We start from the raw sequence: 144,179 nt of genomic DNA on the forward strand, positions 1-144,179 counted from the left end.
CTGTATGTACTGTTTTGTTTGTCCTAGGGCTTTTCTGAAAGAGAAATTTAAGGTACATAGTTTATCATTCTGGATTGCTTTTTAAACTTTTTGAGTCTGGATTGTTTTTTAAGCTTTTTAATCTATCTTGTAATAAATACCATTCTGAAATGACTGCAGTTAAGTCTTCATACAAATTTTTGTTATTTTTCTTCTGCCTGCAAGCGTGATAAAACACGTATGTTCCATTTAAAAATTAAGTTTTGTTTCCAAGGAAGTAATTAATTGATTGACAATGCATTTATTCAATGTTTTAACAAAATGTACTGAATGCCTAGTAGGTGTCAGACTCTTGGCTATGTTTTAAGAATGGAAAGTTGAATAAGATATGATAATACACTTTAGAAATTATTTCCTAAGAAAACATTATGCAAATGGTTTCTGAAATGGGTTTTATCTCTTTGTTGTCATAGTCTTTAAATTCAGTCTATCAGATGTCTGGTCTTTGCCATGACTATGAGTCTGCCAAATTCCAATTATTTGAGGTCACTTTCAGCTCTAAGAACAGCCTTCTTTTAAAGCATTAAAAAATAAAATCCCAGTGCAGAGCAGCAATGGGGAGGGAAATGGGCATATTCTCTCTTTTACTCATCTGCCACTTTCTCTGATTCTTCTGATTCACCTCAGATTGGGGGCAGAAGATGGGGAAACGAAAGGAGGATAAATGTCTTACAAGTCCCCTCCTATGACAGCCCCACAGTTGGGGCCTTCTCTCCTGGCACTATAATGAGTAGCATTGCTAGACTCTTCAGAGAAATACCATGGAGACCACCCATTTCACTTTTCATTGACACTGGCACCATGCTTGCTGGCTGACCTCTTTTAACCTTTCCCACTCCTGTCCCAAGCAGACATTCCAATTGCACAGGAATCTTTCAAGTGGACCTGGGTCCAGCCCTTATCTCTAGTGTCACTTGACTCAGGTCAATATGAGTATCCTGGACCCACTGATCTCTGTAAGCATAGATGGCTCCCTCTGCTCCTTCTGCTGTCATCCTTTCTCCCTCTCCTCGGAAGTTCCAGCAATCTCCTTCAGAATTTACCAGGTGAGGTGCAAATTTCAGGCTCTCTGCTTGCATATGTCCCCCAATCTCTGGGGAAACATGTCAGATTCTCTTTACCAAGAGCCTCTTGCATTACACTCCAGTAGTTCACCAGGCAGGCTTTTTTGTTGCTGCAGATCATCAAGCTCTACCTGGGAGTAAAAGGATAGCTAGTCAGAGAACACTCCTCTCCACAAGTGGTTCTCTTCCCTCTCCCCCAACCTCTTACTAGACTTGGCTGGGAAGGATGCAGCACCTCCCTCCTTCTTCTCCATAGGAGAGAGGAAATCAACATTGTAGAGCTTCTATTCAAATGAATTCCATTTAAAAACTCTCCCAAGTGAATATCTAGACTTCTCTGAAGTGAAGTAGAAATTTAAGTTGGGGGTTAATAGTACAAAAACCATTTGACTCTCTTTGCAAGACCTGCATAGATACATGAATACTTCTCTTCACCGCTGTCTTCAGTTTTTAGGTTTCATCTCAAATTCCTGAGTTTGAAAATACTTCTAAAAGTTTACATGGCATTTCCAACAAGGAGTTATGCACTTGAAACAAAGTTAGACTGCATTTTAATTATTTCAATATTATTTTATTTTTCTGGAGTTTGGCGATGTTTGTGATATTTGTTAGCTTATATTTTGAAGATTGTGATCTACTTTTTCATTCTAAATAAATATTTGCTTTAATTAAAAAAATTACAATGGGTATAGACAGAATCTTAAACTTTTCTGATTGCCCAGGGCCATACTGTATAAATCCTGACTCTTTTTTGATAATATAGCTGAACCATTAAGCCTTTATCCTGAAAACAGACCTCATGCAAAACAAAACAAAAGACCTAACAACCGCAAAATCAAAAAACACAAACAGAAAAAAAACTTCCTCTTTTTGCCCTAATTCTGTTAAGAGAAGGGCATAATCCACACATAGTCTTCAGAGTGGGACAGCTCTGCTCCTTCCTGGTTATATGAATTTAGACAAATTGCTTATCAATCTGAGCCTCCTTGCTTATATGAAAATGGGGAAAATAACATCTACCTCTCAATTGTTATGAGAAGTAAACCAGATAATAAGTAAAGCACCAAGAACGTAGTATGTAATTAATAAATATCTGATTATTGACTAAAGCTACCAATAAAAAGTAGACCCTTCCCCACCTTACAGGGAGATGCAGTCAAGGCCTGATGAAAGTGCCTGTGTTCTGGTGTCCATTTGAGCACCTCGAGACTAGTTTCTTACGCCATCACGCAGCACAGGAATTAATCCTCTGGTCATTCCAACAACCCAGAATATGAGATCTGCTCCAGAGACAGTCGGGATGGATTTGAAAAAGTAATAAGTCTGAAGCCATAGGTCTAATTTTGTTCCCTATCTCTGTCATTTCCTAACCTGTCAACTTAAGCAAGTTCATTCTGATGAGTCCGCATTGCCTCACCTGTGAGTACACAGGATGTGTATGGGTATTCAACAGTTATATATATATATAACATGTGTGGTTTGTATCAGACACTAGCTTGTAATCTCAGTCAAATAGTTTGACATCTCTAAGCCTCTATCTGTACCTATTAAATGAGGATAGTGAACCTGATCTTGAAATTATTTTCTACTATAACATTTTGTTTGTCATTACATTACCTTAAAGGTGAGTTTATGAATGCCTTTTTATCTTTTTAATATGAGCTAGTGAATGTCATCAGTGGCTTATTTTGGTTATACTGGATTGCCTAGCTGTCTTCTGCTTTAACAGGAACAAGCTGGATTGTACAGCTTTTTTTTTTCTTTTCATTTATTTCATAGCAATTGTTGTGGCTGTTTTTTATTTTCATGTAGAGTACCAAATCTGAGGAGAAAAAAAAATGTTTCCTACAGTTGTTTCTGTTGTTTCTATATTAATTCAATAATCAAACTCAGTAAAGACTTATTTTTAATCTTTATAACTTTATCAGCAGTGAAAGAAAATCTAGAATACAATAAAATATTATTAATTGAACTCCAATTATTTCCAGTTTAGCATTTCAGAAATGCTTAGATTTAATTTGCTAAATTTTAGGAGGAAAATAAATTTTGCCAAGCAAATTAAGATTGTAAGTATGACAGGTATAACCTCTGGACAAGTAAAGGGTTACACCTTGTTTTTAAGATCTTTTTCAATGACTCATTTTTAAATAATAAAATTGCCAGGTGTTTTCCCATTTAAGTACTTATAAGATGTTCTAAGGGTTAGAACTGTTTCCCCCATCACAGTCAGCAGTGTTTCCAACTACGACAGTTTCTTACTCTAATTATAAAGCAAAAATGCATCATGAGTCTTATGATGTATAAGTGTTGAGAACCAAAAATGATGGCAGTTTTCACAGATTGCCTGGTGAATCTTCAAATACACTGTGCTGGTTTAGATGCATTATGTCCCCAAAATGCCATTATCTTTGATGCAGTGTTGTGTGGGAAGGAAATGTATTGGTGTTGATTGGGTTGGAGACTTTTGATTGGATGTTTCCATGGAGATGTGATCACTTAACTGTGGGTGAGATCTTTCATTGGATACTTTCCTTGAGGTGTGGCCCCACCCATTCAGCATGGGACTTGATTGGTTTACTGGAGCACTATATAAGCTCAGACAGAAGGCACAAGCTTGCTACAGCCAAGAGGGACACTTTGAAGAATGCACAGAAGCTGAGAGAGTAGCTGCAGATGAGAGACAGTTTGAAGACAGCCACTGAAAGCAGACTTTTGCTCTGGAGAAGCCAAAAGAGGAAAACACTCCAAGAGCAACTGAGAGTGACATTTTTGAGGAACTGCAGCCTAGAGAGAAACATCCTGGGAGAAAGCCATTTTGAAACCAGAACTCTGGAGCAGATGCCAGTCACATGCCTTCCCAGCTAACAAAGGTTTCCCGGACACCATTGGCCACTTCCAGTGAAGGTATCCGATTGTTGATGCGTTACCTTGGGCACTTTATGGCCTTAAGACTGTAAGTGTGTAACCAAATAAACCCCCTTTATAAAAGCCAATCCATTTCTAGTGTTTTGCAAAAAGACAGCATTAACAAACTAGAACATAACCTAATTACTGTGTTTCACTGATGATGGTTCAGAATTTCATGAACACATATTTCTGGAAAAATATCTGGAAGATTTTCCAAAACTACTTGTCATTACTTCATGCTATGCACTTTGTGTATTTTTCCCAATTTTCCTGATTGATCTAGCTAGTGGTTTGTCTGTTTTTTCTTCTTTTCAAAGAACCAATCAGCATTTTAACTATTTTTATTTCTACTATTTTTCTGTTTCTTATATCATTAATTTCCATATCAATGCTATAATTTCCTTCATTGTGTTTTGTTTTAATTTGCTCTATTATTCTTTTTCAAATTTTTAAGTTGGATATATGGTTCCTTTTTTTCAGCCTTGATTTACATTAATATATGTATATTTAAGAAGATCAATTTTCTTCAGATTTTCTTGCTTTATTTTATCCCATAGATCTTTTTATTGATGTATAAATTCTGCAGTTTCTTTTACACAAAACTGTTAAGTATTTTTTTTTTTTTTTGGTTTGTTTTACTCTCTAGGTGAAAACAACATCTTGCAATTTTTAAATCTTTGTAATGGTTATAGTTTTATTGAAGTGCAATTATATTTTTTAGGACCTCTACTTGAAACTTATTAAGGTCTCATTTGTGAGTAAATATTGGATCAGTTTTAAATATGTTCTGTGGGCACTTGGGCAGGTTTATTCTCTATTATTGCGGGGTAAAGTTTAGCTTGTGGCCGTAAGATATACCTTGCTGATTACATTATTTACCATACTGATAAGTCATATATTTATAACTAACAATAACTTTAGTTATTTTTTATCCACTTGACCTGACTTGGATTGAGAATGGTTTGTTGGAGTCTTCTATTAGTGTTTCTGTTTATTTGTTCTTGTGTTTCCAATAATGTCTATCTTAAGAAAGCAGTCTACTGGTTATTGAGTGCCTAGATATTCATAACTATTATATCTTCTTTGTGAAATATGGCCTTCAACATTATAAAGTATTGTTCTTGGTCTAATTTTATATTTTAGTTGATTACACAAATATCCAGATGGCAACACCTGATATATTATTGTTTACATTTGCCAGGTAAATCTTTACCTTTCCCTTATTTTTAGTTTTCTGAATCACTCTGTTTTAAGTATGTCTTATACAGTACATATAACATAGAATAGGAATTTCACTGTGAATCAATCTGAAAATAATTCCCATTTAATGGGCAATATAAACCCATATAAAACTATTGCTATAAATGATATTTTTCTCAACTTTTTTGTTTATGTTATAATTACTGTGGTTTTGTTCTACCATATGGTATGTTTTCTCAGCTCTTTTGTATTTTTAATTTCTTTTGTTATTGACAGTGGATACTATTTTTGTTTTGGGGGCCATTTTTATATTAATAGCTTTTGTATAGTACCCATAGTCTCCTTTTTCCTTTCTTCGTCATCTTCTTCTATCCTTTGACCCCAAACTTTTCTCTCTACAGAATTGACAAGTGTATTCTACACCCCCCTTTCTCTCTTCTCCTTTCAGATTTTTAGTTGCTTCATTTTCACTAAGTCATAGTCCATAACATTTATATACTATTTTTCCACCTACATCCCTGCTTTTGTTTTACTCTTAAATCTACTATTAAGTATATCCAGTACTCCATGGCCACTTTTCTCCAATCGTCTCTTAGTTTGATGTAGCCTATCCTCAAAAGCCCTTGCAAATCCTATAATCCAGAAGTTTTATTTACATGATTGCATGCTTACTATTGTTTTTCTGCAATCTTGAAACACCAAGGAGAACGTGGCCAGATTTAAAGTCTTTGGCTCACACATTGAATTTCTAGAAAATCTGGCTCTGCTGTTGTCTTGCTTTGTATGTTGCTAACAAGAAGTTTAAGCCAACCTAATTTTTCATTCCCCTGGAGGAGACCTGTATTTTATTTTATTTTATTTATACAGAGCTTATTTTATTTATATTTGAAGTGCAAAATGTTCACTAGTCTATGTCTCAAAGTTGACCTTACAGGTGAATTTTCACAGGTACATGGTAGGTGGGCCTTTATAATATGCAGATATAGATCTTGTTTGACTCCTGGAAAATTTTCTTGATTATTGATTTAAACATTTGTTTTCTTGTGTGCCCAGAGGGACTGCAATTTTAGGTTACTATTTTTCTTTTTACCATCTTCTACACCTATCATTTTATCTCTAGTCATTTCTACCTTTTTCTTTATTTTGTTTTTGCTGTTAGCTAATTTTATTCTCTCTTCAGTGACACATTATATTTATAATCAGATATATTATTCCTTTGTCACCTTGCATTTTGATATTCATTTCTGAAATGATTTTCTCTCTTCAAATTTTTTCATCAGTTGTAGTCACTCATGCTTTTTGTTCATTTTTCTTCTAAATATTTGAATATCTGCAATTCCATGTTTTAAGGATATTTAACTCATACTGGAATAATGTATTCTAGGTTTCTTCTGTGTTTTGCTTGGTTTTGTCAGTAGTATTTCTATCCCTGAAAATACACTGTTTTTACTGAAATCATATAAAAGATTTTTATATTTCTGGTTATAATTGAGAACTAATTGTAGTTAACCTAAAAAAGAGTTCTTTTTCCTTCTTTATTTATTTTTATCATTGAAAAAATAGGAGAATAAATTATATCTTATCTGAGGTTTATTTGTAAATGTGAAATAGGAAAGATTCTGTTCTACTTCTCGGTAATTATTTTCCCTACATTCTTTAGATTTTTCTAGTTTTATTACTACATATAACTTAAAAATAATGGTGAGCCCTAACTCACATTTCCTTTGCATAGTAGGTATCATCATTTTTATTTTAAGGGTTTTTCAAATCTTACAACCAGTCTGATACAGCTATTTGTTTAAGTTGATAATAATGTATTCCTTTGGGCTTCTATACCCTTTAATTAAAACTACAATGAAAGCTGAATAGCTTTCAACTCCAAATTGAGTTTTTATTTCATCCTAAAGAATTATCTGGAAGCCATTATGCTCGGAATATAATTGCTCTTTAATGAAAAAGGTTTCAACAGCCAACTATGATTGTTAGCCTTGGCATAACCATGCTAATAAAATTGACATTCATTTTCTAAAGGCATAAGTGGTTCTAAGAGATCAGTTTGAATTTTTTCTCTTCTAACTATTTCTATGTATAATTAAAGGACTAACAGGATGTAAAAGAAACAAAATTTTTAAAGAGAATCAAAATAAAAAACTTTCCATTCTCATTTATCTAAACTTAGAATCAAAATAAACCACTAAATGGTATTTGCCAAAAGAAGAAACAGGGGAAAACATTCTAAATCTTGGAGTCAGGAAGGTTTTTGAAGCATTTGGCTAATGAAAATTGTTTAAAATAGTAAGGTAATAGCACATGCATTTATGAGCGTTGCTCACTTATGCGTCATCCACAGATAAGAGGAGTGCTATACAGATATTTAAATATACATTATATGGAAAATCTGAACAAGGACCAGTGAAGAAAGCATTTTACCTTAAAGAAAACAGTTCTATAAACCCATTAATGTGACGGTCATCCTAAAATAGAATTTATTTTTCTGTTTTGAGTTCAGATTTTAGAGGATTTGATAGATAAACATGAGTTTTCACTCATTAAATTCCACAACCAGATAGTAGACATTGCTATCTGACTTTGATCTGGTAAATCACTTTAGCTCCATTACACAATCCACATACGTAAAACACCAGAAGAACAACTAATCTCAAACGTTAAGAGTTGATAATCACAAATTTTTAAGTAGTGTAAATTTTCTAAATGATAATAGAAATATATGAATGGAAGAGAAGTATGAAATCAAATATGAATAACTTTCAATGGAAGAAACTTTAAATCTCTAAAATTAGTTTCAACAAATTAAGTTTTTTTTTTTAGAAGAGATATGTGTATCCTTAAGTTTCATTGGTGTAACTGACGTCCACTTTAGAAAATGTGTCAAGTAAAGTAAGTTTTGGTCCGTTACAAGGAAATTACACATTTAATCTATTTCATTAATTTTTACACAAAAGGAATTCATATGATCCAAATACAATAAAAGGATAGAAAATACTATCTATAATCATTGCTTATTGGTTTGTATTGCAGAATTTTTAAGGAATCAAAAATAGAAAGTCTGATCTCTTGTAGGAACACTGGCCATAATAAGTAACTACATTATCTCTCCATCTCCAAAAATGGGAAAGAGTCCACAAATATTCTTTTTAGAAATAAACCCACCATTTGAAAATTTTTTATTTGATCATTCTATATTATCTGTATTTTTACACAGGTTATTTGAATGCTAGTAGGACACTCCATTCTTTATGTGCTGATACAAATTGTATTTTCAGATAAAATTCCAAAAGCCAAGCTATTTCTCTATTCTCTAATAGAAAAAAAAAGAACAGAAAACCAAACACATGCACATACACACACACACATACAGACACTAAATAGAAAAACCTTACTCCTTTGAAATTTATGCTATTCAGCTTCATTGATTCACATTTTCCCCTCCATCCTTACTCTACTTATTATGTTATCACTTTTAGTGATTATTTTATCCATGATAATAATTCATCCTATACTGTGGCCTCTTGGTTTCTTGCCTTTTTCATATCTTCCAACATTTCCTCCACACCAATACAGCTACCCATTCTCATGGATATAGTCTAGACCATAATATCACTAATAACTTTATCAGCTCGAAAATATTTTTGAACATCCTACTCTCAAATCACCTCCTCCTATCCTTCCAGCTCATGGCTCTACTTTCCCTCTGCTTTCAGACTTCAACCTCATGAGATTTCCAATACATTAACTCCACCAATTAATTGCTATTCTCTAATACCGTCCTGTCTTCATATCCCTCTGTTCGGCTTAGATTCCTTAGTCTAACACTATCATTACATATCCTTGAAAATGTCCTCCAGCCCCTTGCACTCTTTCTTCTAGTATTTTGCCTCACTGAAAAACCTCAAGCCTGGTTGCACTAAATTATCTATATTCCTATTATCACTCAAGCAGTTAAACATTAATGGGAAAAAAATCATACCAACACAATAATATGAATTCATGATCAGAAACAACAAATTAGCACTCATACTTCCCTACTATCCTACCACACTGCCTTAGTGAGCTCTGCTTTTCATTCTCCAAAATGTCTATTTCATACAGTTTCCACTAAACTCATACTGTCCACATCTATTCATGCATTCTCAAATTCAATTGACAAGTTCACTTCTTTTAGAAAATAAAAATTGGAAAACAAAACCTCAGTTATCTACACATACCAAATCTATAATTTACCTGTATCCTTATTCATCTAGTGTATTGTCAAATAAAAAGCAAATCTGTACTTAGGTTAAGAGAGACTTTATTTGAAAGGATTAGTGTGAAACAGAGAGGGATACTATTGCAATACAGAGAATGCTCCAACCAAGAATTCTGCAAGCATCTCATAGGTCAGGCAGGAAGAAATTTTCTTTTTTAGGGACAGGAAGACAAACTTAGGAAGAACCTGGTGTGGGGAAGTCCATGGTGTGATCAGACAGTTGATCAGGAAATGTCTTTCTCTCACAATCAGCCAATATTCCAGAGGAGCCGCTAAGGAGAATTTGAATACTGCCTCAGGCTCAGCATATATCAAAGTTTGCATGAAGTCACAAGCAAAATTTCAAAAAGGACAAACACTAATGAAAATGCCCAACATGGAAAATTAGCAATGATACTTTCTGAAAGCGTGATCCTTTTAAGCCAGAAAATTAATAACTCACATCTATAGTTTAGAATCAAATCTACACTGCTAATAAAAGGGTTAAACAGCATCTAGAATTCATACTTTTGAAGAAACAGCTATGGTTCCATTTTCCTTTGGCAATGTTGATATTTACATTGTCTACCTTATTTCTGACTTTTGGTTCATTCTTGTTGTACTTTCACCTTTCTTTAAATATATGAATCTAAGTTGGTCTTGTCCTCCAACTTCCCACCCTAATTTTGTATAAACTTCACCTCTTCTAGATTTTACTGTAATGAGCATATGACCTTTACCCTATTTTTAGACACTAACAAATAGCCGCTGAAAATTGATAAAGTTGAATAACACGGCTCGCTTTGAAGTCTAGCATCTAATTAGAGTGGTTTTAGAGGCCATGTGTTAGCTTCCCTGAGGTTTGCTAAAGACAATGCCTTGTAGGCCACTGCTTTATTGATTAAGCAACTAGTCCCATTCATTATCTGCTCTCCTTTCCTTTTTGAAAGTAGTCCTTAGAAATATGGCTGGGAGACACAGGCACAGTAAATACAAGTTATTGGTCTCATTACCAGGACTCACACAAAATATAAATATTCCAAGCACTTTTTCAGTCCCAAAGCTTTCACTGCATGAGCTTGACCTCACCAGCCATAAACATTTTTATTCCATAGTTATTTATATAGTTTCCAATTCTTAGAGAAAAAAAATTCAAGTTCATTAAAGGCTAGTACAGTAGGCTCTCTGTTTCCCAGTTTTGTCCTCCACTATTTTCTTACATGAATCTTTGCTCCCTGTAAGCTGTTGTAACCCTCCCTCTCTCTTTCATAATTAGCACCTGCTGTTCTGTGAAGCTCAATATCCCTTGAAACATGTAGCATGTTGGTAGTGATTTGTTGTTTCATGTCATCCCTTTCATTGCTGTCTCTGGAACACAAATTAGCTATGCTCTTTCTTTTTACATGCCAAACCATAATATCAGAACAATCATTTTCTAACTGAATAAAACATAAGAAAACAGGAGTATTGCTTCCCCTTCAAATTCTGATTAGTCACATATATAGACCATGCATTGTGAATTTTTAAATTAATGTCTCACATGCAACAACCCCTAAGAGACTTTTATTTTCCCTTCATAGTGCATGTATCACTATGTTACCTTTGAAGCAGGTATTTGTATCCCCAGCAACAGCATAATATTTGACATGTAAAAGAGCTCCATAAATGTTTGTTGAACAAATTAATGCATTAATGAATGTTGTTACTCATTGTTGCAAGTAACTAAAGGATAAACTAAGATTAACTAGAAGGATACCAAGTATTCTACAGATTCCAAGGGAAGGGATGTAGCAAGGCATTAGGATAGAACTGGAATTGGTACTGATCAGGAAGTCGTCTCTTTGCTTAATTTCTGCTTTCTTCCAATCTGCTTCGGTTCTCACTACCCTGAACACTTTCTCTCATTTTCCTCTTCCTCTATATCTCACTATACCTCTAATCCAGATTCTTCTGCTTGTCCTATTCACAAAACATGGACTTAGTATTAAACTTTTCCTTTTTAACCAAAGTCACCCACAGTCCATTTTAGTAAATTTAAAAATATATGCTTAAGACATTATAATGACACATCTCTCCAACTGATTTCTCAGAATTCACATTTGCAAATAAAAAACTGATTTGCCCTTCTTAGGTCACGTGTCCATTCCAAACATAAGCAACTATCGGCAAAGTTCAGATGGACATGCTAGAAATATATTTGCAACCACGTAGAAGGAGTAAGAAAAGAGGTAAGTTTTAGAAATGGTGCTATGCACACAATGAAGTTGGCATCTAATAGGAGTCTACTACACAATGAATGACATAAAAGATACTAGAGTAAATCATTGAATAATATTTACTTACTTACTTATGCCTCAAAATATGGATTCCTTGAGAACTTTTCAGGCAGTGCCAAGAAATTAAAGATTCTTCATTCTTTGAGTATGTGCATTCTAAGAGTGCCATCAAATATTATCTTTACGACCACTTAATCCTCCAAATTTGTTCTTGCAAATCCAAGGATCCTCAAAGTCCATGATGGCATCAGTTTCCCAGATACCTCATTTTCAGGATCAGAATTCAATTCTCTTTGTATCTCAACTACTCAAGTTAAAGTCTGGGTTTTGTCTTCCATGGTTCCAAGTTTACAATGTAATGACTTGGGAACATCATTACTGTACCAACACCCTTTGTTCCTGCCTCTGAAATCCCTGATGATGTATTCTTTTATTTCCCAACTTTGAGAATGAACCTAACTTTGTGCCTGGCTTATTTCGCTCAGCATTATGTCTTCAAGAGAATGAACCTAACTTTACACAGGAAAAAAATTGGATTCATTTTAATTATTAACTGCCTGTTTTCTCTTTTTACTCTTTTTTTTAAAAAAAAAATTGGAACACTTGTGAGTTTACAGAAAAAAAATCATGCAGAAAGTACAGAGTCACCATATGCTCCACCCACACACAGGTTTCCATATTATTAACATTTTGCATTAGTTTGGTATTTTTGTTACAATTTTTGAAACAATATTATTATAATTATACTATTAGATATATCCATAGTTTTCATTAGGATTCTTTGTTTGTGTTTTATAGGTCTATGGGTAAATTAAAATTTTTATTCTGGTAATTACAACCTAAAGTTTTCCATTTTAACAACTTAAAAGTACACAATTGAGGGGTGTTATTTACATTTACCATCCATTACCAAAACTTTTCCATCACACCAAACAGAAACTTTACCAATTAAAAATTAACTTCCCATTACCCACCCTCACCATTGCAGCTGAGAACCTGTTTCTAGTTTCTAGCTATATGAATTTGCTTATTCTAATTATTCCATATCAGTGAGATCATATGCTATTAGTCCTTTTGTGTCTAGTTTATTTCACTCAACATGATGGCTTCAAGGTTCATCCATGTTGCAGCATGTATCAGAAAATCATTATTTTTGAGAGCTGAATAATATTCCATTGCATGCATATACAAAATTTTATTGCTTTCATCTTTTGGCAACTTTGAATAATGCCACCATTAACATTTGTGAGCTAACATATGCTCAATTCCCTCCTTTCAATTCTTTTGCACATCTACCTAAAAGTAGGATTGTCGGGTCATATGGTAATTCTATATTGAATTTTCTGAGGAGCTGCCAAACTGTTATCCACAGCAGCTTGACAAATTTTCCATTCCCACCAACATATGTATGAAGGTTTCTATTTCTCCATTCCTCTCCAACACTTATTTTCTGTTTCTTAATAGTAGCCATTCTACAGGGTGTGAAATGGTATCTCATTGTGGTTTTAATTTGCATTTCTTTAATAGCTAATGATGTTGAGCATCTCTCCATGTAGTGTTGGCCATTTGTATATCTTCTTTGGAAGCTATGTTCAAGTCTTCTGCCTATTTCTGAATTGGTTTGTTTGTCTTTTTGATCTTGAGTTGTAGAAGTTCTTTATATATTTGGGGTAGTAAACCCTTATCAAACATATGGTTTCCAAATATTTTCTCCCATTTTGTAGGTTGATATTTTTACTTTCCTGATAAAGCCCTTTGATGCACAGAAGTTTTTTTTATGTGTCCAATTTACTTTTTTTTTTTTTTATTTTTCATTTTCCTATTCTGTTGTTCATGGTATTGGTATAAAGTCTAGGAAACCATTGTCTAGCACAAGGTACTGAAGATGCTTCCCTATGTTCTCTTCTAGGAATTTTAAAGTTCTTTTTCTTAGATTTAGGTCTTTGATCCATTTTGAGTTAATTTTTGTATATGGTGTGAGGTAAGAGTCCACCTTCATATTTTTGCATAAGGCTTTCTAGTTTTCCCAGCACCATTTGTTGAAGAAATTAATCTTTCCTGCACTGAATGGACTTGGTTCTCTTGTCAAAAACAATTGACAATAGATGTCAGGGTTATTTCTGAACTCTTAATTCAATTCCATTGGTCTATATGTCTGTCCTTGTGTCAATACCACACTGTTTTGATTATGGTAGCTTTCCAACAAGTTTTAAAATGGAAAGTGTGAGTCCTTCAACTTTGTGTTTTTCAAGGCAGTTTTGGCTATTAGGGGCCCCTTACCCTTCCATTTAGCTATGATGTTAGGCTTTTCCATTCCTACAAAGAAGGCTGTTGGAATTTTGTTTGGGATCACACTGAATCTGCAAATCACTTTGGGAAAAATTGACATCTTAATCTTATTTAATCCAAGCCATGAACATGGAAAGTTCCTCCATTTATTTTGATCTTATTTTCTTTCAGCAATGCTTTGTAGTTTTCCATGTATACATCCTTTCCATCCGTGGTTAAATTTATTCTTAGATTTAATTCCAAGAATTAATTATTTTAGTTACTATTGTAAATGGAATTATTTTATTGATTTCCTCTTCTGATTGTTCTTTGATTGTGTAGGAACACCACTGATTTTTGTGTGTTAATTTTGTATCCTGCCATTTTGCTGAATTTGTTTATTAGCTCTAGCTTTGTTGTGGCCTTTTCAGGATTTTCTGTATATAGGATCATATCATCAGCAAATAGGGAAATTTTTACTTCTTCCCTTCTAAACTGGATGCATTTATTTCTTTTTCTTGTATAACTGCTCTGGGTAGAACCTCCAGGACAATGTTGAATAACAGTGGTGACAATGGGCATCCTTGTCTTGTTCCTGATCTTAGAGGAAAAGATTTCAATCTTTCACCATGATGAAAGCTGTAGGTTTTTCAATATGTCCTTTATCATGTTTACCATGTTTAGGAAGTTTCCTTCTATTGTTAGTTATCTAGGTGTTTTAATCAAGAAGTGGTGTTGCATAACTCATTCAAAACCCAAGCTTCACAACTTTTAGACACCTTCATCTCTAGTGACCTTCACCTCTATTCCACTTCAGTTCCTTATTCTCATCCCCTTGCCTCAAAGTGCCTCAAAGTGCTCTGACATATACTTCCTTACATCCCAACTCTTACTACAGCTTCTTCTCTCTCTTGTTCTTTAACTTCCTCACTTCCATGAAATCTCCATCCCACCTAGTACTCTACTCCTCTCCTTTTCATGTGTTGATTTCACTTTCTTTCCTGTCAGCCTTAACAGAATACTACACTTGGTGGTTACCATTAAAAGCAGGGCTGTTGCATAATGGGTATGGGGTTTCAATTTGGGCAGATGGGAAAGTTTTAGTAATGGAATGTGGTGAGGGTACACAATATTGTGAATGTGATTAATTCCACTGAATTGTATACTTGAGAGTGGTTGAGTTGGGAAAGTTTATGTTGTATAGATGTTCCCACAATTAAAAAAAAAAAGGAACAGTTAAAGAGACAGTTGCAACTAAATGCAATATGTGATCCTGGGTGGGATCTAATGAAGGAGGAGAAAAGTCTCAAATGGATATTATGGTAACATATTATAAAACTGGAATATAGACTGTAAGCTTTCTATCAATGTTAAATTTCTTGAACTTGATAACTGCACTTAAGGTGATTAAATAAATGAATATCCTTGTTCTTAGAAAATGTACATAACAATATTAAGTGTTCAAGGAACATAATGTATACAACATGCACTCAAGTGTTCAGAAAATGGATGGATGGATAGATAGACAGACAGACAGATAGATGAATAAGACAAATGTGGCAAAATGTTAAAACTGATGGATCTGGGTATCTGGACAGATAAGGGTATGTTAGAGTTCTCTTTATGGTGTTTGTATTATTTTGTAAGTGTCCTATAAGTTTGAAAGTATTTCAAAATAAAAAGTGTTTTGCTTTTTTTTTAAATAAGGCTGTTGCAAGGGCTGTAAAAGCTATGGACTTTTAAACTTATGTAACAGTTTTACAGCTGATGGAAATACTGTCTTAAGAAAGGGGAAAAAAAGAAAGGGTGTTGGATTTTGTCTAATGCCTTTTTTGTATCAATTCATTCTGTTAATATGCTGTATTACATTAATTGATTTTCTTATTTTGAACCATCCTTCTATACCTGGGAAAAATCCACTTGTATTAATTATCTTAATACACTGTTGGATTCAATTTGCTAGTACTCTGTTGAGGATTTTTTGCATCTATATTCGTAAGAGGTATTGGTCTATAATTTTCTTTTATTACAGTATAGTTATCTGGCTTTGGAAGGGAGATATTTGCCTTGAAGAATTAATTGGGGATTGTTTGATCCTCTTCAATTTTTTGGAAGAGTTTGAGCAGGATTAGTGTTAATTCTTGTTGGAATGCTTGGCAAAATCCCCTTGTGCAGCCATCAGGTTCTAGGCTTTCCTTGGTGGGAGGTTTTCAATGCCTGGTCAATCTTTTTACTTGTTATTGGTCTACTTATATCCTCTATTTCCTTTTCAGTGCAGGTACTTTGTGTGTTTCTAAGAATTTGTCCATTTCATCTAGGTTATTTAATTTTTTAGCATTCAATTTTTCATAGTACTCTCTCATAATCCTATTTACTCTGTGGGGTCAGTAGTAACATCCCCTCTTTCAATTCTGATTTTAGTTTTTGCATCCTCCTTCTTTTTCACTTTGTCAGTCTAACTAAAAGTTTGTCAATTTTTTTTAATCTATTCCAAGAATCAAATTTCTGGGTTATTTTTTTTTTATTCTCTCTGTTTTGTTTTTTATTATTATTATTCTCCATTTCATTTATCTCCACTCTAATCTTTATTTCCTTTCTTCTGCTGGCTTTGAGTTTGTTTGCTCTTCTTTTTCTAGATCCTCCTGTTGTGAGGTTAGGTCTCTGATTTAAGATCTTTCTTCTTTCTAATCATTTAGAGCTAAAAATTTACCTCTGAGCAATGTCTTTTCTGCATCCCGTATGTTTTGGTATTTTCTCATTTTCATTTGCCTCAAGATATTACCCAATTTCCCTCATGTTGCTTTTTTTTTTTTTTTTTTTTTGACCTATTGGTTGTTTAATTTGCACATATTTGTATTTTTCTAGTTTTTCCTCTGTTATTGATTTCCTGTTTTTTACCACTGTGCTTAGAGAAGAATCATTGTATGATATCAATATATTTTAAATTTACTGATTCTGGTTTTGTGACCTAAGTAACAACTGCTTTTGACATTCTCTCAGAAATACCTGTCCTTGCAAATCATAGGTCATTTTTATTGTTCCAATTCGTATGAACTATTCGTATTTAGGCCAATATAGTTGTTTTGCATTAACAGGACATTTCTAAATACTCTAGCAGTTTTTCAGTCCTCTTTTACACAACATTGTGTTTCTTTTTAAACATCTATGAACACTTCTTTCTTCCAGCTTTAGCAATTGCTTATGCCCCTGGAAAATTTTATGTAATACAGTAGCCTTGTGTTTTCTGCTGTTTTCCTGTGCCTTTATAAATCAATCTATTAAAAAAATATAAAACAAGCAACAATTTTAAATATTCAATAATGTTCTTATTTTTGGTACATGTGACCAGGGTTTTATGAAAATGTATTTTACAATACTCACAATAACTAAAATTGCCTGGTCACCTACTATGTGCCTTATTTTTCCATGCACTTATGGACATCATTCCTAATTTCCCCACATCAACATCATATAGTTAGAAATCTCCCTAATTCAAGGAGTGAATCCTGAAACTCAAGTAATGACTCTAAAGCTTTAGTGTTGTCACATGACCAGTAAGTGGAGAAGATTGTCTTCAATCACTCTGGGTCACTACAGAGTCCGTACATTTTCCAATACAGCAGTGCATTTTCTATAGATTTCCTCTTTCCCCTTGGTGATTTACATGTTCATACGAGTCCTTTTCTCCAATTTCCTGAGTCAGCTATTATTCTGATTTTTTAGCAAAGTAATGAAAGCCCATGACCACTTAGTCACAAAATTAGCATATTTTTCTTAGTAATGGGTGTGTTCATTTCCTATTGCTGCTGACACAAATTAATAAAAATAAAGTGGCTTAAAACATCAAAATTTATCATCTTACAGTTCTGGAAGTCAGAAATGTAATCTGTCATTGGGCTAAGTTAATCAAAGTGTCAGTAGAGCTGCATTCTCGCTGCTGTAGAAAATAATGTGTTTCCTTGCTTTTTTTTTTTTTTTTTTTTTTTAGATTTAAACAACAGGAATTTATTGGCTCACAGATTTGAAGTGAGAAGAAAACCAAAATCAAGATATCAGCCAGGCTTTCTTTCTCTTGGAGTCTGGAGCCTTCTGGTGCTGGCTGCTGGCACTCCTTGTGTCCCTTGGCTAGCATCTCTGACCCCATGGCATGGTGATGTTGTCTCCTTTCATCTGCTCTTCCAGGTTTGCTAACATCCAGCTTCTCCCTGTGAGGCCTCCTCCCACCTCTGCCTCCAAGTTTCTTCTCTTTGTAAGCAGTTCAGTGTGCCAGTTTGGATGTATTATGCCCCCCAAAATGCCATGTTCTTTGATGCAATCTTGTGGGGGCAGACATATTAGTATTGGTTAGGTTGGAATCCTTTGACTGAGTGTTTCCATGGAGATGTGACTCAATCAACTGTGGGTGAGAACTTTGATTGGATAATTTCCATGGAGGTGTCATCCCACCCCTTCAAATGGGTCTTAATTGAATCACTGGAGCCATGTAAAACAACTGACAAACAGAAGGAACTCAGAGCTGCAGCTGAGGGACATATTTTGAAGATGGCCTTTGAAAGCTGACACTAATGTTTTGGAGAATGGCATTTTGTTTGTTTTTTTGTTTGTTTTATTTTATTTTATTTTATTTTGAAATAAATTCAAGGTTATAGGAACAGTTGCAAAAACAATACTAACCCCATACAAAGAATTCCATCATACCCTGACCCCCTCCCCCAATAGCTCAATCCACCAACCTTAACATGCTGTCACATCACTATTTCTTTCCCTCCCTATCTATAATCCATCTTCTATTGCTCTGTCTTCTGAACATATGAGACCTAGCTGCACACATCTTTGAACATATACTATAATTCACGTATACACTTCCCATGAACAAGAACATTCTTTTATGCAATCCCATTAAGCGCAGCTACGAAGTACAAGAGATTCAACAATGATATGAAGCTTACATTCTATATTTCCTTTTCCTTATGTCTCAACTGTGTCCCTTTGAGCCACCTGTCCTCTATCCTCTAATTCCATCCAAGTTCATCTTTGGCATTCAATCATCTATTTAGACTGTCTTTTTTTTTTTTTTAGTTGTGGGAACATATATACAGCCTAAATCTTCCCATTCCACCCTCTCCCTAGCCTTCCATTAGTGGGATTAATCTTTTTAATTTGGCCAACAGTTTCTTTTATTTCCATAAGATCTTCTATTTTTTTATTTAGCCTTGCAATATCTTCTTTATGCTCTTCTAGGGTCTTCTTTATGTAGCTTATATCCTGGGCCATGGTCTTCTTGATGTCCTTTAAATCCTTTGCCATGTTTCGCTCCTTGATTGTATTTCTTTGATTAATTCTGCAAGGAATTTTGTTTCTTCTGATAACTTGATTTGTGTTTTTGGAGTTGGATTCTCCATATCGTCTGGTTTTATCATATGCATTGAGATTTTCTGTTGTTTTTGGCCTCTTGGCATTTGCTCTGCTCGACAGGGTTCTTTTAATTTGTAAAAAAAAACCTATCTAATTTTTCAGAAACACTGTTTGATGACATACACTTTCTCTAACTAACCAGCAGATGGTGTCTGTGAGTCACCTATACCTCTCAAGTCAGTTCTCCACCTTGTCCCCACGTTATATGGGGAAATGATTCTTGTGGGGTCCAGCCTGAGAACTCAGCCTGGGTGTGTTGCTGGAGCCGTCCGCCCTGAATGCGGGGCGCTTGTACGGGTGGTCAGGGAGGAAGGACAGCCTCAATATTCAAATCCCCCCAGTTCCCGGAGATTCAAGGCCGCCGCAGAGTCCAAGCCTTCATTTCATTTCAGCCCCAGCCCTTCTTTCTCAATGTCCCACAAACCACCGGACTTGGCGTAGTGTCTCTGGGATCTCCGAGCAGGTCCCCCTGCCCAGCAGCCATCCTCCAGGACCTCTGCTGAGGGAATGCCGTGCTCTGTCATCAGCGCCCGCCATCCCTCAAGGGAAGCTGGCTCACTTTCAGCCTTATGCAAAAATGGCCGAACGGGGTGTCTCCACACCCCTCTCCTCGCACAGTTCCTCCTTCCCAGCTCCGGGACAACTGGCGGGGCTCTGGGCTGTGGGCACAGCCCCAGGCAGGAGTTTATCCAGCCCTCCCGGGAGCAGCTGCTAGCCGCGGGGATTCTTTCGGCTTCTGGCTCTCTGCTCCGTTCCCCCAGCCCCAGGGATATCTGCCGCGGGCTATCTTCCAGGCCAGACACCAAGAGGCTGGCCCAGCCCCCTCTTGCTGTGTTTTACTGTGTGTTTCCCATGATCGCACCTGCAGCCAATCGCACCTGCAGCCGCTCCTGGCTTTTCCCCTTTTTTCTTTTTCTTTTTTTATATTAAAAGAGCCCATTGGTCTCCAGATGCCAAACCCTGGCTTCCCCGGATCGCCGCGTGGCTGCAGGACTTCCAGCCAGCTTACTTACTCGTTTCAGAAAGCAGACTCTCAGTTTTACCAAGTATACAGCCCCTGGGAACTAGCAGATCTCGTCCAGCTGGCACATCGCTGTAACCGGTATTCTGGGTCACTCTCTGGTCCTTATCTAGTTTTTTCCACGGAGGTGTTCCTTAGCCCTGTCTCACCTAGCCGCCATCTTGGTTTCCTCCTTGCTTTTTCAAGCTTCGAGAGGCTGCTTGTGTTCCTTGGTTCAAGTCCTGGCATCATTCCCACCTTTACTTCCATAATTGCATCTATATAACTCCAACTCTCATGCCTTCATCTTTCACTTGCAAGGACTCTTGGGATTACATTGGGTCCACACCAGTAATCTCCCCCTCAAAATCCTTAATTAATTCACATCCTTAAAGTCCTTTTAGCGAGGTAAGGTAAAATATTCACAAAGTCTAGGGATTAGGACATCTTTAGGGGTTGTTGCTCTGCCTAAGAAAATGAGTATGAGAGCTTTCCTTAATTAAAGCTCCAATGTTACATTAGGACCTATTCCTTAAAAATGCTAGTGACATGCATGCTGAGTAAGTTGCATTTATTGTGGCTTAATATTGTGAAGAGAGTGAAAAAATATGTTCAAGCAACACATTATACTTCTATCTGCTTTTACAGTGAAGAAAAAAGACTTGTTCCATTTTTCTCTTCCTTGTTCACCTCTTTTTTTCACAATTTTTCTGATTGTGTTTACTCAAAAATGTCATAGGTCAAATGTTCAATTTAATCTTGCCGCTCTCCCTTCCAACATCAAACAGAAATCAACATGTCAGTTTTAGCAACAGTGAAATGAGATGGGACTAGATTGGTCTAGCCAAAGTCTATTTACTAACCCCAGGATGAAAATGTCCAAAAATTCATAGGTAGAACATTTGGACAAATGAAAACCTCCAACAGGAGCAGGACTTGCTCCAAAAGACTTCTCATACTACAGAAGCAGGAGCAGCAAAGAGCACATGTGATTTTAGGCAGGCTGGTCCATGGAGAGAACCAGTGAGGCCTAGCATCAAATGAAAACATGACCTGTGTCATCAATTAAAAAGAGAAAATAAGAAGTGAATAAAAGGAGGAGTTATTTACCCTAATATTATTAACAGGATGAGAATGCCAATTTCAGGGACAATTGGAGACCTAAAAAAATCCCCTCTATAAATCTATGTCTTCCCACACATATGTGCTTCCACTCTGAAACTGTGATAAAAGCCAGAAGTCAAAAATTCAAAGAAAATAAGAGAACTACAACTCACTTCAATTCCAAAGCATTTGTTTGACAGTTATGAAGCTCACTCTTCTAGGCACTATGGAAAAATTCAAAGGTATTTTTAAAGGATGAGTTGCATGTCATAAGGACAATTATCCTGGTGGGACTATGACATTACCAAGAATATCAAGGACATTCAACCTTTTGTGTTCCTGGAAGAACCCAGGGAAATGTTAAACAGAACAGAGTGGAAAATAAGAGGAGCACAAATGACTTTGCCTCAGGGTTCACAGAATCTGAGGCAGGGTTTGGGAATAAGAAAAGGAAAGAAGTTAAATAAATGAATAAAAGAATGAAGATAAATTGCATGAATAAAACAATTATATATTTTTATTGATATGATATTACATGATAGAACATGTTTTTAAACATATTTAAAATAGTAGATTTGATGTCTTTTTCTAATATATCCAATATCTAGGCTTCCTTGAAGACAGTTTCTATTGCTTGTCTTTTTTTTCTTATTTATGGACCATATTTTCTTGTTTCTTTGCATTTCTTGTAGTTTTTTGCTGAAAATTGGACATTTGAAATAATAAAATGTGGCAACTGGAAATCCAATCCACCCCCACCCCCCAACCTGGGCTGTTGTTGTCACTGTTTGTTGTTTGTGTATTGTGGTAGATTGAGTTATGTGTATTAGAAAAAAATACATATCCTTAATTTTAATCTGGATTCCCATGGGTGTGAGCACATTGTCCATAGGACCTCTTGCATATGTTATTTTTAGTTAAGGTGTGGCCCAACTGAAAGAGGAAGGGTCTTAATCTGGTTTACTAGAGGCTTTATAAAAAGAGCCCTGAAGTCACAAAGCCAGATAGGAAAGAACTTGCCATGTGACAGGAAGCTAAAGAACCTCAAGGACTGCTGGCAGCCAGCACCAGAGCACTGCAGATTTCAGGGAGAAGAAAGGGCCTTGCCAACACTTTGTTTTTGGAGTTCTTCTAAGCCTCAAAACAGAGAGCCAATAATTTCTGTCGTTGTAAGCCAATTCATTCTGTAGTATTTTTGATAGTAGCTCAGGCAAACCCAGACAATGTATGTTTAGTGATTTTTTTGAACTAATTCTATTCTTTGTCATGTGTGACCACTGGAGTCACTGTGCAGTTAATGGTCAGTAGATGATAGAAAGAGATTCCCTTAAATGTCTGCAACCAATACGTCTCATAGTCTTTGCTAATGGTTCTTTTCATGTATCAACCACTCTAACTTCCTCTTCCACCACATATCCCTTCTGTTTTCTTCCACTGCCTTTAAGGAGCCATGTAATTACATTGGACCCATGTGGATAATCCTGGAAAATCTCCCTTTTTTAAGGTCAGCTGACTTGCAACCATACTACATCTGCAGTGTCCCTTTTTGCCAAGTAAAGTGACATAACTACAAGAGTAAAACAAGAAGTGGAAGTCATAAAGGACCAAAATTCTGCCTACCACACCACAGCCGCTAATTTTAGTTCCAAGACCTGATAATTTTTATTCTAAATATATTTCAAAATTTTCTACTTCTGTGATTTCTACTACGAGCACCCTAGTCCAAGCTGCCTTTGTCTCTCACTTTGACAAAACAATTACCTTCAAATATGTCCTTTTTATGCCATTGTTGCTCCACTACATGCTTCTACCTTTCTTGATTTGGTGTAAGAAGAAGCTTACACTAAATCAAAAGCTCAAAGATGGAAAAGGCATGTGGAAGATATGGTAAGAAATGAATTCTGCTAGTAATTGTGCAATTGGAAGAGAATCCCAAACCCCAGAGGAGAACATTCTCAGCTGATACCTTGATTTTATCCCAGTAAGACCCTAAGTAGAGAATTCAGCCAGGCCAGGCCAGATTTCTGCCTACAGACTGTGAGATTATAAAATAATGTTGCTTTAAGGCACTAAGTGCGTGGCAATGTGTTATGGCAGCAATAGAAAACAGTACAAGTGGTGAGGGAGAGAAAAAAGCAAGAGTGCTACCTTGTTTTATGTCACATACAACTGAACAGAAATTGGTGCAATCTTTTGAGGTAAGAACCCAGGAAGAGGCCCAGGTTGAGTAGTAGCAAGTGGAAAGCTAATGTCTTGTGTTTAATTTTGGACATTTCCAGTTTAGGGTGTCTATGGAAGTTTAAGAAAAAAAAAAAAGCTAATAGTCTATTGCCTATATAGACCTGGAACTCGAGGTAATCAGGGCTAGAAATATGAATTAATTAGCATCTGGTTGTTACTTGAAGCCCAGTACATAGATAAAATTACCTAGGAGAAAGTATAAAATAATAAGAGAAGAGATTATCTGCAATTTTTTTGTCTCAGATTGCTAAGTACAGGCTAAAAAAAAATTCTTAATTAAAGCTATTGTTTGCTTTGGTTTCCAAATCTACTCTGATATCACTACTTAGTATTTTGTGTGATGTTTATCTTTCCCAAAGCACTTCAAGGGACAAGAGTAGTCAGCACATTCCAATATTCTAAGATTTTCCTAGCATGTCCTGGAAAATCTCTAACCAGTTTAAACAGCAGCTCCACTAACAAATATTATGGGCTGCTAATTTACCAAACTTTAATGATGGAACTCAGAGCCCCCCACCCTCCTTTAGCTCAACCAGTTCTACATTTTAGGACCTAGCATTGAAACATCTCTCTTCTAAGTAGTCAAAGTCTACGTTTTTCAGAACTCTTTCATTTGAAAACGGAGAAAATTAACTTTGACTTAGGCAAAATAGGAAATTTATTGAATGGATTCATCAATAAAATATTTATTAACTTTAATAACTGTATATCATGTCAGACACCTTGCTAAGTGCTGCATATTCAGAGATAAACAATAAATATCTGGGCCCCTGCACGTCAAGCTAAGAATGTAGTGGGATCTGGTAATTTATGCAATAGAAAGAAAAGTTGAATAACCAAGCTGGAGCAAGGGCAGAGATACAACTGAGCTGTGGGAACAGCTGGGGAAATAATGTAAATTCCCTCTAGAACTACTGCCTGTCTGTAATGTATTAAAGTCTTTAATATCCATATAAAATTTAGATAGTGTTATCTTCTTTTTCAAGATAAAGAAACCAGGATTCATAAAAATTAAAATTGTTTAAAGTAATATAGCTAGTAAAATTGAAAGTTAAGATTCTAACCAAAGTCTGAGAACTTCATCATCCATGCTTTTTTCACTTTACCATATTTTTCTACCCTAAAATCCAGGAAAATGAGGGAATGATATTTGTGTTCAGTTTCATTAAGGAAAAAAGCTGCAACCAGTTACAACTAACTGTCTCATTCATTCATACCAATAGCTGTGTGACTCTATAACCTCTATTTTTTCTATTTTTGACCATTTCTATCCACAACTGACACCATAGCTTTGAATGCATCATACAATGAAGTAATCAGTCCCATAGCATATGAATAATATGTGTTCAATCTTACTGGATATATTTAAAATGGTTGGGAAGACGGTAGGAAGATGACAGAGTAGAAAGCTCCAGGAATCAGTCCCACCACCAAACTATTATTGAAATTACAATAACTGTATGAATCAACTGTTTTGAAACTCTAGAGTCTAGTGGGACACTGCACAACGTTCAAGGAAGAGCTGGAGGAAGAGGCTGGTAAACTGTGGTAAATACAGGTAAATTTCATGTCTTGCAACAGCTACTACCCACCCCCCAACCTCAGGGCAGTCAATAGTAGGGACTGGAGCCCAGGATCTTGGTGTAGCTTGCTAGTGCCAGGGTGGGCTATAAGGACCTAGTCCTCCAAACTGCACAGGTGTGTAGTTGGCTGCTGATCAGAGATTTTGATCAGCTACTTCAGATCATTGGGGGCTGGCTCCATAGGCAACCATTGTTGAGAGAAAGGGTCAGAAGGAATATTCAAAGAAATAATGACAGAGAATTTCCCAAACATAGCAAAAGACATAAATTATGCACATGCAAGAGTCCCAGAGAAAACCAAATAGGATAAATATGAAGAAAAATATACCCCAGCATATACTATTCACACTGTTGAATGCGAAGGACAAGGAGAGAGTCTGGAAAGCTGCAAGAGAAAAGTATCGTGTTATGTACAAGGGAGCCCCAATTAAACTGAGTGCTGGTTTCTCATCAGAAACCATAAAGGCAAAAAGGCAGTGGGTTGAAATACTTCAAGTGCTGAAAGAAAGCAACTGCCAACAGGACATTTATATCCAGTGAGACTTTCTTTCAAAAATGAGGGAGAGATTAAGACATCCTCAAAAGCTGAGGATGCTAAAGGGAGTTCTTCAGATTGAAAGGAAAGGACATGACACAGTGGTTCAAAGCAGCATAAAGAAACAAAGACCCCCCCACACACACACACAATGGCAACCATTTGAGTCAATTACAAATGCCTGTATTATTGTATTGATTTTTTTGGTACGTAACTCCCCTTCTTACTTCCTATAGGTGCTAAAATGCAAATTAATAAAAAGGAATGATAAATCTATAGTTACAGACATACAATGTACAAAGATATAATTGGTAACATTTACCAAAAAGAAGGGTAGGGGTTGGAGAGGTATAGGAAAAATGACTGTGTATGGTATTGAAGTCAAGTTGGAATCAAACCAAATATGATAGCTATATATTTAGGATGTTAAATTGTAACTCCATGGTAGCCACAAGGAAAATATATGAAAAATATATCCAGATAAAAATGAGAAGGCACTCAACATGGTATGTTTTAGTTTACTAGGTTGCTTAAGCAAATATCATGAAAAGCTTCAGTTTAAACAATAGGAATTTATTTGTTCATGGTGTTGAGGCCAGGAAAATGTCAAAATAAAGGCATCATCAAAGAAAAGCTTTCTTTCCAAAGACTCTGGCTGCTGACAATCCTTGGTTCCTCAGCCACATGGCAAGGCACATGGTGGCATCTGCTGGTCTCTCCTTTCTCCTCCAGTTTTCATTGATTTCAGCTTCTTGTTTCCATGGCTTTCTTTCTCTCTCTGAATTTCATTGTCTTATAAAGGACTACAGTAATAGGATTAAGACCCACCTGATTGAGGTGGGTCACACCTTAACTGAAGTAGCCTCACCATATGGTCCTACTTACAATGGGTTTACACCCAGAGTAATGGATTAGATTTATGAACATGCTTTTCTGGGGTACATACAGTTCCAAACCGCCACAGAGAGAAAAGGAGGAAATGAACAGAGACTAAGAAATGAAGCTGAATGTCCTATTGCTAGCTATATTGTTTTACACAATTTTAATTTAACTTCTTAAATATGATAAAGGGCATATATGAAAAACCCACAGCTAACTTCATACTCAATGGTGAAAGTCTGAAAGCTTTCCCTTTATGATCCTGAACAGGACAAAGATGCCCACTATCACCACTGTTGTTCAATATTGTCCTGGAAATTCTAGCCAGAGTAATTATGCAAGAAAAAGAAATAAAAGTCATCTAAATTGTAAAAAAAGAAGTAAAACTTACAGTTTTTGCTGCTGATATGACCCTATATATAGTAAGTCTCCAAAAAATTGACAAAAAAACCCATTATGACCCGGCAATCCCACACTAGGTATATATCCAGAAGAATTGAAAGCAAGGACTCAAACAGATATTTGTGTACCAATGTTCATAGCAGCATTATTCACATTTGCCTAAAGGTGGAAGCAACCCAAGTGCCCATCAGCCAATGAATGGATAAACAAAATGTGGTATATATGTACAATGGAATATCATTCAGCCTTAAAAATGAATGAAGTATTGATGCATGTAAGAATATGAATGAAACTTGAGGACATTATGCTGAGTGAAATAAGCCAGACATAAAATGACAAATATTGTATGATGTCACTGATATGAAATAATTATGATAAGCAAATTCACGGAATTAGAATGTAGAATATAGGTTACCAGGGGATAGATTGAAGTTACACAATGGGGAGTTGATATTAATTTGTGGAGAATTTCTTTTTAGGCTGATTGTGAAGTTTTGGAAATGGATGGTGGTAATGATAGCACATTACTGGGAGTGTAAGTAACAACACTGATTTATATATGTGAATGTGGTTGAAAAGGGAAAGTTTAGGTTTTATATGTTACTAGAATAAATTTAAAAGGTAAAACATAGGACTGTATAACAGAGAGAACCCTATTGCAGATGATGGACTATTTTAATAGTACAAGAATAAGACTGTTCTTTCATGAACTAAAACAAATGTACGACACTAATACAAGGTGTTACTATAAGGATGATATACAGGAAAAAATACACCTAATGTAAACTATGGATAATAGTTAATAATACTACTTAATAATCTTTCATCAGTTGTAACAAAAGTATCACACTGATGTAAAGTGTCAACAGTAGGTGTTTATATGGGAAAACTGTATTTTTACATGATTTTTCTGTAAACCTACAACTTCTCTAATTAAAAAAAAAATTTAAATAGAAAATATTTCACAGGCCTGTTTATTGGCTGTTTCAAATCAGGTAATCCATTTAAGTTGCCTTACATAGTGACTACAACATAGAAACTCTCAATAAATGCTAGTTAATCCTTTTTTATAAAAGTACAATTATTTTTTTAAAAAAAGATGCTATTATCAATTATAACAAATGTTCCACACCAATGCAAGGTGCTGATGGTGGGATGGGTGGTGTATGGTATTCCTGTTATTTTATACAAGATTGTTCTCTAAACCCACAACTTCTCTAATGTTCTAGTTTGCTAATGCTGCAGAATGCAAAACACCAGAGATGGATTGGCTTTTATAAAAAGGGGGTTTATTTGGCTATACAGTTACATTCTTAAGGCCATAAAGTGTCCAAGGTAACACATCAATAATCGGGTACCTTCACTGGAGGATGGCAAATAGCATCCAGAAAACCTCTGTTAGCTGGGAAGGCACATGGCTGGCGTCTGCTCCAAAGTTCTGGTTTCAAAATGGCTTCTCCCAGGACATTCCTCTCTAGCAAGCTTGCTCCTCTTCAAATAACATCACTCACAGCTGCACTGCGTCCAGTCTCTTTGAGTCAGCATGTTTTATATGGCTCCACTGATCAAGGCCCACCCTGAATGGGTGGAGTCACGCCTCCATGGGAGTATCCCACCAAAGTCACCACCCACAGCTGGGTGGGGCACATTCCAAGCAAATCTAACCAGCACCAAAACGTCTGTCCCACAAGACCACAAAGATAATGGCATTTGGGGGACACAATACATTCAAACTGGCACATTCCACCCCCTGGACCCCAAAATGACATTATCTTTCCAAATACAAAATACATTCATTTCATCACAATATCACAAAAACTTAAACCATTTCAGTAACAAAAGTTAAGTACAAAATCCCATCAAAATCAAATATAGGCGTGGTCAGTCCTAAGGCATACTTTTCCTTTAGCTTGGATCTGTGGACTTAGAACAAGTTATATGCTTCCAATATACAAAGGAGGGACATTCATAGGATAAACATTTCCATTGCCATAAGGAGAAAGAGTAAGGAAAACAGGGTTAACAGGACCAAAACAGTTCCTAAAACCCGCAGGACAAACTCCATTAGATTTCAAAGTCTGAGAGTCATTAACAGAACAATGTTGCATCCTTGGGGCTTGAGACAGCGGGAGCCTAACCCTTCCTAAGGGCCTTTTCGGCAGCCCTTTCCTCTCTAAATGCTCCAACATATCCACACATTGGGGAGACCACCTTCTCAGCCCCACCCTCCTCAAACATTGGGGCAGCTCCCGGATTCCCTTCCATCTCCGGGGCACACGCTCAAGCCCTTCAGAACAGTGTGGTGGCAGCCAGGCTCTCCCCAATTCCCTGGAAATGTGCTCCGCCCTCTTTGGGACCTGAGGTGGCAAAACTCTTCCAGAGCATTGAGGCGGAAAGCCCACCCTCAACCTCCAGGGCAAACTCACCCTTTCCATGCGTGTGGGCTGCTCCGCTCTCCCAGCCCTAAACCTCTTGACTCCAGACCTCAACCTCCATGGCTTTGAAGAAATTTTTCCTTTAATTTTTCCCTTGTCTGTCTCCTCCAGTCCAGACCAGCAATGGCTCTGTCTATAAAGATCTCACAAAAATTCTGTTGGCTTTGCATGAAGCATGCAGGGGTCAAAGCCATCAGACAACAGGACTTTCCACAAATCCTTTCTGGATAATTCCATCTCCAATCCTGGCTTGTACTGAAATGGTGGCTGGGTTCCATGTTTGGTTACATCCTCACATTGGGCTGTAGCTTCTGGGATTCCACCCCATGGAAGCTCATAATTTTCCAAGCCATCAGCTTCTGTTTTCTTGGAACCCAAGAGTTCAGTTCTAAGTTTATCTCTCTCTGCTCGCATTTTACTATAAGCTGCAAGAAGAAGCCAGGGTACCTCCTCCACACGTAGTCTGGAGATCTCCTCAGCTAAGTATTCCAGGTTGTTATTTTTAAATTCTTCCTTCCATCTAACACCAGGACTCAATTTTGCCAAATTCTGTGCCACTTTAAAACAAGGAACGCCTTTCTTCCAGTTTACAACAACACATTCGTCATTTCTGCTCAGGGCCTCATCAGAAGTATCTTTAGAGTCCATATTTCCACAAACAGTGTCGTTAAAGCAGTTTTGGCCTTTTCTATCAAGCTCCTCACAATTCTTCCAGAAACTTCCCCTTATCCATTTAAAAAGCCGTTCCAACATGTTTGGTATCTGCTAACTCAGCAGCAAAAGCACCCCACTCCTGGTACCAAAATCTGTTTTAGTTTGCTAATGCTGGAGAATGCAAAACACCAGAGATGGATAGGTTTTTATAAAACGGGGGTTTATTTCACTACACAGTTACAGTCTTAAGGCCACAAAGCATCCAAGGTAACACCTCAGCAATTGGGTACCTTCACTGGAGGACGGCCAGTGGTGTCCAGAAAACCTCTGTTAGCTAGGAAGGCAGCTGGCGTCTGCTCCAAAGCTCCGGCCTCAAAACGGCTTTCTCCCAGGACGTTCCTCTCTAGCAAGCTTGCTCCTCTTCAAAACATCACTCCCAGCTGCACTCTCTTACTTCCCCCCCCCCGAGTCAGCTCATTTATATAGCTCCACCGATAAGGGCCCACCCTGAATGGGCGGGGCCACGCCTCCATGGGAACATCTCATCAGAATCATTGCCCACAGCTGGGTGGGGCACATTCCAAGCAAATCCAACCATCACCAAAACGCCTGCCCCACACAAGACCACAAAGATAATGGCATTTGGGGGACACAATACATTCAAACCGGCACATCTAATATATTTTAAAAAATACATAATGAGATACCATTTCACACCCACTATAATGGCTACTATTTTAAAAAATGGAAAATTGTAAGTGTTGGAAAAGATGTGCTGAAATAAGAACATTCATTCATTGTTGGTGGGAATATAAAATGGTGCAGCCTCTGTGAAAGAGTTTTGGAGTTCATCAGAAAGTTAAGTATAGAATTTCCATATGATCTGGAAATATTGTTACTGGGTAAATACCCAGAATAACTGAAAGTAGGGACTTGAACAGATATTGACATTATTCACAGTTTCCAAAATATGGAAGCAACCCATGTGTCCATCAACCAATAAATGGCATAAAAGTGATAACATGCAACAACATGGATGAACCTTGAAGACATAATGCTGAGTGAAATAAGCCAGACTCAAAAAGACAAATATTCTATGAATTTTACTGATATGAAATAATTAGAATAAGCAAATTTATAGTCAGAAACTAAACCAAAATACATTTTACCAGGGTTTTGGGTTGGAGTAGGGATTGGGAAGTTAATGCTTATATTGTACAGTTCCAATTTGGGGTGATCAAAAAGTTTTAGTAATAGATGGATTGTGGACATATTAACAGCACTCAATTATATATTTGAATATGGTTTATTGGGGGAAATTTCAGTTGTATATTTCTTGCTAAGACACATTTTTTTTAAATAGTACTATATAACAAACAGTGAACCATAAGTTAAACCATGGACTATAGTTACTAGTACAATAATAACAATATTATTTCATCAATTGCAACAAATGTATCAAACTTTTGTAAGGTGGGTATAGGGGAACTCTGAATTTTCTGCATGGTTTTTCTATAATCCTACAAATTCTCTAATTAAAAGAAAAAGTGAAAAAAAATAAAATGAAGTAGACAGTGTTGCTTTCTCAATGTAAGTTATGTGAAGCTAGTCACATATTTAGATCTGAACGGAACAAAAAATATAAATGAGAGTAAATATATAAAAAGGAAAAGTAGAATTGGAGTCTTATGTTCAGAGTTAGCATGGAGTAATGCTGATACCATTTAAGGAATTTTATTAAGCAAGGAATATTAAACTAAGACAAACTTCACAAGTTTTGTATTTCTTGTATACAATCTCACTTACATAGCATTTCTGAAAACAGAGCTATCTAAGATGAAAAGACGGCTCAGCAGTATGAAGTATAAACCAGGATCCATGCAGGCTGTTATCAAAAACATGATGTGAATAGTGTCTTCAAAGAAAATTGTTTTTGAGGAAGGCTCATGTTAGACGCAGTTCAGTACTGAAATTTTTTTAAAGTTGAAAAGGGATCAACTTTATACACAAAAAAATGTTAGTGCCCATTTTGATCCATGTCTTTCATTTTCTTCTGACAGCAGTGCCAAGAACTGAAATCTCAGAATCCATCATAAATAATTCATAAGTAACACACAGGTTCATTTCGATATCTTAAAAATCCCTGGCTTCAGGCTGACATTTCATCCATTATGTAGGGGAGAAGGAAACCTTCATTTTCTAGTTCAGTGAGTGATTTAACTTTCCCCTTACTAAATTACACACACTCATCTGTACTCACCCATGTACACTCACCTGCATATGCACAGAAACAAAAAACCAATGATTTAAACCTATAAAATTCAAAGCCCAATTTGTGATCAATTAGCAATAATCTTTAATGAGAGTCCCTGGATATAATATGTATGTACAGGAAGAGAAACCAATGCACAGAGTGGGGGTTTGAAGCTGTATGTGCCCCAGAAAAACTTTTTGTTAATCTAATTCATTCCTGCAGATATGGAACCTTTGTAAGTAGGACCTTTTGATGAAGTTACTTCAGTTACACTGTGAACCACTTCATTCAGGATGGGTCTTAATCCTTTTACTGGAGTCCTTTATAAACAGAATGAATATATTTAGAGAGAGAGAGGGAGGGAGGAGGAGAGGAGGAAGAGACAGAGAGAGAGCAAGCCATGGAAGTAAGAAGCTAAAAGCAACAAAACCTGGAAGAGAAAGGAGACACCAGCAGATGCCACCATGTGCCTTGCCATGTGGCAAAGGACCCAAGGATCATGGGCAGCCAGTCTTCAGGAAGAAAGCATCACCCTGATACTGCCTTGATTTGGACATTTTCACGGACTCTAAACTTTAAAGTGAATAAATTCCCTTTGTCCAAGCTAAACCATTTCATGGTAATTTCCTTTAAGCAACTAAAGAAATGACAGCAAAAATTTAAGCTTATTTTCCTGACAATGATTTCCATTGTGTTTGCTTATCTAATGTACTGGTTTGAATCTATTATGTATCCCAGAAAGGACTGTTCTTTTAATCCAATCTTGTGGGGGCAGACCTATTGTGGGTGGGACTTTTAGATTAGATTGTTTCCATGGAGATGTGACTCCACCCATTTAAGGAGGGCCTTAATCCTTTACTGGAGTCCTTTAAGAGAACTCACAGAGGAAGATAGTTTAGAGAAGCTAACAGAGAAGCTGAGAGAGACATTTTGGAGAGAAGCTAAGATATGTAATCCAGAATTTGCCCCCGGGAGAAGCAAGGAGAACCCACAGGAGCTAGAGAGCTCAGAGACGCTGAGACAGGAACACCCCAGGAAAAACAAGCAGAGAGCAGAGAGAGGCTAAGAGAGACAGAAACCCCAAGATATTTTGAAGAAAGCCACTTTGAAACCAGAAGAGAAGAAGGACCAGCAGATGTCACTATGTGCCTTTCCATGTGACAGAGGAACCCCAGATGCCATCAGCCTTTCCTCAGAGAAGGTATCTACCTCTTGATGCCTTGATTAGAACATTTTCATGGCCTTAGAACTGTAAATTTGTGAACTAATAAACCCATTTTAACAGCCAATCCATTTCTGGTATATTTCATAGCAAACCAGAAAATCCATGTTACATAACACTACATAAAAAATGACCACCCATCTGAGACCCAAGCACCAGAATCTGAGAGATTCTATATACTATAGGCATTAGAGGGAAAGTGATAGTTGAATCAAGTATTCTCCAGGTTGTCTCAAGACCCCAGTCTCCTGATTTCTTTCTTTCTTTTAAAATAAAATGGTTTAATCATTCCACATGCCTCATACTCTGGGAAGTTTATCGCTATCCCAATTATCTCTGAAGTTCTTGGAAGGGATCCTTACACAATTTTGTTTTAGTTTTCTAAAGCTGCCAAAATGCAATATACCAGAAATGGGTTGGCTTTTAACAGTGGGGATTTATTAGCTTATGAACTTACAGTTCAAAGGCCATGAAAATGTCCAATTCAAGGCATCATCAGATGATACCTGGACTCCTCTGTCACATGTCAAGGTACAGGCATCTGCTGGTCTCTCCCTTCTCTTCCAGATTTCCTTGCTCCCAGCTTCTGGCTTCCATAGCCTCCTCTCTGTTTCTGTAGCTTTCTCTCTCAGCTTCTGTTCCATTTCTCTGAATTTCATCCTTTTATGAAGGATTCCAATAAGAGGATTAAGACCCACCTGTGGCATGCATCAGGAAAAATAACCAAATCAAAAGGTCCTATCCACAATAGGTCTACACCAGAGGAATGGATTAGAATATGATCTTCTGGGGTACATAAAACTTCAAACCATCACACTGTTTGTCACCTTTATATCTACTTTTAAATTCCAGTTTTTCTAAAGAGTTGGATCCTACTTGCAATCCCACACCCTACAAGCTTCCTTCCTCTCTTCGCTTTATAGATGGATCCCAACCCTTGTCCTTCTTACAAACCTCTACTAGAATCTTGTGTTGTGTAACCACTTTTACTCAAGTCTTTTGTATAATGTAGGGAAGTACCTAGAGGAAAAAAATAATGATTTAGGAAAAATGAATAGATTCATTAATGGCATTCAACCATCACCTAAGGGAGATTTTCCCACTACCTGCCCTTCTTCTAAGTATCTTTTTTTTTAAAAGTTCGTTTTCATTTTCCTTAACCAGAACTTTCCTCTCCCTCATCTCTTCTTCCCTCTGTGGCCCCACTTCCTCCTCTTCCCATTGTCCAGCAAAGAGATCAAAACTGAAAATCTCTGTTATTCCATGAAGCAATTGAACAGAGGAAGTTAATTTTGTCAATTCCCTTGTCTTTCATACCAAAAGGGTCATTAAAATGTCTCTCTAAACAAAAGATGTATCATCTGTGATCTTCAACTCAAAATACAGAAAATGGACAGAAAATTGAAATTAGATCTTTCTTTAATTTAAGATGAAGTCCATGGACAGGAAATCTTGTCCCATAAATAGTGTCTGAAAGCATAAAGGAAGCATTGGGAAATCGACTCTCCTCACGTGCTGAGAAAACCTGAATCAGGATTGGTTGTTTGTTCATTTCCCAACATTTCATACAAAATTAAATTATGGATATTCAGGCTTTTGGATTCCAGAGGAAGGCTCTAGTGGAAGCCCAATTATGTAAACATTTTGGGGTGGAGTTACAACAAAAGCACAGGGAAGATACTGGGTTCATTTAGAGACACAACCTCAGCCTGCCTCTCCCAGGTTTTTCTCAAATGCTCACTTTTCACTCTTACTTTTCCTATTTGAGGGCTGTCTTCAGGAATGCCAATGAAGTGATATGCTAAATCAGTAAGGGATTGGCCTTGTAGAGGCCCTTTAACCCAACTTTGCAACTTCAGGGACAGTCAGCCCTAACTGGTTCTCAGGTTTACCCAAATATATATATATATTTTTTAAGAACTGCCTTGTTTTTCTTTAGCAGTTAGAAGGAAAAACAATCCTATTTCCTCATTCTGCAAAATATTTACCAGTGTTAAGGCCAAGGGAGCAAATGGGAACAGGGAGTCTCTTTCTGGCTTCTCCATCACTCTATCACTTGCTTTTAGGGTGCACATGTAAGAAAGACATTCAATACGTTTTAGGCAGCAGCATTCAAGATTGGGACCAAAAAGAGACATTGGCATTCGATTCTACCTCCAAGCTCTAGGTTATATGAAACTACACTGTAGAAAAGAGTACTCCACAGGGTTTGCAGAGCAGTCAGTGCTCTTTCCTTTCATAAATGGAGGTGCAGAGATACCAAGTAAACATACTCCGTCTGTCTGTCCTCTTAACGATTGCTGTCTTGGCCTCTGAAATTTTTGTGATTGGACTTCCTCCTGAGCTCTTTGATTACTCTTCTTTATTTGCATATTCTTATTGTTACCTTTCTGACTAATTACATTTTCTTTTGATTATCCCCATGTACTTGCTGACACGGAAAACAAAATATGTGGGACTTGATTCAATGCAACTTTAAAAATTCAAAGGTTATTTTGGTCATTATTATATTTAAAAATTGAAGTTTTGATTTCAAAAGAACCTCACAGACTAGGTTCTAGTCAAACCCTTCACTTTACAGAACAGAAAAATTGAGGCCTAGAAAGGTTAAGTAAGACTTACCCAGAGTTACTCAATTAGACTTTGGCAAAACAGGAGCCTATGTCACTATATAGCCAGGCCAGGGCTTTTTACAATACACCATGATGCCCTCCATTCCTATGGTGCATATTATTTGTCACATTAAGTAACAGTTTCCCATGCTGTGTTACTATTATTTCATGTTTATTATTATTATTATTTTCTAAATATCTTGGCTATAAATTTTTTGAAGGTCATTTTAGTTTCCTAGGCTGCACAAGCAAATACCAAGCAATGGGTCAGGTTAAACAATGGGAATTTATTCGCTCATGGTAGGGGGCTTGTGAAAAGTCCAAATCAATCAATGCAATGCTTTCTTCCTGAAGACAGTGGAGTTCTGGGGCTGGCTGCTGATGATTCTTGGTCCTTAGCTTGTCACATGTCAAGGCACATGGCCATGTCTCCTGTTCTCTTCCTTCTCTTCCAGGTTCCATTGATGTTCAGCTTCTTGCTTTCTGTGGCTTTCCTTCCCCTGCCTAAATTTCATCTTGCTTATAAAAGACTTCAGTAATAGGATTAAGACCCACCCTGATTGGGCTAGGCCACAACTTAACTGATGTAGCCTCATCAAAGGTCTTACAATGGATTCACACCCACAGGAATGGATTAATTTAAAAGCATGTTTTTTCTAGGGTACATACAGCTTCAAACCGCCATAGACGTAAAGGTTATGTCTGATCCAACTGTAGCTATGAAGCTAGTGTTGTATGGTGTTAAGCACAGTTTGGGCACTCAGCTAACACATGCTGAGTAATTTATTATTTTATCCATTTTTTTCAAGTGTCTTTATAAGTATTGTTCCTCTTTGAAGTGAGAATAAATGATGTTAAAATTAATATCAAATTAATTTCCGGAGCAATTGATAAGTCTTTTTCTCTCTCCCCATTGATTTCAATACACTTTAATGGTAATGTGACAAAATATTGCTAAATCAAATAAAATCTTTAGTGAATAATTCTAATCCTCCTTCCACTGATGTCTCCACATGGAGGGAGCTCTAACATTCTGGCCTATTTTCCTGCCACTCTCCACCTCAAAACAGTCTTCCTCAGCGGAAGAAAGGAATGTTTCACTCAGGCCCTGGTTGCTGTTCTCTCAACTACATGGGGCACTATTCACAGCATGGTTTATTTAGTGACCCTGACCCTGAATCTAGCCCCTCTCTCTAGAGAACCAGCTATCTGCAGAGGTTGTTTTCCATTTGCTCTCAGCCATGTGGTAAGTTCAACAGGGCAGATAGTCTTAGAGTTTGAGGGGATAAATTCCATTGTCCGGAACAACATTAGCAAAACCACTTGCCTATAAATCTAGTCTCCATTCTCCAAACAGTTTTCTCAGTAATAAATGATATGTTTTACTCCTCTGTCACTTAGTTCCAAATTTAGGTGTTAGGATAAAGAGCTATTATTTATTTAGTGCTCCCCTTAAACATCGACAGCCTTTGCCTCTGTGTAAATTGCTTCCACAGCCCCATTAGAGGACAACAGAGATTTTCTAAGCCATAGACTCTCTCAAGGTCCCAGAAGGTAAACTTGGGTGCCCAATGATTACAGAAAAAGAAATGGAAAGTACAAGCCTTATATCTCATTTCCTAATGTAGCCAAAGGCAGTAAACTTAACTTTTTATGTCAAGAATTACAAAGACCATTGCACAAACAATATAGTGACTCATTTTATCCAAGTCAACATTCTGACAGTACTGGAAGCTACAGGTTTTCATACACAGGCTGTCTAAGGAGGAAGTCAGAAAAAAATTTGTCTACCTGGGGCATGACTGAATTAATGTAATACAGCATGTCAAGTCTTATTGAGTTTGTCATCTTCCATTATAATGCATTGGGAAGTCACTATATTGATTATTAGGCACTAATTGATTAGAAACACTCAATGATGAATCAATTGATTTACTTTTAGAGACAATAGAATGAGTATTAGCTATATCAGGAGGAAAACAGAAAATTAACTACAGCTTTAAAAAAAAAGTTAAAGTCAAAATAGCATTACTGTGTATTATATAACTTCTCAATTATCTTCAGAGTAAGGCCTTTCCTAACCACATTTCTAAAATTTCAGCATGATACTCTGGCACTTCATATCCCTCTTCTCTGCTTTTTTCTTTTTTAACATTTTATTTTGGAATAAATTCAAAGTTATAGGAACAGTTGCAATAACCAAACAAACCCCATACACAGAACTCCAGCATTCCCTGACACCTCCAATACCCCCTGATACCCCCTGATCCACAAACTTTAACATGTTGTCCCACTGTTATTTCTTTCCATCCCTCCCTCTCTCCCTCCCTCCCTCCCTATCTATCATCCATCATCTATTGCTCTGTCTTCTGAACATATGAGAGCAAGCTGCACACCTCCTTGAACAAACACTATAATTCTCATGTACAATTCCCATGAACAAGAACACTCTTTTATGCAATCCCATTAAGCACAGCTAAGAAGTACAAGACATTCAACAATGATACAAAGCTTACATTCTATATTTCCTTTTCCTTATGTCTCAACTATGTCCCTTTGAGCCTCCTGTTCTCCATCGTCCGATCCCATCCAGGGTCATCCTTGGCATTCAATTGTTGTCTATTTAGACTTTCTTTTTTTTTCTCAACTGTGGAAACATATATACAGCCTAAATCTTCCCATTCCACCTCCTCCCTAGCATTCCATTAGTGGGATTAATCACGTTTAGAATGTTGTAATGCTATCACCTTCCCACCCTCCATTGCTAGAAATTTCCCTTCACCTCAAACAGCAACCTTACACTCATTTCTTAACTCCACATTGCCCCTTCCCCCATTTCTCTTTGATACCAGCTTAATTTCTATAGGACACATAGACTATGTTCCTATACTCCTCCATTCCCCCACCTTTATATAGTTCTTGTCAAAAATTACATATTTTACATTGAGTTCAAAACCACTGATTTGTCCTTAGAGTTTGTGTATTTTATATCATGTAGAAAGTAAATAGTGGAGTTACAATTCAAAAAATTATTGACTTCTATTTGTATTCCATTGTGGTTGGAGTATGTGCTTTGAATATATTCAATTTTCTTTTTTCTTCTTAAATTTATTGACTCTTGTTTTATGTCCCAGCCTATGGTCCCTTCTGGAGAAAGATCCATGATCCCTAGAGAAAAATGAGTGTCCTGGTGATTTGGGATGTAAGGTTCTATATATGTCTGTTAAAATTCTCTATATCTCTTTCTACTTTCTTTGTTTCTCTGTCAGTAGGGCTCTCTTTAGTATCTGGAGTAGGGCAGGTCTTTTATTGGCAAACTCTCTCAGCATTTGTTTGTCTGTGAAAAATTTAAGCTCTCCCTCAAATTTGAAGGAGAGTTTTGCTGGATTAAGTATTCTTGGTTGGAAATTTTTCTCTCTCAGGATTTTAAATATGTTATGCCACTGCCTTCTCGCCTCCGTGGTGGCCACGGAGTAGTCACAACTTAGTCTTATGTTGTTTCCTTTGTATGTGGTGAATTGCTTTTCTCTTGCTGCTTTCAGAACTTGCTCCTTCTCTTCAGTATTTGAGAGTCTGATCAGAATATGTCTCAGAGTGGGTTTATTTGGATTTATTCTATTTGGAGTTCACTGGGCATTTATGCTTTGTGTATTTATATTGTGTAGAAGGTTGGGGAAGCTTTCCCCAACAATTTCTTTGAATACTCTTTCTAGACCTTTACCCTTCTCTTCCCCTTCTGGGACACCAGTGAGTCTTAAGTTTGGATGTTTTATTTTATCTATCGTATCCCTGAGATCCATGTCAATTTTTTTGACTTTTTTCTCCATTCTTTCTTTTGTTTTTTCATTTTCTGTTCTGTGGACTTCTAGGACTTTGAATCTTTGTTCAACTTCCTTTAATCTTGTATTGTGAATATCCAGAATCTTTTTAATTTGGCCTACAGTTTCTTTTATTTCCATAAGATTTTCTGTTTTTTTTATTTAGCCTTGCAATGTCTTCTTTATGCTCTTCTAGGGTCTTCTTTATGTCGCTTATATCCTGGGCCATGGTCTTCTTGATGTCCTTTAAATCCTTTGCCACATTTTCATTCCTCGATTGTAGTTCTTTGATTAATTGAGCCAAGAACTGGGTGTCTTCTGATATTTTGATACGGGTGTTTGGACTTGGGTTCTCCATATCATCTGGTTTTATCGTATGCATTGAGATTTTCTGTTGTTTTTGGCCTCTTGGCATTTGCTTTGCTTGATAGGGTTCTTCAAGTTGTTAAAAAAAAATGCCTATCTAATTTTTCAGAAACACAAGTTGGTGGCGTACACTTTCTCTAGCTAACCAGCAGGTGGCGTCTGTGAGTCACCTATACCCCTCAAGTCAGCTCTCCCCAACCTTGTCCCCGTGGTGGGTGGGGAAATGATTCTTGTGGGGTTCAGTTGGTGAACTCAGTTTGGGTGTGTTGCTAGAGCCATCCGCCCTGAATGTGGGGCATGTGTCCGGGTGGCCAGGGAGGCAAGGCAGTTTTAATATTCAATCCACCCAGGTGTTCCTGGAGATTCAAGGCTGTCACAAGAGTCTAAGCCTTCATTTCAGATCTGTCCCAGACCCTCTCTCTCTCACTGACCCACAAATCACCGGACTTGGTGCAGCATCCCTGGGTTTTCCGAGAGGGCCCTCTTTCTCAGCTGTGATCTTCCAGGACCTCTGCTGAGGGAGGGCTGTGCTACATCACAACTGTGTGCCATCCCTCAAGGGAAGCCCCGGGCCACCCTGCCGTGCTGGGGCACTCTCAGCCCGACGCAAAAATGGTTGAACGGGGCATCTCCACAACCCCCTCTCTTCGCACAGTTCCTCCTTCCCAGCTCCGGGACAACTGGCAGGGCTCTGGGCTGTGGGCATGGCCCCGGGCAGGAGTTTATCCAGCCCTCCGGGATCCAGCTACAAGCAGCGGGGCTTCTCCCTCCCTCCGGCTCTCCCCTGCACTCCCCGGTCCCGAGGGTGTCTGCCGCGAGCTATCTTCCACGGCCGACACCGAGAGGCCAGCTCAGCTCGCTCCTGTCATGTTTCGCTGCGTGGTTCCCACCATCGGCAACTGCAGCCGCTCTTGGGTTTTTCCCTTTTTTTTTCAAAGAACCGGTTTGTCTCCAGCCACCAACTCCCGGCTTCCCCACACCACAGCAATGGCTGCGGGTCTTCCAGCCGGCTTACTCACTCATTTTGGAACACGGACACCCGGTTAAACCAAGTATACAGCCCCTGTGGTGCTAGGAAGCCTCATCCAACTGGCGCATCGCTGAAACTGGTACTCTGGGTCTCCTTCTGGTTTTTTTCTAGTATTTTTCACAGAGATTTTTTTTGTCCTGTCTCACCTAGCTGCCATCTTATGTTCTCCCTGTCTCTTCTCTGCTTTTATCTCCTTGGTACTTGTCACAGATTAACATACTATATATTTTGTTTATCTTTTTCTATTGCCCAAATCTCCAAATATACACCACATGAGGACAAGTATCTTTTGTTCACTGCTGTCTTCAGCTCTGAGAACAATAACTGAACCATAAAAGGCTCTCAATAAACATTTGTTAAGTGAATGAATGAATGGACACATGAATGACAAACTTCTGAAGAATTCAGTTTTTTCTGTGCAGTGAAGAAAGTTGCCCTTCTCTGCAGAAAGGAAAATTGCCTTTTCCTGACCTAGCCTTGTGCCAGCAGCATCCCTTAACTCCTCTCCATCATGTTTCTCTACATCTTTTCCAATAAAAGCATCATGGACACTTGGAAAGACATGATATTCAGCATCAAAAGACAAAGATTTGTGATGTACCTCTGTTAATTATGAGCGGTTTGATGTGAACCTGTGATCTCATATGTTATTCATGGTGATGTAGAGAATATTAAACAAGCTTTAGAAAGTGTTGTAGAAACTTCACAAACCTATGTAAAAATTCACAGTAATTACTGACCAGCCATCATCACTAGAATGGCTTTTCTTTACCTTCTGCAAAGTAGTACCTATCTTCCCAACCCTGATTTTTAAAAAAAAAATTATGAATAAAACTACTCTATGATTTCTTTCTCATGGAATGGACAGTCTGGCTGCCCAGTTGCTTCTATACAGCAGGCCACACAGAGACCTCTTCACTTTCCATCACATGCAGTTCTCCAACCACCAGACATGAGCCCAGTAAGTTAACACAAAGATTAACAACACATTTAAGGAGTCCAGCAGCCAGAGAGAGAAATGTCAGACAAAGCATACAAAATACATGCATGGTAAATGCGATCAGATATGGAGAAGGTAATACAATTAGAAGGGCACTAGAAAGATCTTTCTAATTTGCTGTGGACTCTGAAATTACAAAATGAGGTATTGATTACTTTGTGCTACAAACATTTCTCTTCAGAAGTCCTCCATTAGAGTGCAAATGCCCCCTGAGGTAAACACACAAAATCAGTATCAGTCTTTAATATCTTGTAAATTAGGTTTTAGACTTCTTGTTCTCTCTGGAAAGCAGAGAACAAAAGCTCTCTGGAATGGGACCTACTTTAAGTCAAGTTTTAGTGCTAGGGAAATGAAAGACCCAGAATAATTCTTGAGAAGAACATATCAATCTAGAGCAAAGATTAGCAAACTTTTTCTGTAAAGGGTCAGATAGTAAATATTTTAGGCTTTGCAGGCTCTAGCATCTCTATCACAATTACTCAACTCTGCTACTGTAGTGCAAAAACAGCTATAGACAATACTTAAGCAAATGAGCGTGGCAGTGTTGCAATAAAATTTTTACTGATAAAAATAGGCAGTAGGCTAAATTTGGCCCTCAGGCTATAGTTTGCAACCCCTGACCTAAAGGTCTAAAATGGTGGGTTCCTATCATTGATGTTCCAGAATGAGAAGGATGTGGAATCCCAGGAAAATGGACGAATGCAGAATATAAACTATTGCCAAGGTTTCATAATTTTCCAAGGGCTGGTTCTGTCATCAAACTTTACATGGAATTTTAAATCTACCTTCATCTTTGTTTTTTATTCAATCAGAATTCAGTTTAGCAACAAGGACCCACCACTTTACAGAACATGATTACAATCAATTGTTCCCTTTCTTCTTGACAGGTCATACTCTTTGGGAGCAGCATGGAGAGTAATGGCTAAGGGTGTGGGTTCTGAAGCCAGATTTCCAACACTTGAACCCTGCTCTGTTTTAACACATATGTGCCTTGAGCCAGTGATTTATCCTTCATTTCCTCATCTGTAAACTGGGAGTATTGATGAAGCCTACTTCAGATGGTCATTATGAAGGTTTAAATATGTTTAACCTTCTTACCCTGAAAGATATAAGATATGTTTAACCCTCTTACCCTGAAATATATTAATAGCTATGGAAGTGTTAGGTATTGTCATTATTCCTTTGGGGAAGAAAGAGGAATGCTTTCCCTCTGTACCTACTCCTGAGTTGATAGGTGAGTCTACATGCTCACTATATAGCGTCAGATCATGACTGATTGTGGGGAAGGGAATTCTGAGAACACTGCTGTCACTTAGGGTCTCCCAACAACCAGCCTTACTCTCTAGTGAGAAAACAGAAAAATATAATAGCCCATCTAAGGGGGCCCAATAGCCACAAAGAGAAATAGCAAACAACAAAAAAATAAAATACATGTTCACGAACCTCAAACTCCTAGAAAGATGACAGTAATTTGAATGAGAATAATAAGAAACTCAAGTAGATTCCATTTCAGCAAAAAGGAGAAATTTTTGAAAGTTAAAATAATGCACAATTTTGCAAAAAAACAATTTAGTAGATAATTGAAGATTATGGTCACTGTTAAGATCTGAAAATGTCATTCAGAAGATTAAATTCAAGTCTTTCTTCATAGCATTGTATAGCCATATAAATAAATGAAAATCATGATGGGAAGGATAAAAGATAAGGACATGAGATTCAGGAAGCATAGCATGGTGAAAAATAGGCATTCCAGGAGTATAAAAAGGAATGGAGGAGAAAGAAAAGAATTAAACAGCATTTTTCTTGAGATGAAGAAAAAAATTAGATTGAAAGTTCTCACCAATTCCAGCCTGAGCTACTGGGAAAAGACACATACTTTTGCAAGATACATAAAATTCCTGAACACTAAGATATAAACAAAACTGACAAGTTCCAGAGAAGAAAAGAAAAATAAAAGTTACTCACAAAGGATAAAGAATCAGATTGTGTCAGGTTTTCTCATCTCCAATATTGGAAGCTATAAGATAATGAAATAGCATCTACCAGCTTCTCAGAGAAGAGCATAACAGATACTCAGCAGTTAGAGCAAGGAAAGAAATTCAAGGGCTCACAAGATTTCAGGTAGAAATGTTTATTAAATGAAGTATAAATGGATAAAAATAACTTGGATATGTGAAAATAAGTGCCAAATAAGCATTCCTAAGAGAGAAAATAATTTTTAAGGGGAATTCCAATTATCTAAAGTTATAAGAGTCATCAGGGGGAATAAAACACCTTGTAGGAGGTCAAATAGTGCATCTTGGTGGATGGGAAAATACTTCTTTTGTTGTCAAATAATAATAGTTAAATACATTTCTGCTTACGGTAATAGGAAAAGGAATTTTAACAACTTATGGAATTGCAAACACAATTAAGTTTCCAAATTACCAGGGAAAGAAAACACAACAAATAGCAACTTGACCATATTTGCAAAAATGAAGAAAAGAGGGGAAAGAAATCAAAATATAAAATTAAAACCAAGGATTAAGTTGGAAGGAAAACAAGTATATCAATCATTTCAGTAATCACTATGAGATCAAACAACAGAAACACTAAAAGGAACACTAAAAATAAAACCCAGCAACATGCTATTATCAAGAAACTCAAAAAACCAAGTGTCCAAGAAGATTGGAAATGAAGCAATCATTCAGAATAATCAGGCAAATGAAAACACAAAAGGAAGCAGTAGGAGTCAATATTAATATCAGATGTGATTTAAGCTTTTAAAAATGCCAAAAAAGGGGGATAAAAGAATTTTGTGATCAGAAAATGCAAAATTTATGAAGTTTTGATTTTCATGACCCTATATGCACTGAAACTTGTCAGCAAAATACAAAATGAAAAATGATTAAAAATACAAAAAGAGAGGGTGATGTCATGCATTCCTAGATATACAGTGAATAAGAGGACAAATCCCACTTTATTAAAATTCTGGAGGATGATAGGGAACTGGAGAAGGACTCCACAAATGCTGAACTGAAGAAACAGAAACATCAAGTAGGACAATTCTGTCCAGGACTGCCTATCTGTTCCCATTCCCCTCCCCATAACTCTGTCTCCTGCATCTTGGGAGTCACACAGAGGCAGAAAAGCCCAGGTCCCTCCCACAGTGGACAGAGAATGAAAAGCAACTTACAGCAGGGAGTCAGAACTCCATGCATATCCAAACACAGGGACCAAAATCTGCAGAGACCCAGGTAGAACACAAACCATGGAGAAGTGCTGCATATAAAAAGAAACTCAATGGGGCGGGGGGGTGAGTAAGGAAAACCTTAATAGAAATGCTGGCAAAAACTGTTGTGCCCTATTCAATTCAGTTTCAGTCAGCTGGACCATCTAAAGACAAGATGAACTTTTCTAAAGTGACTCACCTTTCTGGATTAAACCCATCTGGCTCCCTGGGGTGGGAAACCATAATGGGGAAGACACTGGCAGCAGACAAGCTTCACAGAACAAAGGGGAGTGGTAAACTGAACTGCTGTAAGATAAGATGGGTCCCAGAATGGAAAACTGTAAGGAAAATGGGGCACTGAGAAAGGGAGAATTTAAACAAATCATAGGTGCTGGGAGAAAAGTCTGCAGAAAAACAAACAGAACAGATCAAGTTTCACAGAGAAGGAACACAGGAAAGAAAGCTCTCTCCTGAGGGTGAGCAGCTGTGCAAAAAGTACAATCTTAAATATTGTACCACATATACAGGGCAGGATCTGATGAAGAAGAGCTGCAAAAATCTAATCAGTTCAACTCCAGCTTTTCTAAAGGTCCAGAGTAAGTTGGAACAAGCATCAGAAAGAGCCTTAACACAAAGCTAATCAACAACAAAGTCCTAGACAAGAAAGAGAAGCTAACTTTCAGAGTTAACTCATCAAGATAATCAGATGCCTAGACATCAGCAAAAATTTACAAGTCATACTAAGAAACAGAAAGATATCAGAACAAATTAAAACTTCAGAGGAGACACAGAATTTGAAACAATTAATCAAAGATCTTCAAACAAATTCTCCTAGACCAATTCAAGGAGCTGAAGGAAAATAGGCATAAAGAGCTAAAAGATATTAAGAAGAAAATGTGAAAGCATAAATAATTTGAAAGTATAAAAAGAAACATAACAGAAATATGAGAATGAAAGGCACACTAGTAGAGATTAAAAATGCACTAGTCATACAACAGCAGATTTCAACAGGCAGAAGAATCAATGAACTAGAAAAGAGGACAATCAAAATAATAGAGGTAGAAGAATGAATAGAGAAAAGAATTTTAAAAATTGAGCAGTGTCTCAGGAAATTGAGTGACAGCACGAAGCACAGAAACATACACATCATGGTTGTTCCAGAAGAAGAAAAGAAGGGAAAGGGGGCAGAAAGAATATTTGAGGAAATAAGGGCCAAAAATTTCCCAACACTTATGAAAGACATAAATGTACATGTCCAAGAAGCTCAACTAACTCCAAACAGAATGAATCCTAGTAGACCTAACCTGAGACACATACTAATCAGAGTATCAAATGCCAAAGACAAAAAGAGAATTCTGAAAACAGCAGGAGAAAAGTGATTTGTCACATGCCAGAGATCCTCAATAAGTGCTGATTTCTCATCAGAAACCATGGAGGCAAGAAGACAGAGGTATGCTATATTTAAGATGCATGTTGTTGTTCTAGTTTGCTAATGCTGCAGAATGCAAAACACCAGAGATGGATTGGCTTTTATAAAAAGGGGCTTTATTTGGCTACACAGTTACAGTCTTAAGGCCATAAAGTGTCCAAGGTAACACATCAGTAATCGGGTACCTTCACTGGAGGATGGCCAATGGCGTCCAGAAAACCTCTGTTAGCTGGGAAGGCACGTGGCTGGTGTCTGCTCCAAAGTTCTGGTTGCAAATGGCTTTCTCCCAGGATGTTCCTCTCTAGCAAGCTTGCTCCTCTTCAAAACATCACTCACAGCTGCACTGAGTTCCTTCTCTTTGAGTCAGCTCATTTATGTGGCTCCACTGATGGAGGCCCACCCTGAATGGGTGGGGCCATGCCTCCATGGGAGTATCAGAGTCATCACCCACAGCTGGGTGGGGCACATTCCAAGCAAATCTAATCAGCACCAAAACATCTGCCCCACAAGACTACATCAAAGATGATGGCGTTTGGGGGACACAATACATTCAAACTGGTACAGTTGTGTAATATAAATCCCAGGGTAACTACAAAGAACGTATTTTAAAAATATACAGAAACAAAATGAGAAAGGAATCAGTCAGATACATCACGAAAGATAAACTATACATAAAAACATGTTACAATAAAGGAAAAGAGAGGAAAAAAAAAAAAAAAAAGATTTGACATATGAAAGCCAAAGGACAAAATGGCTGAAGGAATTACTGCCTTTACACTAATAACACTGAAAGTTAATGGATTAAACTCCCCAAACCAAAGGCACAAGTTGGCAGAATAGATAAAAAACATGATTCAACTACACGTTGTTTACAAGAGACTCACCTTAGACCCAAAGACACAACAAATGGTGCTGGGGAACTGGATATCCATTTACAAAGAATGAAAGAGGATGCGTGTCTCATACCATATTCAAAAATTAACTCAAAATGCATTAAAAAGTAAATATAAGAGCCAGGACTATAAAACTCCTAAAATAAAATGTAGAGAAGCATCTTCAGGATCTCATGTTAGGCAATGCTTTCTTAGACTTTATATCCAGAGCACAATCAATGAAAGGAAAAATAGGTAAGTGGAACCTCCTCCAAATTAAAAACTTTTGTGCATCAAAGTACTTTGTTATGAAAGTAAAAAGACACCCTAAGCAATAGGAGAAAATACTTGCAAATCGCATATCCGATAAGGGTTTAATGTCCAGAATATATAAAGAAATGCTGTAACTAAACAATAAAAAGACAAACAACACAACTAAAAACAGACAAAACTCTCTCTCTAAGCTTACTCTGCAGGTAAACTCACAGCCCTCCCCACTACATAGGACGTGACTCCCAGGGGTGTGAGTCTCCCTGGCAACATGAAACATGACTCACACGGATGAGTCTGGCCCTGGCATCGATGATTCAGAAAGCTTTCTTGGACCAAAAGGGGGAAGAGAAATGAAACAAAATAAAATTTCAGTGGCTGAGAGATTTCAAATAGAATCAAGAGATCATTCCGGAGGTTATTCTTATGCATTATATAGATATCCTTTTTTTAGTTTTTAGTGTATTAAGATAACTAGAAGGAAATACCTGAAACTGTTGCACTGTAATCCAATAGCCTTGATTCTTGAAGATTATTGTATAACTATATAGCTTTTATGGTGTGACTGTAATTGTGAAAACCTTGTGACTGGCATTCATTTATCTAGTGTATGGAAAGGTGAGCAAGAAAATAAAGACAAAATAAAAATAAGTAATAGGAGGGGATAAGGGGATATTTTGAATGTTCTCTTCATTTTTATTTATTTTTTTGAGTAATGAAAATGTTCAAAAATTGATTGTGGTGATGAATGTACAACTATAGGATGATACTGTGAACCATTGATTGTATACTTTGGATGATTATCTAGTATGTGAATATATCTCAATAAAATTGCATTCAAAAAAAAATGGGCAAAATACTTGAATAGACATTTCTCCAAAGAGAATATACAAATGGGTAAAAAGCACAGTAAAAGATGCTCAACATACTAGCTATTAGTGAAATGCAAAGCAAAACCATGAGATATCATTTCACCCTCAATAGAATGGCTACTATTAAAAAAAAAACAAAAACAAGAAAACAGAAAATTACAAGTGTTGCCAAAGATGTGAAGAAAGGAACACTCATTCATTGCTGTTGAGAATGTAATTTGGTGCAGCCGCTGTAGAAGACAGTTTGGCAGCTCCTCAGGAAGCTAAATATAGAATTACTATATGGCCCAGCAATCCCTCTACTAAGTATATACCCAGAAGAATTGAAAGTAGGTATTTGCACACCAACATTCATAACAGCATTATTCACAATTTCCAAAAGATAGAAGCAACCCACGTGTCCATCAACTGATGAATGGATAAACAAAATGTGGTATGTACATATGATAGAATATTATTCAGTTTTAATAAGGCATGAAGTCCTGATGCATGCAAAAACATGGATGAACCCTGAAGACATTAAATACATGGAACTATACTACACTAACAGTGAACCCCAAGTTAAACCATGGACTATAGTTTATAGTACAATTATTAGCATGTTCCACAATCATTTAACAAATGTTCCACACAAATGAAAGATGCTAATAATAGAGCAGTATACAGGAATCCTGTATTTTATGCATGATTGTTCTGTTAACCCATAACTTCTCTAATAAAGAAAAGAAATGCAAATGGCAACTTATTCTTGGCTACACAATAGCATTGTGAACTGCAGCAAACTGGAAAATGCAATCACCTTTTCAACCCTAGGAATTGTCCCACAGGAATGATAGCATATTGTCTTCAGGTCTAATTTTTAAAGGGAGGATTTCTAGAGAAATCCAAAAATTTTATGTAGAATCTTCCATGTTAAAATACAGAGCAGAACAATCAGTATCCACTGTGGGAAGAATCCTATCCATGGCCCAGCATTTCCATCTTTGATTTAGGCATTAGACTACTGCTATATAGCCTGGAAATAGGGAGAGGTTCGCCAAGGTATACCATAGTTAGTGGATTACTTTTTTGGAATCTCCAAGTGTGTTGACATTGCATATACGTAAATGAGTAGTAGATGACATTTAAGATAAAGTTCCTAGCTTGCCACACAGAAAGTGTTCTAATTGGGATCTTTGGTTTAAAATGAAGACTTAACATTACTTACTACCAGGAAAAGAGTCTATCAAAAGATACTTATAGACTAGAACAAGAATCATAAAGACTGTGATCATAAAGGCATTTTTAGGGTATGCTCTTTCTCTTTCTCTCACTCTCCCTTCCTCCCCTCTCCACACTCATGCTATCACTACTCTGGACACTTTGCTCCAACCAGAGTGCAATTCCATTTCATTCTCTACTACATCTTCCTCTACCTACTCATAGAATGCTTCCTCATAACTTGGTCTGTACCCAGATCAGGGTTTACATTATAGATTATGATCAGCTTCCACCTCCTGTTCCTAACTGATCCACCTCCTTATAATTCTTTATTGAAATGACCTTAAGAGGTGCTTTGATACATTCAGATAATCTTTCCCTAAGTCATCATGTTACATATTCCATAGGCCATGAGCATGTTGTCATTAGATCATACCAACACTCCTTGCCCAAACACCTGGCAGGTAGGGAAAGGGCACATATAAACAAGTGCCTAGATAGAATAAATTGTATGAGGGGCAGATTTTCTTTTCAAATGCTATATTTTGACTCACATGTCAATACAAAATAACTATACATTTACAGAGTCACTGATTTTAGGAATTAAAAACGTTTGGTAGATTCTTGGTGGATGCTTTGGGGAAAGGCAGTTGTTCCCTAGCTGCTAGAATTTAATATGTTGATATATATTCAAACATGGATTATTAAAGGAGTCATTTTTGGTAAGACCCATTTATGAGTCCATTTTCTTTCAAGGGAATGCAGTATGATCTATTCCTTAGGTGAAAGCCAAGGGATTCTGCCACTACAGTGTCTTTGAAGGATGAATAAAGTAGAATACAGGATGGCAAAGGGTCGTGGTTATTGAAGAACTTAGCAACATCCAAGAACCTTGTGTTTCCAGGCTGTACTTGGAATATGAGATCTCTAAGCAAGTGCTAATGTTTGAAAAGCACTTTCAGGAAAGCACTCTCAAGTAAGGTAAACAAGAAACCGGTGTCAATTGTCTGTGTTGGATTTTGAAGTTGCTAATTACCACATTCCTTCCCATAAAGCAATGGTCTGTGAACTTGGCTAATTATTATGTTCACCTGGGAACTTTTAAAAATCCCAAGTCTCAAACCTGTACCCCCAAAAAATTAAATCATAATCTCTGGAAGTGGGGTCCAGTAATCAGTATATTTTTAAGCTCTCCAGGGATATCCATTGAGTGTTTGAGAATCATTATAATACACATAGGAGAAAGTAAGGTTAAGAAAATAATCTGTTTTATTTCTGGTAAATATGGATTGAAGACTATAGCTTCAACCATCAGGTTAAAACAATCTTCCTTTCCTTTTGCACATGAATTGAAATTAACTACCCAGTCATAAGCAGAGCAGCCAGACAGGGGTTGTCTCTGTGGGCTTCTGGCATTTTGTCTGCCAGCAGTCAGTTCTTGTGAGCAAGAGAAAAAAGTCTAGATTCGCATACACAAGAATTTTTACAATTTCATCAACCTGATCAGTCTCCCATGTTGAGCAGCAGCAAATGAAAGGTGGAAAAGAGAATGGAAAATTTCTGCTACTTCCAAGAATCCTTCTTTTTCATTTTGCTTTTCTTCTCTGAGAGAGAAATATGATTTCCAGTTTTATAAAAGCACAATGAATTGATCGTTTTCTCTTGCTGCAAATCTTGCTGACCTAAAATTGAGTTTCTTCTAAATTTATAAATTTAATTCTTAATGGCTTTACTTTTTCCTATACAATGGAATCCACTTCTCACAATAGTTCCTACAAAACATAGAGTGTGCTGTTCACATTTTATGATGTTATAAAGATGACTATCCATCCCACGCAAATATGTTTTGAATGATTCCTTTATTCATTCATACATTTAGCAAATATTCCTCTAGTGCTGTATTCTGAGCCAAGGGGCTTCTTTCTAGCCTTGGGGATGTAACAGTGAACAAGATAGTCAAAGTTCTTGCCTTAAACTTTAGATTCCTTGGGGAAAGACAGATAATAACAAATAAATAAATAAATGTTTTAAATAGTGATAAGTGCTTTGAAGAAAAATAAAGCATAGTAAAGAAGAGAGAGCGTCAGGGAAGATTATGTGCTAAATACTTTCTCCAGGAACTCTGCATCCATTCCCACCCCACTATGTCCTTTAGGTTATTATTGGATCTGAGAGACTTCCTTGCAGATAGATCACTAGATGTGCTTTAGGTTCTACCAGTGAGATGTCCTTGCATAAGATGAGGAAGATTCAGGAAGTTAGAGGCCCTTGTGCTAGGCCTTCAGCAGATGTGAACATGTGCACTGCCGGCCACCATTGTGTGTGCGTGAGGCCGTAGCAGCAACTGTGGTGGTAGCAGTGGCATAAGCAATTACAAGAACTCAACAGTGGGATGACCATGAAATCAGGCGTCCAGTGGTGTCCCTCAGATTTCCTCTCTTTCTAATGACTTTGTAAGCTCCTTATTTTTAAACTAAATTTCTTTCTGCTTGAAATACCTACAGTTATTTATGTTTCCTGCATTGAATCAAGGCAAATGCTTTAAAAAGGGTGGTCAGGGACATCTGTCAGATGAGTTGACCTTTGAGCAGAGAGAGACCCAAATGAAGTCAGGCCACTACTCATGAAAAGGTCAGGAGAAGAGAGCTGCACAGATGGGAATGACCTCAATGTATTTGTGAGACAGCAAGAAATCTAGTATCCCTGGCGAAAAAAAAAAAAAACTGAAGAGAAAGAGGAGGAAAGTTAGTACATGATTGTGGAAAGATAAACAGAGGCTGGATCATTTCTGGCCTCATAGGGTATGGCAAGAAGCTCATATTTATTCTGAGATGGGAAGTAATTGGAATGTCATAGTAAGGAAGTGACATAAGCAGGTTCCTACATAGTGAATAGACTATAGTGAAGCAACTATAGAATCAGTAAAACCAGGAAGAAGGTGGTTTCTATGGTCCAAGTGAGACAGAATAATAGTATGGACAATGATGGTATATTGGAAATGAAAAGAAGTGGATGGATACTGGACATGTTTTGAGAATAGTGCCAATAGAACTTTTTGATGCATGATATATGGAATATGAATTGGATGAACTTATAATTTATTACCCCAACTAGACCTTGAAAATGAAAGAGCACTCTATTAAAATTTATGCTGTGTGAATCTGTAGTTAAAGTAAATAAAGAGTAGGAGGAAATGGAGAAGACTAGTGGGGGAAGGGAGAATGTCTCTGTCACTAAAGTGTTTGTTAGAGAGGCAGTATTTTGAAAATTTGTTCTTTTTTCTCAATTCAAGTTGTGTTCTCTGGCATGTCTACCTTTGAGGACAAGTATTATGCTTGGCACTATATCAAGAACGCTCTTTGTAATTCCAGCAACAATTTCCTCTCAGAATTGAATTCCTAACACCACCAAAATTCATTTGTATTTCAGTATTTCCAAACTTAAGCATAAGGAATGGAACATAATTTCAAACAAAAGATGACCAAGTACAGATAAACTATACCATATCCAAAGATTTTTCTTTTTAATGCTGATTATATACCTTCAGTTAAAAATAAAAACCCTCTATTATTATTGCCATAACTAAAAAAAAAAAAAAAAAAATTTATGCTGTGAAAACAAACATAAACTGTAACTGCCCAATGCAAAGTAGGATCCCATAAGTATGAAGACAACAAAAAGATTCATGAATTACACAAAAGTTTTTAGCCTGAACAACTGAATGGATAAAGTGGTCATCCTGAGAGGTGAAGGCTGTTTTTAAAAAGAATACCAGCAAGGCTGGCTTCACAGGATGTAACTTGTGCACTTGCACAGGTCTCTATGCTCATAGGGGTACCTACAAATGTACTTGGAGGGCTACTAAGCCAAGGCTAAGCAGAAAGGCAATTAAGGAAGAAAACAGAGCCAAGGACAAGATGTAGAGACTAGAACAAAATCACAATTACAATTACTTGAGCAATCATAGTATAACGAGTCTCAGAAAGTTGAGCAAGAGATTCTCCTTGTCTGAACTCAAATTGGTGTTAGTCATTGGGAGGAAGCTAAGCATACAGGTGATAGTCAAATGTCTTCATTAGTGGAACAAGCAAGACGGATGATCTGGGAAATGGTAATTGCTTAATACAGGTAAAAAAAATGGACATTGATATTGAAGCATTCTCTTCCTTTGCACACACACACACACACACACGCACACTCGGACTCACCTGTACACACACACTGAAGGGGAAAAGCGAAGAAGATGGGTTGGGGATCCCAAATATATGCTACTTGCTACAGGTAGAAATATATTTCCTAATTAATTTCACTTGGGTAAATTTAGGGATCAGCTGTAAGACTATTGTCAAGAGCTGAGCCGAACTGAGAGCTGAGTTAAGCTGCAAGTGTCGAAAATAGCTGATTAAGACAGTAAACCCAAATGAAAGTAACAGATGAGACTTTAATCTCTTAAATGTTATCAGCCAGAGGCTTAACTGGAGAAAACAATGATTGTCCCCCTGTTCCACTCCCCCCCACAGAGAAGTAGTGCCAGCTGAGAATCAGAAGGCTTAGTGCAGACATAAGGGATGTCTTACTGCCGAGGAAACACTGAATAAAAGCTCCTGCTATTTTATGGACCCAAGAGCCTAGGGAAGAGAGGGAGGGCATAAGGAATGGAAAAGTACTGAACGCTGAATCAGAGTGAAGAAAAATGTGTTCAAAATATCTTCCTCCTTTCTTGATAAGGTCTCAGCAGAGGCTCCTGAGCAAAGCCTCAGCCTAGGAATACAGATATTCAAAAGAGCGTGACTGGCCGGAGGGGCCTGAGTCCCTTCAAGTTCTGCAGTATTTTGGCTGTGCACCAAGTCTGATGTGGGGAGGGCAGTTTTGCCCTTGAGGCCTACCAGGGAAAATCCTTTGTAATTGCCTATGGTTGGGTCTAAAAAATCTTATGTAGGGTTTTAGGATGCAAATAACTGCACTTACTTGGTAAAATAAAATTTACCTAATTTTATGACGATAGAATTCAATTATATTTTTTCATCTTTTTTCTTTTCATTTTTAATATTTCTTGCTTCCTTTTATTTTCTCCCTATTCTTTTCCAAATAGATATCTTTCCTGTTTGTAAAATAATTACTTTAAGGTTCAATTAAATTATTGAATATCGAGTATCATCATTAATTTTAAAAAAGAATATGGAAATCATAATTTCTGCTTAATTCATTAACTAGTCATTTTATACAATCTATTATTAAGTGAAATGTCAGAGTCTGTATATGAATAATAAACAGGAGAAAATTGTCATTATATCAACAATTCATTTTTAGATAGATATTGGTTTCCATAACTAAACAATTAAGATAATTTTAAAGGACAAATATAACTAATCTATTTAATCATTGCCCACATCATGGACAATAACAAGAAAAGTCTTCTTTAATCCTCCTGCCAGAACATTCCCTATCTAGATATTCCTATCATCAATTCTATCATTTTATTTTAATTAATAATATTGGCTATGAGTGTACAACCACCACCATGCTCAGAAACACGAAATGTCACATTTCTATTATTTCTCTAAGTCAATTTTAATGAGCTCTGACTTCCTTTCCTGACAAATTTGTAAAAATTTGTGTTCAGTCCTTATTGGGTTCCTGCTGCTTCCCCGATCTTACTCAGTGCAGGTCATTCTGACACATCAGTCTACATTGGTCAAACCCCATGGCTTCTTGAGGGTGGAAAAGTCTGGTGCTTCCAGAGCACATCTGAGTGCAAGTGTATATTTGTGCACATGCGTATGCTGAGGCTCAGAGTACTGATGCCTGGGACTCTACCTCTCCTCTGTGGCTTTATCAACTCTGTGGGTGTGGGAGAGGGATGCTTAAAGGGAGGACTCTGGATTTTGACACTTGTACTAACACAGGCCCATATTCTGCCGCATATCTCATAAATAAACCAATTCAGATTGACATGCAAGTCAATCTGAACAATATTGGAAACACTTTTTAAAATGCTGCTCATGTCCAAATGTTCACTTTGTTGAAAGAATGTGATGTTCTAAGCATCTAGAATCAATAAGCCATTGAATTTAAAATGAATGCAGAATAGAATAATCTTCTAAGAGGCAGAGGGTCACTTCAGCTTGAACTTACGAAGAGATGTGGGTGCTTGTACTCTGGGGTCTGAGTCACTCCACCTACGACACCTACCAAATAACATTACTGCATGTCCCGAGAAGATGCTTCTACAAGCCTCTCTTAGTGTCCTGGTGTGCTACTTGACCTTCTGAACATCAGGTGTCCTGTTAACACCTCTCAAATGACTCATATTACAGCATCCCGTCCATTTGCAAAGCTAAGGTAAAATACAAAGAAAGAAGTATCTTAAAAAAACAGTTTCTCAAGGAATGTGGCTATATTTCCTATGTATCAGACAGACATGAACTTTACCTTTAGTGACTATTCTATTGATTTTAGCAGGGTTAAAAGTACTTAATAAGTATTTAACAGCTTCTTTTATTTCTGACAGAGACAGAGAGAGAGAGTGAGTTGATTTAAGGGTTGAACTGAATGCATTTTAAGGTCCAACAAATTCTTTTAAATTTGTCTTTTAAATATTGTAATGTGCTGAAAAAACTTCTGAAGTTTTAGTGCCATAAAAAAGCTATAAACGTTCCATAAAATCATTAAATGCCATTAAGAAGGAAAAAAGACAGATTTGGGTGGTACTTAAAAATGTCTCTTCCATTGGAAAGAATTTTCTGTTTATAATTGCGACATCTAATTGCCTGTGATGCTTTGTGTCCCTAAGAATGAAAACATGTAATATACTTTAAAGCTTGGGCTACAGTTTTCTTCAGCTTTCCTAACTTCACCTAGACAGGAGCAGATTTGAGGGACAAAAGAAAAGGAGAAAAGGGCAAGCTGATTTTTTTTTAATAATTTGCTAGAACATGAGCTTGAGTGAGGAGCTGTTATTCTATCTTGTTCACCACTATGTCTTTGACCTACCACATGCTAGCAAATAGATGCCATAAATATTCGTGAATAAGTACACTAATTAATTAACTGAAACAGGTAATTATGTTATAAGCATATGCACTTCTATTTTTTAAGTAACATTTGGAAGATTACTCTTCTATCACCTTTAGTATAGTTTGCATCCTACAGCAGGTTAAGTAGGAACCCTCCTTCCAAGCACCCCTCCCAATTCCAAGGATTTGACATTTGAGAGCCAGCTTTGTTCCCTGCTGAAACAGAATGGTTCTCTCTGATAGCACAGCTCAGTGAAGCCTATAGCACAGCCTACTTGCAGTCTCGAGAGCTGAAGCTAATTCTTTCTGAATTAGCCCTAGAAATGGCCATTGGAGTGTTTGTTAGACTTGGGCATTTTGCAGCTGTAATTTTTTTTATTTATTTAAGCCTTATCTCTTTAATTAATGAGTGCTTGTGTCATTAGCGTATATAAAACAAGATTGTACTGAGTCCTTTCTGTAATGCTCAGCTATAACTTGAATTCAAGGGAATAAATGTGGCAACAGCTCAGCCCAAAAATCCTGTGATCAGTTTCCTCCCTTTCAATTTCAGAAAACTAAACCTAATATGAAAGCATTAGCTTCCCTTCCTCAGGCTCCTTGCTGACAGTTTGGCTCCCCACAGCTGTTTTACCCGCCTCCCCCCTTTCTCCTATGTGGCTTTCAGGCTGTGAGAGTTATTACTTAATAAAGTACTCTGATTCCTAAAGACTCAGCACCATCCAGGGCCGTGTTTTAATTCTAGTGTGACTAGACAAGTTTTTTAAAGGATCAAACACTATTTCTTTGAAACAGTATAAAACATAAATAAACAAAACGTATATTCATAAAAATCCAGTCTTTTACACATGAACACTTAGTCATGCTCTATGACCAGAGCAAGGTCAAACCAGAAAGCCGACATCTCTCTGAAGTTCCTTCCCCTCTAAAAAGGCTTCAGTCCAAGTCCTGTCAGTGTTAGGCCAGGAGACATTTGGACTGCATGTTTTTGTGGGTATCTTTTCTCTTACCTTCTAACTGCATTTAGTTTTGGATATGTCTAGGTGAGAATCAGTGTCAGAGTGCCCCTGCATATACTGCCTTGATTAGAGAATTCAGAGCAGAAAGGACAAAAGTGAATGGCCATGGCCTAGAAAAAGACAATGAGAGTTGGTTTTCTTTTCTTTTTTACTGCTCTCAGATTTAATGAAGGATCTGTGGCAGTGGGAAGAAGGTACAAGATTAGCTTCACTGAGGAGCCATCAACAACCTCCATCCCCAGTAAATACACCTACTGCGTGACAGGAAAGGAAGAGACCCACGTGATGCTTGCCATGTGTTTATGTTGCAAACATTAGTGTTCCTAGAACAATTTCTTCCATTTCCATGCTTGCTGGGCACAGTGAATTACTTGTGGACTACCACAGTGCAGTGGTTCTCGAAACTCAGCATGCCTCAGAATGGCCTGGACAGATTCCTGGGCCCCAACCCCAGAGTTTCAGGTTCAGTAAGTCTAGAGCAAGATCCCAAAATAACAGATTCCCAGGTAATCCTGAATAACGGGTTCCCAGGGACCACACCTTGAAAACCACACATTGAAAACCAGTCTTCTAAGTGTAACCTTAGGTATGATAATTCACAAAGTCATATCCACTTACTAATTTACCCTCCAATTCCAGCCACTTGAATGGAATTTCAGTAGAATGTTTTTCTAATAAAATATGAAGTCACTCTGTTAGATAAGTGAAACAGAAACAAGTATATCAAAATGCCCCAATATACAAATTTAGTCTGTTTTTACTTCCTGCATGCACCTCTTGTAAATGCTGATTTAACCTTCCTGAACATTCATCTTCCCTTGGCAATATTAAAAGAAAGATGACATTTAACCTCTTACTCAGCATGCCAAGCTTTAGTAATTCTTATTTTTAACACTCTACTCTAGTGCTAACTTGCAAGTACCTGAAATTCAACCTGTTCAAAACTGAACTCCCCAGCTTTTAACTAGTCCCTGCCCTTGCTGATAATCTTCTAGTCACAGAATTCACACTTGCAATTATCTTTGACTCTCCAATTCACACATCCCTTACAATCAATCATTTGCCAGGTTCCACCTTCCTTCTTCTCTGGGAAAATCTGATGAATACATTTGTTTTATAAGACAATATACAAAAGGATGAGATCACTCAGAAAGACTTCAATAAAATCACTGTTTTAGCAATGCATTTTTACTTTCTATTCAAAGTGACAGTAGCTGATCATCAGATATGCTTTCCCTGTTTTTTTCAGACCTTTGATATGAGTTATATCACTCACTGGTGAAGTGTTTTAAAGGTCTAAGTTTAAGGTCTAAGTACGCAAAAATACCTCTAGTGGGTGGGGGAAAAGGTGCTGACCTAAGCAACTTCTTTGGAAATGAGTGGTCTGCAACACTAAAGGGTCAAAATAACTGTACTTTAGCACTGCAGTCTAGCTGGTAAAGTTGTTCTCACAGGGGTGCAGGTTAACAATGCTGATACCACTGTACATGTACATAGAAATTAAACAATTAGGCAAATGGATGGTAGATGACGGAAGTCAAGTTTGTCACTGTAGGAGTGGGACTTTATTGAGAAGCAAGGGAATAAAGCTGAATGATCCATGTAGAATAGATTAGAGTTGGAGACATCAGTATGAATCCATGTTCAGCTTAATGCTAATACAGAAGATAGCATATAGAAAATATCTCTAAATGTTTATATAGATGGGTTAGCCTACACACATGTATTTCCTTCCTCTGTTATCTAAGATGGACTAGAAGCAGTGACTAGTAGCTATGAGCACACCTAACCCCTAGATCTTGATTTCTAATACTGCTTTCCAATAAAAGGAACCGGGGATCCTTGGAGAAATGGCTGAGTATAGGACTGGGGTAGAAAATACATGAGATGAGCCTGAAGAATCTTGTACTGTCAGAAAATAAGAAGGCACTTAAAACAAACCACAAGGGACACAGGAGCCAACTGAAAGTATTCCCAATGGCCAAAAGCTGGAATAATTTGAGCAACAAAATACATAAAAGAGTATGTATTGGATTATAACCCAAACTATAAAATAAATATCTCTGGGTCAATACTGATATAAATAAATGATTGAATAAATAAATAAACGTTTAATGCACTTTTTTTTTTTCATTTTACCCAAACACAGTTTCCAAACTATTGAATTCTAGTGTCAGAAGAAAGTTCAGGGTGCTTTCCCCTTACCTTCCCAATGTGTCATGTATGAATAAGAATGCTGGCTTGCTCACTCAAGAGTGAATGCACAGAGACACTGGGCAGATTGACATGGCCCAACATGAACTGGAAAACAACAAACAGGTGTCACTCATCACAGGCAGGCAGCAGGCCACACTTGCAGCTACAGGCGACTGGATAGTCTGGCAGATAGACAAATCTCTCATGCAGAATAATTTCAAATAATTTATCTAAACACTCCACCCTCAAAAAGGTGGACCATAATCTGTAATAACTACCAGGGGACAAACATGACTGTCCACACATCATACACTGACATGGATTGGGAGGAATGTCTGAGATTGCAGCATAAAATATGAAAGTAAAAACTGTGGACCCAAGCCAAGAGCCCCCTCCCCCCATGGCACCCCAAACTGCAAAGCCTCACTGTGATAGAGAGCAGCACTTTCTGAGTAAGCAAAAATACCAAACCCAGCTCCAACTGAGGTTTTAATTAACAAATATTGACTGCTCAATACAAGCTATGAATTCCCAAAAAGGACACAGAGGCTTTTGGTGATGACTGACCTTAGAGAGCCAGAGGACCTCTCTAGGAGGGAGGGGGAGCACAGAGGACCAAGTGCTGTCTCTGGCTGATGGGTAAAACTGAAGATGGTTGCGGACTGGTCCTGAAGGGGGGCTTTCTGTCCCTTTTTTGGCTCAGTGGAGAAAGTCTCAGCCAATTTCAGTTCTTAGCACTCTGACCAAACAAGGGTAGAGATAGCAGAGTCAGAGAGACTATTCAAATGCAAATGATATCTCCCTAGGGGGTGTATCTTCCCTAAGAGGAAAGAGGTGGTGCCAAGTTCTGCTACCTACTTTCCATTCAGAACCAGATCCCAGAGGCTGGAGGAAAACAGCCACGGGCCACACCTCCTTACACCAGTCTGGAGTAACAGGTGCCACCTGCTGGGCAGAGAAGCACAGTGGCTTGAAGCCTCACAGGGTGTATCAATCTTCTAAGGAACACCCTCAGGGAAAACTGATACTATTGCCTCCTTCTGTATGCCTAGACAGCAGAAAACTACAACCTTCACTAAGAAAAATGAAGTTATGGCCCCATCAAAGGAACAAACTTACACTTCAACTAAGATACAGGAACGGAAACAACTAATGCTGAATCAATTCAAAAAGTTTAGGGAAGATATGGCAAAAGAGACGAAGCATATAATGAAAACACTGGGTGTAAATCAGGTAGAAATCAAAAGTTCAAAAAAACAACTGGCAGAATCTATGAAAATGAAAGACACAACACAAAAGATGAAAGACACAATGGAGACATACAACAGCAGATCTCAAGAGGCAGGAGAAAACACTCAGGTACTGGAGAACAAGACACCTGAAAGCCTACGCACAAAAGAACAGATAAAGAAAAGAATGGAAAATTATGAGTAATGTCTCCAGGAATTGAATGACAACATGAAATGCAGGAATGTATGTATCATGAGTATCCCAGAAGGAGAAGAGAAGAGAAAAGGGGCAGAAGCAATAATAAGGAAATAATCAACAAAAATTTCCCATTTCTTATGAAAGACATAAAATTACAGATCTAAGAAGCACAGCATACCCCAGACAGAATAGATCTGAATAGGCCTATGGCAAGACACTTAGTAATCAAATTTTCAAATGTCAAAGATAAAGAGAGAATCCCGAAAGCAGCAAGAGAAAAGTGATCCTTCACGTACAAAGGAAGCTTGACAAGACTATGTGCAGATTTCTCAATAGAAACCATGGAGGAAACAAGGAAGTGGGGTTATATATTTAAGATACTGAAACAGGAAAAACACCAACCAAGAATCCTATATCCAGCAAAACTGCCCTTCAAATATGAGAAAGAGCTTAAAATATTCTCTGACAAACAGACAATGACAGAGTTTGTGAACAAGATACCTGCTCTACAGAAAACGCTAAAGGGAGCACTACAGACAGATAGGAAAAGACAGGAATGAGAGGTTTGGAACACAATTTCGGGAGATAGTAGCACAGCAATGTAAGTACACTGAGCAAAGATGACTGTGAGTGTGGTTGAAAGAGGAAGATTAGGAGCATGTGGGACACTAGAAGGAAAAAGGAAAGATAAAGACTGAGACTGTATAACTCAGTGAAACCTAGGGTGCTCAATGATTGTGATAAAAGGTACAAATATGTTTCTACATGAGGTACAGCAAATGAATGTCAACCTTGCAAGGTGTTAAAAATAGGGTGGGATTTGGGGAAAAACACAAGCAATGCAAACTAGAGACTAATTAACAGAAACATTGTATTATGCTTCCTTTAATGTAACAAAGGCAATATACCAAAGCTAAATGCATATGGCGGGGGGGGGGATACAGGGGAGGAGTATGGGACTCTTGGCATTGGTGATGTTGTCTGACTCTTTATTCTACTTTAGTTTAATGCTATCTTTCCTTTTGCTGCCTCCTAGCTATCATGTTTTTTTTCTTTCTTTCTTTTTCTTTTGTCTCTCTACCTTCTTTGACTCTTCCTCCTTCTTTGTGGAAGAAATGGAGATGTCCTTATATAGATAGTGGTGATGGTAGTGAATTTATAAATATGTGACTATACAGGGAACTGTTGATTGTTTACTTAGGGCAGAATGTATGGTGTGTGAACAAAGCCATCTTAAAAAAACATGGGTTGATGAATAAACCTTGAGGGCACTATATTGAGTGAAATAAGGCAGACACATAAGGACAAATATTGCAGGGTCTCACTGATATGAACTAATTATTATATGCAAACTCATAGACATGAAATATAAGTCACCAAGATATAGAACGAGGCTAAAGAATGGGGAGCAGTTGCTTATTACAAGCAGAATGTTCAACTAGGGTGAACTTAAACATTTGGAAATGGACAGAGGTGGTGGTAGCACATTGAGAGAATAACTAACAATGCTGTATGGTGTGTGAATGTGGTGGAAAGGGTAAGCTCAGAGTCACATATGTCATTAGAAGGAAAGTTAGAGGTTAAAACATGGGAATGTATAAAACAGTGACTCTTGTGGTGGACAATGTACATGATTAACTGTACAAATATTAGAAATTTCTCTCATGAACTAGAACAAATGTATGACACTAAATTAGAAGTTAATAATAGAGGAACATATAGGGAAAAATATTACAAATTATATACTACAGTTAGTAGTATTTTAACATTCTTTCATCAACAGTAACAAATATACTATACCAGTACTATGAATCAATTATAGATGGGGGTGTTGATTAGGGATGTGGGAGGATTTGAGTTTCCTCTTTTTGTCTATATTTCTTTTCTGGAGTAATGAAAATGTTCTAAGAATTGAAAAAAAATTAATTGTGGTGATGGATGCACAGCTGTATGATTGTACTGTGGCAAACTGATTGTACACTTTGGATCTTTGGATAATTGTATGGTACGTGAACAATCTCAATTAAAAAAGAAAAGTACAGTATGGAAGGAGGAAAATAAGAGGGACTTTAAGTAGAGAAACCTGAGAAACACTATCTCAGCTAGATGATCAAATTCACCATCAACAGTGGTAAGTCATGTTGACAGTATGTACCCTTGATAAGATGTGATGAAAATGTCACTCTACCTCTGTGGTCTTCCTCCCAAAAATCTACAACCCCAATCTAATCATGAGAAAAACATAATACTAATCCCTGTTGAGGGGAATTCTACTAAATACTTGACGAGTTATCCTCATAACTATCAAGAGCATCAAAAATAAAGAAGGTCTGAGAAACTGTCAGAGCCAAGAGAAGTCAAGGGAGATATGACATCCAAATGTAATGTGGCATCCTGGGTAGTATCCTGGACCAGAAAAAGTATATTAGGCAAAAAACAGGGACATCTAAACAAAGTAGGGGCTTTAGTTAATAACAATGTAATAATATTGGTTAATAAATTCTAACAAACACACCATGCATGTGTAAGATATTAATAACAGAAGAATTGGGATATGGGTAAATTGGAGTTCTCTGTGCAATCCTTGCAATTTTTCTGTAAATCTCAATTGTTCTAATATAAAAAGTTAATTTTAAAAAATTACCCAGGCCTGCTTCCACAGAATTGTATAAATGTTGCTGGTTCATTTTACCCTCAATTACTCACATATATTGTTAACAAGGATACAGTTATCTTAAGGCATCATAAATTCTTATATTTCACCATCATTCAACACAATATAAAGGAAGGGGAATTTATGTCCACCTGGATCTGCAAATCTACCAGACTAGTAGATAATGATTCTCAGACCAATAATGAGAAAATTCCAAGGTTTCTAGACCTAAATATTTTACCCCAATAACTTGTAGACTGCTCTCATAAGTTTCAAAGTGTGATTCCAGATTGTCTGCTGTCAAATCTTCATTTGCATCACAGGTGAGAAACTTGGGAATTACAAAGAATTTCTTTCCAGCAGACACCCTGTTTACAAGCTCTCAAGTGAGAAGCACTAGCAGGAGGTTTGGAAAACAAGAGAAAGCAACACCAATCTTCTCTTCCAGCAGTGACAATCAATACCATGGATATATGGCAGGCATAAGTTTGCCTCACCTTCTGGGCATTCTCTCAGCTCACATCTACCCACAGTCGAGATGACAAGCAGTAGTTTCCTATGAAGTATTCAGTTTCCTGATCTCTGAATATAGTGGCAGTTTCCCTGACATCCATTCCCCCGTCTTTCCAAAGATTCTATAGGCACCCAGTTCCTCACATTAAAATCTTTATTGCTTGAACTACATTTGTGACTTATATTTTACTAATCAAACACTGACTGATTCAATTTGTCAGTAATTTGTCAATGCTTATTGCTATCTCATGGTCAGGGTCACTCAATTTCCATTATACAGCCTCAATATCTGATAGTAATTTATTATATTTCCTTACAAGAAAAGACTCTTTATTTTTAGTCTGAATAAAAAGAAATTTATATAAAACCTGAAGTAGCTCTGAATTCACCTCAGGCTATTGGTTCCAATGATTATAATTCTGACCCACATAAATTTTAATCCAATCACCATATAATCATCCTGAGATGTATCATTTCTTTTAGCAATTGAGATCTCTGACACATACAAAAATAGTAAAATCTCAAGTCAATATTATAATGGATCATTATTTTTCTACTGTCAGAGGTGGGTCCAAACCACCTCATTCATTGTCTCATGGAGCAAAACCAGGTATTTTTCCAAAATCTGCAGTGAATATGATTCCATAATTTTTTAATTAAGCTAGAAAATCACCTCGGTGTGAACAGGTGGTATACACATGAACAATGCTAATAAGTGTGGCAGTCCAAATAAAGCACAAATGTTGAAAGAAGAAAAGTTCATCAGTCCCTGGCTAGACTCCCTTTAAAAACTATCTCTTTATGAGAGACCAGGACATGTTTAGTTTTCCCTAGACATCTGTATAAGGAAATGTTCCTGGAGGTGTACTACAAGTTGTCTTCACAATTCCAGTTCCAAAGCAGGCAGATGAAGCGTATGGCAAGCTTGAACAATAATAGCCATTTTGGAGTATATCTCATTCGACACATCCTCTAAACAAGGTAAGAATTCTGGTCCCATCTCTATGAAAAACAAAATAGTCATAAGTTCTCTTAAGCACAGCCAGAAGTTTCTTCTTATTTGTCCATCTGTTTATTAGATTCTAAGGAAAGGTTAAGCACATTTACTTGCAATCAAAGGTAAATACGAGATCCCATACAGGCAAAGGCAATTAGTTGATTTTTTAAGTTTTGCACAAAAATCCAAGTTCTTCTGCTTCTATCAAAGAATAATACAAAAGAACAAACTATCTAACAACACACTGATTTAAATGACAAATGGTACACAGCTTCTTTTTTGAATAGATGATACTACATGTAGCAAACACAAAGTCCTCTTGGATGGTAATGTTTTTAAAAGGAGTTCAAAAGAGTTCTTTACTCTAGCTAAGAATTCTCTTACTCTAGCTAAGATATTAACCTGAACATCCCAAAAAGATTTCCTTGGATTTGAAATTCAGTACATGCAGAATTATTTTGGCATGGAAATTATACATTATACTTCAATTGTAATTTGAGATTAGACTACTGAGAATACACCAGGCAAATTTTACAACACCAGTGTTTGGTACAAGTAGGCATTAGAATATTTAAATGTTAATAAACACTTTAACTGTAAAATTAATTTAAATGCCTAAATTCATTGTATACTTATTATACCTGAGATGTTTTAGAATCATTCTCTTGTTTACATCTAAAACTATCATATAAAATAGGTTATCTTAATACTCTCATACAATTATGGAAACTAATACACAGTGAGTTTAAATAACAGTTTTCCCACTTTTCTGTCTAAGAAAGAATTCTAAAACAGATCTTTGAAGAAATGCAGTATTAGGACTTGTATCAAATAATCCAGCCTGTGAGAATGGCTACAAAATATGATGAAATTCCATTAAATTATGTTAGACCACTATTATACTAGTAACACCACTGTTCAGTGAAGATGTAACTGTCTTCTACAATTCTAACGAACCAAAAGGAGTTAGAAAGCAAAGCAGTTAATTTACAACTAAACAAAAAGTTAGCCTCCAGCTAGAAGAATTTGATTTGATTAACCTTACTGTCTACATGCAGTTTGCAATAATGCAAGTAAACTAGACACTTTGAGGAGAACAAAGCTTTTCTTGTGGTCCTTCTATATTTTCCCTTAAACCGGAGTCCTGACTGGTTCATTGAAAGAATTAGAACTTATTGCCCATTTTTCATATATTTATGAGGCCTGGAATGCACATACATAATCCACATTTACCAAAAAGTATTTTATTTTACTATTCTCATTTTCTTCCAAGCCCCATTTTATAGTGGCAGATCTGAAACACCAGGTCTTCTGTCTCATCCTAACCCTTCAAAAAATATGCCACTATTTAATTAGATGAAAAGATGAGGAGACAATATCCTAAAATTGTCAAACCCATCTGGTAATAGACTTAATATTAATTCTATTATTTGAAAATACTGTGATCTTCTAGTCAAGTCTTCCTGAAATACACCATCACCATTATGTTTCTCTCAAGTTTAATAACTAGGTAAATAGCATGACTTCTATTGGCCCATTCTGACATACTGCTAGGAGAATACATGCTTGAACTTGAAACTCTATGTAGATTTGGACAGAAGAAACTGCAGTTCAACCTGAGAAAGGAAAAACTATGGTTCTCTTCACCAACTTGTGGGGAAAAAAGATTTCTTATGTCTTTTCTGGGTCATCAGAAACTCTTTGGAGTTCTCTAGAAGTCCATACTTCTAAAGAGGTGATCATATTAGATTTTCATGCCTAATGAATAAAAACATCAGAGATTAATTGAGTCAATATTTTTAAGTCATATAAAGAGGAACCAACAATTATCATATGCAATGAAGTTTGAGGAAAGCTTAAGAGGAATAAATCCTCTTTTATTTCATCAAAACCCTCTCCTTATATTTCATTTTAGTCAACTATTCTTTTATCCTTCATTCTACTTGCCTATATATTTCCTTTCTTCATTCTTTCCTTCTCGTTTATAGACTGTGAGGTTAGTGTTAGTATTTTAGCTTTTCAAAAAATTTTTCTTTTTTTTTTGGTTTTTAAAATATAAAATACTAAACCTTAGATGGCTGCCTAATAATAAACATATAATAATAATAACAAATCCTTTAGGTGCCCTCTGGAGACCCAGAACTAATTTGGGAATCTTTTCATGTCTGATGTTGAAAAACTTGGCTACTTCAGTTTCCCAGAGAGTTTGATAACTAAAAATGGGTGAAGAAAGAACTAAGGCACAATGCCTCGGCTCCACTCTGAGAATGCACTTTTGAAACTCCCACAGGGTTATTTCTAATAGGCTAAGGTTTGAAAAGAAAAATATTTTTCAGTAGTTTGAAATAGGCAATGAAACATAATACGACTTATTTAAGCATAAGTTAACAATTTTAGTTGCCGGACTGTAAACACTGTCTCTTTTTGTGAAAGTGAGTTTGCCATAGTCAAAATCTAAATGCGATCATTATTGATGGAAGGTTCCAACACAGCTGATTTATTAAATCCTAGTTTCTATGAGAAGCCCATCTTTGTTTCTATTCCACAGAGAGCTTCATGCTGAGGCTTACTTTAATTCTAAGAATAAGGAAGGGAAAAGCATCAGAAGCAAAAATGGGGGGGGACATGTTAAATTTTTAAAAATTTGAAGGAACATTATGGTGAGAGATGGCTTAGACATCCCCATCCTTAATTTCCATTCTGGCCTATTTTAACAAGAAAAGACTAGATACTAGTCAGCCAAGCTCTGCTGGAACAGTAGGTGGTCAAGCATGGGATTCTCATACCATTCCCCAAGGAGTTTGGTCTTTCACATTATTCTATGAGAAAAAAAAAAAAAGAAAGAAAGAAAGAAAGAAAGAAAAAGCATACTATGCCTCTTTGCCTTCTGCTGTTTGAAAACATGCTTAAAAGAAAGCAGAGGAATTCCCCATGTGTTTCTTTCAAAGAGGAAGGGAAATTAATAATTGATATTGAACTTACCTATACCAGACAGATATTTTCACACAAGTTTGTAGTACATGAGGTTCTTGCCAACCAGCTATTCACTGACAATAGAGTAATACCAGCTTCTTTTCTCATTCATAATTTTAAATGATATTTGCCCTAATAAAAGTAACTTTGCAGATATTCTATCCTAGAAGCCATTTTTATACCAATTTACAGCTGGTAAAACTAAACTAAAAAGAAATTAAATGCCTCATCCCAAAAGAATAGCAAATTAGTTACAGTGTCAGAAATAGAAACCAAATCTCATGATTCTCTAGCCAGTATTCCAGTTCACACTGAAAGTCTGAGCTATGAAAAATAGTTCCAGGGAAGAAGTGCTTACATGGGAACTATACACTTGAAATAGGACAATTGCCATCACATTAATCCACAATTTTAAAAGAACCTGATTTTTATTTCAAGTTATTTTATAATAAAAAATAAAGTTATACATTTCTTCTATAGAAGAGTTTTATAAACGTATTTTTAAATTACCTTCAGAAGGATACAATAAAATTATTTTAAAAAAATCAAAATAGAAATCCTAGTCAAAGCTACAATGAGTCAACATCTGCAATGATGTTATGTCACCCCAGTATGTTAAAATTTACAAAATGCATTATCTACTAATATGAGATCACTGACATTTTGCAGATGAGGAGAATGAGGCTCATAAAAAAAATATTAAATGACTTCCCTAAATTCATGCTGCTAGAGAATGACATACTTGTGACTTGAACCTGTTCTGATTATGTATGGTGCTCTTATTGAGTAGACTATTCATTTACTTGTTCTATGATTAGCCTCATAAGATCAATAATGACACTTATAAATCAAATATAGATCATTAAGGCAATTCGTATATAGGGATAATGCTTGGAATTTGCCAATGTTGTTTTATCTATAACCTCAGGATAGACAAAAATGAACAAGCTCATTCGAACAATAATGTAAAACTTGAAATAAAATTATTGAAGCAATCATATTTCCAAGGGAAAATGGGTTACAAGTGGAGTTACTGCCCAGCCTATAGAGGGACATTTATTTCAACATTTATTGAGCCCTGCTATATTCCATACGCTAGGATATTTATAATCTCACATGGTCCTCCAGTCCCATCTGCCCTGTCTTGGGTACTTGGGTAGACTCAAAGCTTAAAGCCTCATTATGGCTGTTTTATTAGCTTTGCCGGGGGCAAGGGGGTGTATGGTATTACCTAAGCACGGTCACATTAGCACAAATTATCATTAGGGAAGCTGATCCAAGAGAGATATCAAGGCAAATGATTATTGAGTCAAGAATCCAAGGTAAGAGTCTTGACAATCTGGCAAGGGAAGCTGCAGCAGATCTGGGCAACACCAGAAAAGCCTTTTATCAAATGAGATAGAGGCATGAAGTAGATCGGTTAATCAAACAGTTATTTAAAGCAGGTGTGCCCGTTTGGATGTATTATGTCGCTCAACATGTCATTATCTTTGATGCAGTCTTTTGGGGGCCGATGTACTAGTATTGATTGGGTTGGAACCTTTTGATTGGATGTTTCCATGGACATATGACCCACCAAACTGGGTGACAACTTTGATTAGATAATTTGCATGAAGGTGGGTCTGAATTCAATCACTGGAGCCATATAAATAAGCTGACAAACAGAAGGAGCAGAGCAACTAGGAGTGACATTTTGGAAGAGCTGCAGCTTACAGAGACATTTTGGAGAAACCAACTCAGGAGCAAGCAGACATCTAGTGAGGAACGTCATAGGAAAAAGCCATTTTGAAACCAGAACTCCAGAGCAGATGCCAGCTATGTGCCTTCCTGGCTAACAGAAGTTTTCCAGATGCCATTGGCCATCCTCCAATGAAGGTACCCGATTGTTGATGTTTTACCTTGGACACTTTATGGCCTTAAGACTGTAAGTTTGTAACCAAATAAGCCCCCTTTGTAAAAGCCAATCCATTTCTGGTGTTTTGCAAAACGGCAGCATTAGCAAATGGGAACAGCAGGTATTCACAAACAAAAATATATACACATCTGAAATATTTTATTTTACTTAAATTTACTTATATATTTATACCTACATGCAATCTTTTTATCATAGGGTCAAAGACTTCTTCAGTCAAACATCCATGAGGAGCATGATGAGCATGATGAGCCCCTCAAGCTGTCTTTCTTATATAAACCACACCTATTGTCTGAGATTTCTAATTGGTGGTTCCTAAAAGTAGAGCTGCAATACAAAAGGCCATGGCAGGCAACCTGAATGCAGGATTCCTCTGGAATTTTTTAATTTTTCATGATTTTCCTTCTAATAATTTAGACTCATCTAGCATACACCAAATTCGGAAGCATTTATTAAATTTCCCAAGTTATTAAACTTAATTTTCATAGTTACTACGATGTTTTTCCAGTTCATAATTTCACCGATATATGTGATATCTCAATTATATAATTAGAACAACAATTCAACAGACATAACCAAGTATAATTATCAGCACAGCTGAATCTTCATAAGACTGGTAGGAGCAAAAATGCATAGGCAAGCTCAGAATTTGTATTCCAGTGGCAAGCATTCAGTAAGTTAGGGATAACAGTCAGTATCATATGAAGGAAAAGAAAAACATCAGTGAGTCTGGCTTGTGGACTCAACTCATGACACCCATGAAAGAGCACACAAGCAGGGAAACTCAGAGCACACATCTAGGTCAATTCACAACCATTTCAGCTTTCCTGGGTGGAATCAATAGAGAGGTAGTAAAAGGAGCAAAGGGGAAATGGGTCTCATCACTGAAATCCTCAGTTTATCACAATAACCTCCTGGGTGCCTCCAGATATATGCTTGGGAAACCTTAACAGATTTTATTTTATGTTTGCCTTAAAAAAATGCTCATTTGCTAATCATTGTATTTTATTGAGCCCATTTAGATAATAATATTGTACCTATATTTAGAGATTTTTAATGTGTTTGGGAATTCTGGAATAGCAATATGAATATAAAATATTTGTACAGATATTGTTCACAATATCTTACTGGGACATAAAAGCCATGCTTGTGTTTTCCAGTTCAGTAAACTAAATGCCAATAATCTTTTCCACCATGCATCCCGAAAGCTTTCCTATATGACAGAAATTCCACATTGCAGAAGATTTTAGGTAACAAATTGTTGAACAAAGTGTTCAGAATTTTATCATCCATGAAATTCTCTAAAGGAACTAGTCATCATTATAAGAGTTTTCTAATGAAAATATGTATCTTCTATGATATGGTTCATAAAAGCTTATGAATAACTATTTCCTAAAAGGTGATTAATCAAGCACATTTCATGTGTTCTTTCTAAGGTAATTCTTAGGGATTTGAAAGAGCTTATATTGTGTGATTTAAAATTCAATAAATTTATCTATGATACATATAATCTGTAATTCTTCAACCAGATTTACTGTCATTTTAAGTGTATTTTAAAATATTTGCCCAAGTAGGTGAAATCTACCAATTTAGAGCCAATTTTGAATTGAAAAGTCAGAAGCTGTACTTTTGCCTTTAAGCTTTAAATTTCCTTAAAAATCAGGGAGTTCTGAGATATACTGCAACATGAAAGAACTTTGAAAACATCCTTCTCAGCTTGATGAGCCAGACACATAAGGACAAATATTATATGATGTCACTTACAATAGATGTATAGAAATACCAAATTCACAGAGATGGAAAGTAGATTAGAGTTTATGAGGGGAAGGGGGAGGAAAGCAGAAGGAAAGACTGTATATTTGGTGCATATAGAATGTTTGTAAATAAAATTAAGTTTTTAAAAATCATGGAGTTCAATTTCTACTACATCATTTTAACATATTATTGTTTTATACTACCAAAAGTAAAATCGAATTTTTTAAAAAAAGCACCCAATAGTGTTTGGATTCACATAATATAGAGACTTAATTCTACAAAATGTCAAGTAAATGTCCAGATTTTTTCTGTTTGATATTTTTTTAACATTTGTATACATGCAGTCTAACAGAGGCATTCATTCAACAGGCATTAACTAAACAAGCATTAAGTACACAGACTGTATACTAAGCCCACTAGAAATCCTCTAATATAGGATGACTTTTTGCAATGTCTTCTAATTGCTACATTCAAATGATTTTCAGCATTCATTTTACCTGAACATTTTTTGCTCACAACACTCTCCTTTAGATATTGTCCTCCCCTCATTTTCATTGCATTACATTCTCTTGGTCCTTTTCTTATGCTTTTCACTACTCATTCTCATCCTCCATTCTGGATCCTCTTTGTCCAGTTCTTGATCATTGCTGCTCTTGGGGTTCTTTCCAACCTCTTCTATGATTTACCTGGATGATCTTATCCATGCTAATGACTTCCACCACCATAACTCTAAAATCTGTATCTCTATTTTATTTTTCTCTAGAATATTATCCCCAACTTTCATCTATAAATTTCAAGTATCTTATTACAAATTGGTCAATTTTTTTTTCTGTGATAATGCTGCTTAATTCATGTGGCTTACACACACTAGCTTTTACTTCTCATTCATGGGATCTATGTGTCAGCTGTGATGAGTCTGCTCCAGACTGTGTTGAGTCTGAACCACATGGGGTGGTTGAGGAAGTAAATCCTGCATCATGATTCCTCATGGTGGAGAGCAGGAGCACTCATGGGAGTGAAAAATGAGGTGTCTCTTAAGACTTCTGCTTGAAACGGATACACTGATGCTCCTACCCACATTTCACTGGTCAAGGAAAATTATAGGGCCAAGCACAAAATCAATGTGCAGGGAAGTATACTCCACCCACATTAAAGCATGGTGAAGGAAAGAAAGGAATATAAAGTCATAAACAAATTAATCATCCAAATAGTGACACTTGAAAGCAACAGGTTCAAATTGATAATAATCTATCCAAAATACCTTAGCATCATCTTGTGATATCTACATTACTACTGTTACCATCTTCCCAGTGCACACACAGAAAAGCTAAAAGTAATTCTCTATTGTTCCATTTACTTAACAGTAAATAAATCAATACCCCATGCCTCTATCCCTAAATATCTACTGCAATAGTCTATTTCCTTCTATCCCCATAGCCAATGCCCTATTTCAGCATCTTGCCATCCCCACCAAACTATAGTAATAATCTCTGCTTCATTTTATATAATCTGCTGCAACAGATTAACCTCAAAATCTCAGTTGCTTCATACAACAGAAGTTTATTTTTCACTCACAATATGTACAAACTATGTATTCTAATTTCATTGGTGGTACTCCTCACAATAATGACTTGGGGACCAAGGAAACTTCTTTCTTGTGGCTCTACCATTTCTTATATCACTTCCTAAATCAACAAGGAGGGGAAGGAATATGCAGGAATGCATATAGATGGTTTTTACATGTGAAGTCTGGAATTGACACACATTACTTCTATCCATTTTCCACTGGCCAGAACAAACTTACATGGCTTTACTCATCTTCAAGAGAAGCTGGAAGAGAAAACTCCAGGGAGCTCCAGGACTCAATCCTCTTGTACAGCATCCAGAGAAGTGTGGGAGGAAGAGGTAAATAACTGTAAATTGCTCTTTCTGCGTAGTGGCTACTGACGCCCATTCCCTGCTCCCACAGCAGGCTGCAGCCGGGTCTCGTCCCTGGCTAACTGCTGGTGACAGAAAGGGACATAAAAATTCTCTTCCTCAACAACAATGGTATCATGGCCAATTGCTGATCATGGCTTTTGATTAGCAAATTCAGATCACTGGATTTCTGCTCTGAGAATTACTATTGTTTCCACTCACCCCAAACAAAGGCAGTGGCAGCCATTGTTTCAACCCTCCAAGGAAAGGAGAGGAGGTGGTGGAGATTTAAAGACACAGTGCTTCTTCTGGGCTACATTTGCTGGACAGACAGTAAAACCCAGCTTTGTGGATCCCTTGGAGAAACTTTTGGCACCCTTCCTATTTCCCTCCCCAGGACAACCCCTTCGTGGATCCCTGGCCTGTTTGGCTGGGAAAGACTGACTTGGGAAAGCTCTCTTTGAGGTGACCCTCCACCCAGAATTTGTCCTCTGGTCCAAAGCAGTGTGAGACAACAAAAGGAATATAAAAATATATAGAGGCTGACAGTCTGGAACTAAGGCCTACCAGTGTTAAATACCTGGAAGATGGAGGTCTGTATCCTGGGAAACAGAGGGGACAACCAAATTCCTATAAACAAGGGAACTCCAAAACAACTAATAAGCAAAAGCTTAGTACAAGACAGAGGCCTAGAAAGACAGGGAAACCCTGCAATCTTCATTTGCCTTAGCCAGACCTTCCTGATAGGAGGGCTGTAGCTTAAGAAAATCTCTGTCTTATCACCAGCTGGTTACAAATCCAAGAAACAGACATCCCAGGGAGTAAATCCCAGAGTTAATACTTTAAAACATTAAAATGTATAGTGTGTAAAAAAAGAGTTCAAGACAAACAAACAGGAAATGATGGCACTTTGAAAGGAAGAGGAAAAAAATATATAATGAAGAAGATGAGAATCTGGACATACCAAACAAAGTCTTTAAAAAATGGTCTTAAAAATGCTAAAGAAAATGAAGAAAAGTATGGAGAAAGAACTAAAAGATATCAGGAAAACAATTAACAAGCAATATGAGTCTTAGTAAAACAGAGAAATTTTAAAAAGGAACCAACCAACACTACTTAGTTGAAGAGCACAATAACTGAAATGAAAAATGCCCAAGAGGATTTCAAGAGCATATTGGATCTGGCGAAAAAAAGAATCAGCGAATTTGAAAAAAAGACACCAAAACGAGCCAGGTTAAAGAGTAGAAAGAAAACAGAACTATTAAAGGTGAAAATAGCCTAAAACAGCTAAGGGACACCATCAGGTTTACCAATATATGCATAATGGTAGTCCCAGAAGAAGAAAGAAAGGGGAAGAAGGAACAGTCAAAGAAATAATGGCCAAGAACTTCCCAAACTTAGCAAAAGACGTGAAAATACTCATCCAAGAAGCTCAGAGGACACCAAACAGAATAAACATGAATAAAAATACACCCAATCATATATTGATTATATTATCAAATGCAAAGGACAAGGAGAGATTTCTGGTAGCTGCAAGAGAAAAAGCAATATCTATTGTATAAGACAGTCCTAATTGGTTTGAGTGCCAATTTCTCATTCAGAGAATGTGGAGGAAAGAAGGCAGCAGACTGAAGGAAAACAACTGCCAGCCAAGAATTTTATATCCAGTGAGACATTTTCAAAATGAGAGAGAGATTAAGACATTCTCAGACAAACAAAAGCTGAGGGAGTTCACCAGCACTAGACTGGCCCTCTAAGCAATGCTAAAGGGAGCCCTTTAGACTGAAAGTAAAAGACACTAAGCAGTGGTTCAAAGCAGTGAAAAGAAACAAAGACCTGCAGTAAGGATAACCTTGTAAATGCCAGTATTATTGTATTGTATTGTTTGGTATGTAACTCCACTTCTTAATTCCTATAAAAGGTAATGATAAAGATTAATTTAGGTTTGTGGACATATAATGTAAAAAGATGTAAGTGGTAACAAGTACAAAAAAAATGGTGGGGGGGGAAGGAGTATAGGAAAAGTATATGTATATGCTATTGAAGTTAAGTTGCCATTAAACCAAATATGACTGTTTAATATTTAGGATGTTAAATTTTAGCTCCATAGTAACCTAAGGAAAATAGATGAAAAATATATCCAGATAGAAGTGAGAAGCCAGTCAATATGGTAGAATACCAAAAAGCAAATAAATGTAAAAGTAGGCACTCATGGAAGTGAGGGACAAAAATGGTATGACCTACAAAGGCTAAATAGCAAAATGGCAAAAGAAAGTCCTGTATTATCAGTAGTGACTTTAAATGTAAAAAAAGCAGAGATTGGCAGAATGGATAAAAGAACATGACCCAACTATATGCTGTCTGCAAGAGACTCACCTTAAAGTCAAAGATACAAGTAGGTTGAGGGTGAAAGGACGGAAAAAAATAAACCATGCAAGAAGTAACCAAAAGAGAGCTAGGGTGGCTAAACTAATATTGGATAAAATAGATTTTAAGTGAAAAACAGTTATGAGGGACAAAGATGGTCATTATATACCAATAAAGGGGACAATTCAACAGAAAGAGGTAACAAAATGTATGAAGCAAATACCATCAGATTTGAAGGGACAAATTGGCAGTTCTATATTAATAGTAAGAGACTTTAGCACACCACTATCAATAATTGATAGAATATTTAGTCAGAAGATCAATAAAGAAGTACAGGACTTGAATGACAAAAAAAAAAGGGAACAGGGCACAGTTCTGATTGAAGTGTTGGCCTGAGAAGCTCACCCTCTGGATCAGGCAGCCTTGATCCTTTCCAGGCAGGAGCCTGGGGCACCCACAACACATTGTTTCCACACACAGAAAACTGCAGTGAGTGACTGAGGTGCCCATCCCCACCCTCAGGGCCAGAAGCTTCTGGTCCAGACGCATCCTGCACTGCTGGCAGCTGGGACTGAGAGTCAGGGAAGCCCTCCCACTCAGGAACACAGCGGGGCACACAGAGGCGAGGAGGCAGTGGTGTGATATATTTAAGATACGGAAAGAGAAAAATTCCCAGCTAAGAATTCTTTATCCAGCAAAGCTGTCCTTCAAAGATGAGAAAGTTTAAAATATTCACAGATAAAAAGGAGCTGAGAGAGTTTGTTATAAAGAGACCTACCCTACAAGAAATTCTAAAGGGAGTTCTGCCGGCTGAAAAAAAAAAACAAGGCAGGAGAGAGAGGCTTGGAGGAGGGTATAGACATGAAGATTATCAGAAGGGTAACTGAAAGGATAGAAAGGGAGAAAAAAATAGATGTGACAAATAAAAGCCAAAGGATAAAATGGACAAAGTAAGGATGGTAAGTACATTTAATGGCTGAATTGATAGAAAAATATGATTCACCTATATGCTGTTCACAAGCATATAGAAAAAATGGAAAAAGATAGTCCACACAAGCAGTAACAAAAACAAAAAACAAAAAACAAAAAACAAAAAACAAAAAGAGCTGGGATAGTTACACTAACATCAGACAAAATAGACTTTAAATGAAAAAACGTTACAAGAGACAAGGAAAAAAAGAGACACAAAAAATGTACTGGCATGGTAAAATGTTTGTAATTTATAGTTAAGTGAAAAAAAGCCGATTAGACAATGGTATGTACAGTCTGATCTGATTTGGGGGAATAATCATGTATATATATGTATATATATAGTCTGATAGAAAAAGATTGGGAGGATGAACACCAGAATTTAAACTTGGTTATTTTTGGGTGGTTTTTATTTCAATTTTTGTACATTTAAATATTTTCTAAAAATTTTATAAACAGCTTTGTCAAAAAAATAAATTATTTTTAAAGGAAAGAAGAAACAAGGACACTCTATTAATAAAAGGGGCAATTCACCAAGAAGAAATAACAATCATAAATATGTATGCACCTAATCAAGGTGCCCCAAAGTACATAAGGCAATCACTGGCAAAATTGAAGGGAGTAATAGATGTCTCTACAATAATAGTGGGAGACTTCAATACAGCACTCTCTTCAGGAGGTAGCTAAAGAGAGGATGAATAATTACACACAGGGTGTACACATACAGTGGAATATTGTGCATCTACAGAAAGGAATGAAGTCGTGAAACATGCAACAAGGTTTGAAGACATTATGGTGAGCAAAATAAGCCAGAAACAAAAATACAGATGTATGGTTTCACCAATATGAACTAACTATAATGAGCAAACTCTGAGAACTAAATTAGAGAGCATAAACTACCAAGAAATAGAAAGTGGACAGAAATTGGGCAATTGATGATTAAGGAGTACAGAGTGTCCAACAACGTTCATTATAAAGGTTAGGAAATGAATAATACCACAGTGCTGTGTAAGGGTAGCACAATACTGTAAGTGTAATTAACAAAGTGGAGTGTGAGTATGGTTGAAACAGAAAGGCTAGAGTTGTGTATGTCACCAGAAGGAAAGCTAGAGGATAAAAAATGAACTGTATAACTTAGCAAAACACAGAATGGACTATGATGGTTGTTAATTGGATAAATATAAAAGAATTCTTACATAAACTAAAACAAACATATGTCACTACTACAAGGTGTTAATAATAGGGTGTTATATGGGAGAAATACAATTAATGTAAACAAAGGTCTATAGCTAAAAGTAACATTGTAATATTCTTTCATTAGTTGTAACAAAGGCACTATACCAAAGCTAAATGTCAATAATAGAGGGATATAAAGGGTATGGGTTTTTTTCTTTGGAAGAAATGAGAATGTTATTCAACATTGTGCTTGAAGTTCTAGCCTTGGCAATTATGTAATGAAAAGAAATAAAAAGCATCCAAATAAAAAAGGAAGAAGTAAAACTTTCATTATTTATAGATGACATGATCCTATATATAGAAAGCCCCAAAAAATCTATGACAAAGCCACTACAACTAATTAACAAATTCAACAAAGTAGCAGGATAAGTGATCAAAACATGCAAAAATCTATGGTGATTCTGTACACTAATAATGAACTATGCAAATGAAAGAGGATCCCTATCTTATATCCTATACAAAAGTGGATCAAAGACCTAAATATAAGAGACATAAAACTCCTAGAAGAAAATTTAGGGAAACATCCTCAAGATGTAGTGATAGGAGGTAGTTTCCTAGACCTTACACCCAAAGCACAAGCAGTGAAAAAAAAAATAGATAAATTGAACCTCCTCAAAATGGAATACTTCTGGGATTCAAAAGACTTTAACAAAGGGGCAAAAAAAAAAAAAAAAAAAAAAAGGCAGCTGAATCAATGGGAGAATATATTTGGAAACCACATATCTGACAAGGTTTTGATATCCAGAATACAGAAAAAAAAAAATTCTACAGCTCGATAGAAAGGCAAACAACCCAATTTAAAAAATGTGCAAAAGACTTGAATAGATATTTCTTCAGAGGAAATACAGATTGCTAAAAAGCACAAGAAGAGATGCTAATCTTCACTAGATATTAGGAAAATGTAAATCAAAACCATGATGAGATATCATTTCACACCTACTAGAATGGCTGGTATTAAACAAACAGGAAACTACAAGTGTTGGAAAGGATGTGGAAAAATAAGAACACTCATTCACTGCTGGTAGGAATGTAAAACGGTACAGCCACTGTGGAAGATGGTTTGGCAGTTCCTCAGAAAGCTTAGAGTTGTCCTACAATCTGGCAATTCCATTACTAGGTATATACCCAGAAGAAATAAAAGCAGGGACGGAACAGACATTTGCACACTGATGTTCATACTGGCATTATTCATGATTTCCAAAAGATGGAAACAACCCAAGTGTCTGTCAACCAATGAATGAACAAACAAAATGTGGTTTATACATATGATGGAATATTATTCAGCAGTAAGAAGGAATGAAGTCCTGAAGCATTTGACAACATGAATGAATCTTGAGGACATTATGTTGAGTGAAAAACATCAGACACAAAAGGACAAATGTATGATCTCATTAATACAAGCTAATTATGATATGCAAACTCATAGATACAGAATATAGAATATAGAATATAGGTTACCAGGAGATAGAATTAGGCTAGAGAATGAGGATTGGCTGCTTAAGATGTGTAGAATTTTAACTAGATTGAATTTAAATGAGTGAAAATGGGTAGAGGTGATAACACATTATCCTGAGTATAATTAACAGTGCCGAATAGTGTGTGAATGTGGTTGATAGGGGAAGTTTGGAGTCATATATGTCACCAGAAGAAAAACCAGAGGGTAAAGCATGGGACTGTATAACACAGTAAATCCTGTGGTAGACAATAACTGTGATTAACAGTACAAATATAAAAAATTTCTTCCATGAACTAGAACAAATGTACAAAACTATTACAAGGAGTTAATAATAGAGTGGTATATGAGGGAAATGCACCTATTATAAACGATGGACTAATGTTAACAGTAATATCTTAATATTTTTTCATCAACAGTAACAAATGTACCACACCAATGCTAGGGGTCAATGATGGTAGGGTGGGTGTAAGGGGTATAGAATGTTTTAGGTTTTCTCTTTTTTTGAGGGGTAGTAATGAAAATGTTCTAAAATTGAATACACAATACACAACTATGTGATGATACTGTGAGCTACTGATTGTATAGTTTGGGTGGATTGTTTGGTGTATGACTATATCTCAATAAAATTGCATTAAAAACAATACCTAGAACTGTTATTATGGGAAAGTACCCCTAGTGAGGAATCTGAGAATGAAGATGCTGATTCTTCCCCATCTAGTGAGCATTAGGAAACTGAAGAAACTTGTTCTTTTCATATACCACCAGATGTTTTTGATTCTAGCGAAGAACTGGTCGTACTCTCCTATACTGTAGCATATTTATCTGAACATTTACCTAAGAATACCAAAGTAATATTCCCTAAAAATGAGAAATGGAAAGGCCTCACTATAATAACTGCAACAAATGAGTCATACCCCACAAGACCTATATCAGAGACTATCAAAATTATAATTGAGAGGGAGGCAAAACTAGCCCAAAAAGAAAGGGAGAAAAGAAGTAATGATGCAGAGCCTGAGAAAGACTGGGAAACTGTAAAAGTAATAAGAAGAACCTCCACAATGTTGTCAACAACAGACTGAAAGACCACCCTGCTCTTTATGATATGAGTCATAGTTACAAGATTATGAATGCATTCTTAACCAATTACATGCTTGCTAAAATGATGTAATGATTTTATTTAAGATTTTTTATTAATCCAGAAATACATATGTCTCTTATCTTAGTTCACTGAAGTTTTAGTACAAACCACAGGGCACTTGCTTTTTTGATTAAGGTTGAACTAAGACTTCATTGCTTGCTAAACATAAAAAAAAAGAAATGTGACTCATATGATTAAGATTGAAGTTTTAGGTAAGAACCCCATATGCCAATGTCAGAAAATTTCATTAGATTGAAGATGCAATCCTTATCGTTTACAGTATAAATACCCTGTGCTAAGAATTTACAGGAACTCTCTTCTCATATTCAGCTATGACTGGAGAGACTACTGTTCCCAGGCTTGGTAATACATTAATATATACTTGCTCTGTAAACCTGTTCCTTTTACCTGAAGTGCCCTTTTAAGAAATACATGTAAGACTCTAATTCTTGCCTTGAGAGCTCTTTGCTTTAAAATTATTATTTACCCAATACTCTTATTTGAGTGGGAGTTTGCTTAAAGTCCAAGCTTACTGAATTGGAAACAGATAAGGTTTGAGCCTTTTCTAAAGGTAATCACTAGCTTGAAGTGTAAAGAGACGAACCCATGACACTGTACAAAACAAACAGTGAACACTAATGCAAACTATGGACTACAGTTAGTAATATAATTATAATAATGTTTCCTCAATTGTAATAAAGGTGCCACACTAATGCAAAGTGTTAATAATAGGGAAAATTGTGGGGGTCTTTGGTATATGAGTGCCCTGTATTTTCTGAAATATTTTTCTATAAACCTACAACTTCACTAATAAAAAGAAAAAGAAAAAACCAAATCATATGGAGACCTTGATTCAAAATATACAAATGTAGCATAGTATCTCAGCCTGTGGATTCTGATTCAGTATCTGGGATGGGGTTGTGCCATGCACACTTTTTAAAGCCTTCCCAGGTGATTCTGAACCAGACCCCTGGTTGAGAAGCAGTAACACAAAGAACAAATTTTGTATTTTTTTTTAGATGCCATTTTTTAATTATTGTACATCCCACCAAAAGGATACAAACTGCCGTTTCACTCTGTTTCACAGTTTTCCTTGTTTTTTTAACTTTTTTTAAATCAACTGTGTGAAAAATAAAAAAAATAAAAAAATAATTTAAAAAAAACCATACAGTAAAAGAACATTTCAAAGAGACCATAACAAGGGAGTAAGAAAAAGACAACTAACCTAAGATAACTACTTTACTTCCAACATGTTCCTACTCTACCCCAAGAAAGTTACCTAATATAGCAACATTTCTGTGAACTTGTTGCTACCATACCCATCAGAAATTAACAGACCATAGTCATTCCTGGGCATTCCCAGAATGTTAAATTTACCCACGATAGCTTATCTGTTCTTGGATTATTGTTCCCCCTTCCTTAATTGCTCTCTATTCATAGTTCCTCTACATTCTACATTCTAAACCATTTGTTTTACATTTTTCAAAGTTCACATTAGTGGTAGCATATAATATTTCTCTTTTTGTGCCTGGCTTATTTCTCTCAGTATTATGTCTTCAAGGTTCATCCAAGTTGTCATATGTTTCACGAGATCGTTCCTTCTTACTGCCTTGTAGTATTCCATCATGTGTATATACCACATTTTATTTATCCACTCATCTGTTGAAGGACATTTGGGTTGTTTCCATCTCTTAGCAATTCTGAATAATGCTGCTATGAACATTGGTGTGCAGATATCTGTTCATGTCACTGCTTTCCGATCTTCTGGGTATATACTGAGAAGTGCAATCGCTGGATCGAACGGTAATTCTATATCTAGTTTTCTAAGGAACTGCTAGACTGACTTCCAGAGTGGCTGAACCATTATACAGTCCCACCAACAATGAATAAGAGTTCCAATTTCTCCACATCCCCTCCAGCATTTGTAGTTTCCTCTTTGTTTAATGGCAGCCATTCTAATCAGTGTGAGATGCTATCTCATTGTGGTCTTAATTTGCATCTCTCGAACAGCTAGTGAAGCTGAACATTTTTTCATGTGTTTCTTGGCCATTTGTATTTCCTCTTCAGAGAACTGTCTTTTCATATCTTTTGCCCATTTTATAATTGGGCTGTCTGTACTATTGTCATTGAGTTGTAGGATTTCTTTATATATGCAAGATATCAGTCTTTTGTCAGATACATGGTTTCCAAAAATTTTTTCCCGTTGAGTTGGCTGCCCCTTTACCTTTTTGAGAAATTCCTTTGAGGTACAGAAACTTCTAAGCTTGAGGAGTTCCCATTTATCTATTTTTTCTTTTGTTGCTTGTGCTTTGGGTGTAAAGTCTAGGAAGTGTCCGCCTAATACAAGGTCTTGAAGATGTTTTCCTATATTATCTTCTAGGAGTTTTATGGTACTTTCTTTTATATTGAGATCTTTGGTCCATTTTGAGCTAATTTTTCTGTAGGGTGTGAGGTAGGGGTCCTCTTTCATTCTTTTGGATATGGATATCCAACTCTCCCAGCCCCATTTGTTGAAAAGACCATTATGACCCAGTTCAGTGACTTTGGGGGCCTTATCAAAGATCAGTCAGCCATAGATCTGGGGGTCTATCTCTGAATTCTCAATTCAATTCCATTGATCAATATGTCTGTCTTTGTGCCAGTACCATGCTGTTTTGACAACTGCGGCTTTATAATAAGCTTCAAAGTCAGGGAGTGTAAGTCCTCCCACTTGGTTTTTCTTTTTAAGAGTGTCTTTAGCAATTTGAGGCGTCTTCCCTTTCCAAATAAATTTGATAGCTAGCTTTTCCAAGTCTGCAAAGTAGGTTGTTGGAATTTTGATTGGGATTGCATTGAATCTGTAGATAAGTTTGGGTAGAATTGACATTTTAATGATGTTTAGCCTTCCTATCCATGAACATGGAATATTTTTCCATTTTTAATGTCCCCTTCTATTTCTCTTAGTAGAGTTATGCAGTTTTCTTTGTATAGGTCTTTTACATCTTTGGTTAAGTTTATTCCTAGGTACTTGATTTTTTTAGTTGCTATTGAAAATGGTATCCTTTTCTTGAGTGTCTCTTCAGTTTGTGCATTTCTAGCATATAGAAACATTACTGACTCATTTGCATTAATCATGTACCCCGCTACTTTGCTAAATTTATTAGCTCTAGTAGCTGTATCATTGATTTCTCAGGGTTTTCCAGATATAAGATCATATCATCTGCAAACAATGACACTTTTACTTCTTCTTTTCCAATTTGGATGCCTTTTATTTCTTTGTCTTGCCGGATTGCCCTGGCTAGCACTTCCACCACAATGTTGAATAATAGTGGTGATAGCAGGCATCCTTGTCTTGTTCCTGATCTTAGAGGGAAGGCTATCAGTCTCTCACCATTGAGTACTATGCTGGCTGTGGGTTTTTCATATATGCTCTTTATCATATTGAGGAAGTTTCCTTCAATTCCTACCTTTTCAAGTGTTTTTATCAAAAATGGATGTTGGATTTTGTCGAATGCTTTTTCAGCATCTATTGAGATGATCATTTGATTTTTCCCTTTCGAATTGTTGATGTGTTGTAATACATTGATTGATTTTCTTATGTTGAACCATCCTTGCATGCCTGGAATAAACCCCACTTGGTCATGGTGTATGATTTTTTAATGTGTCTTTGGATTCGATTTGCAAGTATTTTGTTAAGGATTTTTGCATCTATATTCATTAGGGAGATTGGCTGGTAGTTTTCCTTTCTTGTAGCATCTTTGCCTGGTTTTGGTATTAGATTGATGTTAGCTTCATAAAATGAGTTAGGTAGTGTTCCATTTTCTTCAATGTTTTGAAAGAGTTTAAGTAAGGTTGGTATCAGTTCTTCTGGGAAAGTTTGGTAGAATTCCCCTGTGAAGCCATCTGGCCCTGGGCATTTGTTTGTGGGAAGCTTTTTGATGACTGATTGGATCTCTTTGCTTGTGATGGGTTGGTTGAGGTCTTCTATTTCTTCTCTGGTCAGTCTAGGTTGTTCATATGTTTCCAGGAAATTGTCCATTTCCTCTACATTATCCAGTTTGTTGCTATACAGTTGTTCATAGTATCCTCTTATAATTTTTTAAATTTCTTTGGGATCTGCAGTTATGTTACCATTTTCATTCATTATTTTGTTTGTATGGGTCTTCTCTCTTTTTGATTTTGTCAGTCTAGCTAGGGGCTGGTCAATCTTGTTGATCTTCTCAAAGAACCAACTTTTGGTGATATTTATCCTCTCTATTGTTTTTTTTTGTTCTCTATGTCATTTATTTCGGCTTTGATCCTTGTTATTTCTTTTCTTCTACTTGGTTTAGGATTGGTTTGCTGTTCTTTTTCTAGCTTCTTCAGTTGACCCATTAGTTCTTTGATTTTGGCTCTTTCTTCCTTTTTAATATATGCATTTAGTGCTTTAAATTTCCCCCTCAGTACTGCTTTTGCTGCATCCCATAGGTTTTGGTATGTTGTGTTCTCATTTTCATTTGTCTCTATATATTTAACAATTTCTCTCGCTATTTCTTCTTTAGCCCACTGATTGTTTAGGATTGTGTTGTTTAACCTCCAGGTATTTGTGAATTTTTGAAGTCTCTGATGGTTATTGACTTCTAATTGTATTCCATTGTGGTCAGAGAATGTGCTTTGAATAATTTCAATCTTTTTAAATTTATTGAGCCTTGTTTTATGTCCCAGCATATGATCCATTCTGGAGAAAGTTCTGTGAGCACTAGAGAAGTATGTGTGTCCTGGTGATTTGGGATGTAATGTTCTATATATGTCTGTTAAATCTAATTCACTTATCAGATTGTTTAGGTTTTCAATTTCCTTATTGGTCTTCTGTCTGGTTGATCTTTCTATAGGAGAGAGTGATGTGTTGAAATCTCCCACAATTATTGTGGAAACATCAATTGCTTCTTTTAGTTTTGCCAGTGTTTCTCTCATGTATTTTGTGGCATTTGATTGGGTGCATAGACATTTATGATTGTTATTTCTTCTTGTTGAATTGCCCCTTTTATTAGTATGTAGTGGCCTTCTTTGTCCCTGAAAGCATCCCTGCATTTAAAGTCTATTTTATCTGAGATTAATATTGCTACACCTGCTTTCTTCTGGCTGTAGCTTGCATGAAATATTTTTTTCCATCCTTTCACTTTCAATTTCTTTGTGTCCCTCTGTCTAAGATGAGTCTCTTGTATGCAACATATTGATGGTTCATTTTTTTTAATCCATTCTGTGAATCTATATCTTTTAATTGGGGAGTTTAATCCATTTACATTCAACATTATAACCATGAAGGCATTTCTTGAATCCTTTGGTTTATGTTTGTCATATATATTTTTCCCCTCTCTTTATTAATAACCTTTAATGTACCCATACCGAATGTCTCTAGTACTGAACCTTTCTCCAAGTCTCTGTCCTTTCTTTGTTTCTCTGTCTGTAGGGCTCCCTTTAGTACCTCCAGTAGGGCAGGTCTCTTGTTATCAAATTCTCTCAGCATTTGTTTGTCTGTGAAAAATTTAAGCTCTTCCTCAAATTTTAAGGAGAGGTTTCCTGGATAAAGTATTCTTGGTTGGAAATTTTTCTCACTCAGAATTTTAAATATGTTGTGCCACTGCCTTCTCGCCTCCATGGTGGCTGCTGAGTAGTCACTACTTAGTCTTATGCTGTTTCCTTCATATGTGGTGAATTGCTTTTCTCTTGCTGCTTTCAGAACTTGCTCCTTCTCTTCTGTGTTTGACAGTGTGATCAGAATATGTCTTGGGGTGGGTTTATTTGGATTTATTCTATTTGGAGTTCGCTGAGCATTTATGATTTGCGTATTTATGTTGTTTAGAAGATTTGGGAAGTTTTCCCCAACAATTTCTTTGAATACTCTTCCTAGACCTTTACCCTTTTCTTCCCCTTCTGGAACACCAATGAGTCTTATATTTGGACGTTTTATATTATCTATCATATCCCTGAGGTCCGTTTTGATTTTTTCAATTTTTTTCCCCATTCTTTCTTTCATGCTTTTATTTGCCATTCTGCCATCTTCCAGGTCACTGATTTGTTGTTCAACTTCCTCTAGTCTTGTACTATGAGTATCCAGAATCTTTTTAATTTGGTCAACAGTTTCTTTAATTTCCATAAGATCATCTATTTTTTTATTTAGTCTTGCAATGTCTTCTTTATGCTCTTCTAGGGTCTTCTTGATATCCTTTGTATACCGTACTATGGTCTCATTGTTCATCTTTAGTTCTTTGATTAGTTGCTCTAGGGACTGTGTCTCTTCTGATCTTTTGATTTGGGTGTTTGGGCTTGGGTTATCCATATCACCTGGTTTTTTCATATGCTTTAGAAATTTCTGTTGTTTTTGGCCTCTTGGCATTTGCTTAACTTGTTAGGGTTCTTTTAGGATTTGTAGACCAATTGAAGTCTCTATCTCTAATTTATCAGATCTACTGCTTCGTGGAGTACACTTTCTCTAACTAATCAGCAGGTGGCGTCCACGAGCCACCTGTTCTCCACAAGCCAGTTCTCCCCTGCTTTGCCTTTGTGGTGAGTGGGGGAGTGAGTCTTATAGGGTCCAATTGGTGTTACCAAGCTTGCGTGTTAGTTGGTGTTGCCCGCCCTGTATATGGGGCGTGTGTCTGGACGGTCAGGGAAGGGGAGTGGCTCTAACAATCAAATCTCCCTTGTGTTCCTGGAGTTTTAAAGCTGCTGCAATAGTCTAATCCTTTAGTTCAGTCCTGCCACAGTTAGTCTCTGCCACTGACCCACTAGTCCTTGGTGTTGGCATATGGCCCCTGAGACTTGCGAGGGGGTCCCTCTTCCAGGCCGTGCACCCCCTGGTCCTCTGTTGAGGCATGACTGTGCTATGTCACAGGTGAGTGACGTCCCCCCAGGGCAGTTCTGGGCTGCTGGGCTGTGTAGGGAGGCTCCCAGTCTGCTGAAATGATGGCTGAATGAGGCTTTGTTAATTCACACTGCTCCACCTTCCCAACTCTGGGACAACCAGCTGAGGGTGCAGGGAAGGCTAATGTCCATGCCCAGTTTTGTGGTGTGTGCATGTTATTTGAAGCACTTCCGTCACACTGGGTTGTCTGGGGCAGCTCTGGGCTATGGGGCTGTTGACAGGCAGGAATGTTTCCTGTCCACCAGGATGATGGCTGTGAGCGGACACCCCCCTTTTCTTGGGAAGTTGTGGTGTTTAGTGAATTTTCTCAGCCACTGGATTATTGCCTTTTGTCTCAGAGCTCTCTTAGTTCTGCTCTTGTCTTGACCTGTCCAAATTGCAAGTCTTTGAGGCTTTCTGTATTGGGCTTCTTAGAGTAATTGTTTTAGAAACAGAAAAAAAAAAAGATAAAAAAAAAAATGCCCTCCTCACAGATCTAATGGGTTATTGAAATGCTAAGAGACAAAGCAATTAGGGCCATTAAGGAAAGATCCAGGGGGCAGAGAGATCAGTTTTTCTTTGGGCTTTACATATGAGCCTCAGGGCCTGAGCTCTGCCCTTCCCCTTTCTATGTTCACCAGAACTCCAAAAAGCCTCCGCTTTTATTTTTGAGTTTTTCTTGCTGTTTTTTGCTATGCCTGTCTCCTCTCTGCTGGGCTGGCTGCTCTCAGATTCTCTGGTGTCTGGTCTCAGTCTGTCTATGGTTGGAGTTTGGATAAGTAGAATGAGTTTCCGATAAGAGCTGCCACTGCAGTTCTCCCTTCTCCTTCCCAGCGCTGATGGCCCCTCCTCCCACGGGGCTGAGCCTGGCAGGGAGGGGCGCGGGTCCCCTGGCCGCAAAAACTTACAGATTTCACTGATATCAGCAGTTTGACGTGTTCATGAGTGTTGTATGAAGTATGCCCAAAGTCAAATTGCTCTGCAGTGTCCAGTCCACGCAGTTCCTGGCTTTCTACCTACTTTCCTGTAGGAGTAACTAAAACATACAGCTCACCAATCCGCCATCTTGCCCTGCCCTCCTGTATGTTTTTAAAGAGAAGTCTTTCTACACACAGATTACAAAATCTGAATCAAGAAGAAATAGAAAATCTCAACAGAACTATAACAAGTAAAGAGATTAAATCAGTCATCAAAAACTTTCCGTCAAAGAAAAGTCTTGGACCAAATGGTTTCACTGATGAATTCTACCAAATATTTTTTAAAAAATTAACACCAATTCCACATCAATTCTTCCAAAAAATTCAAGAGGAGGGAACACTTCCTCATTCAAAGAGACCAAATTTACCCTGATACCAAAGCCAGATAAAGATAGCACAAAAAAGAAAATTACATACCAATTTCCCTTATGAATATATATGTAAAAATCCTTCACAAAATACTAGGAAACTGAATACACCAGCATATTAAAAGGATTATACTCCATGACCAGGTGGCATTTGTCCTGCAAGGGTGGTTCAACAGATGAAAATCAATGTAATACAACACATTAGGAGAATAAAGGAAAAATATGACTTGATCTTCCCAGTAGATGCCAAAAAGGCATTTGATAAAGAGCAACACCCTTTCTCCTCACCACCAGAGCTCCCGGGTTCCTGGGCCTGCAAAACACACCTCAAGCCATGGGGCCCAGGAATGACAGACTCAAAAGTCTGTGGGCCTCCCTGATTGGAGTCTATGAAAAAAAATGGAGAGCTTTGTGTGAAAATCGTGACCTACCTGGTAGAGACTGGTTTGTGAACAACCCCAGTGGTGGTCCTTGAGGCGCTGGGAGCCGGAGTTTAAAGCAGGTATTGTGGGGAACATGTCTAGTGGGAAGAGGGATTATCAGAGAGGGACCTACCTCCAGAAGTGGTCTCTTGAGGTGTCATTTTAAGGAGATTGTGACGGATGGTAAGAGTTACCGTGCTGACCCAGATAAGGCAGGCCCTCCTGAGCTGCAGTGTACTGCCTGGGTGGATGCTGCGGTGTTCATGTACCCTCAGGTGAATGAAATCAGCTTCGAAACTGTGCCCCTGGTCCTGGTGGGTACTCAGGCTACCATCAGTGCTGCGACCTCCCTGGCTGTCGATGAGAGCAGGATCCACAAACTCTCCATAGACTTAAAGCGTTTTACCTGCTATGAGACATGCAAAACCTACGGGCTCAAAGTGGAGCACGTCTTCCAGGATGTGGCACAGAAGATAGTAGCCACACGGAAGAAGCAGCAGCTGGCCATCGAGTCTTGCAAGTCACTGTCTAACACACGCGGTCACTCGGCAGTGTTGCTGCCTGGGTCCCAGAGAAGCACCTCAAACAGGCCACAAATGCGGCAGCAGCGGTTTCAGCGACTGCTCATCCTCAAACTCCAGCACCAGGCAACCAGCTGGAGCTGCACATTGAGACAATAAATGGCTGCCTCCTCCAACTCTACATCCATCCACAAGCAGTCATCTCCACTTTTCCAAAGGATGCGGACTTGGACGAGGGGAAAAAGGTTTCAGAGTGCAATATGGACAGTATGGGGAGTGGCCACACCATCCCCATCAAGAATCCTGTTGAAGTAGAGCAGCAAGTCCCCGAAAAAGGAGCGGAATAAAAAGTATATTTATGCTCTGTGACAATGGGTTGCTTTGCTAATTACCAAACTATCTCTGATTAATTGCACCTAGCTTGAGTTAAAACTTTTGGAGTGAGGGCTTCTGATGAGAGTGCCACAAAGGCTACCAGCAGTAGATGGTCTGATTAGGGCACTTTAGATAATTCAAATGTTAATTAATTTCCCCTAGGCTAATATATACAATTTTTCTCCCAGAATGTAAACCAAAAGTTTGATCACAAGAAGCTGTTTCAGTAAACATTTGTACTGCTAAAATAACCAAGTGGTAATGAGAATTGTTATAGAAGATTCAAAAAGGAATCAAAGATTTTACTTCACTGAATTGTGATGTGAATACATTCAGCTAAGTTATCTCATTAAAAGCATCAATGAAGCCTCACATACAGACCTCATAATACCCAGGAGCATTTTTTGACTATTTTCAGTTCTTAATGTTTCCTTTATGTTTGGGCAAAGATCATTGGATTTGCAAGTCATTTCTGCAATTTGATTTAAATAGGGAAGGACAAGCATTGATTGAGCTTTAGTATTCTTTCACTGAAGATCCAATTCTGATTTACAATTTCTTTCTCATCAACACGAAACGACTAAAAGTAGGACTAGATAGTAAACCACTTCTTTGACAAAGCTTCTTCTGCATAAATGAAAGAAATTCTTCTGCTTCCAGTAAAAAGACAACAATGAGAGAAACCTGAACAAAATAAAAACCATACTTTTCTATGGCACTAGTGAAAAGCACTAGACACAGGAACTGCTTAAAGAATGGAATTTTAAAAAGAAGCGAGCCTTTCACAGATGAGCAGAGAACCGCAGCAAGTTCCACACCTCTGGGCAGCTGCCTTATTTAGTGAGGATGGAGGATCAAGCCTGCCATAGGTGGAAACTTTGGGGAGATAAGGAAGAAGTAGCCTCGCCTCAGATGATGGTGTGGGTTGGAGAAACAGACCAAAATCTGAAAGACCCCTGTTCTGTTTTGCTAATGCTGCCCGTTATGCAAAAATACAAGAAATGGATTGGCTTTTAAAAAGGGAGGTTATTTGGTTACAAAGTTACAGTCTTAAGGCCATAAAAATGTCCAAGCTATGGCATCAGCAAGTATACCTTCACTGAAGGAAGGCCAATGGCGTCGGAAAAACCTATGTTAACTGGGAAGGCATGTGGGTGGCATCTGCTGATCCTAGATTGTGTTCCAGCTTCTCTCTCAGCTCCTGTGCCTTCTTTAAAGTGTCTCTCTTGGATGCAGAACCTTCTTCTGTCTGTGAACACTTTTATACAACTCCACTGATTCAATTAAGGCCCACCCTAAATGGGTGGGGTAACATCTTAATGGAAATTATCCAATCAAAGGTCTCGCCCACAGTTGATTGAGTCACATCTCCATGGAAACATTCAATCAAAGGATTCCAACCTAATCAACACTAATACATCTGTCCCCACAAGACTGCATCAAGGAACATGGCATTTGGGGGACATAATACATCCAAACGAGCAAAACCCCCAAATGCAAAAACAAATTGGCCTGACAATTCTAAACGCTATCCCATGTCCCAAATTTTGCTATGAAAATTGCAGTGGAGAAAGAGCTGGCTCCTTCTCATAATGATTGCATTCCACAGCCCTGTCAGAGTTGAATAATAAAGGAACAAAAAAAAATATCTGACAGTGCAGCTCCACTCCCTCTCAGTTCAAATGCTGCCAAGGGTGAAAACACAGTGGCATAGAAAGTTGGAGCTTGGGCTAAACACTAGTGAACTCCCATCTAGCTAATGTTAAAATCCTGTCCTTCAGGAGTAATACCTCAAATTATGGGTTTATACATTTTCTCTTCCTGTTCTTAGAAAGGGTAGAGAGACTTTAGATGAACCAAAACTAAGACCTGAATGACTTATGATTATTTAATGTGAGTCTCTGAGGTACATTTGCCTTCAATGGGAAATATTACATTCAATACTGCAGGAATATGCAAGTCAGCTTCTAAGTTTAGATTATTTAGATGCTGGGTTTTAATGGCTGTCATTGCTGAAAAATCATGTCAAAAAGATGTACACATCCGTAAGGAAGAAATGCATCATTACATGATAATGTCTAAAAATAACAACACATTCAATCACATTTTCACTAAAAATTATTAATAACAATTTTATTGTAAACAAAGCATTTTGTGTTTATGAAACAAAAAATAAAAATAAAAAACATTTAATAATTATCTTCCCTATGTTATAATTTTAATTTAAATGTGTATTTTAATGTATATACTTTATCAATAAATCACATATGTATATAATTTATAAATGACAATAAATATGTGCCTTTTGTGAGTTCATACTGGAAAACTAGAACTAATTTAGAAAAATACATAGCATTACATTCTTCATGTACCTGAGTTTGTGGCCTATGAAAGTCAAACTGACTGATCTGGTTACTCATAAGATTAAAATTCAAGACTGTGTCCCTCTGAGACTACTTATTCTTTATTTGTTCAACTCTGAAAAGTGTTGATTTACGTATCTTATATGTAAACTTGAAAGCTGAAGTTTAAAAGGTAGCCCTCAAAGCATAGTGATGAAACAAATGGTTTCAATCATTGGTTCTATAACTTTATGGAGAATAGGTCTCACCTGCAGAACTTGATTTAAACAGAGTCAGCCCTGAGCCCTACTCCCAAGACTGATTTATTAGGTGCAGTGGATTGACTTGTGTACCACAGTTTGGACATATGATTGCTCCTTGTCTGGATTCTGGTGGGTGTGGACCCATAAGATCTCTTCAAGGTGTTACTTCATTTAAGGTGTGTGACCCAACTGAGTCAGGTTGGGCTTCAATGGGATTACTGGATCCTTTATAAGCAGAACAGAAGTCAGACAGGGAGATAGATGCATGGGGAGCAGCCAGAACTGGAAATCAACAGAACGTGGAAGAGAAAGAAAACACCACCACATACATACATCCACGTGTGGAAAAGCCAAGGAACCCCAGAGATAGCTGGGCAGCCAGAAGATAACAACACTGGGAGGAAGCAACTCTTCTAACCTCTGAAACTGTGAGCCAACAAATCCCTGTGGTTAAGCCAATCCATGGCATGGTATTTATTTTTTAGCAGCCAGGAAACCAAACAGTTTTTGGTACTGGAAAGAGGGATGCTGCTATAACAAATTCCTAAATATGTGGAACTGGCTAATGGGTCGACACTGGAAGAATTGTGAGGCTCATGATAGAAAAAGACTAGATTGCTTTACAGAAATTTTCGGTGGAAATATGGACTCTAAAGTTACATCTGATGAGGACTTAGAAATGATGAATGTGTTATTGTAAACCGGAGGAAAGGTGATCCTTGTAAAGTAGCAGGGAACATGGCAAAATTGTGTTCTGATTGAGGCAGAACTTGAAAGCGATGAACTTGAATATTTAGCAGAGGAGATTTCCAAGCTAAGTATAGAAGGTGCATCCTGGTTTCTCCTTGCAGCTTATAGTAAAATGCAAGAATAAAGGAGTAAGTTGAGAATTAAATGCTTCAGCAGAAAGGAACCCAGAAATTGATGATTTAAAAATTTTTCACCCTATCTAGACATTGTGCTCTGGCACAAGGTCCAGAAGTGGTTCTATCAGGGGCCTCCCTAAGCTTGCAGGAAGTGAGTTCCTGGAAGAGAGGGCTCCATGTGTGGGTTTAACTGAACAACGCATTGCTAAAGCATATGTGACTGAACATGGATCCAGACAGACATCTCAGTGGAAGTCAGGATTGGAGATGCAGTTATCCAGGAAGGATCTATGGATAGTTCTATTATTTGATGGTTTGTATGCACTTGAACTGCATGTAAAGCTGACAAGCTTTTTGAGCAGAACCACTGCCAGCCTGGACTGAAAAAGACAGAGAAAAAGTTGAAGTGAAGGAAGAATAACTTCAAGGGTAGAACCATGGAAGCAAAGTTCTAGACTAAAAAGATCTCCTTGGGCAAGAGAGCAGGCCCACCCATGTGTGTGGAAAGGGTGGGGTCCACCCCTACACTTGGAGGGACAAGCCTTGCATCCCACTGCTCAAAGAGACTGCTTCCACCCCAATGCTTGCCAATAGTGGGGCTTGTGCCCTGGTCATTCATGGAGTAACTGGCCACCATCCTGATGCTCAGAGAAAGTGGGGCCTACATCCCAGTATTCAAGGAGAGCATGGCTACTGTGCAAGTGCTTAGAATGGACTGCCACTCCCAGGCCTGAAGGACAAAACATGAATCCATAGATGATTCTCAGACCTTGAAATCTAATGGAGTTTGCCCCGCTGAGTTTCGGACTAATTTGGGAGCTGTGATCCCTGTTTTCCTTCCAATTTCTCTCTTCTGGAATGGGAATGTCTGTCCTATACCTGTCTCTCCATTGTATGTTGGAAGAAGATAACTTGTTTTCCAAGTTTCACAGGTCCATCAGACAGAGGAATTTTACCCTAGGACAGACCACACCCGTAACTGATTTTGAATGGACTTTGTACTTAATGTTGTTAGTGAAAGACTTACAGCTTTGGGGATGTTGTAATGAAATCAATGTATTTTGCATATGAAAAGAACATGCCTTTTTTAGATCCAAAAGGAGGATGTGTAATCCACTTTGGACATTGCTCTTTTCTTGGTACATAAGATCTCTTCAAGTTAGTTCATTTAAGGTGTGGCCCAACTGAATCAGATTGGTCTTTAATGCAATTTACTGGAGTGAAATGCTGATGAATAATGAGGCCACAGGGGGCAGCCAGAAGCCTAAAGTCAGTGGAACCCAGAAGATAAAGGAGAAGGCACCATAATGTACATTGCCATATGACAGACAAGCCAAGGAATCCTAGAGATTGCTTCCCAGCTAGAAGATACTGAACCCAAAAAGAGACAAGCTCTGAAACCATGAACCAATAAACTCCTGTTGTTAAGCCAACTCATTGTACGGTATTTGTTTTAGCAAACACAAAACTAAAAGAGTAGATCTAGAGGTAGAGCACAGGAACCTGCTTATGCCACCTGATTACTTCAATCCCATTGATGCCAAATCCGGAAGTCCCCACTCAGCAATGGCCCCTCATCTTCTTCCAGGACAATTCCAGAGACCAAAGGCAGCACATGAAAAGTTTCCTCAGGGATTTCTTTTCCAGGAATTTCTATAGACTTTTCTTTCTATGTCTTTACAAGCACTCCCTCCCTTAATCGCCAGGCTCATCATATTTGGCTTTTTTTTTTTAACACTGCCTCATTTGAATTAAGAATTTTTTTTTATTTTTGATCTTGGTTCTAACCTAGAAATCTATAGTATTCATCTTCCATAATTGTCCTCAAGCTTCACATACTGCTAAAGTTCCCCAGAATGCTGGCTTCCCTCCCCTACTCTATCCATTCCAGGGAGAGAGACCAGAGAAGATACTTCTCTCTAAGGCATCTGAAAATATTATGTAGACATGAGAGGCAATTTTCTGGTTGAGTTATGCTTTGGACATTCTGACAGAAAATTCTTCAGTGGCTAAAGGAGTTCTAGGCAATAACTTGATTTCCCCATACTCAGTTTAGGTTAAACTCTCATGGAATTATTCTTTCAGTGGGCAAGAAATTCAGATCTCTTCTGGAGCTCACTGAAGACTGAAAATATAAATTTTTGTCAGCAGAGCGGCATATTTGTTTATTTTCCTTAATCATTTGCTTATTAAGTTATTCATTCCACAAATATTTCCTTATTTGCTCCAAAGTAGTGAGCCTAAAGTATAAGTGTGAAGCAGAGGAAGGAAGACAGATAAGTAATAATTACGCAACATGCCAAGAACTGTTTAGAGAAATATGCAAATTATGATATAAAGGGGTCCTTTTTTAAGATGCTTATTGTCTCTGAGTTATCATTAAGAGAAGATGTAGAAGAGATGGTGATGATAAGCCATATTATTTAACCTCTGTTTCTGAAGGATTTTGTGATTGCATCATTTACTGCTCATCTGTCTTATTTCTATTTTAATCTTTTAGCCCACACTCTTGTGTTTAATGGAAAATTAATTCCTGCTAGGCTGTACCTTGTCCATAGTCTTCAGTTTCTGCCCTTAAAAGTGTTATTTTTAAAAAAGGATTTTTAGATTCCTAAATAATTCATTGCATTATTCCCCTCTTTGGTTTTGCTCTTCAAACTGTCATGCATAGTGATCCATGCATTGCCTTTTTTCCTCTCCTTGTACAGCAAGGCATCATTTATGGTACTAAGAAAAGACATTTTATTTGGAATGGAGTTGCATATCCACTTGGCCATTTAACCATGCATAGTAGCATACCGGTGACTTTCTAGAACTGAGAACGCAGCACTGATACTTAGCATATTTTCTTCAAATAAAAAAAAAAAAGTAGCAAATTGCTTTTCTTTTTTTACCTTTTTGGCATATGCAAATAGAGTATTGGGGACTTGAATTTAAGAGACCGAAAGAGGATGTTTAATATATTCAACTAAGAGATTATCAGGGAGCTTGATTCTACAAATCACAAGACCAAAGGGACTGGTTGCTAAATCTTTGCCTCTTTCACTAAAAAATGCTTAAGTTCCTATTTTGTATAGTCTAGATATGAAAATGTGACTCAGAATTGACATTAAAACCCAACCAAAAAGAAGGAAAACTTCTGTGAATTGACTGATACATGAACTTGTACCTAAGGAACTAGGAAAAAGACATAAGGAGTTTGCATTATTCTCTGGAAATCAGTAATTAGATTTCACTGTTGTCTAAAGAGAATAGAAAAAGCAAATGGACAAACAGGATTTCATAGATGATAGAAATATTTTCTAGTAAATGATGGTAGGGAACATCTAATCATAGGGAGAAGGACTAAAATTGATTTTCATTCAGGAGATGAGTATTATATTACACTTAACCATGCCAATGTAATCATGCCCATTCCTAAAGTAACTCCTTTTGAATTCTAGATTGCCATGTCAATACAAAGAAATGAATGCTTAGTGAAAAATCTATAGAAGTAAGAAATCAAGACAAAATAACAGTATTACAGATGAGGATCTTTGATTCTGCAGAATTGTAATGTATCAGTGAAAGCTTTTTTAAATCAAATCAGACATTACAGATCATTTAGACCAATTGCCTCATTTTATGGGGGGGGGCGGGGAGGAACAAGCTAAAGCTCAGAGAGGCAATGCTTTGAATTGGACAACTAAAAACTACTTAATATCAACTTTGGAACTAGATTCCAGCTCTCTATTTTCCATGTTCAGTGATTTTTTTTTTCCCATACTCTGTGCTGAGGTAAATTGATGAATCACAGACTGAATTACATATCTTGGCCATATACTTAAGCTATATTCTTTAGCTAGTAATGATACTGCAACCGAAATCAGTAAGGGATAGTTTTATTTAGCTTAAAAACACTTATAAGAAAATAAATTTTAGCATTATTGACTATAATGAAGCATGCTGTATTAAAATAATAAGCATTTTCCACACATTCTTCTGCCAATTGTTGGCTGGTATATTGTCCCAAAATATTAGAGAATTCTAATAATATTAATTTAAAATTCTTAAGATAATCAATAATGGAAATAATTAAATTCCTTCAAATAGGAATACTTTAAAAGATATAAAAACTGTAAGAATATTTTTAAATGTCATTGCTCATAAGGTCTTATTTATAATATACTAAGGTATTTGCCAGCTATAAAATCACTCTCCACCGATGTTGTAAAATTACTGAGTTAGTCCATAGAAAATAATGGAGACCGATAATATTTTGATCCATACATATATTTAAATGTAATATGGTAGGCTGTGGGGAAGACTGTCAAGAAATACAGATAGTTTTGTAAAACATAGCAATATGGTATTAATAAGCATGAAAGAAAAATAACTTTAAGAAAAGAAAATTTGGTTTGATAAACAAATGGAAGTTTTGACAGATCTGAGGAGAGAATAACTTCTAAAGGAACATGAAAAAGTGGCTATAAAACTTGAAAAGCAAAGATCTAGGGAAAGCCTCATGGTGTTATCTATCCTCTTACCTCAACTTTGAATGCCAGTTCATTCATTTTTATACCACCGCCAAGTTTCTAAAACCTTTAATTTTATTATATTTCTGCTTAAAAGTTGGTAATAATTCTCCATATTCTTTATCTCAATGTTTTAAATTACATGTAATCTTAACCCAAACTACCAGCATCTTTAAATTTTAGTGGTTGTGGGCCCTACTGATTTGTATTTCCCAGCAAATCTACTCCACCAAGTTGGTCTTACAGAAATATGTCTTAAAAATCCTGTCCCCATACCACTTCTACAGCTGTGCAGCTCACCTCATCAGGAGCACTCTTGTTTGCCTCAACCACATCCACATCTCGCCTTTCTGGGAATGCTTTGCTTCCTGGAAGGCTCTTCTGGTGACATTAGTGAATTATTTTAATTATCTTATCAATAATATTATTATTTTAACCATCATATATACCCATCCTGCTAGATTTCACACACATTTGGGCCAAAAATTATCTGATTCTACTCCATATCTCCACCTTTGCATTGTACAGCACTGTGAAGATAATATTCATTCAATTACTACTGAATACATAAATAATATGTTTTAGAAAGGAATATATCCTCAGATGACCAGTGTAATAAATTAATCTTTCCAGCTGTCAATTCTACAAGTCAAATTCAGCATTTATTTTCCAAGTTGTAAATTCTCAGTTGCCATCTCCCCATATGGAGAACTATAAAACAAAGGACATTGAACAGGACTAAACCAGAAAGTTGACCAAGAATAGCAGATGTTCTGATAGCCACATAATCTAGACCTGAATCTAAAACTAAGATGTTGGGGAGAAAATCCCCTGTGCTTTATATCTAATTCAGAGAAGACAGGGAAATTAGAAGACATTGGGGACTGATAGCACAAGAAACAGGATCAGAACACAAACAGAAAGAGAGTCAATGAAACATAGACCACCTATGAAGTTTTCATCTCTTTAAAAAAAAACTGTTCCTATCAGGAGAAACATGAACTGCCTTATGATCTACACATATCAAACATTTTTAAAAGTTTTACATATAAAACTTGTATTATTTTTCAATCAAACCAAGACAAGCAAGTATTTTAAATCACTCAATGGCACAAATGAAGAGTTACCTTTGCCACAACTCTCCATATCCATCTTGCATCCCATGTGCAATCGCTTTTAACCATTTCTGTTTAAATTCTTCTAGTGGTCACTGCCAAAATTCTACACTTCTCCCCCTATTTCTTGATTCCTCAATGTTCAACTTAAACAACTAACATAGTGAAATGAAAAAGGAGATTTTCTTCACTTATAAGATGCTCACTCCTCTCCAACTACTTCTGCAAATATGAGAATATTGTAATATCAGTTCTTAACAAGCCACTACTGAAAAATCTTTAAACTTATTTCATTTTCTATTTTTATTTTATTAACTATAGACAATTTTTGTCTTGATTCCCTACTTTCTGAGATAAAAGCATTAGCTTCAGCTTATTTCTAAGTTTGTTTAAAATAAGAAATTCAAACAGACATGTGGGAAAATGCCTTAAGATGAAGTGAGAGTTGAAATATAAACCAAAATTGTCATATGCTTTTTTGTGATAGTATATTTTTCTTCTGATTTCTAGAAAATAGGCTTTTAAAGTAATGCAATAAAGAATATATGTTTATTTACTTATTATGCTAATATCATTTAAAAATATGCTATTAATTTATCTTGTCTTCCATGACTGATGTACCCATTCCACTTCTGTAGAATTGTGTACTCTAACATTTTATGGCAGTTGAGACTATGAGACATGAAAGGTAAAAGAATTCATTTCTCCTTAAATTATATGATTACTTATTATGGAAAGAAATTATTGTTTTGCTTTCTTTTTGCATATTCCATCAATTACAGTGTATTCGTACACAACACACACTAGATATAATTTTTTTTTATTTTTCAAACATACCTACTGTGGAATTCAGGAGAAAAAATTCATTAAAAAACAATAAAATATTTAAGCCTATGCAATTTGAGGGAATAAATTTATTTTCATATTGTGATACTGGAATCAACAACTAGGGGGCAGTTACATTACAAACATTACAAAAGAAAGAAACATTTTCATTTCATCAATCACAAAAAACTTGTGATAAAACATAAGTGAAAAGTTACCATGTAAGCAATTTTCAAGCTAATAAATGTGGAAGATCTGCTGCTATATACATTATCATCTGATTTCACAGTTAAATATATAAAAGTGAATTTTCCTTTACCATTTTTCTAAAAGACTATAGGCTAAGGCTATCATTGCAGGAATACAACAGGATAGTAGTATTACTTTATTTGATATTCATTCCGTTTTTAAAACTGAATAGGGGTAAGGAAGGGAAGTGAAAGAGATGTGAAATTTTATGCAGATTATAATAAAAGGTAAAGCAAAATGTTGGAGAAGTATTATGCAACTATTGTAGGTGGGTTCCCAGGAAGCAAACTCTGAAATGGAGAGTAATATTCAAGAGCTGTACCATGATATGCTTTCAGGATCCATTCCTCAGAAGGGAATGGATGGGAAGCAGGTAGTATTGGCGGAGACAGAAGTTTGGCTGCAGTGTAGTCATAAAAAAAGGGTCAGCTGACCCCACAGGGCACTCTGAAGTGAAAAACTGATATAGCCCTTCTAAATTTTCCTGAATTGAAACAAAGGAACTGAGCTTTTGTAACTTAACCCTTTATATTAGTTAGGGTTCTCTAGGGAAACAGAATCAACAAGTGATACCTAAAAATAAAAGACTATAAAAGTGTCTCACACAACTCTGGGTATGCACGAGTCCAAATTCCATAGGGCAGGTGGCAGACTGGCAACTCCAATGAAGATGTTCGATGAACTCCTCAGTCAGAAAACCAGCAACTCTGATGAACAGGTTCGATGAATTCCTTAGGCAACAAACTGGCAACTTTGACGAACTACTCAGGAAATGCTTTGCTGGTCACCTGAAGAAGTGAAGATCCTCTCTCTGTCTCACTTAAAAGTCTTCAACTGACTGGATTAAATCCAGCTGATTGTATTCTCTCATTTTGGAAGACAAACCCTTCGTTGACCTAATCAGTCACAGCTGCAGCCAATTGACTGTTTTAATAAACCAGCCACAAATTTCCTTGCAGTAATGGTTAAGCCAGTGCTTGCTTGACCAGACACCTGGGTACCATTACCTGGCCAAGTTGACACATGAACCTAACCATCACAGTCCACCCCTTGTCAACTTGGCAGTTAAACACATCACCTTCAACCATATATTATCTCTAAGTAGAGAATAATAACTGACATATATTTCATCTAACAATATTCCACTGTCGTGCATACAACCAGAAATGCACTAATTCTCTCCAGAATAGGGTACAAGTCCTTGGGCAAAATTAACTCTTAAAATTGATTTCCTTTAACTTAAATACTGCAAAATGAACAATACAGATTGTGTCATATGATAAGAGAATAAGAGAAGAAAGCAAAGATATTTGCTTTACAGACAAATACAAACATATTCTTAACAAAACAAGGAGGAAATATTCATACCATCATAGTTCTCATTCCCGTAACTGGTCACATATCATAGTTTGTATTTATCCCTACCTTCTTCCACTAACCATTCCATGGTCCCTTTACCCACAGCAAGCATTTCAGCTGGCCATGGTTCTTCACCTGGTGGGGTGACCCAAACCTTCATTCCTGAAGTTTCTTGACCATTGGTAGTCCTGACTGGATTGGGTTCTTGCAGTTTTCCATTGACTTTAATCACAGGGCATGGTAGTACTAAGAAATGCCCTAGGGGACCTCTTGTATTCCAGGAAAACTCTTCTTTACCTGCATTGTGTAGTTGTAGTGCTATTTCCTCTTGATAGTCAGGATCAATCACCCCAGCCAGCAAAGTAATCCCATTCCTTGCCTGTTGATTCAGAGGCATAGGAAGCCCAAAGTGGCCAGATGGCAGTCTTAACTTCCAGTTCAATGGAATTACTATTGGATTTCCTAGTGAAAGCAGTCCTTCCTTTGGAAGAAAAACCTGTAGACCAGCAGAGCTTAAGCATGCAGGGACAGGAAGCAAAAATTTACCTAGTGGATCACTAGGAGAGATAGTGAGTGGTGCCACTCCTGTTTCCACCCCTTGATTCCTGGACCTGTGAATCCTGGCTATGGGAGAAACAGCACCATAGAGTGGATGCAATTCAGAGCATACACAGCCTCCTGGAGAACACTGCTCCAGCCCTGCAAAGTATTGCCACCTAGTTGGTGCCATAGTTGAGTCTTCAACAGGCCATTCCACAGTTCTATCAACTCAGCTGCCTCTGGATGATGGGGAACATGGTAAGACCAGAGAACTTCCATGAGCATGTGCCCATTCCTTCAATTCATTTGCTGTGAATTGTGTTACTTGGTCAGAAGCAATGCTGTGTGGAATACTCTGATGGTGGATAAGGCATTCTGTAAGTCCATAGATGGTAGTTTGGGCAGAAGCATTGTGTGCCGGGAAGGCAAACTCATATCTGGAGTATGTGTCTATTCCAGTAAGAACAAATTGCTACCCCTTCCATGATGGAAGTGGTCCAATGTAATCAATCTGCCACCAGGTAGCAGGCTGATCACCTCGGGGAATGGCGCCCTATCAGGGACTGGGTGTGAGTATCTGCTGCTGGCAGATTGGACACTCAGCAGTGGCTGTGGCCAGGTCAGCCTTGGTGAGTGGAAGTCCATGTTGCTGAGCCCATGCATAACCTCCATCCCTACCACCATGACCACTTTGTTCATGAGCCCATTGAACAATGACAGCAGTGGCTGTTAAAAGAGGCTTGATTGGTATCCACCAAACAGGTCATTCTATCCACTTGGTTATTAAAATATTCTTCTGCTGAAGTCACCCTCTGGTGAGCATTCACATGGGACACAAATATCTTCATGTTTTTTGCCCACTCAGAAAGATATATCCACATATCTCTTTCCCAGACTTCTTTGTCACCAATCTTCCAGTCATGTTCCTTCCAAGTCCCTGCCCATCCAGCTAAACCATTAGCAACAGCCCATGAATCAGTGTACAAATGCACTTTGGGCCACTTCTCCTTTTAAGCAAAGTAAATAACCAGGTGCACTGCTCAAAGTTCTGCCCACTGGGAGGATTTCTCCTCACCATTGTCCTTCAGGGACATCCCAGAAAGGGGCTGCCATGCAGCAGCTGTCCACTTTCAGGTTGTGCCTGCATATTGTGCAGAATCATCTGTAAAACAGGCCCAAGTTTTCTCTTCCTCAGTCAACTGATTGTAAGGAACTCCCCAAGATGCCATAGCTGTGGGCTGGGAAACAGAAGGTAAGGAGGCAGGAGTGGGGGCCATAGGTATTTGGGGCACTTCCTCATGTAACTTACTTGTGCCTTCAGGACCCACTTGAGCTCTATCTAGTATATACCATTTCCATTTTATGATGGAGTGCTGCTGTGCACACCCAACTTTATGGCTTGGCAGGTCAGACAACACCCAGCTCATGATAGGTAACTCAGGTCTCATGGTAACTTGGTGGCCCATGGTTAAGCGTTCTGTCTCTACTAAGGCCCAGTAGCAGGCCAACAGCTGTTTCTCAAATGGAGAGTAGTTATCTGCAGAAGATGATAAAGCTTTACTCCAAAATCCTAAGGGCCTGCATTGTGGTTCTCCTATAGGAGACTGTCAAAGGCTCCAAACAGCATCTCTATTTGCCACTGGCACTTCCAGCATCATTGGATCAGCTGGATCATATGGTCCAAGTGGCAGAGCAGCTTGCGCCACAACTGGACCTGTCACACAGTCTCATCTTGTTCCGGTACCCACTCAAAACTACAAGCTTTTCTGGTCACTTAGTAAATGGGCCAGAGTAGCACACCCAAATGAGGAATATGTTGTATCCAAAATACGAAAAGGCCAACTAAACATTGTGCCTCTTTCTCTCGGTAGTAGGGCCAGATGCAATGCTTATTCTTCACCTTAGAAGGTATATCTTGACAGGCCCTACACCACTGGATACCTAGAAATTTTACTGAGGTGGAAGGCCCCTGTATTTTTGTTGGATTTATCTCTCATCATCTGCCATGCAAATACTTTGCCAACAAATCTAGAGTAGTTGCTACTTCTTGCTCCTTAGATCCAATCAACATGATATCATCAGTATGATGAACCAGTGTGATTTCTTGTGGGAGGGAGAAACTATCAAGTTCTCTGTGGACAATATCATGGCATAGGGGTGGAGGGTTGATATACCCCTGAGGCAGCACAGTGAATGTAAACTGCTGTCCTTGACAGCTGATTGCAAACTGTTTCTGGTCATCCTTACTAACAGCTATTGAGAAAAAAAGCATTTGCTAGATCAATAGCTGTGTACCAGGTACCAGGGGTATGTTGATTTTCTAAAGCAAAGATACCACATCTGGAACAGCAGTGGCAATTGGAGTCACCACCTGGTTAAGCTTGTGATAATCCACTGTCATCCTTCAAGACCCATCTATTTTCTGCACAGGCCAAATTGGAGAGTAGAAAGGGGATATGTTGTGAATCACCACCCCTGCATCCTTCAAGTCTTTAAGAGTGGCATTAATCTCTGCAATCCCTCTAGGAATCTGGTATTGCTTCTGGTTTACTATTTTGCTAGGCATCAGCAGTTCTAATGGCTTCCACATGGCCTTTCCCTAGTAGTCCTCACTCCACAAGTCAGGGAACCAATATGAGGATTCTGCCAGTTAATGAGTATGTCTATTCCAATTGTGCATTCTGGAACTGGGGATATAACCACAGAATACATCCAGGGACCCATTAGACCCATTGTTAGATGGACCTGAGCTAAAACTCCATCAATCACCTGATCTCCATAAGCCCCAACTCTGAGTAGTGAACCAGAGTAATATTTTGGGTCTCCTGGAATTAATGTCACTTCTGAACCAGTGTTTAATAATCCCTAAAATATCTGATCATTTTCTTTTCCCCAATGCAGTTACCCTGGTAAAAGGCCACAGGTCCCCCTGGGGAAGGTTGGGAGGAAGATCAATAATACAAATTGCAAGGGGCTCTGGATCTGTAAACAGTCTCAAGTCTGGGAATTGATTCAAGGGCTGTGACTCTGTTTTTGTAATTCAAAGTAAACTTTTGTTCACTTGACCTAGAATTCTTTTGCTTATACAGCTCAAACAAGAGTTTAGTAGACTGCCCATCAATTTTACTGCTGGATACTCCATGATCTACTAGCCAATGCCATAAGCCTCTATGAGTCAGATTATTTTGATTGCTGCCTTGAGCCTCTTTTCCATTATGGTAGCCATGCCCACCTTGTCTTTGATTATTAACTGCTGCCACATGGCTTCTGCTGACTCAGGATCCAATAATCCTCATTCTGTTTAAGGATTCTGGCTCAGTGACAGCAGTTCCCACAGTAATATCTGACCTACAGAGAAGGGCAACTACAGAGCTCCTCAGGGATGATGGAGCTAGTCTCACAAATTTATTCTTCACAGTCCCAGTAAAAGGTGTGTCCTCTGGACATTCCAGGTGTGTGTGAACAGGTCTTCCATGATAAATCCACTCTAACATTCCAATCTCTTTAAGCCTTTGAATACCCTCCTCTACATTATGCCAGGGCAATTCTGGCATTTCAACCTCAGGTAATGTCAGCCACCTTTTGATCCATGTTTCAGCTAACCACCCAAACTGTTAGTGCCCTTTCTGACCCCTTGAGCTAGAATATTGAATACAGAATCTCTGCTTAGTAGGCCCATATCAGTAAATTCGGCCTGATCCAATTTTGTATTCCTTCCACCATTATCCCACACCCTTAGTATCCATTCCCACACATGTTCCCCTGGTTTCTGTCTGTATAAGTTGGAAAACTCACTCAGTTCTTTTGGAGTATAGCATACTTCCTCATGGGTCACACTTTGTACCTCACCCTTCAGGACCTGTTGGGAGTTTAGTCTAGTTATAGGTCTTGAAGCAAAGACTAGTGGTGGGGGTGGGTCATTAAAAGAATTAGAAGTATCCTTCAAGCCATTTACCTCAGTGCATTCTGTTGCAGTTTCATCTCATGAATGATTCATCTCTCCAGACAGAAGAGTGAGGTCTGCTTCCTCAGGGTAGGTGATTACAGGATTTTCAGGCACTGAAGGGTTAATCTCTTTACCTGGAGGTTGGATGGCAGGCCCCTCAGGGCAGACTGGAGGTGGGAGGGCTGTTTCCTCAAGACAGACCACTACAGGTATATCTAATAAAGGCTCAGCAGAACCCAGGGTTCCAATGGCCTCACTGACATTATTATCAATCCATATGTCCCCATCCCAAGTTTCAGGATTCCATTCTTTTCCAATCAATTGCCTTTACTTTAACAGCAGACACCCTGCAAATTTGAGATTTTAGTTTATGTTATAAATCTGCTACTCGCACCATGAGACTCTGCTGTCTCGTTTTCGGAAATCTCAAGTGTGTGGCTACAGGAAATAAGATTTTCTTTCAGGGTACACATAGAAACCTTTACATCTGCCATACAGTACTGAAGTTTTAAATTTGAAGGCTTTAGCTCATCTCTCTCTCATAACTTTATCCAGCATATCTAAGAGCAACCAATCAACATCATTATACCTCTTAACCCTGCAAAACTCTGTTAAAGTGTCAAAAACACTGTCTTGCTTTGTACAAGAGTATGATTAGGAGAATGAAATGGTGATATTTTGTGTATCTCCATTGCCAACTCATGTCATGGACTGTTAGTGCCATCCCGATTATTGGAAATGGAGTCATCAGTGCCTTTGAACTAATCAGAGTAGAAAACCAATTTTAAAAGCCCATTTTAAGATTCTGTTTCTCCAGAAGCATTCCCAGTACCAAGTTGTATTAGTTAGGGTTCTCTAGGGAAACAGAATCAACAAGTGATATCTATAAATATAAGATTTATAAAGGTGTCTCATGCAACTGTGGGTATGCTTGAGTCCAAATTCCATAGGGCAGGCAGCAGACTGGAAACTCCAATGAATGTGTTCGATGAACTCCTCAGGCAATAAACTGGCAACTTTGACTAACTCCTCAGGAAACACTTCACTGGTCAGCCAAAGAAGAAGTGAAGGTCCTCTATCTGTCTCACTTAAAAGTCTTCAACTGACTGGATTAAATCCAGCTGATTGCATTCTCTCTTTGGGGAAGACATGCCCTTCGTTGACCTCATCAGTCACAGCTGCAGCCAATTGACTGATGATTTAATAAACCAGCCTTCTGGTTTATCAAGCAGCCACAAATTTCCTTGCAATAATGGTTAGGCCAGTGCTTCCTTGACCAGACACCTGGGTACCATTACATGGCCAAGTTGACACATGAACCTATCCATCACATCACCAAACTCCAACCCCACATCAACCACTGTAGAATGGGTTGCCACATGGTGCATTGTGGATACACAGGCTCAGCCACAACAGATATTTTCAAAAAATTACTACTCTATTACTTACACAGCAAAAAGGGTCCAAAAGATTGGGGAAGATGTCCTATCACAGTCGATCCCCTGGGAGGCTAATTGCTCTGGTTATGGATGGTGGCTCCAGATGCCATGCTTTGTGTCTGAGATGAGGGATGTCTGTTCCACCACAATGTAGGGTTTTTATACACCCCAGGGTTAGGTTCCCCGCCACTGAGCAAAAAACATGTAGTAAGCAATCCTTGCCCAGAGTTCCCACCCTGGTAAGCAGCTGGGACCACTTGTTCATGGGTTCAGGTTCAAGGCACAGTCAGGACATTCCATTAGATCTAATGTCTCTCCCAGTCTGAGAAATGGAAATATATTAAAACATCTGCAAAAGGGAAAAGGAGATGAGTAGCCAAGGACTGGGAGATGGCCACTGAGCACATCCGTGACTTCCCCAGCAACCTCACATTGGAGGCACAATGCCCAGGGGAGGAGATATTATTGTGACAAGTTGATAGGATGGACAGAGAATTAAAGGCTGTCAGCAGGCATCACTCCTAACAGCTTGGAGTATAAGCCCTTCAGTTCTGAAAAGGGAACTGGATAGTACACCATGGCATCCATTACTGACCCTTGGATTTCTTGGATTCTACTTCTTATTAGTCCAGAGAACAGCTCCTCCAGGATTCTGGTAGGCCTCTTTTCCTGGGGTACATGTAAAAGGGGAAGGTTTGTGGGATAAAGATACCCCACATTGCTGAAACTGGTCTCAAAACTGCAACAGATATTCATAGTGTCCTTACCTACTCTCCATTCCATTCACCTTTTTCTAGTACCACTGCTGGACTCAGTGGCTCACCTGGTAGAATGACCTGGACCCTCAACCTGAGGGCCCTTAACCCCTGGTCACCAGGCTTTTCTTAGGCAATGGCAGGCCTTGTCCATTTGCCATCAAAGTTGGGCAAGAAAGTATCAAGAAATACCCAAAAGGTTATCCAAGTGCTAAAAATATTCTTCCCTGCCACTACCATGTAATGACACCACAACGTCCTCCTGATAATATTGGTCAATTATCTTTGACAGGGTGCTGCATGCTATTCATGCCTGTTGGTCCTTTAGCAAGAGGACCAGGGGGAAATCATAGATCAATGTTCAATTGGGACTCTTTTTGCCCAGGAGAAGCACAAATGATGGTAAGCTGGCCAACGCCTGATTCTAACCCTTACATGTCAAACCCATGAATCAACCTATTGGGGGTCACAGCACCATATAATAGTCATTGATTTGGCATGTATACTTTGTCCTTGCAGTTTATCATATTTGAGCTTGTGCCTAATAGGGCTATTGAATAGGTAATTCACTAGCCTTATTAGACCGGCAAGTTCTGGGTAGTATGGCATGTGATAAAACCAGTAGATCCTTTGGTCATGTGCTCATTGCTGCACTTCCTCTTCTGTAAAGTAAGTTTTGTGTTTCATGTAATATTATGTGGGAGGTCATGCTGGTGTATCAATTATAAGTCCTTTAATATTGGTTCTGGCTGAAGCTGTGAGGGTAGTAAAAGCAAACATATACCTGGATTATGTGTTGGATCTCCATTGAAATGAATTGCTGCTCCTTAGGGTAGAAGGCCAGTGAAGTCAACTTACCTCCAGTTGGTGTTCTTAAGACCAAGTGACTCAGCACTGTTGTCATTGTTGGTAGAGTGGACTTCTTGCAGTGAGACTGTAGCCAGATCATATATTGTTAGTGGGAGCTAGTGCTAAGGGACTCATTCACAGACTCCATCTCTGCCATCTAGCCCACTATACAAGTTAGGGTGATATTTCCAAGTGTGGAATATGCTGCATCCAGAGCTCAAACAGGCCTATAGACATGGTATTTCCATTTTTTTTAAAGGTCAGAATGCAATAATTTGTTATTAACTTTGGAGAGATAACACTGACATTGAACTCCTGAAAATTTTACTGATGTGGTAGATCCCTTAATCTTTGTACACCATCATGAGTGCATGTGTCTTACCAAGGCCTCTAAAGTAGTTGCCAATTCCCATTCTTCTGGTACAGTTAGTGTGAATTCATCAATATAGCAAGTATTTGATATTCTACAGGATGTCCAGTCAGTCTAGGTATCTTCAGACTACATTTTATAGAGATTGAAAAAGTTAATATAGTACTGGGGCCAGACTGTTGTGCTCTCCAAAAAAATTAGACTGTTCTGATCATCCTTTCTAGCAGGGATAGAAAATGACACATTCATTAGATAAATGTCTGCATATGATGTACCTTGGGCTGTGCTTATCTGCTCTAGCAAAATTGCCGCATATGAAACAGAAGATGAAATTAGGGCTGCTCCTTTTAGCAATAATTCAGTGTCATCTTCCAGGACCCATCTGTTTTTTGCAGGACTAGACAGGTGAATTAATGGAGATACAATGGGGACTTCCACTCCTGCATCCTTTGGATTTTTAAGGGTGGCATTAATCTCTGCTATTGTCCTCTAAATATGGTATTGTTCTTGATGTACTGTTTTAGTTTCCTAGGCTGCTCCAAGAAAATACAATGAAATGGATTGGCTTAAATAATGAGAATTTATTAGCTATGGTTTTGAGGTTGAAAGAAAGTCCAAATTAAGTTATCAACAAGGCAATGCTTTCTTCCCAAAGACCAGCTGCCTTATCCTTGGTTCCTCTGCCATATGGCAAGGCACAAGGCAGCACTGCTGGTCTCTACCTTCTTCTTCTGGGTTTTGTAGCTTTCAGCATCTGTCTTCTTCAGCTTTCTCTCCGTCTGAATTTCATTCTCTTATAAAAGATTCCAGTAATAGGATTAAGACACATCCTGAATAAGCTGGGTCACAACTTAACTGAAGCATCCTTATTAAAATGTCCTACATGCAAAGGGTTCACACCCACAGGAATGGATTAACTTCAAGAATATGTTTTTCTGGGGTACATACAGCTGCAGACTACCCTAGTATAATAAATTAGCTTTATGTATTTGGAGGGGTGGTACTTTAAGAGACTTCCATGTAATATCTTACAATAAAAGCACATATTACCAACAAGGAACAAATGGCAGGGGCATTATGCCAGCTACAAAGAATGTCAATCCAAATTTACATTTTGAGACTGAGAAATGGCTGCCAGGTGGATTCCATGGAACAAGTGGCAGTGGACCCACTGTGAGCTGGACCTCTGATGACCCCACTATTTGAAGGAGACTAAATTAATGCTTTAGCTCTCTGCGTATCTGGTCAATTCAGACTCTGTGACCAATAATACTAAAAATGGTAAGATATTTGCTTTTCTCCAGTATAGGACTTCAAGAATAAATGGTTGTGAACTCACTGCCGTCCCCTCTATGTGGGACCCGACTCCCAGGGGTGTAAATCTCCCTGGCAACGCAGAGTATGACTCCCGGGGATGAATGTGGACCCGGCATCGTGGGACTGAGAGTATCTTCTTGACCAAAAGGGGGATGCAAAATGAGAGGAAGTAGTTTCAGTGGCTGAGAGATTTCAAATGGAGTCGAGAGGTCACTCTGGTGGACATTCTTATGCACTATATAGATAACACCTCTTAGGTTTTAATGTATTGGAATAGCTAGAAGTAAATACCTGAAACTACCAAACTCCAACCCAGCAGTCTGGACTCCTGAAGACAATTACATAATAATGTAGATTACAAGGGGTGACAGTGTGATTGTGAAGACCTGGTGGATCACACCCCCTTTATCTAGTGTACGGATGAGTGGAGGAATGGGGATAAAAACTAAAGGACAAATGGGGTTGGATGGGGGGATGATTTGGGTGTTCTTTTTTCACTTTTATTTTTTATTCTTGTTCTGGCTCTTTCTGATGTAAGGAAAATGTTCAGAGATAGATTGTGGTGATGAACGCATAACTATGTTATCATACTGTGGACAGTGGATTGTATACCATGGATGATTGTATGGTGTGTGAATGTATTTCAATAAAACTGAATTTAATTAAAAAAAAAAAAAGAATAAATGATTGTAAATTTCCTTAGGTAAGACTAGAGCAATCATTACTTTGTGCTTGCTGTGATGTTGAAGGTCCTTGGGAGGTTCCTGAGAGAAAGTAAGTTTCAGATAAGAAAACAAACTCAAGTCTAAAAATTAAATAACTGGATCATGATTTTTGGAGGAGTACTTACCCTCAACTTCCTGATCATTCATTATTGATCTCTTCTGGTTATATACATTGAGCAACACCTTTGTTGGCTGACAATCTATTTGACCTGGAGAAGCCATGTTCTATTAATTATTTCCATATCTCTCTGTGGGTCAGGCTTCCTTGGCTGTCACAGTGACCCTACCACTCATTATCATAATTACGTCTGCCTGGCTTCTGATGGCAGTGCTCCATTACCTGCCTCTATTGCTGCACAACCCTGTTTTAGCCTTTGCTGTCAGTGAGCCTACTTAAATAATGGCATCTCTTACCATCAGCCCTGGCTTACAAAAAACAGCTAGCATCGAACTTCTCAGTGATGCTGGTGCTTCTCAGCATCCTATTCCTATTCCTTTGGTAAACAGAATGTCCTTCAGGCCTTCCCCCAGAAACACTCAGAAGGTTTTCAGGCTCATGTAATGTATCCATTTTTCCAAGTGCACTTCTCTAAGCTTTTTGTTGTCTCCTTTTAAGCTGACTTCCATGATCACTCTCACATTTCTGCTTTATTTGACATGGGCTAACATTTTCTTCAAACTTCAAAGGGCCATTCTAGAAGCATTTCAGTTCCATGTCTTGCCCGGGTTGTCTTGTATCCCAGAAAAGTGCTCCTGTGCTGGTTTGGATGTATTATGTTCCCCCAAAGCACCATATTCTTTCATACAATCTTGTAGGGGCAGATGAATTAGTGTTGATTAGGTTGGAATCTTTGGATTAGGATGTTTCCATGGAGATGTGACCCACCAAACTCTGGGTAATACCTTGATTAGATTATTTCCATGGAGGTGTGGCTCCGCCCATTCAGTATGGGTCTTAGTTTACCTGAGCCCTATAAGGGCTCAGACAGAAGGATCTCAGTGCTGCAGCTTAGAGAGATATTTTGAAGATGGCCGTTGAAAGCTGATGCTGACATTTTGGCGAATGCCGTTTTGAAATGCAATGTGGGAGCAAGCAAATGCCAACCACATGCTTTCCAAGCTAACAGAGGTTTCCTGGATGTCAATGGCCTTTCTTCAGTGAAGGTACACTCATGTTTATGCCTTGGTTTGGGCATCCTTATGGCTGTAGAACTGTAAATTTGTAACTCAACAAATCCCCTTTATAAAAGCCGATCTATTTCTGGTATTTTGTATTAATGACAGCATTAGCAAATGGAAACAGCTCCCATATTGATAAACTTTTCTTTTTGCAACTCTATGTTCCATCTACCTTAATCCAAGACTCCAGAATCCAACCCCAACTGGACTTGCCCAGCTCCTGCTGGTACATAATGACTATAAGTCCTGCAGCTGTTCTGGAGCACAGACCCTTTCCTCTCTTACCAGACCCAGCTCTTCACTAGTGAAACACCATTGTAACATAATCCTAGTTACGAATATTGTGACCAGAAAGGGGTTGGGGGTGGGGAATCCTGAGAGCAGTGCTGGAAATCTTTGTAGTAATGCCTTCTGACTCATCTCCCAGAAGGGAGGAAGCAGTTAAAACTTAACAGACAAGGGCGAATTGCGTCTGTAGGATCAAAGGTTCAGAGGACCAGGGGATTCAAAATTTTCCAATTCATCATTCAGGTATCTCAATTCCATGTCTCAGGATCCCATTCTTTCCCAATCAAGGCTTTGCCTTTTTTGGGAATTTAACCTTACTTCTAGCTATGATACATAGTATTAAGCCCTGAACCTAGTCTCCAGCTTTCTCTGCTCTCTGGCTGCTCTTTCTCTGCTGCCTAAAGACACCTGACTTCCAGAGTTAGCTTTTAATTAATAGTTAACTGTCCTCAGCTTTTCATTGTCTCTCTCAAAAGCATCAATTACCCCCTGAAAATATAATCCAATAATTGCTCTTTCCTCTGTATTTCTACAATACCTGACACATTGCTCCCACAACCCATTTCTTTCCACTGATATATCATACCAACTTACCAGTGAAAATTTTAACAATTCCACTGCGACCTTGTGCCAAGGCTTATCTGTGGTCTGAAAATAACCCCTTCTACCAATGTGATAGAGTCTTCACTAGCAGGGAGACAGTAGGTGTCAGAGCTCCCTGATCTCATCAAGGGGCCTGCTTTTTCAGACCCTTTCTGGCACCCTTTGTCTCAGGCTGGGTTCCCAGGTAAGCTGACTCTGATACAGAGATTAATGTCCAAGAAGTTTATGAAGAAGTACCCATAGGATCAACTCCTTTGAGGAAAAGGAAGGGTGCGGTATTGGGCAGGAAAATGGCCAAAGTTGGAGTCTCATGATAGGGAAAATAATGCATCGTGGTGCGGAAACATTAAGTGTCTTGTTTATAAACAGTAGTAGGGTCATATGAGACAAGGGATGAGGGAAAGAAAAGATTACCATTAATTGAATAGAAAATACTGCAGAACATCCAAATTAATGCAAAAAATAGTATTTTAAATTAAAACAAAAAATTAGAAGTGGAAAATAAGAAAACTGTGTAAATAATGGGGGGGGGGGTGCGGTATAAGGGAGTTCATTGTCTGCATTAGGCCTATAGGGCTATCTCTGAAATCAAGCAAACCAGTTTTAATACATACATTTTTTTGCATCTAGTTGTTTTCCACATGAGTGAGATCAAAATAGAATTGTTGTGTAACAATAACTACTTCCCCTGTGATACGAATGGAAAAGAAAAATCAGGTAGAATAAAACAGAATCTTAACTGATATGGAATTCTACTAAATCCCAAAGCTCTTAGCTACATATTAATTTAAGTAAATTATATTGAAGAACTAAATCACTTGTGTAAACTCTTTATAATTACAAGAGTCTTCTGACCCCTTTGTCTTATAAAAATAGAAATTACTTTTTAATATTATTACTGAGATATGAGAAAAGTTCTATTTCAACTCACTAGGATAAATAAAAATACAAATTAAAATTTCTTCTTAAATGTGAACATAATACATTTTTCTACTCTATACTAGAATAAATACATGCGGAGAGGGATGTAATTGTATCTTATCCCATGAGAAAAATATACCACTTTGCTTGTTTATCTCAGTAACTATCCCAAGGGAAGCTTTAAAAGCAAAGCCTGATTTTTCAGATTAAATAAACAAATAGGTGAAAATTCTTTATTTGGGTTCTTGTCAATCTTGGCACTGAAAAATACTGAGGTGAAAGTCAATAATTCAAAAAAAAAAGACCAAAAGGACTATTTACCTGCTTTTAGAGTGACCACATATAATATTCTATTCTTTCAATAAAAAAGCAGGCCAGTGTTTTCTTGACCAAACAACTGTACGCCATAACCTGATCAAGTTGACGCATGAACTGAACCACCACACCACCTGTAAAACTTTCTCCAACCTGATTCCTAATCTCTCCACTCCACAGACAAAACATCTACTCAAACCAGAATTGTCAATATATTGTCCTACAAATTACCCAATTTGAATTGTTTCTTTCATGTTGTGCTCATACCATTCTACACCTTTTGAAAACTCTTCTTTTTTCTCTCATAATCTGAAGACTTGTTCATCCTTGAAGATCTAGATCAAAATTCCCATGGCTATTTAAAGACATGCAGTAGCCTCTCTCTATTCTGGATTTTATCACTTGCAAAAGAGCACCTATTAGAAATGCTTTGCATACAACCTTTCAGCAGTTCTTATACCATTGTTCTGCTTTGTAACTCACTTTTTTACAAAATTAAACCCTTTATCCCTGTCTGGAATGTCAATTATCTGATGGCAGGTAGTATGTTTGATGCTGTATGCACTACAGCTCTTAGTATCAGTAAATCCTGAATGAGTGAATGTGAGAAAGCACCTGCTGCAGGCAAACATCTGTGCTACTTTCTCTTTGAGGAAAAAAAGTCCCTCCTAAGCTTAGTGCTTGGCTTTGTCATGCCCTAAAAATTATGGCACTTCTCGTAATGCCAAATAATGTTCCATTCCAACTAGGCTTATTTGTTTTACATTTACTATGTGAAAAGAAAATATCATTCTTATGCCATGGAATTCATTCAGGTTCTGATTTGTTTGAAAAAGAAAGCAACAACCAATATTTTACACATATAATAGCTGTGAAAGCCTTTTGTAGCCCATTACAGTTAGCGGCACCAGGTAACACATGCCAAGTGGTATGCAATTAGTCCAATGAATAAAAGATAAGCACCATGCATTGAAAGCAGCATGTTAATGGATTTTATGATTAGAGCTATTATTCATGTTCAGAAACAAATGCCACAAGATGAAATAATTCACATGGAAGCATTTTTACCATTCTTGATTGCCAATAAATTTGTAAAAATTGTATATATATATATACACACTTATATATATTTGTAAAAGATTTTATCTTTTCTCTGTAACCTTTTCAAGGGCTGGAGAAATTGGGATGATTAGGATCCACATTTCATCATTCAATGGCATTCTTTTAGTGCTGTTAGGATTACAATATTGCATAAGACTTCAGATTACACAATCCTGGAGAAAGAAAATCATGAAATTAGAATCCAGTGTAGTGATTCTCTTTTGGGGGTGACTTTATACTCTCCCACCCCACCCCCACCAGAGGATGTTTGTCAATGTCTGTGGACATGTTTGCTTGTCCCTACCAGGTACAGGAAGTTGCTATCTACATCTAGGGCATAGGGTAGGGGATGCTCTTAAGTATCCTACAGTTCACAAGACAGCCTCCTACAACAAAGAATTATCCAGCCTAAATATCAATGGTGCCAAGTTATAGAAACCCTGAGTTAGAGCAATGTGCTTTTCTTCCAGGTTATTGTAGTCAAGTATCAAAGAAAAGAAGGTATATTCTTCCTCTGAGAGTAAGAGATAGCACTGTGGCTTCAGTTTCAAATCAGTTCATTAAATAACGAAGACAAGAATAGATGTATTAGGCAGTGATAATGAAGTTTCACTTAAAATTTTATCTTGAAATGCTATATTGTAGGCAAGGCAAATCATACCCAAAGGCAATATGGAATTAAAACCACAGTGAATTTTCCCTTCCTTTCTTTTACTCAAAGGGCTTTAATAATTCCAAAATTACTTTTTGTAATCACATTTGAAACTCCATAGCATAGTTTGAAGTCTGCTGCTTTCCTAGGGCTGGATATAGTGCAAGATATTGTTATTGATAAAATTTGAACCCTTTAAATGTATTGCAATCAAATGGTTTCCAGAGCCTGCTGCACTTTAATCTTTTCTGTACTTATAAGCTCTTTATCTCTACTTGTGTCTTCCATTCATCAACAAGTGCTCTTAGCCTGACTTGGTGCTTTCAATGGGTTTGAAGTACACAAATGTAGACAGAGCATCTGCGCCATTCTGTAACCAAAAGTATTTTCTGATGAAGTGACAGCTCACAGGGTGACTAACAGTCCTTCACTAGTGCCCTTTCAATGAAAAGAATTACGTTTCATTCTTGCAATAAGAAGTGATATTTCTCCTGATAGCTAAACAAAGAAGCTTAAGTGGAGTCATCTGTTTCCATTATAGGTTCAAATTGTAGCAAATTTCCTTAATATTTATTTCAATAAGATTCTTTAAGAGAAACACAACCAAAATGTCTGTATAATGTGACTTACCATACACACGATGCCCATTTTTATTGATAATAATGAAGAGCAATAGATAAGACATTCATTATGTGAGGAAATAACTTTCTATATAGGTATAAATTTTTTGTAAAATAGAAAAATAAATGAGTTCTTGTATTTATTCTCTGGTGAAAACAGTGATGAAATAATAGTCAAACTAATAACATGTTAATTTGTTCCCAGGTTCTTCATGAGCTCTTATCTCATGCCAAATAGGGAGTAATGGTTTAATGTGCTAATTTATTCATGAAGCATCCATGCCTGGGATGTATATTGCATGAAACTGACAAGGGAAATGTTACCATGAAGGAGCTATGGAGTAATTCTATTTCAACATACCAAATGACAAATAATCACATGAGGAAGGGGATAGAAAGAGCTAATTTTCAAAAAATCAAGATAATATCAGCATCTGGTTGTAGTTTGATGACTCCCTGGATGGATGATAACTAATATGGAAAACTGGATATTGTAGTAGACCAGCACAAGAACTTTGTCAAAGATGGGCCCATGAATGCTTTTATTGGTGCTTGTTTCTATTATAATGATTCAAATTGATAAAGTAACCCCCAAAATCTAGGACCCTGAAATTTCCTCTGAAAAAGATTTCCTGTGGTCCTAAGGTCCTTACTGTAGTGTAGGCTGTAGGTGGTCACTAAAAGTACCTGAGAATTTCACCTACAATAGAAAGGACTATTTTGATGTCAATAGCCATTTTTATAATCCTTAATATATTACTAATTAGAAGCATTACCCTGAGAAACTCACATAGTCTCTCTGGCTTCCAAATTTCTTCATAAGCAAAATTCAACACTATTTAACAAATATTCATTGAGTTTCTCCTACATAGTGAACATTAGCAATGCAAGAAGGAAAAAGAAATAGTTCATCTTTCCTGGTCTCAAATTATAAGAAAATCTATGTTTTGAATATTGCAATGTAAGGTGGTTGATACCTAAAAATATCAGAAAGGAAGACAAGAGTTAAAATAAAGGAAGGAGTGTTCTCATGTCAGAGAGAGGGCCACTTATGTAATTGATTATCAGATTAAACTTGGAAATTCCTATTGGTTTATTATTGGCCAGGTCCTGAGTATTCTACCACAAATGCTCAGAACTACAGTCCTTACTGTAAACCTCACTTACGTACGTGACAGAGTAAATAGGATATGAAAATGGAATGAAACTTGAACCTCTTCCTGTAATGAAAACTAATCTTCACAATTAAAAAACCAAAGACAGAATAAAAGAAGGAGCAAGAAGTTGCTGGCTCCCTCTCCCTTTCATTAGTCCATTGTTCTTTTATTTGAAGTTTATGGCTCCTTCTCTGAACATTTGACAGAGAATTCAGCTAGGAATTGATTGCCTCCTAGCACTTGTCCAAAGCTGCCTTGAGGCATTTGGTATCTGGAAGTATATGCAACCTCTTAATCATCCATTCTTCTAGATTCCATAAGGTTATCTAGACAGATTACCAGAAAGTAAAACATTAAATCATACTATCTTTGCTCTTCACAAGAGTTCCATTAATTAGTTAAAATATGACGTGCTCTCCAAGGAGAGGCTAAGCCTACTTATAATTGTGCCTAAGCGTCTCCCTCAGAGAACTTCTTTGGTTGCTCAGATGTGGCCACTCTCTCTCTCTCTCTAAGCCCACTCAGCAGGTGAACTCACTGCCCTCTCCCCTATGTGGGACATGACTCCCAGGGGTGTAAATCCCCCTGGCAATGTGGGACATGACTCCTGGTGATGAGCCTGGACCTGGCATCATGGGATTGGGAAAGCCTTGTTGACCAAAAGGAGGACGAGAAATGAAACAAAATAGAGTTTCCGTGGCTGAGAGATTTCAAATGGAGTCCAGAGGTCATTCTGGAGGTTATTATTATGCATTATATAGAGATCACTTTTTAGTTTTTAGTGTATTAGAATAGCTAGAAGGAAATACCTGAAACTGTTGAACTGAAATCCAGTATCCTTGATTCTTGAAGATGATTGCATAACTATGTAGCTTATATGGGATGACTGTGTGATTGTGACCTGTGGCTCACACTCCCTTTATCCAGTGTACGGACAGATGAGTAGAAAAAAAGGGGGACAAAAAAGTAAATGAATAAAAAGCAGGGAGGGGAAAGGAGTATGAGATGTTTTGGGTGTCCTTTTTTACTTTTAATCTTATTTTTATTCTTATTTTTATTTTTATTTTTTGAAGTAATGAAAATGTTCAAAAGATTGATTGTGGTGATGAATGCACAACTATATGATGATACTCTGAACAACTAATTGTATACTTTGGATGATTTTATGATATGTGAATATATCTAAATAAAATTGCATAAAAATATGACATGCTCTCAACACATGAACACAATATATATTACTATAAAAAGGTCATGCAGAAGCTTTTTTTCTATAAATTTTGTAATTGTTCATGAACTAATCTCTTGCTAAGCTCTAACCCAGGGATTCTTGCTAACCTGGATATTTAACTGTTTCAGAGAATCAATGAAATCCCCTAAATTAAATCCAAAAATTTTGTCTTTTATCTTTTTTTGGCTGGGCCAGGTTGGGGCAGATCTGCTGTTTTCATCATCCTCCTAAAATGTTTTGTTATCTTTTAAAAACATTGTGAACCACTGTCTCACTGGTACATGAAAATTCAAGATTTAGAAGGGTATTAGATTCTAAGCACAAATTTGCCCCCAAAGAATCTTCCTCGTGGTTTGGAGTTGTAAATATAACCTTCCACAATGAGGTTAGAAGTAATTTCCATATTCTGGGTATTGGTGTGTGGAATGTAGGAGAGGAGCACAAAGAAAGGATTGAGATAAGAAGAGCCCTTTCCACTGAATTTCAAGTTATCATGCAATCACAAATGACAGAATCCTTAGATACTTGATTTAGATATATAAGCAAACGGTCAGAGGAGGCAAGACACGGCTGGAATTCTGTTTGGATACTCCTTTTCTTTTGGGGGGGAGCAGCACATAATTATATCCAAATTAATGATTATGGATCAAGCTTTAGGCAGTTTACCATGATTATATTTGCATGCTCTTTCAGTTCTAAAAAAGATGAACGAAAGTAGGAGCTGTTTCTTTGGATTTGCTTGACCTTATGTCAGAAGTCCTCTTAACATTCCATCTCAATATTCTGACTTACTTCCATAGTGTCTAACTAGGAAGCTATTCTGTAACCCCCTGAACATCCCTAGCCAACATTAACCAACCAATAGGCTGGCCAGAGCAGCTTGGGCTCTGATAAGGTCACAAGTGGTTTACAATGGAATGAAGTAGGCCTAGATTTTTACCACTTCCTTTTAACTTGATATGTTAATATCATTTTGGATATGAGTTGCATGATTGTCCTGTGGTAGAAAGCTAAACATGATTTTATTGTCATAAAATAGGATTGCCATTACCCTGGTCCTGCTATTTAATTAATTACTGCCCAAAGGGATGGCTCAAGATGAACCATTCTAAATCTCAATTCATTATTTTAGTTGCTAATGTTCAACATTTTAGTAGCTTATAGCTCAAAATATAAAGCTTATCATACTCTAGGTATTCTAGATAACCTTGGTTTAAGCTATAGCTAGAAAGAAAAAAACCTGAAAACATTTTAGCACCCACAGAAGATATCACTAATACATCACAGCACAAGGGTTAGATCCCATTTATATGAGGTTAATATATGTAATACATTTATATAACTTATATAATAATATTTAATAATATTTGATTAATGTCAATGTTTTTAATTTATATAATTTAATTTTTAATAATTAATAATATATCAGGTCCCATTTATATTTATACTCTGCTAATATTAACTTTGAAAATTCTTCTCAGTTTACTGGCATACTTTCCAATTTTCCAGATTTTCTTTCAAATACTAGGATTCCCTAGGGGACTTTCTATGTCCATGAATCATTTGCTGACACTAAGATAATGGAGGAACAAAGAATCTTGCCTCACAGCAAAAGCCCACAACTGACAGCCCCTCTCCTGGACTTGATTGCATCCCATTTTTGTTCATAAAGCACCACAGTCATTAAAGCAGGTGCAGCCAGGCCACCAAGAAATGAATAAAGGCTACAGAGAAATTCCCTGACTCAAAATGTCACAGCTCTGTGAATTCGGCACATGAGGCTGTAATCATTATACATCTTAGAGCCACATGTTTCTGTCTCAGGGCTATACTGCATTTAACACATCCAAATGAATAGTTTAAAATAAATATTATTATGAAGAGCACCCAAATAAAGAGCACACACTGTCACTTATAAAAATAACCTTACTGTTTCTATATACTTCCCCCACTATCTATAGATAGTCCAAAATATCCTTCCTTAAAACTGCTTTAAAAATCCTGTATCCAACCACTGGATTATACAGTTTTCCTTTTCTACTCCAAACTTTATCCCTCAGAACTTTCATGTATAAATTGACGCAGTCTATCAACCAGCAAAAAGAAGTCCTTTATTTATGAGAGAAAGAAAACAAAGGGATGATCAATGGGCAGTTTCAAAATTCTCTTGGGTGGCTGCAGAAGGAAAAATTTAATTCTGTGCTATAACCACAGGCATTTCCTCAGCACAAACCCCGACATTAGTGTGAATGCTATGGAGGGGTAAAGCGACTTCAGAATAAGTTCACACAGGACAAGCTGCCCTTACAATAATACCTGCCTTGGTGGTAAGTACAAGTCAGGTGTCCAAACTCCTTTAATTCAAGAAATTCCCCTTAAAAACTCATATTGTCTTTTCCTAGAATATATCATGGATTGGAAGTATCTCCATTTAAAAGACGTTTTTGTCTTCTTATTTTGTGAAAGAAGGCAATTCAGAATCCAAATTCCTTTTCTGCCCCTATGCAAAATTGCATAAAATTACAAAATTCCAAACCAAAGCCTTGCAGTTTCCTTCCTGAAGGCATTGAGCACAGAACAGCATAATTTCTTGAATAGGTAAAAGGGACAAATATTGTTGGGTTCACGGAAACATTATTTCCCATTTTTATATTTTCCAGCAATACATGTAAATGGCATCAAATCTTTTTCAGTAAAAAGGAATATAAATAAATGAACAAAAAACAGCTGACTTCGATAAATCAATCTTATCATAGGGAAACTTTGGGGATGTGCAAAGATCAGAAAGATTGCAACACCAAAACCTATTATCAATAACCAGTAATATTAATCATTACAAAGAAGAGAAACCCTTTTCTTTTGCATTAATCAACACAAGATAACCACATTTTGGTTGCCTTTTAGACTAAAATAAAAATACTTTGGAGAGGAGGAGAATCTTTAATATCACTTTTAAAAATAAAAGGTCTTTATTTTTATTTCCTAAGTACCTAGAAGTGCTTTCTTGTCACAAAAGCTTATTCAAATTAGAAAATTACTCCAAATAGCATAGAATTCATTCAAAGAGAGTCACAGTGGAATCAAGGGGAAATCCTGGACCAGTGCCAGCCATGTGCTTTCCTGATGGAAATCTTTATTTTACCTTTTATCTTCTTTGTCTGGCATGTACAAAACATGTACGAAAAACTCAACATCACTTTCTATTACATTCTTAAAGTGGATGAGCCAGCCCTGGGTAAACCTTTCCTTCTTTATGGAGCTGCTTTTCTGTGGAACTGCTTTTTTATTTTTATTTTTTAATATCTTAAAAATGTTTGAGGAAGCACCAAAATTTTCTGCAGACTTTTTAGAAAATGTTAAGCCAGAAGGTGGTAAAGTATAGAAGTCTCACCCTTTCTCCCTTCAAACATTGCATCCCAATGCAACAGGAAGAACATGAAATAGTAAAAGAAATTCAATCTTTGATGGATGAGGATACATCTATAACTAAAACTCAAAATAGATGAAGTTGGGTTACTGAGAACATGGAAAATTTTACCATAGTGAGAGAGCACAGAGAAGACTCTGCTAGCTACAAATATCAGACAGGGCACAGGGCTTTCCAAAGTCATGGAAAATCCTGAGGGACATAGTCAGTGATCCCTTGCTTAGAATTACTGAATGGCATGCATAGGGCTGTCTAAAGAGGCCCTCCTAGATGCCTTCCTGAATCACTTCTGACATCACAATGTGGTAGAAGCAGCAGCTAAATGAGGCTAAGTATAGAAATCACCATCTCTTAATTGTGTTGTGATGCAGAGATGTGCAAATGATCAGGAGCTTTGAAGCTTCTAATTTTACTCAACTGAACAGCTGGAGAGCTTCACAATAAGCCAGGAAAAGATTCTGTTAGGCCAGACAACAGCCCTGCTTCTCTTCCCACTATCCTCTAATAAATCACTGGTCCAGGGGGAAATCACCTTGTTTAAGTATATATTTTTAATTATGTAAGATTTATCAAATATATAAGCATGCAAACATAAAGGGAACAAAAACAAGGGATGAAAAATTAATGGAAAAATTGTGCCCATAAGCAGTTAATAATATTGAGTAAAATAATTAATCTAAGAATACAGACAATCAAGAAAACATTGCTTCCAAGAGTTAGAGTTGAAGGAAGATACAAGATGTGATGAAGAACTGAGAAGACAACAAAGGGAAATGAAAAATGGGATGTGGAAAATATGACAGAAGTATAAGGGAAAATAAAACACATCATGACAGAAATAAAGTACATAAAATTTGAATTCAAGAAAACTTTCTTGAAATGAAAAATTAACCTGAGATTATAGATGAAAATGATACATCATGGGTTGGAAAATATTGATAAACAATTTTCAGCCCCAATGCTAGAAAAGTTATTAACTTTCTAACAAAAGGAAGAATTTTTGGAAATCCAGAAGTCACCATTTCCTTTGCAAAACTCAGGCTTGTCTCAGATTTCTCACATTTCTGGAGCAGAACAGAGCAATACACACAATGTCCTCAGGAGGGGAATCATTACACAAGGAAAATTTACCTGACCAAGTTGTCTTATAAGTTTAAAGACTAAAGAAATATTTTTAATCATCATAACTTTGGAAATGTGGTTCACCTGATCCTTTTTTGAAAATTTTACTAGAGGAAGAACTTAAAATGAAAAATAAATAGAGACATTGTGGTAAAAATAGCTAACATATTGAATCCCTTTAAATAAGTCATTAGACTAAAACAATTAGAGGAGTTACAGTTACAAAGGAGGCATTTAGTGTTATAAACTGGCACTGTAGTAATATAACTAATAAAATTTGATGGTCGAAGTACACATAATACATAAAGAAGTATAAGTATAGTGTTGTCCTCATCATTTTATAAAGGGCATTTATGAAAAACCTATAGCCAACATTATATTCGATGACTGAAACTTTTCCCTAAGATCAGGGATAAGACAAAGATGTCAAATTTCACTACTGCTATTCAAATTATACTGAAAGTTCTAGCCAGAGTAAATCAGCAAGAAAAAGGAATAAAAGGCAAGCAAATTGGAAAGGAAGAAGTAAAACTATCCCTATTGGCAGATTACTTGATCCTTTAGAAAATTCCAAAGACTCTAGTAGAAAATTAATATACGTGATAAACAAATTCAGCAAAGTTTCAGGCTACAAAATTAGTATTTAAAACTCAGTTGTGTTTCTTTACACCAGCAATGAAAACAATCCAAAATGGAAATTAAGAAAACAATTCAATTTAAAATAACATGTAAAATAATAAAGTACCTAGGAACAAATTTAATGAAGAAGGTGGACCCACTACATCACAGCATACACAAAATTCAAATCAAAATGGATCAAAAACCTAAATATAAGAACCAGAACTATAAAACTCCTAGAAGAAAACATAGGTAAGCATCTTCAGGATCTTGTGTTAGTTAGGTTTCTTGTACTTTACACCCAAAGCACAACCAACAAAAGAAAAAATAGATAAATGGGAACTCATCAAAATTAAAATCTTTTGTGCATCAAAAGATGTTATCATGAAAGTAAAAAGACAACCCACATAATGGGGAAAAGATTTGGAAATCACATATCTGATAATGGTTTCATATCTAGAATACATAAAGAAAACTTACAACTCAATGACTAAAAAAAAGCAACTCAATTTTTGAAATGAACAAAAGACTTGATTAGAAATTTTTCCAAAGAAGATATACAAAAGGCCAAAAGGCACATGAAAATATCCTCAACATCATTGGCCATTAGGGAAATGCAAATCAAAACCACAGTGAGATACCATTTCACATCCACTAGAATGACTATCATTAAAAATATGGGAAATTGTAAGTATTGCAGAGTATGAGGAGAAATAGGCACACTTGTTCATTGTTGGTGGCAAACAGTTTGGTGGTTTCTTCAAAAGTTAAGTATAGAATTGCTGTATGTCCCTAGTAATCCCACTTCTAGGTATATATCCAAAAGAACTGAAAGCAGGACTCTAACAGGTATTGGCACACTGATGTTCATAGCAGCATTATTCACAATTGCCAAAAGATGGAATCAACTCAAATATCCATCAACCAAAGAATGGATAAACAAAACGTGGTATATACATGCAATGGAATACCATTCAGCCATGAAAAGGAATGCAGTTCTGATACATGCGACAACATGGATGAACCTTGAAATAAGCCAGACACAAAAGGACAAATATTGTATGAGCTCTGTGATATGAAATAATTAGAATGAGAAAATTCGTAGGGTCAGAAATTAGAACATAGATAACCAGTGGCTGGGGAGGGAGTTGGGAATGGAGAATTAATGCTTAATTAGTACAGAGTTTCTATTAAGGGTGATGGAAAAATTTTGGTAATGGATGATGGTGATGGTAGCACAACATTGTGAATGTAATTAACTCCACTGAATTATATACTAGAATGTAGTAAAAAGAAAATTTGGGGTTGTATATATGTTACTAGAATAACATTTAAAAAAAAACAAACATAGGACTATATAACACAGTGAACCCTATTTTAAATTTTGGACTGCAGTTAATAGTATAATCATAATATTGTTTCATCAGTTGTAACCACACTAATGCACATTATTATTAACAGGGAAAACTATGTTTGTTAAAGGGTATATATGGGACCTCTGATTTTTCTGCATGATTTTTCTGTAAACCTATAACTTCTCTAATAAAACAAAAATGTTTTTAATTGATCATCAAACAGTTTGATGGTTTCTCAAAAAGTTAAACATAGAACTATATATTATCCAGCTGTCCCACTTATAGATGTATACTCAAAAGAATTGAAAGCAGGGATTCACACAGATATTTGCACACCAATGGTTATAGCAGCATTATTCACAATTATCAAAAAAAAAAATAGAAGTAGAACAAAATCAACAAAGCAAAGATTTGATCTGTGAAACATCTCATAAAATTGACAAACACCAAGTCAGAGTAATTAAGACAATTTACAGCACTAATAATCTGTATTTGGAATGGAAAATTAACACTTCTACATATAATATATGTATTTAGAATAGAAAATACTATGAACAACTTTATGTTAATAAATTTGTAGCTTTAAATGAAACATTTTCCTTAAAAATGCAAATTATCAAAACTGACTTCAGAAAGAGAAAATATGAATAGTCCTATATCAATTAAATAAATTACTTCTGTAATTAAAAGCTTTTCAATAAAGAAAATGTTGGCTCTAAATAGCTTGACTAGTGAATTCTACAAAACATTTGAGGAAGAACTTACACCAATATATATGATCTCCAGAAAAACAAAAAAGCAAAAAATAGAGGAAACAATTCCAAAAAAATTTATGAGGTACCATAATCAAAACTAATTATTTTAAGAATGCAAGGTTCAAAAACTGAAATTTGATTAATAAATCATACAATTAATTTATTACAATAAAAAATAAAAACAAAGAATTTGACAAAATTCAATGTTGAATTATGATTGAAAACTCAGCAAAAAAATGAATAGAAGGGAACTTCCTTAATTTTATAAGGGCATTGTATTAGTTTCCTAAACATATATTGGTACCAGGAGAATGAAGTGCTGCTATTACAAATACCAAAAATGCAGAAACAGCTTTAGAACTGGGTAATGGCTAAAGGCAAAAAGAATTGTGAGGTGCTTGATAGAAATGGCCTAGATTGCTGTGAAGAGAATGTTGATAGAAATATGGAATCTGAAGTACTTATGATGGGGCCTTAGACAGAAATGATGAATGTGTTATCAGAAACTGGAACAAAGACAATCCTTGTTTTAAAGTGGCAGAGAATTTGACAAAATTGAGTTCTGATGTCATAGAAGGCAGAATTAGCGAGTGATAAAGTTATATATTTAGCTGAGGAGATTTTGAAGCTATATAAGGAAAGTGTGATCTGTTTCTCCTTGTAGTTTATAGTAAAATGTGAGAGGAAAGAGTTAAGCTAAGAACTGAACTCCTGGGCACAAATAAGCCAGAAATTGGTGGTTTGTTAAATTCTGAGCTTCTAGAAAGAAAGTTGCCAGAGAATAGTGCTCTACGTGAGGGTTTAACTGAACAAGGAACCAGACAGCCATCTCAATGCAAGTCAGGATTGGAAATGCAGTTATCCAGGAAGGATCTGTGGAAAGTTCTTGTGTCTGACGGTTTGGACCCCTGTATACTACATGTGAAACCAGCAGGTTTTTGTAATATCTGTATGAATGGAATAGTGAGCCTGGACTAAAAGGGGCATAAAAAGGAAAGAATAAGGAAACATCACTTTGACTGTGGGACCATGGAAGCTGAGGTTTGGAGTGAAGTCACCTTCTCGGGCCAGAAGAGTGAGCCCACTAACGTGTGTGAAAAGGGTGAGTCTGCCCTGGAGCTTGAGGAAGGCGGCCCTTACAACCTACTGTTCAGGAATAGTGCTACCACCCCACTGTTCTCAGAAGTTGGGGCTATTCCCCAGGGATTGTAGAGAGTCTGGCTGTCATCCCAGTGCTTGAAGAGAGTGGAGCATTCACCCCAATGCTTGGGGAGAGCCTGGAAAAGGGTGGGACTGTCACTCCGTCAAGCCTGGAGGACAAAACAGAGTTCCATAGATGACTCTCAGACCTTGAAATCTAATGGAATATGCCTTTCAAAGTTTCACAACTCTTTGGAACACATGGCCCCTCTTTACTCTCCAATTTCTCCCTATGGGAATGGAAATGTTTATCCAATGGACATCCCTCCATTTTATATTGGAAGCAGATAACTTTTTCTCTAGGTTTCACAGGTCCACAGACAGAATTGTGCCCCAGAACAGACCACATCAATAACCAATTTCAATGAGACTTTGTACTTAGTATTGTTACTGAAATTATTTAGGATTTGGGATATTGTGATGGAATGAATGCATTTGCATATGGAAAGAACATGACTTTTGTGGTACAGAGAGTGGAGTGTGATGGTTGGAAGATGTATATACCCCAGAAAAACATGTTCTTAAATCTAATCCATTCCTGTGGGTGTAAACCCATTGTAATTAGAGCCTTTTGATGAGGATCCTTCAGTTAAAATGTGATCCACCTCATTCAAGATGTGTCTTAATCTTACTGGAGTCCTTTATAAATGGAATGAATATTGAGAGAGAAAGCCACAGCAGCAAGAAGCTGAAATCAATGGAACCTGGAAGAGAAGGGAGACTAGCAGATACCACTATATACCTTGCCATGTGGGAGAGGAGCCAAGGATGGCTGCCAGCCAGTCTTTGGGAAGAAAGCATTGCACTGATGATGACTTCATTTGAACATTCTCATGGCCTCAAACTGTAGGCTAATAAATTCCCATTGTTTAAAACCAACTCAATTCATGGTATCTGTTTTAAACAGCCAAGGAAACTAAAACAGGTATCTACAAAAAACTACTACACACATATTTATTGGTGAAAAAGTGAAAGGTCTCCCTCTGAGTGCAAGAAATGAAGGCTGCCCACTAACACCAGTTGTATTCAGTATATTCTAGTTAGCACTGAGATAAGAAAAAGAAATAAAAGTATAAGGATAGAAAGTAATTAAAAAACTCTCCACATACACTATTCAAAGTAATAAGCAAGGTCTATGGATAGAAAGTAAATATGTAAAAAACAGTTTTATCTTGTATAGTTGCAATAAACAATTCAACAATTATATTTTAAATAAAACTACTTATTACAGCATCAGTAAATCAAATAATTAGGAATAATTCCTTTGAATGTTGTCCAAAACTTGTACATAGAAATTGAGAAATTATAGATCTAAACAAATGAACTGCAAAACTTAAGAGATTTGAATGTATTGAAAGATTAAGTCTTTTAAAGTCAATTCTTCCCAAATTTATTTATAAACTTATATACTCCAATAGTTTATTGGAAATTGACAATTTGATTTTAAAATTTATTGGAATTAAGATATAGACGTATTGATCCAAGGATGGATAAGTAGATCAATGCACCAGAATAAAAAGTTCAGAAACAAACACCATACACATGGGCATCTGGTTGGAGACAAAGGAAAAAAATTTAATAGTGGTTCTGGACCAATTGTATATCCATATGAAAAAAAAATCACTTCTAATTCATATACACAAAAATCACTTCCAGGTTGATTGTCAACATAATTGTGAGGATATTGTCAATATAACTGAAGATATCATAGAAGATAATATAGGAGTATATCATCATGACATTAGGTAGGAAAATATTTTTTTAAACAGGACAGAGAAATCATTAATCATAAAAAAAGATTGACAAGGTGGACTACTGAAATTAGTAATTTCAGTTTACTAAAAAATACCATTAAGGTAGAACTTCTGGGAAAGATGGTGGAGCAGAAGCTCCAGGACTGAGTCCATCCCCCAGGGCAGCTAGTAAACAGTGAGAAATTGTCTGAAACAACTGTTCTGGGATGCCAGAGGCCAAAGAACACTGAAGACACCCAGGGAAGAATGGAAGATAGAGACCAATAAATTGCAGTGAAGAACTGTGCGGAGCATTCTCCACACCATTGGCAGCTGGTGTCCATCCCCCACTCTCAGAGCAGACCACCTCAGGATCCAGTCCTTGGCTGCATCTGCTGTCAGAAAGGGAAATAAAAGTTCTCTTCCCTAAGATCAGGGGAGACACAGCAAAGCACTGATCATGGCTTTTGATGACTGAACTTGGATCGCTGGGCCCTGGCTCTGAGAGTAGCACTCAACCTGCCCTGGACAAAAGCAGCTGCAGCCTCAGTTTCAATCTTGCCCCTGACAGGGGTGGAGTCAGTGGAGACTTAAAGGCACAGGACCATGTTAGGACTTAGGTGAAGTTTGCTGAAGGGTGGTGGCTCTTCCCCAAGAAAAGATGGGAAGCCCAGCTAAGGGCTGGTCACAGCTTTTGATTAGTGACTTCAGATTGCAGGGTCCTAGCTCTGAGCCAGGGTTTCACCCTGACTCAGACAAAAGCAGCCTGCAGCCTTGTTTCAGCCCCACCCTGACAGCAGGGGCAGAGTTGGTGGAGACTTCAAGGCACAGGACCACTTTAGTACTGCAGAAAATAGTTTGCAGAAAAGCACCATCTGCTGGGCAGGCCATGAAAGCACAAATTCAATGAGCCTCAAAGAGACCTCTGGTGTCCTTCTTGGTCTCCTCCCCAGGGCACTTTGGAACTAGTCTACACCCCTTTCAGGTCCTTGGACCTGTTTTGACTGGGAAATACTAACTTCAGAAAGTCCTCTACAGGGTAACCTTCCTCCCAGAATTTGCCCTCTAGGCAAAGCAGCTAGAAGCAATGAGAGGAGGGTGAAAAAACCATAGCATAAAATAAAAAAACAAACAGAATAGAACAGATCAAAATTACTGGACAAGGAACAAGGGAAAGGAAGTTTTCTCCCAGGTATGAAACAACTGCACAAATATTGCAATCTCAAAAATTGTACCATATATCCAGAACAAGAATCAGATGAAGAAGAGCTGAAAAATCTGATCAGTTAAACATGGGCTATTATAAATGTGTAGAATAAGTTGAACCAACTGGCAAAGAGCCTTAACACAAAGCGAATTAACATAAAAACCCTAGGCAGGAGAGTGACTGACTTAGAATAAACTCATCAAGATAATCAGATGCCTAGACAACACTGTTTCAGTTTGCTAAAGCTGCCAGAAAGCAATAAACCAGAAATAGATTGGCTTTTACAATGGGGATTTATTAACTTGAAATTTATAGTTTTGGGGCCATGAAAATATTCTGATTAAGGCATCAAAAGGATGATACCTTGACTCTGAAGACAGGTTGCTAGCATCTGGGGCTCCTCTGTCACATGGGAAAGCACATGGCTGGCATCTGCGGGTCCTTCACTCCCAAGTTTCATTGCTTTCAGTTTCTGGTTCCAGTGGCTTCCTCTTTGAGCTTCTGAGGGTCCTCTTTTAGCTTTTCTCTCTAAGCTCCTTCAGCTTTTTGTCTTTTATCCTCTCACAAAAGGACTCCAGTAAAGGGTTAAGACCCACCTTGAATGGGTTGTGTCACATCCCAAATTGAAATAGCCTAACCTAAAGGACTCACCCATAATAGGTCTGTACCCACAGGAATGGATTAAAAGAGCATGGCCTTTTCTGGGGTATATAACAGCATCAAATGAGTGCACTCTACCCTGTGGACCCCAAAAAGACGTATTCTTTCTATATGCAAAATGCATTCCTTCCATCACAATATCACAAAAGCTTTAAATCATTTCAGTAACAATATTAAGTACAAAATCTCATCATAATCACTTACAGGTGTGGTTATTCCTAAAACAAAATTCTCTTCTGGCTGTGAACCTGGGAAACTTAAGACTGATTATAACTGGAAAACTGATGGAACTAGAGTCTGCAATGTATGCTACCAGGGGACAGATTGGGGTTAGGGAATGAGGAGTTGATACTTAACTTGCACAGATTTTCTATATAGGTTGATGGTAAAGTTTTTGAAATGGATATTGGTGATAGTAGCAATTATTTTGAGTACAGTTAACAGCAGTGAACTGTATAAGTGAATGCAGTTAAAAGGGAAAGCTTTAGGTTGTATTTATGTTACTAGAATAAAAATTGAAGGATAAAAAATAGGACTGTACAACACAGTGAATGCTATTATAGATGAAGGACTATAGTTAATAATACAAGTATAAGAATGTTCTTTCATGAATTATAGCAAACATACAACACTAATGTAAGGTGTTAATACTATGGAGGAATATGGGGGAAAATAAACCTAATGTAAATTATGGACAATAGTTAACACTGTTTGTTTTGGTTTGCTAAAACTCCTGGAAATGCAAAATACCAGAAATGAATTGGCTTTTACAATGGAGGTTTATTAAGTTGAAAATTTACAGTTCTAAGGCCGTGAAAACATTCAAATTAAGGCATCAAGAGGTAGATACCCTCTCTGAGGAAAGGCCAGTGACATCTGGGTTTCCTCTGTCACATGCGAAGGCACATAGCTGGCTCTGCTGAACCTTCTCTCCTGGGTTTAGCTTTTGGTTTCAGTGGCATTCTCCAAAACTTCTCTCAGCTTTTGTCTTAGCTTTTCTCTTAGCTTCTCCCAGGGACAAATTCTGGATTACATATCATAATTTCTCTTGGCTCTTTTCAAAATGTCTCTGATTTTATCCTCTCATAGAGGACTCCAGCAAGGGAATTAAAAACCGCTTTGAATGGGCAGGGTCACATCTCCATGGAAACAACCTAATCAAAAGTTCCCACCCACAATAAGTCTGCCCCCACAAGACTGGATTACAAGAACATAATCTTTTCTGGGGTACATAATGGATCCAAACCAGCGTACAATTTTAATAATCTTTCATCAATTGTAACAAATGTAACTACTGTTAAAAAATAGTACAATTATAAAAAAAGTGCTATCAATAATTGTAACAAATGTTCCACACTTGTGCAAGGTGTTGGTAGTATGGTAGGGTGTGGGAATCCTTTATTTTATATAGGATTGTTTTGAAAACCCACAACTTCTCTAATTTTTTTTCATTAAAAAAGCACCATTAAGGAAGTAAAAATGAAGTCACCAAATGGAAAAGATATTTTCAACACATGTCACCAACAAAGGGATCATATCCAGAATATGTGAAGAACGTCTACCAAAACTTAGAACAATGATTACCCACTTTTTTTTAATTTGGCAAGACACTTGAGCAGCTACACCCCCAAAGAGGATGTTTAGATGTCCAATAAACATATTAAAAGGAGTGTAAACTCATTAGAAATCAGGGAAAGGAACTCAAAATTTCAATGAGATGGCACTACTCATCCATTAGAATACCTAATTTTAAGAAATACAAATACAAATGTTAGCAAGGATATAAAGAAAGTGGAAATTTCACATATCAGTGATGTGATTACTTAAACTGATACGAACTTTTTGGAACTTGACATTTGAAAATAGGCATACCCATAAACAATGTATATGTGCACCAAAAGTTGTTCATGAGAATATCTATGATATCATTATTTGTATTATCCCATCAGAAGCAGAATGAATAAATAAATGGTCATATATCTATACAATGAAATATGGTACAGAAATAAAAATGTAGAACTACTGGTATATGCAATAAAATGGATGACTCTCGAAGATGGTGGATTGGTGAGGGGTATGTTTTAATTACTCCTCCAGGGAAGTAGGTAGAAAGCCAGGAACTGCGTGGACTGGACACCACAGAGCAATCTGACTTTGGGCATACTTCATACAACACACATGAAAACGTGGAACTGCTGAGATCAGCGAAATCCGTAAGTTTTTGCGGCCAGGGGTCCCGCGCCCCTCCCTGCCAGGCTCAGTCCCGTGGGAGGAGGGGCTGTCAGCTCCGGGAAGGAGAAGGGAGAACTGCAGTGGCAGCCCTTATCGGAAACTCATTTACTGATCCATACTCCAACCATAGATAGACTGAGACCAGACACCAGAGAATCTGAGAGCTGCCAGCCCAGCAGAGAGGAGACAGGCATAGAAAAAAAAAAAAACAACACGAAAAACTCCAAAATAAAAGCAGAGGATTTTTGGAGTTCTGGTGAACACAGAAAGGGGAAGGGCGGAGCTCAGGCCTTGAGGCGCATATGCAAATCCCGAAGAAAAGCTGATCTCTCTGCCCTGTGGACCTTTCCTTAATGGCCCTGGTTGGTTTGTCTTTTAGCATTTCAATAACGCATTAGATCTGCCTGGAGGGCCTTTTTTTTTTTTCTTTTTTTCTTCTTTTTTTCATTTTCTAAAACAATTACTCTAAGAAGCTCAATACAGAAAGCCTCAAAGACTTGCAATTTGGGCAGGTCAAGACAAGAGCAGAACTGAGAGCTCTGAGACAAAAGGCAATAATCCAGTGGCTGAGAAAATTCACTAAACACCACAACTTCTCAAGAACGGGGGGCATCCTCTTACAGCCATCATCCTGGTGGACAGGAAACACTCCTGCCCGTCACTGGCCCCATAGCCCAGAGCTGCCCCAGACAACCCAGTGTGAAGGAAGTGCTTCAAATAACACACATACACCACAAAATTGGGCATGGACATTAGCCTTCCCTGCACCCTCAGCTTGTTGTCCCAGACTTGAGAAGGTGGAGCAGTGGGAATTAACAAGCCCCATTCAGACATCATTTCAGCAGACTGGGAGCCTCCCTACAGAGCCCAGGAGCCCAGAACTGCCCTGGGGGGACGGCACTCACCTGTGGCATAGCACAGTCATCCCTCAACAGAGGACCACGGGGTGTAAGGCCTGGAAGAGGGACCCACTCGCAGGTCTCAGGGACCGTACACCAATACCAAGGACTTGTGGATCAGTGGCAGAGACAAACTGTGGCAGGACTGAACTGAAGGATTAGACTATTGCAGCAGCTTTAAAACTTCAGGAACACCAGGGAGATTTGGTTGTTAGAGCTGCCCCTCTCCCTGACTGCCCAGACACACGCCCCTTATACAAGGTGGGCAACACCAACTACACACGCAAGCTAGGTACGCCAACTGGACCCCACAAGACTTACTCCCCCACTCATCACAGAGGCAAAGTGGGGGAGAACTGCCTTGAGGGGAACAGGTGGCTCGCGGATGCCACCTGCTGGTTAGTCACAGAAAGTGTACTCCACGAAGCTGTAGACCTGACAAATTAGAGATAAGGATTTCAATTGGTCTACAAATCCTAAAAGAACCCTACCAAGTTAAGCAAATGCCAAGAGGCCAAAAACAACAGAAAATTTTAAAACATATGAAAAAACCAGAAGATATGGATAACCCAAGCCCAAGCACCCAAATCAAAAGATCAGAAGAAATACACGTACTTAGAGCAATTAATTAAAGAACAAAAGATGAATGATGAGACCATGGCACGGAATATAAAGGACATCAAGAAGAGCATGGAACAGGATATAAAGGACATCAAGAAGACCCTAGAAGAGCATAAAGAAGACATGGCAAGACTAAATAAAAAAATAGATGATCTTATGGAAATTAAAGAAACTGTTGACCAAATTAAAAAGATTCTGGATACTCATAGTACAACACTAGAGGAAGTTGAACAACGAATCAGTGACCTGGAAGATGACAGAATGGAAAATTAAAGCACAAAAGAAAGAATGGGGAAAAAAATTGAAAAAAATTGAAATGGACCTCAGAGATTTGATAGATAATATAAAACGTCCAAATATAAGACTCATTGGTGTTCCAGAAGGAGAAGAAAAGGGTAAAGGTCTAGGAAGAGTATTCAAAGAAATTGTTGGGGAAAACTTCCCAAATATTCTAAACAACATAAATACACAAATCATAAATGCACAGTGAATTCCAAATAGAATAAATCCAAATAAACCCACTCCAAGACATATTCTGATCACACTGTCAAATACAGAAGAGAAGGAGCAAGTTCTGAAAGCAGCAAGAGAAAAGCAATTCACCACATACAAAGGAAACAGCATAAGACTAAGTAGTGACTACTCAGCAGCCACCATGGAGGCGAGAAGGCAGTGGCACAACATATTTAAAATTCTGAGTGAGAAAAATTTCCAACCAAGAATACATTATCCAGCAAAGCTCTCCTTCAAATTTGAGGGAGAGCTTAAACTTTTCACAGACAAACAAATGCTGAGAAAGTTTGCTAACAAGAGGCCTGCCCTACTGGAGATACTAAAGGGAGCCCTACAGACAGAGAAAAAAAGAAAGGAGAGTGAGACATGGAGAAAGGTTCAGTACTAAAGAGATTTGGTATGGGTACATTAAAGGATATTAATAGAGAGAGGGAAAAATATATACGACAAACATAAACCAAAGGATAAGACGGCTGATTCAAGAAATGCCTTCATGGTTATAACGTTGAATGTAAATGGATTAAACTCACCAACTAAAAGGTAAAGATTTGCAGAATGGATCAAAAAAAATGAACCATCAATATGCTTCATACAAGAGACTCATCTTAGACACAGGGACACAAAGAAATTGAAGGTGAAAGGAGGGAAAAAAATATTTCATGCCAGCTACAGCCAAAAGAAAGCAGATGTAGCAATATTAATCTCAGATAAAATAGACTTTAAATGCAGGGATATTTTGAGAGACAAAGAAGGTCACTACATACTAACAAAAGGGGCAATTCAACAAGAAGAAATAACAATGATAAATGTTTATACACCCAATCAAGGTGCCACAAAATACATGAGAGAAACACTGGCAAAACTAAAGGAAGCAATTGATGTTTCCACAATAATTGTGGGAGACTTCAACACATCACTCTCTCCTATAGATAGATCAACCAGACAGAAGACCAATAAGGAAATTGAAAACCTAAACAATCTGATAAATGAATTGGATTTAACAGACATATATAGAACATTACATCCTAAATCACCAGGATACACATACTTCTCTAGTGCTCACGGGACTTTCTCCAGAATAGATCATATGCTGGGACATAAAACAAGCCTCAATAAATTTAAAAAGATTGAAATTATTCAAAGCACATTCTCTGACCACAATGGAATACAATTAGAAGACAAAAACCATCAGAGACTTTGAAAATTCACAAATACCTGGAGGTTAAACAACACATTCCGAAACAATCAGTGGGTTAAAGAAGAAATAGCAAGAGAAATTGCTAAATATATAGAGACAAATGAAAATGAGAACACAACATACCAAAACCTATGGGATGCAGCAAAAGCGGTACTGAGGGGGAAATTTATAGCACTAAATGCATATATTAAAAAAGGAAGAAAGAGCCAAAATCAAAGAACTAATGGATCAACTGAAGAAGCTAGAACATGAACAGCAAACCAATCCTAAACCAAGTAGAAGAAAAGAAATAACAAGGATTAAAGAAGAAATAAATGACATAAAGAACAAAAAAACAATAGAGAGGATAAATAACACAAAAGTTGGTTCTTTGAGAAGATCAACAAGATTGACAAGCCCCTAGCTAGACTGACAAAATCAAAAAGAGAGAAGACCCATATAAACAAAATAATGAATGAGAAAGGTGACATTACTGCAGATCCCGGGGAAATTAAAAAAATTATAAGAGGGTACTATGAACAACTGTATGGCAACAAACTGGATAATGTAGAGGAAATGGACAACTTCTTGGAAACATATGAACAACATAGACTAACCAGAGAAGAAATAGAAGACCTCAACCAACCCATCACAATCAAAGAGATCCAATCAGTCATCAAAAAGCTTCCCACAAATAAATGCCCAGGGCCAGATGGCTTCAAAGGAGAATTCTACCAAACTTTCCAGAAAGAACTGACACCAATCTTACTTAAACTCTTTCAAAATGTTGAAGAAAATGGAACACTACCTAACTCATTTTATGAAGCTAACATTAATCTAATACCAAAACCAGGCAAAGATGCTACAAAAAAGGAAAACTACCAGCCAATCTCCCTAATGAATATAGATGCAAAAATCCTCAACAAAATACTTGCAAATCGAATCCAAAGACACATTAAAAAAATCATACACCATGACCAAGTGGGGTTCATTCCAGGCATGCAAAGATGGTTCAACATAAGAAAATCAATCAGTGTATTACAACACACTAACAAATCAAAAGAGAAAAATCAAATGATCATCTCAATAGATGCTGAAAAACCATTCGAAAAAGTCCAACATCCATTTTTGATAAAAACACTTCAAAAGGTAGGAATTGAAGGAAACTTCCTCAATATGATAAAGAGCATATATGAAAAACCCACAGCCAGCACAGTACTCAATGGTGAGAGAATAAAAGCCTTCCCCCTAAAATCAGGAACAAGACAAGGATGCCCGCTATCACCACTGTTATTCAACATTGTGCTAGAAGTGCTAGCCAGGGCAATCCAGCAAGACAAAGAAATAAAAGGCATCCAAATTGGAAAGGAAGAAGTAAAACTGTCATTGTTTGCTTTGCAGATGATATGATCTTACATCTGGTAAACCCTGAGAAATCGATGATACAGCTACTAGAGGTAATAAACAAATTTATCAAAGTACCGGGATACAAGATTAATGCACACAAGTCAGTAATGTTTCTATATTCTAGAAATGAACAAACTGAAGAGGCACTCAAGAAAAAGATACCATTTTCAATAGCAACTAAAAAAATCAAGTACCTAGGAACAAACTTAACCAAAGATGTAAAAGAGCTATACAAAGAAAACTACATAACTCTATTAAAAGAAATAGAAGGGGACCTTAAAAGATGGAAAAATATTCCATGTTCATGGATAGGAAGGCTAAATGTCATTAAGATGTCAATTCTACCCAAACTCATCTACAGATTCAATGCAATCCCAATGAAAATTCCACCAACCTACTTTGCAGACTTGGAAAAGCTACTTATCAAATTTATTTGGAAAGGGAAGATGCCTCGAATTGCTAAAGACACTCTAAAAAAGAAAAACCAAGTGGGAGGACTCACACTCCCTGACTTTGAAGCTTATTATAAAGCCACAGTTGTCAAAACAGCATGGTACTGGCACAAAGATAGACATATAGATCAATGGAATCGAATTGAGAATTCGGAGATAGACCCTCAGATCTATGGCCAACTGATCTTTGATAAGGCCCCCAAAGTCACTGAACTAGGTCAGAAAGTTTTTTTCAACAAATGGGGCTGGGAGAGTTGGATATCTATATCCAAAAGAATGAAAGAGGACCCCTACCTCACACCCTACACAAAAATTAACTCAAAATGGACCAAAGATCTCAATATAAAAGAAAGCACCATAAAACTCCTAGAAGATAATGTCGGAAAACATCTTCAAGACCTTGTATTAGGCGGCCACTTCCTAGACTTTACACCCAAAGCACAAGCAACAAAAGAAAAAATAGATAAACGGGAACTCCTCAAGCTTAGAAGTTTCTGTACCTCAAAGGAATTTCTCAAGAAGGTAAAGAGGCAGCCAACTCAATGGGAAAAAAATTTTGGAAACCATGTATCTCACAAAAGACTGATATCTTGCATATATAAAGAAATCCTACAACTCAATGACAATAGTACAGACAGGCCAATTATAAAATGGGCAAAAGATATGAAAAGACAGTTCTCTGAAGAGGAAATACAAATGGCCAAGAAACACATGAAAAAATGTTCAGCTTCACTAGCTATTAGAGAGATGCAAATTAAGACCACAAAGAAATAGCATCTCACACCGATTAGAATGGCTGCCATTAAACAAACAGGAAACTACAAATGCTGGAGGGGATGTGGAGAAATTGGAACTCTTATTCATTGTTGGTGGGACTGTATAATGGTTCAGCCACTCTGGAAGTCAGTCTGGCAGTTCCTTAGAAAACTAGATATAGAGATAACCTGCGATCCAGCGATTGCACTTCTCAGTATATACCCGGAAGATCGGAGAGCAGTGACACGAACAGATATCTGCATGCCAATGTTCATAGCAGCATTATTCACAATTGCCAAGAGATGGAAACAACCGAAATGTCCTTCAACAGATGAGTGGATAAATAAAATGTGGTATATACACACGATGGAATACTACACAGCAGTAAGAAGGAACGATCTCGTGAAACATATGACAACATGGATGAACCTTGAAGACATAATGCTGAGCGAAATCAGCCAGGCACAAAAAGACAAATATTATATGGTACCACTAATGTGAACTTTGAAAAATGTAAAATGAATGGTTTATAATATAGAATGTAGGGGAAGTAGCAATAGAGAGCAATTAAGGAAGGGGGAACAATAATCCAAGAAGAACAGATAAGCTATCATGGATAAATTTAATGGTCTGGGAATGCCCAGGAATGACTATGGTCTGTTAATTTCTGATGGGTATAGTAGGACCAAGTTCACAGAAATGTTGCTATATTAGGTTACTTTCTTGGGGTAGAGTAAGAAAACGTTGGAAGTAAAATAGTTACCTTAGGTTAGTTGTCTTTTTCTTACTCCCTTGTTATGGTCTCTTTGAAATGTTCTTTTATTGTATGTTTTTTTTTTTTTTTTTTTTCATACAGTTGATTTAGAAAAAAAAAGGAAAAAAATATGCAGAGCCCCCTTGAGGAGCTGGTGGAGAATGCAGGGGTATTGGCCTGCCCTACCTTGATGGTTGCTAACATGTCCACAGACATAGGGGACTGGTGGTTTGACGGGTTGAGCCCTCTACCATGGAATTTGCCCTTGGGAAGACTGTTGCTGTAAAGGAGAGGCTAGGCCTCCCTATGGTTGTGCCTAAGAGCCTCCTCCCGAATGCCTCTTTGTTGCTCAGATGTGGCCCTCTCTCTCTGGCTAAGCCAACTTGAAAGGTGAAATCACTGCCCTCCCCGCTATATGGGATCAGACATCCAGGGGAGTGAATCTCCCTGGCAACGTGGAATATGACTCCCGGGGAGGAATGTAGACCCGGCATCGTGGGATGGAGAACATCTTCTTGACCAAAAGGGGGATGTGAAAGGAAATGAAATAAGCTTGAGTGGCAGAGAGATTCCAAAAGGAGCCGAGAGGTCACTGTGGTGGGCACTCTTACACACAATATAGACAACCCTTTTAGGTTCTAATGAATTGGGGTAGCTGGTGGTGGATGCCTGAAACTATCAAACTACAACCCAGAACCCATGAATCTTGAAGACAATTGTATAAAAATGTGGCTTATGAGGGGGGACAGTGGGATTGGGGGGGGGGGGCCATAGGGATCACACTCCCATTTGTCTAGTTTGTGGATGGATGAGTGGAAAGGTGGGGGAAGGAAACAAACAAACAAACAAACAGACAAGGGCGACCACTGTTCTTTTTTACTTCAATTGCTCTTTTTCACTCTAATTTATTATTCTTGTTATTCTTGTGTGTGTGCTAATGAAGGTGTCAGGGATTGATTTGGGTGATGAATGTACAACTATGTAATGGTACTGTGAACAATCGAAAGTACGATTTGTTTTGTATGACTGCGTGGTATATGAATATATCTCAATGAAATGAAGATTAAAAAAAAAAAAAAAAAAAAGACATGATGCTGAGCAAAATAAGCCAGGCACAAAAAGAGAGATATTGTATGTTACCACTAATGTGAATTCTGTGAAAAATGTACAATGTTTTATACTGTAGAATGTCGGGGACCTAGAGATACAAATTAGTGGAGGGGGAATGATAATCTAATAAGAACAGATAAACTATGGAGGGTAATCTCAATGTTATGGGAATGCTCAGGAATGATTATGGTTTGTAAACTTTCTTGGATATAGTAAGATCATGTTGGAAGCAATAGAGTTATTTTAGGTTTTTTTTTTTTTTTTTCTCTTATTCCTTTGTTTTCTTAGGGGTTGTTAATTTTCTTGGGGTATGGTAGGAACATGTTGGAAGCAATGTAGTTATTTTAGATTATTTGTTTTTCTTACTCCTCTGTTTGGACATAGTTTATTAATTTTCTTGGGGTATGGTAGGAACATATTGGAAGCAAAGTAGTTATTTTAGGTTATTTGTTTTCCTTAATCCATTGCTTTGTTTGAAATATTGTGGGGGTTTTTTGGTTGTTGTTTGCCTGTTTGTTTTTAATTTTTTGATAAACAAAGTTAAAAAATTGAAAAAAAATCAGTAGAAAAATGGGAGTAAAAACTAAATGACAAATAGGGTGGGATGGGGGGATGGTTTGGGTATTCTCTTTTCACTTTTATTTTTTATTCTTATTCTGATTCTTTCTGATGTAAGGAAAATGTTCAGAAATAGATTGTGGTGATGAACGCATAACTATATGATCATACTGTGAACAGTTGATTGTATACCATGGATGACTGTATGGTTTGTGAATATATTTCAATAAAACTGAATTTAAAAAAAAAAAAAAATTATGTATTTTACATTGAGTTCAAAAAAAAAAAAAAAATGGATGACTCTCAAAAACACAAATTTGAGTAAAAGAAAGCAGAAATCAAAGAATATGTACATAGGATTCCATTACAATAAAGTTGAAAAAACGAACATATAGTGTTAGATGTAAGGATTTTGGTTATCTTTGGGGAGGAGAGAAAGACAATTATTGGAATAGTGCATGACAAGGCTTACAGTGTGCTAGGAATTTTCTATATCTATGTTTTGACCCACAAAGTACATAATCGGTGTATTCATTAGGATAATGTATTGAACTATACACATATGATCTGTAAAGTTTTCTATATGTGTGTTATATTTAAATATTTTA

The 144,179-nt window shown here is 37.3% G+C and overlaps 1 pseudogene; it reads left to right on the forward strand.

Moving 5' to 3' along the window:
• The first annotated feature begins 58,849 nt into the window (after window positions 1-58,849).
• Window positions 58,850-91,414, forward strand: LOC119530552 (annotated as a pseudogene).
• The last annotated feature ends 52,765 nt before the right edge of the window (window positions 91,415-144,179 follow it).

This window comes from Choloepus didactylus, chromosome 3 (assembly GCF_015220235.1).
Source record: "Choloepus didactylus isolate mChoDid1 chromosome 3, mChoDid1.pri, whole genome shotgun sequence".
In the NCBI taxonomy this organism is placed as follows: Eukaryota; Metazoa; Chordata; class Mammalia; order Pilosa; family Megalonychidae; genus Choloepus; species Choloepus didactylus.